This window comes from Microtus pennsylvanicus, chromosome 2 (assembly GCF_037038515.1).
Source record: "Microtus pennsylvanicus isolate mMicPen1 chromosome 2, mMicPen1.hap1, whole genome shotgun sequence".
Lineage (NCBI taxonomy): Eukaryota > Metazoa > Chordata > Mammalia > Rodentia > Cricetidae > Microtus > Microtus pennsylvanicus.
The window spans coordinates 19,288,797-19,432,975 of NC_134580.1; the positions used below are offsets into that span (position 1 = coordinate 19,288,797).

General features: G+C 40.5%; 1 protein-coding gene across 27 annotated transcripts; it reads right to left on the reverse strand.

Moving 5' to 3' along the window:
* Nucleotides 1-3,548: 3,548 nt before the first annotated feature.
* On the reverse strand, nucleotides 3,549-120,354 carry Kif21a (kinesin family member 21A). Of its 27 annotated transcripts, none has more exons than XM_075960374.1 (38): nucleotides 120,053-120,354; nucleotides 60,900-61,122; nucleotides 60,614-60,796; nucleotides 58,688-58,837; nucleotides 57,530-57,664; nucleotides 56,931-57,098; nucleotides 55,656-55,771; nucleotides 53,721-53,916; nucleotides 53,191-53,380; nucleotides 52,743-52,806; nucleotides 48,634-48,837; nucleotides 45,677-45,715; nucleotides 41,613-41,703; nucleotides 40,748-40,874; nucleotides 40,162-40,350; nucleotides 39,740-39,939; nucleotides 38,920-39,027; nucleotides 37,355-37,423; nucleotides 36,939-37,153; nucleotides 36,677-36,830; nucleotides 36,292-36,486; nucleotides 35,629-35,730; nucleotides 34,768-34,933; nucleotides 34,268-34,288; nucleotides 30,938-30,998; nucleotides 30,272-30,326; nucleotides 28,062-28,276; nucleotides 24,359-24,466; nucleotides 22,941-23,069; nucleotides 20,798-20,836; nucleotides 20,185-20,196; nucleotides 14,631-14,767; nucleotides 13,430-13,610; nucleotides 12,625-12,789; nucleotides 11,416-11,533; nucleotides 9,638-9,808; nucleotides 7,955-8,154; nucleotides 3,549-4,769 (listed from the first exon to the last, which is right to left on the reverse strand). In XM_075960374.1, the coding sequence occupies exons 1-38, from the start codon at nucleotides 120,094-120,096 to the stop codon at nucleotides 4,676-4,678; spliced, it is 5,034 nt and encodes a 1,677-aa protein (XP_075816489.1). In that variant the 5' UTR covers nucleotides 120,097-120,354; the 3' UTR covers nucleotides 3,549-4,675. The 27 variants fall into 27 exon arrangements, with proteins under 27 accessions (XP_075816489.1, XP_075816488.1, XP_075816494.1 ...); XM_075960373.1 differs by having other exon boundaries at nucleotides 20,185-20,199; XM_075960379.1 differs by lacking the exon at nucleotides 45,677-45,715.
* Between the last annotated feature and the right edge of the window lie 23,825 nt (nucleotides 120,355-144,179).

Here is a 144,179-nt window from a genome sequence, read left to right on the forward strand (position 1 = left end):
CTGTCTCAGACAATGGGGAAACACATGTAGGTATGGTGCGATTCTCTTCTCCCGCTGCTGTCCCTGTCGCTATTTGAAAAGCAACATTCCTCTCACACATGACCTCCAGGAACAGTGGAAGCTGCAGGCATGTGCAGCTGATGTCTCCAGTCATGGCGTGGTAACGCTTATGCTCAGAGGAGAGGAGAGGCCTGACCGTCAACAACTGTCGGGAAAAGCCTGCATTTCAGTGGGTTGTAACTGCTCTTGCCGAACTGGATCTCAGCACCCAGTAGAACAGAATTCCCTCACAACTGGGGTTCTCAAGGTGAAGGGTCTCCCACCGGTGTTATCTGGGAAGCACAGTCGCTAGATATGCAGATTCTTGTGAATCAAAGTCAGGGAGGAAGCCGGGCAAGGTGCTCTTTAACAAGTCCCCCAAGTGAAATGAGAAACTTTGGGTTCAGATCATTCTTCCCAGCCCTGAGCTTTCTCAGCGCCACCTGGGCTGTGGAGAGCAGACTGGATTCCTGAAAGGGAGATTGTGATTCATGTAGTACATGCTAGTGACTCAGGAACTGCCTCTTCTTTCTCTGCACTTTGACATTGTATTGTAAGAAGAAACTCTCAAGAACAAGAAAATACAAGGCAGTTTACACATAACGAACACAAAGAAAAATTTCAAATGTTTATCTAGATTTTTTTTTTCAGCTGAAGGAGATAATCTAGTTTTTTCTCACACAGAGGTGGGCACGGTGGGCCATTTCTCAACTCCACTCTATAGGAATGCTTAGACCACGTTCAGTAATTAGAGTTCCCGCCCCATAAAATATTTTCCTTAAGTCAGAGATGTTTATTGATTTTGGTTTTACTCTTTTTAATCTTTTGACTTTTGGGGGGGCCCACAACCCAGCTCCCCCCCCAAAAAAATCACACAAGGTGGCTTATTCTTAGTTATGCCTGACCTTAGCTTAATTTGTTTCTTGCTAAATTCTCTTAACTTAAATGATCGTGTCTATCTTTGGCCTCAGAAATTTTATCTTTCTGTATTCTGGTATACGTTTTCTTTCCTTCTTACTCCATTTCTGGCTGTGTAGCTGGGTAGCTGGGTGACTGGCCCCTGAAGTCCTCCTCCTTCCTCTCTTGTCAGATCCCTTTCTCCCAGATTTTTCCTTATATTTATCTTCTCTACCCGTCAGTCCTACCCACTCCTCTTTCCTGCCTCACTATTGACTGTTCAGCTCTTTATTAGGCCCTCAGGTGTTTTAGACAGGCACAATAACACAGCTTCACAGAGTTAAACAAATGCAGCATAAACAAAAGTAACACATCTTAAAACAATATTCCCCAACAGGTACTGGTTTCATGGGGAAATCTATGTATCCCTTCGCTGTATTTAATGTAAAAACAAATAAGGTTAAATGGCGCAGGGGCACAGCCATATCATCCCTGTACTTGGAAGGCAGAGAGGCAGGCGGATTCTATTTAATGAGGCAACCTGCTCCCCATGGTGAGGTTCTGTCTCAAAACAAACAGCAAATCCCCACCAACTAAAACCGAAACAAAATCCTCAACCTTTCCCTTATTTATTTAGGGAAATATCAAAATCAAATATAACAAATAAGCGATGATACTTCACAGAAAGATTTTTAGGTAAGAGATTTACAGGTGCCATTATCCTCAGACCACCAGTCACCAGGTTAGGGTGTCGTCACCTGGATGAAAAGCATCTTCATCCCGGAAGACTTGGCAACTCAAGCACGTGGAGACTTTTCTCTGCGGGGAAGACTTGGCAACTCAGGCATGTGAAGACCTTTCTCTGCGGGGTGGTTCTTTTATAGGAAGATGAACTAGATAAGGCCACTTTACCCTGAAGAAATGCCTAGAGTAAAAGTTAGACCAGAAAGTCTTCTCAAGTCGTTGATCTTTGTTGCTGGCATCTATGCCACTTCCAGGGACTGGGAACCCAGTTTCCAGAACTCTTTCTTACTTGTCTAAGCTGCAAGAACCTCAACCTAGCTGGCCAGGTAAATCAGGGAAAGAACTTAGTGATGGGTATTAGGCAAAGTGAAAGGTTCCTAAGTCTCCAGATAATGAGATTTGGCCACTGTTAGATGAAAGATTGTCTCTGTTACTTTTCCATAGTCACACACAGCTCTGCTCAAATCCTTGTTCTCTAATTGCCTCCTCTTCCCCTTCTCTCCCTTCTTTTCCTCCATTTTCCATTTTTCCTCTTCTGCTTTCAAATACTTCTTTAGAGACTTTGCTGCTGCTATTCTCCATATGAAAGAAAACATCTGATTTTGTCTGCATCTGGCTTCTAGCTTTAGTATGCTGTAAACTCCATTTACATCCTTGCCTAGGAGATGACGTGATTTCATTCTTCTTCGTGTGTATATACGCTGTTTTATTTCTCCACCTGTTGAAAGGCAATACTCGTATCTTAGCCGTTATGATGATTGCGGCACTCTCCTTCAGGTATATATCCAGGAGTGGTATATCTGGATTATATGGTTGTTTTAGATCTCTGTTTTGCATTTTGTTTTGGTGGGTTGGTGGGTTTTGTGGGGGAGAGATTAATTTTTGCTGGTGTTTTTGATACTGATTCTTGGGCATGCTAATCTGTCCTACCACTGAGCTAGCTGTCCAGCCCTTAGCTTTGGAAATGTCTGGCTGGTGGCTAAAGGTACCTTTGGACCTATTTCACTCAGGCTGGACTGAAATTCTGAAGCTGTACCTCTGCCTCCCAGTGTTGGGATCACAAGCCTGTACTGCCATATCCAGCTAATTTTAGTTTCTTGAAGAGTTTTCATTTTGTTTCCCATAATGGCTGGACTAATGTTACTACTAGCAGCAGTTTTTTGGTAAGATTCACAATAGCCGTTCTCACACGGGTGAGATGGCATCTCACTGCAGTTTTGATTTATTTTGTTGATGATTAACGTGTGTTTATGTAGTCCTCAGGTAACAAACTTCTTTACATTCTAAAAAAAGCTGTAAAAACAAGAACAGCAGAGGCTGGACTACGGCTCAGTGATTAAGAGCACTGGCTGCTCTTCCAGAGGACCAGAAAAATATGTCCCTTCATTTTTTTTAAAAAAAAAATGTTTTTCCTAAAACATCATACACATGCATAAAGGAAATAGAGAAATAGATAACAGCTCAACATAAAACAAACAGATAATATCTGGGACCTAAGAAAAATTATAACACAGAGTTTGGTGCCCAGAAGCCTCTTCTACAGCTAACACCTGCCCTGTCTTGTCTCTGCGCCCTTCTCTGCTGGAAGGGAAGGTCACTGCCTTCACATTTATCACAATAATTTTTTGTATTATTATCTATGTTCAAATCCCTCCAGTTACATCAACTGATTTAATTTCTTTAACTAGCATTCCATGGTCCTTCCAACTGAGGTTACAGCTGGGGCTTTTCAAGCTGTAGCATGTCTCATGAACAAGGAAAGAAACAGTTGGACAGCTGGGTCTTTGCTCACACCACACGCAGACGAACAAGTTTTACCAACACTACAATTTTCTTACACTTAGAAAATATGAAGAGAATAAGAACAATTCATAGCATCATGTTTATTTAAGCACTAGCTAAACTTTCATTTACAAACAAATATTTTCAGGGCAAAAAAAAAAATAACACAAGACAATCATTTCAAAAGTTATACCATTACATAAAATTAAACTTGCAGAATTTACAAATTAATATTCTGAGCAGACAGATAAATTATACATCCGTTAACAAAACCCAATCAAACAGTAGGTAGAAATTCATACAGCCATAACGCCAGACAGTCTCTCTTTACAATCTACTTATTTACAATGTTTCCCACCACAAAATGATAAAAGTCTACCAAGGTGTGCACACACAGTATATTTAAAATATATTTAGCAGCATATAAAAAAAATCCAAGGAAAGAGAAAGGAGCTATTACTATGAAATAAAAAGAAATGAAAAGATAATAACAGAAACAATTCCATAGGAAAATAGATGAAAATATCTTTCTGTTAGGAAATCAATAGCTCACCGTCACAGAACACAGGCCCAGCACTAAGCACAGCAGCTGTGCGGCGCTTCCTTGCTGGGCACAGAATGCAGAACAACCGAAAGCTTTGGTCAATACAGGTAAACATGAACATTTTAGCACAAACTGTTACCTTTCTTAACAGACTAAGATCAAGTATGAGGAACCATCAATAACAGTTTCTGATTTTATTATTCCATTACATTGAAAGAGCCTTGAAATTTGGAACCCCTTGTAGCCTGACAAAATTCCTGATGAGCAGGATGAACGGAAGATGTGTTCACAAGGTGTCAGTTATGTGAACACATCGGAACGAGAAAACAGGGAGGAGTGTTTTACTCTGGGTATGCTTCTGGCTGCCACAAAAGCAGATATCTTTGAACTCAAATTACTTGAAAGTATCTTTTTTATAGCTAGGCACAAAAATCCAGTCACAGTCAAAGTGTGATTCAAGCAATACATCAATTGTAAGAAGCATATGTGTTGGTAGATATTAATATTAAACATACGAGATAGTACAGTTTGATTAGAATACATTTTTATCTAGCAGATAGGTTCCGATATATTTCCAGTTGATTCCATTACTAATAAGTGCAGGGCATCCTCTTCATTGAGAAACACAGAGTCCTCACAGTGTCAGTTTACGCTAATCTCCAGTCATGTTTAACTGCTGGCCGTATCTTCGCCCAGATCGCCTGTGTCAGAGATTTGACCATCTTGCAAATTGTGGGCTTTCCAGATTCTCACAGTCCGATCACTAAAAGACAATAAATTTAAAATGGACGTATGAGCAGAGGCAGAAATGTCCAACTAGCTCTCAGAATGACTTATAAAAGATTTTCCTCAAAGGTCTTTCATTAGTGCACATAAATGTTGTGCAGTGTTGCACAAGAAGAGCAAACACAAATCCGTAGAACATTTCCTGCCTGGAATGTTTCTGCATCACTCAGCACAGAGAGGAGAAAAATGCACAGAGAACACCAAGCTGAAGAGACAGGAAGTGGATCCGGAGTCTACAGAATTGGGAATTTACTCAGCCGAGACCCAAGGTCGCAGGATCTATTCAGGGAAGGACTTTGTAAACCTCTATAGGAGTCAAGTCTTGTGTTCCATCGGAATAATAGAGCGCTTGTTAGACTGGAGCTCAGGAATCAGTTTTGATGAATAAAAGACCAGTGCCACTGAGTAAAATTATTTTTGTACTTCATTAAGACAATGCTGACTTGGAGGAGGTTGAACTATCACCCATAATTAGTAATCTCCTATTTTATGTTATTTTGTTGATCTATATTATATCTATTATAAATTACAAGATTAGTTATAAGAGCTCTGTTGAGGTGAAAGCTTCTGAGACTCATTGAAGCAATGGAAAAGTATTTCCACAGCATCAACACAAAAAAGAAGAGGTTCAAAGAGGCCAAGGCCGCACTTCAAGCGGGCAGCAAACAGTGAGAGGCCGCTGGTGAAGAAACATCCTCAGCTGCACTGGAGAACCCAGGGTGTGAAGAAGTCAGAGCTATGAGGCTTCTGCCAAGGATAGTAGCAGATCTGCAATGGGACTTGCCTGTGCCCCTAAGACAAGCTGTGTGTGCCAGGGATGGCGGAGCTGGAGAACTGGGCCTGCCCAGGAATGTTCGAGCCAGAGGACTACTCAGAAGTCCCAGATACCAAATACTGAGCTACGGAGCTGGACTGTTGGTTTGCTTTAATCTTATTTATTTTTATGCCCAGGTTTTTCCCTTTTGAAATATGAAAGTATGAGATTTGTTTATTTTACAGGAGTCAGCTGTTTAGAGAGTAGATTTTTAAAGGCTTATATTTTTAAAGGAACTTATAAAAGTTGCATCAAACCTTGGAGACAAAGAATTGAAAAGTTACAGGATTATGGTTTAAAATGGTGTGTCTGTGTGTCAAGTGGTCAAGGGGAGAGTGTTCTAGTTAGCTTTAACTGTCAGCCTGACACAGCCTACAGTAATGTGAGAGGAAAGTCAACTGAAGAATTGCCCGGATCATACTGACTCTTGTGCATATCTATGGGAAGTTGTCTAAATATTAATTGATGTAGGAGGGTCCAGCATACTGTCCACAATACCATTCCCAGGGCTGTGTAAGAAAGCTACCTAAGGGGCTGAAGAGACGGCTCAGTGGTTAAGAGCTCTGCCTGCTCTTCCAAAGGTCCTGAGTTCAATTCCCAGCAACCACATGGTGGTTCACAACCATCTGTAATGAGATTTGGTGCCCTCTTCTGGCCTGCAGGGATACATGCAGGCAGATCACTCTATACGTAATAAATAAATAAAATTAAAAAAAAAAGAAAGAAAGCTAGCTAAGCATGGTCCTGTGAATGAGCTGGGAAGCAGCATCCTCCACAGTTTCTGCTTCGAGTTCCTGCATGACTTCCCTTGATGATGGACTGTACACTGTAACAATCTGCTCTAACTTGCTGCTGGTCGGTGTTTTATCACAGCAACAGAAGGGAACCTAAAACTCCTTTAAAAATGCTTTATGGATAGTAGGCACTATAAAATGTTTGATAGGTAAAATAGAAATAGTACTCACTTTAAAATAGACCTTTGGGGCTAGGGATGTAGCTCAGTAGTAGAGTAATTGCCAAGCAAGCATAAGACCCAAGGTTCCATCATAGTACCATCCCCCCCTCCACAAAAGTATTTAGCTTCTTAGATTTTATTGGCATCTAGTAGTCCTTGAGTAACAGTGAAAAGTTTAATTCTCAAAAAAAAATGAGATCATCTCATGAAAGGTGAGTATAATTAGCTACTCACACACCAATCCCTGGGACCCAGTGATATACAACGCTTAGTCTTATCTTAAATATATTATTTTTATGGCCTATGTCGCCCTAGGTCATCTGAGCTGTAGCCATCACTCATGACAGAAGAACCTGCATGGCCTGTGTCGCCCTAGGTCACCTGAGCTATAGCCATCCCTCATCAGAGAAGAACCTGTTTGGTATTCGTGACACCCTAGAGTCAATCCTCAGCAGAGAAACAATAAAGAAAAAGAATAGGGCATTCAGCAAGAAGATGCAAACACAGGCAAGCAATCCGGACTCGGAGCTGATGATGACCGCAGCACACACTGAATGGCTGCAATGGCGGTCTTCCTACCTTGCTCAGGCATCTGAAATGCCACCCAGGAGGCCCCCCTCCCTCCCTGCATTACTGCTGTTTTATAGCCCCACCCTTGCTCATTGTCATCATTGCCCTTTTCCCCTCCCTTATTTTCTGCTCCTTCTCGTTGGAATAGAAAGTAGAGTTTGTGTTTGCTCTGCTTTCTGCTCCCTTCCTAAGAATCTAGAATAAGGCCAGGCACACAGAGGTTCATTATGAGTAATCAAATAAACAAGAAATGAATTAGTCAATCGAACTCTTCACAGGAGGGAGGAAACATGTTATTATCACCTTCTTATATATTAAATAGAGAAAGAAATGCAAAGATTATTAAGAAAATAATTTGTTCTAAATATAAATCATAGCAAATTAGCTGCTCTTCTAAAGACAGAAAAATTCAAAATTAGTCATTAATGCATTTTTTTAAGTCACCAAGAAAAGATTAGATGTCGGATTCATGATATGCAGGGTACTAACTTGGAAGTAACGCCCCATTCTCAAGCCAGCCTAAACTTGTAATGTATATCAGAAACTATAATTTAGGAGCCAGGTATATTGGCACACCACTACAATCTCATCTCTTGGGTACTAAGACAGAAGGATGATGAGTTCTAAGCCAACCTGGACTAAAGAGCAAAGTCATATTACAAATAAATCAATGAAAGTAAATCAGTCATCATGAACCATTACTAGGATGGCTGTAAAGAGAGAGGGATCCCCCCCACTGGGCCGTGTTTGCAAATACTTACAAGATTTGTTACATCTGAACACAAGCAACCCACCCAGAGCAGGACCACAGGAGGAAACTTACTCGGCTGCAGTGAAAACGTGGGTGGAATTAACACAGATGGCATTGATGGGACTGTCATGACCTCTCAGCTCTCCAACTGGCACAAAAGTGTCCACGTTCCAGAGTTTCAAAATACCGCCTCGGCAGCCGCTGAGTAAAACCGGGTGGCCTGGCACCAGGCCCAGGGCACAGACCCAGTCCTTGTGTGCATTTGGGACTTGCTGGGAGAGAAGAGAGAAAGCAGTATGGAATCTTGCAAAACCAGTGGCCACACCAAAAATGGTTATAGGACTTTTAGCGGTGAAACTCAGAGTCAGGGATGCAGAACGTTCTCCAAGTTACAAAGGCCCATTTCTACACATTCGGCGATTTAAACAAGAAATCTACAACTTGCTTCCCAGTTTCCAACACCGTTTTCAGTGTTAAAGACATAGCATTAGTAATCTATAGCATCTAAACGACTCAGAAAACACACAAAAGTTTTCTCCTTTTTCGTTACCTAAAATATCCATAACAAAACAAGTTTGAAAACTCCAAACTGGCGTGCATATAGATTAGAAGAACTGCCTTGTGAAAGCAGTCTTACACTTTGCTAGAGAATATGCAGGTCTAAGGAAAATGGGAGTTTATCTATTTCATGATAAACACACACACACAAAAAGTACAACTAGATAATACCATATGGCCAGATTTTAAGTATAAACATTTATGTTCACAATATTAAAAATGACAGCCATGTGTATATATTTATGAGTCTGAAGTGTTCTTCTAATGTTCATGCTACTTCTGCATTTTGTCTTTACCTGCAGCCTGGAAGCAGGGAAGGGGTGGCAGCTGTAATGCATACATGCAGAGAATTGCAAACAGTTTTCTCTGTTTACTAATTTCTTCCCTGATACACTGCAGCCCTGCACTCATTCTATAGGAAATGGAAGCACTGCCTACTGGACTCGAGAAAATATTCCCAGGACTGAGGAGTCTCTCAACTCCAGGTGATCTTCATGTAGCTTGGGGAAAATGTAAATGTTCTACCTCAAGGTGGTATTTAATAAAGAAATATACACAAAAATTCTCCATCTTTCAACCTTCAGTAGTGGCCTGTCTTTTCTTACCAAGCGTGTATTTGTTGAATGTTTACCAACTTACCACTCTGATGGAAGTAACTTTATTGAAGATAAAGTACAGAAAATATATTTGCTATTGAAAGTGGAAAATTTAATGCGAATCTACACAACCTCCATTCTCAACCTGTAAGTCACAGCCCATGGTGGGGGGGGGGGTTCAAATGACCTTTCACAGAGGCTATCTAAGTCCATCAGAAAACACATTACAATCCATAACAGTAGCAAAATTACAGTTATGAAGTGCAATGAAATTTTTATGGTTGGGGGTCACCACAACGTGAGTACTATATTAAAGAATTATGGCATTAGGAAGGCCGAGAACCACTGATATAGAAGACCAATGAGATTTTTAAAGTTTGGATCTAGTTAAATTTGGTTTGTGATGTTTAAATTTATTTGCAAATTGTTTTATAATAAAGACTGTAACATTACATTGAAAAAAATTTTTAAAAATCTTTAAGAGAGACCCCTGTTAAAGCAATGAGAATCTATATAGAACCTCCCATCCCCCAAGTTGTTGGATTGACTCCTGTGTGGTTTTGAAATAGTCACTTCATACCATGCAGAGTTTCTGAATTACCTGAAGAAGACCTTTCTGAGCCAAGTCCCACTTCTTGATTCCATTGTCTCTGGACCCACTGAACAGGTTATCCCCTTGAATGGTCAGTGCTTCTATGCCGTCATAATGAGGAGGCTCAAAGTTGTGGGTGGGGCTTACCGTTCCAAGAGCCCCTCCAGTCACATCAAACATCTACAAGAGAGAATCAGAAAGACAGCAGTCATCCGTGGGGCTTTTAAACACAGGCTTCTATGCGCCCATTCACAGGAAGACAGAGGTGCCTCTAAGCGACCTGTTAGCCACACAAACTTTGCAGGAATGACACTGAGGGACACTCCGAGTCCCATTCACACTGACTTTGTTTGCACGTCACAGCCGCAAACTTCAAGAAAAGTAATTGGATTTTTTCATGTATAAATAAGGAAATGTGACATTCAATGCTAAAGATGTTATATATCAATGCATTTGAGGTTGAAATAATATTATGTTATTCAGTTAAAGTTAAGTAGGTTTTCAATTCCAGATTCCTTCTCCACCTTCCCAAAGGTATCCTTCAAACCTTTTCATTTTTCTCTGTCACTTGGCTTAAAAGGACAACCTATGACTGAATAATATCAAAAGCAGTCAATAGGGATATATATATCAGTTGGAAGAGTTTTTCCCTAGTATGCATGAAACCCAGTGTCAGTCTCTGGGAATAAATAAAATTGAGTATGATGACTAATCTTGGTTGTCAACTGGACACATCTGGGAAGAAGGAACATTGGTTGAAGAATTGTCTCCATCAGATTAACATGTAGGCATGTCTGTGGAGCATTTCCTAGATTTACAATTAATGTGGAAGAGCCCAGTGTAAGTGGTAGCATCCCTAGGCAGGCAAGGCTGGGCTGTATAAGAAAGATAGCTAAACTTGAGCATTGGAGAAAACTCATAAACAGCATCCTTCTGTGTTCTCTATTGCAGTCTCTATATTCAGAATCCTGCCTTGAGTTCCTGCCTTGTATTCTTTTCATGTTGGACTGTAACCTGTAATCTAAACTCTTCTTCCCCAGGTAGGCTTTCTTAATGTTTTACCACTGCAGCAGAGAAGCAAACTAGGAAGCTGGCATGTGATGGTATAAGTCTATAGTCCCTGCGCTTGGGAGCTAGTGGCAGGAAGATTATATGTTCAAGGTTATTTTTCAAATATAGATTATATTTTCAAAGCCCAGCCTGGACTACATAATACCCTCTCTCAAAAGAAACAAAACAACCAAATCGGTAACTATACATAAACACTACGAAAACCAAAAATCAAAGGGCAGAAAGTGGGGGAAGAGATCTGATTAAGAGAAAGTAACCTTGCAAAGGGCTGAGAGTAAGTGACTGCGGAATGCTCTCAGCCCTAAGCAGGACATCTAGGTCACACCTCCAATGCCTAAGTGGCATCGTAGAAGAGGCGGGCAGAAAGAAAGAATTGGAGGATGGGGAGAGCTACGAAACGCTGTCTTCCATACGTGACGTGACCGGTGCACTCAAGAATTCACAGCAGCCATGGTTGACTGCTGAAGAGTGGGGCCTGCCAACGCTCCATCACGGATGGAGGAGGCTCACATGAGAACGCTCCCCTCCCCAAGGAGAAAATGACAGCCAGTATTTGCAGGAGAAGGGGGAGTTCCTGTTCTCATGCAAAACAAAACTAAGATGCTTAATCAACCTCAATGGTCACAGGAGAAAGAAAAGAGATGTGGGACAGGGCTGAGATTAGTGAATACTTTAAACCTATCAAGAAAATGCAATTCCACCTCTGTAATACACACTTTGATGTAGTGGTCCTTGGAGCCAGTGATGATTAGGTCTTGTCCATTGGAGATCTGATCTACTGTAAGGCACATAACAGGGCCCAGGTGGCCAGTTAGCTTTCCTGTAGACTGAAACCTTAAAAGAGAAATAAAAATGAAGGTTGAAAGCATTCAGAGCATAATGGAAGACTCATATAATCTATATTAGTTCACAATATTTTTATTAATTTTCTTTTAGACTTCAGCCCTGCCTCTTGAAACCCTGGACAGAGTAACTAGAAATGACCAAATTAACATCCTAAGGTGGATCTGGGAAATACTTAGATCTTATTCCACAGCTTAACACAATTTATGAGATAAGTAAAATTCCGAGAAGTTGTAAAATGATAATATTAATTCCTTCATTTAAACTTCAAACTAGTAAGTTCATGAACTCAGGAAAGACATGACTAATCCCTTTAGACTCAATTTATTCAAAATACTGATATCACTGCTTATAACATCAATGAAGCTATCGAGGAAGTGGGGTTATTTTATTCTACACATACACATATTATACAACGCAAGCACACACAGTATGTGCCTATGTACATATATACATTTATGTGCAGCTATGTATATGGGAAAATAGGTGAGCCCTTCATTAGTCCCTATAAAGACTGAACACGGCTAGAACTGGTATCTGACAGGTGTAAGAACGAACAATACTACACTGGCATGGTAGTACACAGCTGTTACCCCAACCTTCAGTTGAACTACGAAGTTCAAGGCCAGCCTGAATGAAATAGCAAGACTTTTTTTTTTAAATGTGTGCAGTCAGTTGTCAGAGGGTAACAATGACCTTACGTGGCAGTCCTATCTTTAAGCAAGCTGCTGGAATACAGCAGTGCCTTTCACTTCTAGGATATTAATATTACAGTTCCTCAAAACGTGTTTTTCAGTCACTCTGTTAAGATAACCCTATATTTAATCCTGCTATTAAAAAAGAACAGATTTACATTAACAAAGTAATTAAAAGAGCAGTTGTTTAAATTTTATCAAATCACTTTTTTTTCACCCCACTGGATATGTAAATTACATTGCTATTTGCAAAATAAAATACAATTGTAACAGTTTTCTAAATGGGAGCTAGAGGACATGTGGAAATTGGATCTCACAAGCATTATTGGTGTTGGTATTTAGACTGTATTTGATATATGCAAGAGATGCATTTTCTAAAAGTCCTACCTTTTCAGGTCCCACATCCTGACAGCATTTCCAGAGGCCGCGTAGAGGAAAGTACCAGTTGGGTTTAGTGCAATCTGATTGATCTGGCTCTCTCCAGAGGGAATAGCTACTGTCCGGCTGGCACTTGCAGAACAAGCTTCTCCAAGAGTAACTTGACCTGAAGATCTAGTAAGTAAGTAATAAGAAAGTAAAATAAATAATAACAAAGCAACGTAAGTCATGTTTTCTGCCACAAGCTTGGCTAGCAGCTTCCTAAATTCTCAAGACCCTGGCTGTGGACAATAGCAGGAGCCTGTGTGTTTATGACCACATTCACAGTACCTAGCACCAAGCAGGTGGTCACACCACGAACAAGTACTGACCAACGGAGAGAATACGTGAATGAAGGTACCAGGGAGATCCCATCTAAACTCTTAATGTGTGTGTAAATCCTTCCTCAATACCAACAATACCAACAATGGTCAGTTTAGTCATTTTCCAAGGACTGATACTTATAGAAATCACTTAATTCCATAGGTAGTAAACTGTGTGCTCAAGCATTGCCTTAGCATCTGGGAAAGGGAAACTATGAAATCCATACTTAGTGGCAGATTAATCCAGTCTGTCTTTTCCTTTTCAGAATCCGGTCTTCGTTGTGCTCAACTTTCCCCTCGGTATTTTCCCAGTGAACAATTAAACATCCTCTGAGAAAGTAGGTATCTTTTAAAAGCTAAAGCCCTCATCAGTTATTTAAAACTGTAATCAGTTTTATAAAAAAAAAAAAAACAACAAAGCGACTCTTGGTGTGTGTTTTCAAGGTACTTACGTTAATGTTCGAATGCACTTCGCTGAGTCTCTGATATCCCACACCTTAATATAAGATGTTGACACCGTGAAGACCAAACTCGTATAATTGCAGTATTTTACAGATACAACGTTGTTAGGGTGAACCCCTAGTGACATAATTTCCTGTCCAGTCACAAGATTCCAAACTTTACAGGTACGATCTAAAACAAAACAAAAAAAAATAAGATCAAAGCAGAAGAAATGCTGTTGATATGAAATATTTTAGGTTCTTTTAACAACAGAAATTATTTTTAAACAACATTCCACCATGGGAACAAAAGAGCAAAGGATGGTGGTCTTCTCCAACCATCCGGCACTAGGCATTATTGTACATCCCTCAGTGTCTGTGGAAACTTCATAGGCAGGAGAGGTAGAGTGGATCTAAACTAAGAGAGGTGTGTCTGGTGTCTGCCTTATTGTTTTAGGTTCTTATTATGCAGCAAAGGGCAGTGCAAGATTGGAGGTTTCTCAATCTGGTTTGAACTACTGGCTAAATTAACAGAGGAAAAACATTTTAGTATCTTGAGTTTCTTTATCTGTAACATGAAGCTGCAACATGTAGCTCTCGGGAGCTGTTGTACTGAGACACATTTGGATCATGTCTCAGTATCTCTGACATGTTAATAAGAAGCGGGGGTTGCTACTATCTTTTTGCCACATTCTATATTTTAGTGGTCTTAGATAAACTTTTATACTGTCCATTTTGAAAGCTAGAACACAGTATGCAGTAAGGGTCAATCACTGAAAGGAAGCGTGCTCTTAACACTGTGTTCACAAATATAAACAGCGGATTTACTCCCTTACCCACTAAGCAACGATTTTGTATTTTATGCAATTGAGGAAGTAAACCACCACATCAGGCTCACTTGATTTAAGTAGTCTTTTAATAATTCTGTTTTAAAGCTATTTTTAGATATATACATATGAGCATTAGATGATTGCTAGCATCTTTCATTTCTTAACTTTATTTTTAATTATGTGCATGGGTGTATATTTATGTAGAGGTATGTGCACATGAGTGCAAGTGCACATGAAGGCCACAAGGGGGTGCCAGGTCCCTGAAACTGGAGTTACAGGCAGTTGTGGGTGGCAAAGCATGGGTTCTGATAATAACTAAAATCCTACAGACCAGTACTACACAGTCTGCACCACCAAGCTGTCTCTCCAGCCATGGCTAGCACCTTTTGATCCAGTGAAGAGGAGATCGTCGGTAGAATCCACACAGAGCACAGCTTTCGTGTGCCCTTCAGCTATGTGAACACATTGGAGTGAAGACGGTCTGATTCCTTTGGAGGCAGGAAATGGGTTGATTATGCCCCTACGGTGGGGGAAAAAGATTGACTTCAGCATCTCTATTATAAAAGGAGGCTTATCTTTTCCTACCATTTTTTAAAAAGCCTTCATAAATTATTATTAATATTCTCCAGACCGTCCCCTTCATTCATTTAGTCAAAAGGAAGCTGATAAAGAGAGACATAACCGTGGTAGAGCACATATATTAATTAGACATCCACTAGTAACTAGTTCTTCAAGCAGCGAAAGTGACAATGTACCTGGATTTTCTTATTAGCTATTTCATCCCTCTGGAAATTCTTCCTTGTTATGACCAAAAGGGGGCAGAAATGATTGGCTGGCTTCATAGCAGGCAGCATAGAATTCTATGCCTAAAGAGAACATGCTGGAGACTGTGTCACACATAACTCCTAAGCTACACGAAAGCAGTATAAAGATGGAAAGAAGTTACAGATATCGGATGGGCAGAAAATTATGGGAAGATGATGTTCAAGGACCAGCAACTGAAAGGGGTGGAAAAACCTTTGACAATCTCAAAGATTTTAAAGTGGAAGATGCAGGAAGTCAAGCTCCCTGGGAGCTGCTTACAGATGCTGCTTCTGCAGTGTCTGGGCTGTGCAGCGGGCCATGCGCTGGGGACTGCGAGGGTTATCAAATTACTGCCTGCCCCTAACTGGAAAGGGGTCTAAGGTAAGCTAGGAATGAAAATGAGTGTCAGGAAGAGTAAGGACGAGAATAACCCAAGAACAGAGCGAACCAGTCACTCAAGTGCCCTGCTAGTTTTTCTTCTTGCTGCGAGCTACAATATTAAATGTGTCTGTCTTTAAATTATTATCATTACTATTCATAATTCTCCGAAGAGGGAAAAGCATTATCAGTCCTTAGAAATCACAGAGGTTAATAAACGGGAAAAACCACCTCAGACACTAATTTGAGTGTCACATATTAAAAAAAAATGGGAAAATCATTATAAACACTTTTAAAAGTAAATGTTCACCAGTAGTACATAACACGGGCCGGCCAATCTCAGGGGGATGCCCCTGTACGGTTATTAGGTGGTTATCAAGGGCATATGGTGTGCACATTTTGCACTGACTCCAATAAAGTCCGAATGCCAAGCCTGTCAGAGAATGCTCTCTGAAGAGTGAGGTGAACTCATGTGTCACAGTGGCGGCACAGCACAGAGTCGCTCTGGAAGACCTCCGGCACTCAATCAATCTTTCCCTGGCCCTCAAAACAGTCATGCCTTGCTAAGTGAACTGATAGATTTAATAGCTGAGTAATGTCCTGTGTTGCCTGGATAACAAAACTCACCCAAACAAGAAATCATTTATATGTAGCACTAACATAATAATTGGGTAAAATTTAAACCTAGCACTAACGTCAAAGACAGAAGGGAATTATATAAGAGAAAAACAGAACTAACTTCCAGAGAGAGGGCTGTGCCTGTTCAGTACATGATCAAAGGTTAGCAACGTGTGGCCCCTGTACCAAAACTGCCTATGGCTTCTGGCAGAAGTAAACGTCTCAGCAGGATGTGCCGAGTCCATCCACATTCTGCCAGGCCATGACAGGCCTTAGCTCGAGGAGCTGTGTTTTAGGAACACTGAAGGTTGGAGTCTTTGTGAATTAAGGAAAAATGAGAATAGAAGCTGACAAGATAATAAAAGAAGGCATGCCGGAGAAAGGATGTAACTGTGAGATTGAAATTCTGAACATTTAGAGGGGTGTCACACACACAAAAAAAGACACTAAATCAATTCTCATGTAGCTGAAGACTTGGCTGGCAAAAAAAAATATGAAGAGACATGTAAAGGAAGTAAACAGGTTTATTTTTAAAACATTATAATTAAGGTCTTTTTATACTGTAGTTCTTTTGGGTTTCTTTTTTAACTTAGAGGTGAAGGAAATTCCAAGTCACTAAAAGTGACCCTTGAGATTATCTCTGGATATTCAAAGACAAAGATTACACACACATATATGCATATATAGACATATATACATATATATTCCAATTTATCTTCTGTGTGCAAAATTCCAGATTGAAATTAATAACAATAACTTGTTTATAATATAAGAATTTATATTTTGGTGCCAGACAGTGGTGGTGCATAACTTTAATCCCAGCACTGGGGAGGCAGGTGAATCTCTGTGAGTTTGAGGCTAGCCTGCTCTACTAAAGCTAGTTCCAGAACAGACTCCAAAGCTACAGAGAAATCTTGTCTCGAAGAAGAAAAAAAAAAGGAATTTATATTTTTGATTGTGAGCCATTAATGGCTGAGCCATCTCTCCAGCCCTGTAATATAAGAATTTAAACAAATTAAACCTAGAAGAGGAGAGACACTATTCTCAAAAGTATGAGTCTGCTGTTTTGAAACCCTATTGATACAAAATGCATAGCTATGAAATAATTCCATTAAAGTTATAAGAATCGCTTCAAATATTTCAGAGGTATTATTCTTCTGGGGAAGGCTACTACTATAACTGTATAAACAGATAAGGAATAATTAATTAAAAACTGCATCAGCAGCATAAGAGCTGCTTGGAACTCAATGACACAAACCCTCCTCAGAACCCAAGTGCAATCACTTAAAAACCCTATACCCCCAGATTCTCTTCCCATGGGGCCCAGCTGTCTCCTGATACAACACCCAACATAAAGCCACCTTCCTGGAAAGCAGGAAGCTTCTGTTATTCTCACACAGTCTTTCTTGCTGCACATGGATGTGTGGCATGCATATGCGCATGCATGTTCCCACATAAGTGGCCTACGTGAGTGAGGGCAGGTGCAAGGGCTTCCCATGCAGACAGGCCTAGGCTGCTATTTCCCAATGCAATTTCCTAGGCCGTGTTCTACCTTGTGTGTTGAGGAAGGTGGTTCTCCAGAATTTCAGCTACTATAGCAGGTCACCTTACTACCTAGTACTGCCCAGTAACAGTCCTACATATGCTGAGCACAGTCCCCCACACCTGCCCAGCACAGTCCTCCACTCCTGCCCTCACAGTCCTCCACACCTGCCCAGCATAGTCCTCCACACCTGCCCTCACAGTCCTCCACACCTGCCCAGCACAGTCCTCCACACCTGCCCAGCATAGTCCTCCACACCTGCCAAGCAAGTCCTCCACACCTGCCCAGAACAGTCCTCTACACCAGCACAGCACAGTCCTCCACACCTGCCCAGCACAGTCCTCCACTCCTGCCCTCACAGTCCTCCACACCTGCCCAGCACAGTCCTCCACACCTGCCCAGCACAGTCCTCCACACCTGCCCTCACAGTCCTCCACACCTGCCCAGCACAGTCCTCCACACCTGCCCAGCACAGTCCTCCACTCCTGCCCTCACAGTCCTCCACACCTGCCCAGCACAGTCCTCCACACCTGCCCAGCACAGTCCTCCACACCTGCCCAGCAAGTCCTCCACACCTGCCCAGAACAGTCCTCCACACCTGCCCAGGAACAGTCCTCCACACCTGCCCAGCACAGTCCTCCACTCCTGCCCTCACAGTCCTCCACACCTGCCCAGCACAGTCCTCCACACCTGCCCAGCACAGTCCTCCACACCTGCCCAGCAAGTCCTCCACACCTGCCCAGAACAGTCCTCCACACCTGCCCAGGAACAGTCCTCCACACCTGCCCAGGAACAGTCCTCCACACCTGCCCAGGAACAGTCCTCCACACCTGCCCAGGAACAGTCCTCCACACCTGGCCAGAACAGTCCTCCACACCTGCCCAGCACAGTCCTCCACTCCTGCCCTCACAGTCCTCCACACCTGCCCAGCACAGTCCTCCACACCTGCCCAGCACAGTCCTCCACACCTGCCCAGCACAGTCCTCCACACCTGCCCAGCACAGTCCTCCACACCTGCCCAGCACAGTCCTCCACACCTGCCCAGCAAGTCCTCCACACCTGCCCAGAACAGTCCTCCACACCTGCCCAGGAACAGTCCTCCACACCTGCCCAGCACAGTCCTCCACACCTGGCCAGCACAGTCCTCCACACCTGCCCAGCACAGCCCCCCACACCTGCCCAGCACAGTCCTCCACACCTGCCCAGCACAGTCCTCCACATCTGCCCAGCATAGTCCTCCACACCTGCCCAGGAACAGTCCTCCACACCTGCCCAGCACAGTCCTCTACACCTGCCCAGGAACAGTCCTCCACACCTGCCCAGCACAGTCCTCCACACCTGCCCAGCACAGTCCTCCACACCTGCCCAGCACAGTCCCCACACCTGCCCAGCACAGTCCTCCACACCTGCCCAGCACAGCCTCCACACCTGCCCAGCACAGTCCTCCACACCTGCCCAGCACAGCCCCACACCTGCCCAGCACAGTCCCCCACACCTGCCCAGCACAGTCCCCCACACCTGCCCAGCACAGTCCCCCACACCTGCCCAGCACAGTCCTCCACACCTGCCCAGCACAGTCCTCCACATCTGCCCAGGACAGCCGCCACACCTGCCCAGGAACAGTCCTCCACACCTGCCCAGCACAGTCCCCCACACCTGCCCAGCACAGTCCCCCCCACCTGCCCAGCACAGTCCTCCACACCTGCCCAGCACAGCCCTCCACACCTGCCCAGCACAGTCCCCCACACCTGCCCAGGAACAGTCCTCCACACCTGCCCTGCACAGTCCCCCACACCTGCCCAGGAACAGTCCTCCACACCTGCCCAGCACAGTCTACAACACCTGCCCAGCACAGTCCTCCACACCTGCCCAGCACAGTCCTCCACACCTGCCCAGCACAGTCCCCACACCTGCCCAGGAACAGTCCTCCACACCTGCCCAGGAACAGTCCTCCACACCTGCCCAGCACAGTCCTCCACACCTGCCCAGCACAGTCTTCCACACCTGTCTAACACAGTCCTCCACACCTGTCCTCCACACCTGCCCAGGTATCATGTAGAATACAAACTTTAGTCTTTATGCATCTACATCAACCACTCTACTCTCCAAGACATTTTCCCAACCCATTGTATTTATTTCAATACCACTGGTTATTCAGTGCTCTGAAGAAAAATAATCTTAATATTAAAAATTAAAAATATTAAATATTACTAGATAATTAAATTTTAAAGATATATGTCAGTTTTAACAATTAAAAAATTTTAAATACTCACTAGGTAATTAAAGTGTTCTAAAATAGTCAGCATATTAGAGTTGGTAATATTTATATAATTACCCTATACCACTAAAGACGACAGGGAAACATGGGTATGGAAAACATACACATAACGTGTCATTATCATATTCTAATTAAATCTCTTCACATTCTAAAATATAAAAATGGCCTTTAAATCAGTTCTTTAAGTTAAATTAAAGTATATAAATTTGTACAACAATGCTGGTCTGAGTGGAGAAAAAAAACACTTATTTTGTCCCATGCAAACCAGTAAAATAATAACACTGTGAGGTTGATCTTCCTCCCTTCCCCTGCCTACCTTCTGGAGGATCTGCTGATGTTCAGAAAAATGGCCACAAAAAAAGGAAAACAAATGGAAAATGAGGAAGAGACAAGCGGGTAAGTTTGGGAAGAGAAAGAGAGAGAAAGAAGAAAAAATTTAGCCCTTCCCCAAATCCGTAACATGAAAAAATAAAGTAATGCTATTATTTTTTAAATTTCACTTATCAGTTTAAAATTTTTAAATAAGTTCCTTTACTTTGTAATTTTGTTTTAATTTTGTCAGGGTAGTATCTTTTTTATAATTGAGTATGCTGTTATGAAATGAACTTTTTACTTCAAATTGCTAAGCCAACAAGGAAAGCTATGTATGCTATTCCTAGACTTTGAAAGAGCAAGCCCTCCTGATGTCAACACTGGGAAAATACAGCAACAAACAACCAGCTTCTAAGTGATCATAAAAAGTGTTTGCTACTACTTTACAAGATATACTCACAAGACACGCTAAAATTAATGTTTTATAGTATTAGTGCACTTACACGGCTTACAACAAGTTATGCATGCAATAAAAAAAAAGGATTGCTTAGAATTTCCAGGAGGCGTTTAGGACATCAGTGGAAGGAAAGAACGTAGGGGAGACAGGAAGAAAGTACCTGTGCACCTCCGACAAAGAGGAGTCACTTTCATCAGACCTACAGTGAAAGAGTCGTGAGGAGAAGAACAGATATCAAAACAGGTGAAGACATCAGACTGAAAACCAACAGTGTAGATAACAGAATCTTGTAAACACTGCCTTTGTGGCGTCTGCTTTTCTGTTTGCAAATTTAGACAAAAAATTAGACCCACGTTTTCTACCAGTCTTGGGGTTAAGACTGTGTACCTATTACTGACCCTGAGACTCCACCTTCACCTCAAAAACTCAGGCCCTGGCAAGGAAAATTATCAAGTATCTGAACTGCATCACGACCAGGCTTCTTTTATGACTACCTGAAAGAAAAATCCCCATTCCAGTAACTGCATGAATTTATCTTGATAGTTACTGTTTTAGATGGATGCTAACGCAGAAATTTGACAAGCACATTCTATATCTGCACAGAAAGTAAATCACTCAAATGTTTAAAGCCTGTAGTTTTAACTGATTTCAACAGTAGAGAATTCTTCTGATGACGTGGTTCCTTGGTAACAACTAGTAGGCAAGACGCTGCCAGCCCTGTGCTCTGTACTCAAGTCTGCAGTGAGTGTGTCTGTTAGGAGCTTCGATGGTGCAGCTTTCCTGGGGAGAATGGGGAAGGTAACGGTGGCATGGAATGTAAGAACTGAACTGTGAGATCTGCACGTCACAGATGAAATACGACAGTCTCCAAACAGGACCCCAAAGGAAGAAAGACAAGGGAAGTTTTCCAAAGTGCAAATACAGTTGACTCAATGTATCCCTTATGGGATTACAACAGCAAGCTTAGTGCAGTCCGTAAAACATATGAGTCACAAAATAGCAAACTATGATGAGATTATCAAGATTATTAAGACTGGCAGAAAAACAATTTGAGACAGGTTCTTGATCTGTAGCTCAGACTGTTCTGAAACTCACTATGTAGCCCAGTCTGGCCTTGAACATGTAGGTCCTCAACCTACTTCAGTGTCTAAGGTGCTGGGTGACACTTGTGAGCCACCATACCCACCTTGTGACAGAAAATATTAAAACTACTGTGAATGAAAAATAAACAAAAATGAAGCAACTGTTCACATACTAGTGAAAATGGACTTTGAGCGTCCTACCTTCCTCAGGTCATGGAACACATTAATAACATTAAGGACTGTTTTGTTTAATAGGATATTTACCTTTCTAGATCAATTTAAAGGGCATGTCATCTACTGAATACATAAAAAATTAATGAAGAATATATAAATAGCTGATGTATGAATTAAGCAGATTAAAAATGATTTCCAAATGATGAGTGTAATTACATTTATAGAGCCATTTAATACAATCTACGTGTATTAGACAGATCTTTTAAATGGCATCCTATAAATTTCAGAGCTGTTACATGCGGGAAGATGACAGCATAGGAAGCCAGCGGCTGTGGCTGGGGGGAGGGAGGTCAAGTGCATGCGCTCACAGAAGTGTTATTCATATTCTAAAGCAGACAAGCCAGTGTTCCTGTCTATATTATGACAGTCATATTAGTACTGAATTTTTAGAAGAAAGATTCTGGGTCAATACAGGATACCTTTTCACTTCTAAGTTAGTGAAAATTATATTTTCTACCTCCTAGACTCTCCCCTCAACTCGCTTCCAGTCCTACATCCTCTCTCCATCGGGTGGCAGTTTGTTGCAGTGACAGAGTCAGTGAAATTTGTGGTGGATTTATCTGGAGCCACCGAGGGGCAGGAGCATGTGGTATTTGTAAGTTGTCTTAAATACAAACAGTGAAACATTTGCCACTTTTTGGTGTAGTCTATCATGGTCCGATGCCTGTGTGAGCTTATAGAAGCTGGAAAATCCAAAGACGTTTTAACACCTCATGCTCAAAGATCCTACTTGACTCCTACCAGAATAGGAGAGATCAGAACAGAGAGCACAGCCGTGCACAGCTACTGCAGGGAGCAATGTTCAGCAGGAAAATAATCTCTTAAGTTTGCCTACATGGTTCCTTTCAGTTTAAAACTACAAAAATATGGCAAGAGTTTACTATTCAGACTCCGCCTCCCAGACAGAAAGGGTGAAAGGTCCACACAGACTGTTGTCGGAGGTGCGGAGTCCTGGGTGAGAAGCCAGGGCTCACTTCCGTGACTTACTTATCCTGCTGAACTGACGTGTTTCCCTGAGAAACAGTAAGACGATTAAACACGTTCAGTTCGTTACGGGGCCGGCTTGGTGGGGAGGAAGGAGGTGAGAGACTAGCCTCGGAAGCACCAGAATCCGAGCTACAAGAAAAAAGAAGATTAAACAGGTGGCTTTAGTTGGTTATGCTTTGTTAGAAAACATGCTTTTTAAAAGATTATTTTATTAGAAGACTCCTTCTTTTCTTCCTCTCTTTATTTATTTTTGAGATCTTGCTTTCTGAATCATTTAAAAAATAATTTTACTAGATTTTGTCACATTGGTCACAAGATGGCACTGCAGAAAAAGAGTCTGCCTAGTGAGACCCAAAATCCACCATCTACAAGGCAAGCCCAACTTAATTATAAATCTAAACAAAACTGAGAGCTATTGCTTGCTTTGCAGGAGAAGCGGCAGGCCCAAAGGACTCAGGAGCAATTTGCCTTACCAGTTGACTTTTAAATAATTTATTTTCTCCAGGCTACCATTTCTGAATGATTCCTGAGACACTGGATTCAATAATTAAGGCAGATTACTTCTTTGAAACTATAAAAAGCAAGGATGAATAGAAGGATAGTCAGTATGCCAATTAAGTCAGCTCTACTGATGGCCAGTGGAGAAAATGTGTGTGTTATTTAGTATAAGACTGTCCACTAAGGGACAGACACTCTATGAACATGTGTTTATGTTAAAGGAAAAAGTACACTAGTGTTTACTGGTATTAAAAGGCAAATGGGCATGATTGTTCTCCGCCATTGACACACCTGCCCCAGCCAGCATTCTGTGTAAATGAGGAAGCAAGGTGGTGGCAGAAGTTGGGGTGCTTTTACATAATGTCTTACTTATTTAATCCGTTTAGTGTCTACATGTTGTGGTGGAGCAGTTGCTAAACACCCACGGAAGGGGTCAGCAGACTGCACTCTGCACTGCTACTTAAACCCTCACAGAACATTAAAGAAATGCTTGAGGATGATATCAACAGTCCAAATGGGAGTCGCAAGAAAACGACCCACATGCCACACCTTATGATGTGACCACTCAAGGGGGAAGGTCAGATTAGCTTCAGAGGAGAGGCTAAATTAATTTTGAGCTTTTATAGAAGACCATTTGAAATAGAAGCTTGATAACTTTTAGTTCAAATGCAGAGGAACCCTTTCAGGGCTTTACGAAAATAACTGAAAACCGTTAGTGACATGAACGGGGAGACACGTGATCAAGAGTATTAAAATTGCGTGGGTGATCATAAAGCCAGAAACCACTCAGCCAAGTCAATAGTTCACTTAATTGTCTGAGAAACCAGTCACAAGCAAATAGAAACTTGCAGCTGCCCCTCAGGGCCTGCTGCAGGGGACCTGCAGCCTTCTGAGTATGGAAAAGAGTGTTAGGAACTTACTGTTTATGTTCCTTGGCCTTGGGTTTCTCGGCTTTCTCGTATGCCTTTCTCCTTGCTACAGGGGAAGGCTCTGGCATTTTTTTTTCTGATAGAGATGGCTGTCTGGAACTAAAATAGGAAAACATTTTAATTATTTTTCTTGTTTATTTTTATTATTATTAATATTTTTACATTTAAAAACTTTGGCAGCTAATCTAATCTAAAAGTTCCAAATTTATTTTTCGGGGAGGGGGAATAAAAGTAGGATAAGAAAATAATACATGACTTATTTTTAGTGGATAGAAGCCTAATAATCACAAACTTTTTAAGTTACAATTTCATTAATTACATTTGTTTATTATCTTTTAATGTAAAAAATGATACTACCAGACAAACAAAATAAATATTTTAAGTATACAAATTTTATTGGAAACTGTTTGGTCTGGGGGAAAGTTATCTAAAAAGTTTTGCAAGAAAAAAACTACTAGGCTATGAGAAGTAATACAATTTAATAAATAAACATTAAAAAGTGGCTATAAACCACGTGGTTATAACATAGCAATGTAAGTAGTAACACAAGCCAAGAACGACAACTGTTTTTACTGAACTAGATTTAGACACCGATTAGTCATTTTCTATGTTTTAGTAATAAAACATTCTTGTCACTAACTTTAAGTAGTAAAAGTTAGGTGTGGTGGCTCAAGTCATCAATCCCAGCACTTAGGAGACTGAGGGACCAGGACGCTTAAGTAAAATCTGAAGTCCACACCCACAAGGCAAGCCAAATTCAAAATTATATAACTTAGAGTTTAAACCAAACCGCTCACTTTACAGGTAAGACAGCAGACTTAATAATCTTGAGAACAATTTTGAATTATTTCTTCTCGCTAGTCCCCTATTTCCCAATTATTCTTGAGATACTGAGTTCAATAGACACAAGGGATTATATTTCTGGATCCTGGGCTTCACACAGTGATTTTTCAAGCCAGCTTGGGGTTCAGTGAATGAGACCATATGTCAGAAACTTTTTAAAATTAAAAACAAGGGGGGCTGGAGAGATGGCTCAGTGGTTAAGAGCATTGCCTCTCTTCCAAAGGTCCTGAGTTCAATTCCCAGCAACCACATGGTGGCTCACAACCATCTGTAATGAGGTCTGGTGCCCTCTTCTGGCCTGCAGGTATACACACAGACAGAGTACTATATACATAATAAATAAATAAATATTTTTTAAAAATAAATAAATAAATAAAAAATAAAATTAGAAACAAGGAGTAGCTGATGAATAATTAAAACTTAAAGATATGAGTTTTGTGGATGCAATGATGAATATTACCATTCTCAGCGAGAAACACTGCTTAAAAACCACGGAAAGAGTTTGCTAAGCGATATTCAAAGGTGGAAACCACATGTGACTGAAGAAACCATATTTTAGCAATTCCACCCTGTGCACAGGATAAGGGAATGTGTGGTAGGAGCTACGGGTACGCCTGAACCAAGCGCAAACCTTCAGTCTGTGAGGACCTGGACCTGACAAGGTGGTACAGGTATGAAGTCTTAGCACTCGGGAGGTGGAGGCATTAGCCCTGACGACATAGTGACTTTGGTGCCAGCCTAGGCTCCACGAGACTGCCTCCAACAAGGAAAGGAAGTGTCGGGAATTAGATAAATTTAGCCCTCTAAGTTCATGAAAACTTAGAGGCAAATTGTATGAAGAAGCAAAGTCTAAGAGACATCTTCCATAATATGTCATAAAGGATACACTTATAAATCAATATATTACCTGAATGTGGATTCCAGGCCACAGCCTTAGTCTTGAGGTTCCTAATGTGCCTGTCATAAGGCGGACTAGAGCTGAGCACACACAAGGCCCCGACAGTCCCTTATCTGTGTCACTATCCCTGTCACAGCACTGAGGCCATGGCTACACTGGTTAGCAGCTTCCAGTATTAATCACATAAGCTCCTTAAGCACATGCAAGAAAATTCTATCATTAAAATTAATTCTGCATCTAAAGGTAGACGGGACTGATACATGGAAGATAATGGAAACGCCGTCATGAAATGAAGAATATTATGGGAAACAGACATAGACAGCAAGTTCATTACTTGGGTATTATCTGTAGAGTTGCCTATTTGCATGCTGCTTTAGGGGCAATATTCTCATATACATATATTCATATCAGAAACCATTTGCTAGATTATAACTTGAGAGTTAGTTTGCAAAAACATCACTGAAGAATCCTTACAAGTGAGGGGCTGAAGAAATGGCTCAGTGGGTAAAAGCACTGGCTGCTTTTTAAAAGGACCCAGGTTCAAGACCCAGCACCCACTGTGGTTCACAGCAGTCTGCAATTCCAGTTCCAGGGTATCAGACACCATTTTCTGACCTCCACAGGCATGAGGCACACACGTGCAAAACACTCAGAACCATAAATAAAAAATAAAAATCTAAAAGGTAATGTTTAAAAGGGAAACACACTACACACACATGCACACACACACACACACACACACACACATACACACACACACGCACGCACGCACGCACGCACGCATGCAGGCTCACTAACAAAAACAGGGAAAGTATGCACATATACTATCCAGCGCAGGGAAGTCTCATTGTTCTCAAAACAGAAATTGAGAGTGCCATGGGGCACTTGTTGTAATAGAAGAAGAGCTTTGTTGTTACAACTGCAGCTCCTCACTGTGAAGTTCTTTGTCTGGGCATTGGCCCCGACACACAGTGAGCTTCAAGGTGAAAGGTTGGGGGGGGGGCGGGGAGTGGTAGAGTACGTCTTTCATATCAGCACTCAGGAGCCAGAGGGCAGTCTGCTTTACAGAGGGCTGCTACACAGTGAGCCCCTATCTCAAAAACAAAGCAAAACAAAACAAAACCTAAACTTTAGTTTTAGGAAAACCTGAAAGGCACAAAGTTTATAATTAGTTTTAGCCTTTTTCCTTAAAGGGGTCAGCAATGATTTATTATCCTACCAGGTTATTAGAACCAGATCCTAGATAACCTGGAGTAAACTTGAGTGTTAAGAGCTTATATTGACATGTAATTATTTTATTTGTATAACTTTAGCCTAATGGAAGTGTTTCTAAATAAACTGTGCCTATAATCATTACTCAGAAAATGGTATTGCCCTTAGAGCAATCCTAAAACTAGGAGATTAAAGTCAAAAGATAACATTGAATCTTAAGTTATTTTGATTTTCCAGATCACTAGGGTTAGGGTGAAAAACTTCCTTTTGCGGGAAAAGTATTTCCCACACAAACATGAAAGAATTTGGATGCTTAGCACCTACATAAAAAACAGGTGACTGTGGTAGCCCTCCTGTAATCCCAGCCAAGTGCAGGCAGAGAAAGGGAGTTCCAGGAGCAAACTTGCTGGCCTGGAGAGAGAATTCTGGGTTTGGCAAAGGACCATGCCTCAATATGTACATTCAGAATGATTGAGCATGACACCTAACATCAGCTTTAGAGCCCCGCCCATACAGAACACACACACACACACACACACACACACACACACACACACACACACACACACAGAGCACATATTCATACACAAACAAAAACTGGGGCCAGCAACACCTAACAGAAATGGCTTTGAAAACCAGAGACTGATTATTTTTCAACAGAAATAAATTAGAAACATGCATATTAATAAACAAAACAAAAAGCCGAAAGGAAGGGAGTTAGTATAGCCAGGTCAGACTTACATGCTGCCTGTCTTAGAAGGTAAGCCAGATGGGGGAAGAAGCTCTTTGTCCCTAGCAGAAGTGCCACTGGTCTCTGTATGCATTCCAATCTCTTGCCCTTCTGCAACAGGTGTAAGAGAACCCGGCAAGGAGGCCTCTCCTGCACTAGTGTCTGAGGCTAGTTCACTGCTATCTGCATACAGCAACTCCATCTGAGTGGTGGTTCTCCTTCGCGCCTAGAGATGGAAAGAGAAGCAATCAGGGCCAGACTTTTGCACAGAACTTGATTAGGGAACAGAGACTTTTTTTTTAATTAGTCTGCAATAGATAAAAATACTATGTACATCTTTTCCTTGCAGGTATGGAGCTTAAGAGATGGCTCAACAGTTAAGAGCAATGCCTGCTCTTCCAAAGGTCCTGAGTTCAATTCCTAGCAACCACATGGTGGCTCAAAACCATCTGTAATGAGATCTGGTGCCGTCTTGAGGATAAGGCCTGGTCAGTCATCCTCATCAACTTAGACCACGAAACCCAATACAGACAAGTTCAATAGAACCGCCCTATATGGGCTGCCCACATATGCTTCAGCACTGCCAGTATTAGATTTCAAAAAGTTCAAAATGTCAAAGACAACATGTATGATAGTGACAAGGCAGAGTCATAGCCAGACAAGACCTTCCAAGGCCACAGTAATGACCAGCATTTGGATTGCACATATGTGCCAGGGGCGTTTTTAAATGCTGTGATGTCTGCAGTGGAGAGGTAACTTATTCACAAGAGAGGACAAGAAAGCACAGGGATGCTGAACATCTCTCTGTGGTAACTCAAACAGAAGTGACAAAGTCAGCCGAAGGTGAGTCAAAGGCCACTAACACCCCTGTGCTGTCCAGCCACAAGTGACCAGCTCCCTCAGCATGTAACTGCTTTAAAGAGAGAAAGGCAAGAGAATGAAGAAAGGAAGTGGGAAGGAATTAAGCCAAAGGAAAATCCACTGCAGTGAAGTTCAGCTAAACTCTAACATTGCTTAACTTTAAATGCTTTGTTAATAAAAATTTTTCATTTTTATTTTCAGTGGTTTTTTTCTAATATCCTAAATAATGAGTTTACGCTCCTCATTGGAAAATTCACTATGTTGTATTCTGCTGTTTATTCTATGTCGTTAACACAGCACTGCTGTGGGCCTTATTAAAATCATGAAATGACTTCACTATTCAAAGGGAAAAAAGGAAATGAGTCCTATGTTGTATCTTTCCAGTTCAGAAGCAGCAAGTAAAAGAAAAGCTTTGGTGATCTGAAATGAGAACGCCCTGGGGACACCTTTTACCATCTTGGTTCTTCCCACAGCACAGGTGGGAAGGCAGAGAGCCCTTCTCCGGGCTAATTCATAACCACAGTGGATTATTTTGTGGCCCTCACTTCCCAGGTCTCTTGGGCATCTCACGTAGGCTCGCTGAATAGGCTAGGCTTTCACAGAGCCTAAAACAGGAAACCCTGTGAGATTCTATCTGCTTTTAAACCACCAAAAAAAAAAAAACCTGAGTTTTGGTAGCTTGTTTGATCATTCAGAACAAAATACAAACTATATACTGGAAAGCAAGTACTTCAAGACCATACAAAAATCTATTGATGTATTTTCACCAGACTCATGAGTATTTTCTAAAAAAGAAAAAAAAGAAAGAAATTAAATTTTATACTAAAAATCCATATTTAAGACTTATCATGGGGAAAATGGAGGATCTGATAGCCTTGGACTGATATTCCTACAAAAAAAGAAAACTGATCAACACTTACTGGTGTTTATTGCTGAGCTAGGGCATGGTTCCTAACTCCCTCTCCCTAAATTTCTATTATAAATAATCTCAGAATACTTTAACAAGGAAGAAACACTTAAAAAAAACAGTGCTAGAGTTTCACAAATCGTCACTTAAGTGACTGATACTCACACCATCATAGAGTTTACCACTTCACTAACCAATTGTTAAGACTCTGCTTCCATTCTACATTGTATCATGAAGAAATAGTGTAAGAATTTAGTAAACCCTAAGTCTCGAGTGAGAAGTTTTTAAAAATTTTTTTGAATTATTCCTTATAGAGAAGATAAAATTAGTTCCTTATGGACGAGAGAAGCTGAGCTTCTGCTCTACTGAGAGCCAGACAGGAAGCTGAGCAGTTCACTCGTGAGATAGAGAACAATGGGAAAACAGTTGCCTGACATTTGTGACGTTCCTTACCTTGTTCTTTGATTTCACTTCACCACAGAGCTTCATGAGGTCTGAAGACAGCGTGCTGCATATAAATAAGGACCAATTAAGAGATTAAATTCAAAATTACTACACAGAACTGCATGTCCTTTATGTGTACAATTATGAAAAAAATAAAGTCTGTGGAAAACACAGAAAGGTAACATTTGAAATTCAGATAGATTTATTAAAAATTAATCCATTTTTCTTCCTTAAATATTTTATTTTGAAATTTATGACAGGCATGTCTTTGGTTTTCATATTACTGTTCCTAGGGCTATTATTGACCATAAAATTAAAAATTATTTCTATTTTAAGGTAATTGCTTAATGCAGTAAGGGTTGAGGGTTAACAGTCTTATATGATGGCCTGGAGACACGGCTCAATGGTTAAGAACATTTACTGCTCTTATAGAGCATCTGAGTTCGTTCCCAGAACCACAATGAGTGGCTCACAGCGGCCTGTAGCTCCAGTTCCAGGGCATCCGATACCCTCTTGTGACCTCTGCAGGCTCCTACACTTATGTGCGCAAATCTCCACAGACATACACAAGCATACATAATTAAATACACAAATACACATAGTTAAAATGAAAGAAAATCATAAAAGAGAACACTACGGAAGTAAGCCAAGTGTGGCGGCCTCTGCAGCTCTTACCTCCCCTCCGACCCCGGGCTGTGTAAAGGTGCCTCTTCGTCACTACTGTCCTCTTCATTTTCTACAAAGAAGGGAAAAAACGCCAAGTGTTGCACGAGTTGGATGGGGACCTCATCCCCAGGCTAGACATACACACATCAGCTCAGCATCTCAACACCGGCACTTTGGTGTGGATTGCTAAATCAAAATAGACTGTAGAAAAAATACTTCTAAGAAGCGCCTTTGTTTGCATGTGTTAGGATGAGGAGAAATGTACGGAACGTACAGGAAAATGATGAGTTTGAACGGTGAAACATGGAAAAAACGGTATTCAGAGAATGGGGATTCGGTTATATATTTACCCAATGAGTACACACCTTTACTTTACATGAATACTTTTTGTATACCGGTCCTATTCAAACACATACATTCACTGATGAAAAACAAAAGCTCACACAAAGGCTGCACCAGCTCCCATCAGTACACTTGGCCAATCACTAGCCTCCTGAACACATAAACTTTCTAATACTGTACCAATTATGCAAGGTACCTTCCCCCGTCTCAAAATTTTGAGTAGAAGGAGCATATATGAAGCTATTCAGATGTCACACAACAGCATGCATGTCATCCACAGGGACACGGAAGACAAAGACAACAGGTGTGCATGCAACAGCTGTGCCAACTACTGTAAAAAACTGCCACATCAGCAAAAACTGTAGCAGGCAAGGAAAAACAGAAATAACTAGGAAATCGGCAGCTTGAGACCGCTACAAACATAAACTAGTTAACTGTCAACCATCCCCTAACACACATGCAGGTTTTTAAAACTCGCATTTTATAACAAAGTTATTCACAAAACGAAATAATGTCATGATGTAATTTAAGTGTATAATGTACGGCGTTCACTATGGACACGGATCAACCAATTCCTTCCTCTCTTCTAATATTCCCTTCCTTCAACCACGGAGTACACACCTTGGAGAAAGTTTAGTAAAGATTGGAAATAATATCTAAGATGGAACCATATCTAGGATTCAGAGAGGGGAAGGAAATGGTGGTCTTGAAGACAATATGCATCTTAAACCCTTTTCTTCAAAAGAGTCCTCTGTTTGAGGACTTAATCCTCAAACAGAATATTGAGTGTCTAGGATAGTTGAATTAGTTATTAATATAAAATTGGGGCTATAAAGAAATGGCGAGGTATGGCACTTTCGAATGAGAACTATCCCTTACAGGCTCAGGTATTTGACACTTGGTCCCCAGGAAGTGGAGCTAAATGGTGAGGCAGTGCTGCCTTGTGGGCGGAAGAATGTCTCTGGGGATGAGCTTGGGGCATTTACAGCCTTGTCCCGCCCCTTTTCCAGTTTGTTCTCTCTGCTTGGTGTTTGCAGTTGGATGTGATTTCCTACCCTTTTCCTTACAGACAGTGGGGGAAATGAATAGAACTTGAGACATAAGGCAGAAGTTCAAACTCAGTTTTAAAGAATACTTAACTCCTACTTATGAATATACGCCTTCCAGAGGGATAACTTATGCTTTGTATATACACAACATGGTCAGAGCCAAGAGAACCCCATCCCAGCCGGTCACCAATTTAGATACGTCTTCCAAACTGAAACCGATGTGAAGTACTTGCTCTGGGGAGCCAGCACACAGTCCTTAGTGCGAGCACAAGCCTATTAGATGTGCTTCTCACCGAGCAGCACTCAGATTCAGACAGACACAGAACTCCCAGGTGTTCTGCTCGCCCGTACCAGGGTAGACTTTACCACCTAACCTCCCTGGAAGTGAACCAAATGTTTGTGCTTCTCCACCATTTCTTAATAAGTTTTTATATAAAAGGGATGTGTTGGCATTCAGAAGTCGCATATGAAACAGAACTAACGCAGAAGCTCTGTGACTTTTTCCTGTAGAAACACCTACTTGCAAACCTTGGCTACTAGCACCTTGGCTAACTTCCAAAACACCAACTCTCCCAGTATCCCTGGTCAACGACAAAACAATAAAGGATGCTCACGAGGTCTAAACTATACAAACAATGGTTGATGCTGACTAAGTGCTTTCTGTATGGGGGCCTAGAATCTGGTACAAGTTAGGCACATATACTAAAGACCCTTGGCTCCAACAGGAACCTTGGGTGGTGATCACTGTCCAGTACATTTCCCTGGCTCAGCCTGCCGTGTTTGGTTTCTAGGGCCTGCACTCTCTATGGTCTCTCACGGACAGAAGCAAACAAAGGAACTTGAACGTGGCCTCCTGTGGGCTCGTCTGTGCGCTTTCCCTTATACTACAGTTGTATGTTCTTATAATTCTCAATAAATCTTAACCACACATACAACTATATGCTAAGTTCCATGAGGCTCCTAGAAAACCTGTACTAGAATAGGGGTACAGTAGAATATATGCTCCTAATAAAGATAGGAATAACATGAGAAAAGCAAAAATGTTCCTCAAAATGTTTAGGATCGCTAAGTGTAGTAAGGGGTGGGGATCCCGCCTTAGCCTCTAACGTTAAGTTTCACCATTATAAACCGTGTACTTTTCCTGCAGAGCACTGATCTGCTGGTACACTCCTTAGCTGTGTGACCCCTCGTCCTCTTTTTGTTTTATATACCAGCTCAAATCCCATACCCTCCCATATCTGGCAGAGATGGCTCAGAGGTTAAGAGCACAGGTTGTTTTTCCAGAGGTTCTGAGTTCAATTCCCAGCAACAACATGATGGCTCACAACCATCCATAATGAGATCTAGTGCCTTCTTCTGGCATGCAGGTGGAATACTACACATATAAGTAAATAAATCTTTAAAAAAAACTTCTATGTGCAATGATCCTCTATAGTCTCTTCTACATTGAAAATATGATGCCTATGATTATAACCACGATATTAGTGTGCTCCAAGTCCTTGTATTTTATTCCATTTATAAAAATATATATTCTTAATTTTCTTTTTTGAAGGAATAGATAAGACTATATACTAAAGGAAGTTATCTATGAAGTTAAAACAATGGATGCAAGTTAATACATATATTTTAAAAAAATTAAAAAGGAAAATAGACTGCATGTTTTCCTGTAAGAGAGAAAGCGTTCAGAGAACATAGCTAATCCTACAATTGAGCTCAAATGACGGTTAGCTCAAGCCCACCTCTTTAAACATCTAGGGATTTCAAAATCAAGAATGTTTAACACAAAGATTTAGTGGGTTTTGGTTTTTAATCATGAATATGTTTCAAAGAAGGTCATGCAGAAACAGTGGCTACCCACGAAACGCTGTGAACTATGTGGCACAATTAGTGCACAGGACAATTAGTGACTCATGCAGCTGTCGACACACAGAAAGCTAAACATACTCACCTAGTGGGGCGCTATCTAGATCTGGATAAACAACAGCAGAAGGAAACAAAAAGCAATACTCCAATCAAAACAGATCCAACGTTAAAAGTCTCACATAGCACAAGATCACGCTCCGATGTTAAGATACACGGAACAGATGCCATAACAAACACAGATGCATTTTAGCACAGTTAGGTACGCGGCGTAGAGGGAATGAGACTTGGTTAATCTTTTAAGTCATTTAAATAACCAATTCAGAAACGTTCCTCGTCTCCTTTATCCAGAAAAGCCAATGGTTTAATAAGGTTAAGTAACCTTAAGTGAGTAATTTTCTTGCAATGACAGTAACTACTTTCCCCCAAATTTACATACACATGCGAATTAAAGTAAGAATATTTATTAAAAGTCTAAGTACGTATAGCATCTATTCAAACAAGCCATAGAGGAAGGAGATATAGATACAATGTCCAAAGAGCAAAGCCACCATGCAAGTCATCGACGTAAAATTTAATCCAAATTACCTTGCAAAGCATGGCCTAGTAAGGCATCCAGCTCAGGGTTTAACTCGGCCTTCTCCTTTAACATGTGGAATAAGAGCTGGTTTTGTGTAGCACTGGTGATTTCAGTTTGCTTGAGTCGACCTTCAAGGACTTTAATCTGAGCCTCTTTCTGGGCAGCCTGAAGACCCTGAAACAACCAGAGAAGCAAACTCTTAGATCATAGAAATCAAAGCCCACTACATTAAAATGCTTAGGATGCTGACTGTGATATCAGACAGACCTTAATGCAAACCAGCTCTTCTGCTTGCTTTGTTAAGAGGTCTCAGAGCAGTTTCCCTGTCTGAGAGAGCATCCTCCCGACCCTCAGTTCCTGTGTGAAGAGCTATGAATCAAGACCTCCTTGGCTGGCACGTGGCAAGGATGAAGTGTGAGAAGGCTGTGTAAAAAGGGTCTAATGCAGGTCCAGCATGGGGAGCAGGTGACTCAGCTGTCACCGCCTTCAGCAACTGGGAGGAAGTGTCCGACCGGTGACAAATTAGGCTTACATTCAAAGAAGTAGGGTGGTATTTCTCCAATCTGATTTTCTTTTGAGGTGTACAGAGCTAGCAGCAAGCCAGTTGTGATACAAAATCTGTTTTCCCTGAAAATCTTTTGTTGAAATAAAACAGGCTTTATTTTTTCTTCGTTTATTTGTTAATATACAGAGCCAGTAAAACCAATACAGATGCTCATAACGTTTTACGTAGCTCTAAAGAAAAATATTTTATTTTTCAGTTAAGAATTTTATTGCACTCTATTTTCACTAAGAGGAGGGTGACTGGAAGAAGATATTCAAAACTGAAATGGTCAAAATGTAGGCTTTCGAGAAGAGTTAAATCTCACCTTATTGATGCCCATTGACAAGAAGTGATCCAGCAGGTATCTGGCTTCAGTAAGGGTACAGGCATTAATGACAGCAGTGACATCCAGTGTCTCACCTTCTTCCTACATCAAACCAGTGGGGAATGATCATTATTTAATTTGGATTTATTTAAACAGAAGACAACAGGCTACGGAATTGACTTGACAGTGTGGATAAATCAATAACCTACTCAGGAAAATATTACATGATTCTCACAATAAACTTGTGTTCCAGTCAAAAGTAGACATGAACAGCTAAAAATTCAATGCAAGACATAATAAACGATGCATGTATAATATAAGAACATCACAAGGTCAGAATAGAAATCAGGAGAGTAGACTATCTGTTCTATGTATAAAACCTAAGAATTAGATTAAACCAATAAATAGAAAATGACAGAACATAAAACTCAACATGCTCTTAAAGATATACAAGACAAAAGTTCTTCTCCTTAAGCTATTAAATAGCTTTACAATCCTGACCATCATATCTACCCATACTTCTAGCATCTGGTAAGGGCAGGAGGATAAGAAACTAAAGGACATCTTTATTTACACACACAGAGTCTGAGGACAGCCAAAGTGAGAGACCTTCTCCCACAAACAAGTGAAAACAAGAAACAAGCTGTCTTTTACAGTACACACCTTTGCCTCCTCCATCTGCATGATGTTAGCTTGACAGTCGGCAATACTGTCATTGATGTAATCTATATTCGCAGTTAGAGACTCCACCTCTTCACTGATGCTAACCACGTTTTTATCTCCCTCTCCACTCTCTTTCACTATCTTCTCTCTCCTTTTTGAAAGTTTCTCTCGTCTTTTTGTGAGTTCTTCCCGTTGCTATGAGAAAAGGAAAAAAAAAATCAAAGAAACCCATATTGGAATTAAGAAAATTTTAAGAAAACTCACACACAGTGCAGTCAAGACAAAAATGACATTATAGAAGCAGACAGTGCTTCCAAGAACAAGTATGGAAGAGCAAGACTAACAGCCAGCTAAGGAGGGAAGATCTGGCTTCTATTTCCCATACCCTGAGGAGTCTGTTCATGTCGGCCTCCATGTTGGAAATGGTCATTTTCTGCATGATGATGTCAGTCACCCGGCGTTCAAGGAGCTGCCATTTCATGCGGGCTGTCTTGGAAGTGAACACCCGGCCAGTCAATCCCTTCCTCTGATATTTATTCCTGTAATCAATTACAAAGACAAATATAACTACTTATGACCTATTTACGTAGCATTCAATATGAACACACACAAGGACCGCAGCAGGGCAATTCAAAAGTCAGCAGGACCTGGTTCCGTTTGTTGTAGGTGTTGGTAACGCCTGGACCCTTGCCACAGGAATCCTCATTTTCTGCTGGGTGCCTGCCCTGGATGCATCTGCTTCCCCTGCAGCTGCACTGGAACCTGTGTCCTGGACAGGGCTGTCAGACGAGCTCAGCTTCCGAGTGACCTTCCCAGCTACTTTATCAGACATGGGCCTTACTTGCCGACGGAGAGCTGTCACCTGGAATAGCACCAGAGGTTGGTCTAAGCTTTGTCTGTAGAAATGTGTGTTACACGGACTAGGTAGAGTGGTAGAGGATTTGCCTATCACATGCAAAGCTCTAGATTTAATCCCCAGCGCCACAAAGTAAAAAGAAAAGAAATACATTATTTTCCCCAAAGTCAAAATGGGCCCTCCAAATGGTAAGCTTGCTTACTGTACCTCTTCAGTTTTACGTCGCAGAACTACTTCTTGATTTCTTTTCTGGGCTTCCAGAAGTCTAAGTTGATGCTATAAAACAAGATTCAGCACACTGAAATGGACAACTGAATCACAATGTAGTGCTCTGCTCTTAGGCTAACACGCTCCCTCTTACTGCCAGGAAACACAAGTTCTTCGCACGATCTGGGCTGATGACCTCATACCCATCATAGGGCTATTGCTACTTTAATACAGCAAGCGATGCTGAAACAGCCGTCTCTGGGCTGGTGAGACAGCTGAGCAAGTAAAAGCAAAAACCCAAGTTCAAGCCCCTGAAAGTACATGGTGGAAGGAGAGAACTGCCTCTCGAATGCTGACCTCTGACCTCTACACTTGCACCATGGCATGTGCATGCCTACACCATCCACCAATCAAACAGGGGTGGGGGTGGGAACAAAAAAAAAAACCAATCAAACGGAAAGTCATCTGCATGCTTACTGTTACTACCAGGGTGGTGCTTACGAAGTGCAAGTGCTTTTCTAAGCGCTTTACAGATGCTTCTCATCCAGTTGTTCTTAGACACAAACAGTAGAAGACCTGTCTATTTTTCAAGAGTCATGTTTAATACATACAATAAGTAAAATTGTTTTAAACACGGGAAAACATACACTCATGCAGTTAGGCCCTGGATGGTAACTTGGGTGTGCTGGCTAGTTTTTGTCAACTTGACAGGAACTTGAGCCACCAGGGAAAAGGAAACCTTAACTGGGAAGTTATCTCTAGCAGACTGTTCTGTGGGCGTGTCTGTGGAGGTGTGTTCTTGATGAATGATTGATGTAGAAGGCTCCAGTCTACTGTAGCCAATGTCATCCCTAGGCAGGTGGTCTTGAGTTGTAGACGCAAGCAAGGTGAGCAAGGCATGGGAACCAAGTCGGTAAACTGCTTTCTCCATGGTCTCTGCTCAGTTCCCGCGTTCTAATGTGAAGCAATATTTTTTTTTACATTCATCAATAAGATTAACGTGAAGATGTGGGGCCAGCAAGATAGCTCAGGGGGTAAGAGGCACTAGCTGCCAGGATTGACAACTGAGTTCCATCCCCAGAACCTGCATGGTGGAGGAGAACTAACTCCTGAAGGTTGTCCTCTGACCTCTGCCTGAGCACTGTGGCACCTGCACTTACTCTCGAGCTCCCGCTCCCTCCCATCCTCTCTCCTCCTTCTCTTCAACTAACCATAATAAAAGTAAAGGTTTTAACAAAAACAAGGGTGTTTTTGATGAATTAGACTACCTTCAAAATCTGAATTCATGAAAGTAGAATTCTGAAGGTGAAGACAAAAATGCTTCCTGTTCTCAGAAAATTATCTTTTATCAAGGACCAGTTATCATCCCAGATGATACATCCTGGTCACCCCGCTTGGCAATGAATCGGCCCTAAATAGTTATACTGAATTACTATAATCGAGATGTGATAATAAATGTCATTTTATATAACTAATACTTATTGCCCTCAACCTATACTTACGATAGTTAAAAATTTTTGCCTCCATTCATAAAACAATCTTGCACAATGGCAGAATCTACTCACATCTCTTTTGCGTTGATCCTTTTTCAGTTGGGCAATTTCCCTGTTTCTCCTAGACTCTGTCAGTCTGGCTTTCTCTTGTTCTTCTTTCATTTGTTTCATTAGACGAACCTAAAGTTAGATATATACATTATTGAACTTACTCCATCACCAGATACATTTGGTAAATTACATGGAAGCATGTAGAATCCACAGTGTATTTTAGTCAACTAGATGATTATATTTTCAATGAACTTTTGTCAGGTTAGCTAGTGCTCTATGTATGAAATTTTGATACTTAGTAACAGTAGCTGAGTGAGTCCGAAACAAGTTCTATAACCTCTGTCTGTAGGCTTTGACTTGTTCATCTACAATGCCCTTGTGTACTGTGAAAACTCAGTCGATTGATACTGGAAGATGCTTATAGCAGAGTCTGGTACAGGGAAAGAACATAATAAATGTGGCTATGATTATTACAACAACCATACAACATAAATTATTCACTTCTTAAGTCATGTCCATGTGATTATTTTAAAGAAGCTGCCTTGATTTTGGTGCAATATTTAAGATAATCCCTACTCAAAAATGGACGTAAGCATGAAGTTTCCTTGGCTTTGCGCTACTCTACGCATGGAAATAATACATATCAAGCTCTAGATGTTACCTGTCAGTGAAGGAGAACATGATCAGACAGACAGACAGACACAGGAAGCTGAGTACCTGTTTAAGCTGGTAGGAAATATGGGCTACTCTTCTATTGACATAAGAGCGAGCCACAATAATAGTTCTGTTTCAAGCTCTCAAGCCCGTCATCCCCCGAGCGGAACAGGGACGGTACCAGTACCTTTGTCTTCTTCATTTCCATGACATCCTGCTGCAGTTTCTTTAGCTGTTTCTCATACTGAGACTGGTTCTTCAGCAGCCTGGCATGCTCCTTCTGGGCCGTTTGCAGTCGCTGTAACTCTTTGTTCATGGCATGGAGCTTCTTTTCATATTCACACTTCACTTTCTTTGCCTTTTCTTCCGAGTATGACTCTACCGAGCCTGGGTGCAAAGGGGAAAAACGCAGGGTTCTTGTAAGGCACGGCTTTTCATTTCACAGACTTGGAACAAACACCCAGTTCCCAGGCTGAGATCATGCCCGAGCTCTTCTTTCCTGGAGGTTTGGGCTCACTTGCTTTATTATCTACTCAAGTCATTCAGTGATGGCTAAGCTTTGCGACTGACGGGCTTTGAAGGCAGACAGCGACGCCACGGAAGACCCACCTAAGTTCTGGAGCACCTGGTCTCTCTCCAGCTGTGTGTCCCGGATCTTATGCTGAAGCATCATCAGCTTCTCCTCATACTGCTTCTTCAGCGTCTGCAGCCGTTTCTGGCTGTTTTCGAGCTCATCAATCAGCTTCTGCTTAATTGCAATTTCACACGTGATATTCGCTAAGTCGGCTTGATAGTTAGCTATTCACAGAAGACAAAAATACTGAGAGTAGGCCAAAAGATCGTCATCATCATACCAAACAAGAATGTAAAACCATTATCTACATTCATGCAGTCGCTCGGCAGCTGTGTGGGGAAGTTCCCGGCTACACCATACTCTAAAAAGAGACTGTTCACGGTGGCCAATGGCGGGTGCCAAGTGCACTGAAGAAATGTGGAAATCACAGTGACTAGATCTAATGTAGAAAGGAACAGCTCTTTGGCCTAGAGCATGCACGAGGCTAGAGTAGTCTTACAGGTCATATTGTTTTCATTTGATATAAAATAGAAAATGTAGAGGTTCCCACCAACAGCTTCCCAATGTGACCAGCTCACTTCCCGATGTGAGCTTCCTGCCTTCCTGCTAAGGAGTAGGTACCTTTTTCATCTGACTCGGAGTCAGAATCGTCAGAGCTCTCTCCCCCTTCAATGTCATCCTCTTCTTCATCTTCTTCTTCCTCCTCTTCCTCCTCCTCTTCATGATCACTCACCTCCTGATTGTCTTCCTGCAATGTGATTTGGGACTGTTAACAGCACAGTATTGGCAAGCAAACCCATCTCCTCCGTAGGAGAGGTGCGGAAAGACAGACCTGTCATATTGTGTGTGTGTGTGTGTGTGTGTGTGTGTGTGTGTGTGTGTGTGTGTGTGTGTGCATGCTCCTGTATGCTCTGTACATCAACACTTATCCATGCAGATGCTGGAGCAGGATGTCCAGTGTCTTCCTCTGTCACTTTCCACCACACTCCCTTTAGCCGGGCCTGTCATTGGCTCTGAACCCAGTGCGTGGGTTAGGCTGGCTGGCTGGTGAACTCCCAGACAGAATCTGTCTGTCCTGCCATGCCAACTCGGATCGCAGGCCATGCTCAGTTTTTACACAGATGCCAGGGATCTGGGAAAGTCCTCACACTTGCCATGGGGCGTCTACCCACTAAGCCACCTCCTCCTCGAACACTGAATCTTCCTTTTCTTTAGTTCAAAACCACTGCAAGAGTTTAAGGTCACTACGCACTAACTTTGTCCTGCAGAGGTCTTCATCTCTCACAGTATCTCATCTGCATGCACACACAATTTTCACAATGCACTAGCCTGAGATTTGTCATACTTAAGAACTGACCACTCTGAAAAAAAGCCCTCAAGGAAGCAGGAAATGGCAGATATGATTTAGTTCACAGATATGACTCACTTCCATCTAGTTTGTGTATGTTAGTGACCACAATTTATAAGTTTATTCTCCCATACTTACCGCTTCCAATCCATTATTTTCTTTCTCTGAAATGCCCTTTTCTTCTTTCTTCTCCTGGTCAGTGTCTGCATTATCCTCCTTCCCAGACACACTTCAAAATCAAAAAGAGAGAAAAGGAATATGAGATAAGTACAAGGGAAAGTCTTCACTTTTTTTCTCTCAGATTTTTAAAAAAAACAATTTGTAAAAACGAAATCAAAGGGTTAATCACTTAACTAAGCAAAGCTGCTCTGTCTGATGATTAGAAAAAACAAGGTCTCACCACGTGACCAACAATGTAAACATTTACAGCACTGAAGCAAGTTTCTCTTCTAGAAATACTGACAACAGGCCACACACCTAAGTGTAAGAGCTGATGAGACAGTAATGGCCAATGAAGTGGAACACACCGCAATTTAAATTCAAAAGAACCCCAAATGGAAAGTTTGGGCTCCCATCTAAATTCATGAAAACGTCTCTCATATAAATAGAAAGCTACAAAAGGATGCTTTTTAGTATCCTAATAAATTTAAGATTAATTTTACAGCTTCAAAAATCACTCTGCCACAGTGAGTCTGTCTCTATGGCTGTATCCATCAGTGTTATGGTTATTCTTAGGCTGTCTGCATAGCATATGGCGTTTTCTCATTATATTAGGACTCAAATTCCAAAATATTATATTAGGACAGTGTGGGTCACCAAATTCCAAATTGACTGAAGGTCAGGCTGTCCTCTGACTGACTCAGAAATGGCAGAGTCTGCTACAAGTTTCACCATAAAAACTGGAGCCGTTTGCTACAGGCACAACCACACAATGGTTAGGGCTCAGCTCATTTAGCTCTGGTAGCCAGTCCTAAGCAAAGGACAAAGACTACAGTGAGTGAATTTTTTGCAGACCCCAATCACTCTGATCTTTCTTGGGTTTAGCAGGCATAACAGACTACGCACAGACGTTACACTAGACTCAGATGTTTTAGTAAAGTAATGTTAACAAAGCAAATCTTATATAATCTATATGGTTTGTGTTATTGGTGGAATTTTAAACTCATTAAGATTAAAAAGAATAGTCAAATACAGCAATATTTCCAAAGAAATTTTTTCTAGAAAGCATTTTATGATAGTCACTTTACCATTAGATATTCTGCTAGATAAAGAGCTTCCTGATTCATACCTAGGCTTATATCTAGGTTATAAGCAAATAATTTGACCTCATTTGGGTTCTGTTATTATTATTTAACTCTAACATTTAACTCCAGGTTCTATTCTTGCATATTTTTTATAGTCAGAACAATAATATGAATATTTTTCCTCCTAAGCAGTTTCCTTTTTAATTTTTTATTTATGTGATTATTTATTTGATCTGTCATTCCCATTGAGCTAGAAGTCTCTTGAGAGTAAGAACATATGTATATGATTATCACTCATTCATCTACAGCCTGCACAGAATAAATTAAACTAGTTTTTATTAAATGAGTCAATCCTTATTAATACCTGTGTTTGAGTACTCCTATGTGTCTCACATATCAGCTAAGTTAGAGTGGAAAATAAGGTTTGAAATATTATAAAGATGCATGGAACACAGTAATGCCTTTGGAGTGAGAAGTAAAGGCCAATAATAATAGCAATATAGAGCTGGAGAGGTGGCTCAGTGGTTAAGAGCACTGTTCTTCCAGAGGTCCTGAGTTCAATTCCCAGCAACCATATGGTGGCTCATAACCTTCTATAATAAGATCTGGTGCTCTCTTCTGGCGTGCAGGGATACACTAGGCAGAACATACTATATACATAATAAATAAATCTTTTTTTAAAAAAAAGATATAGCAATACAATAGTCATAACTGGAGTCAAACTGCAACAGACTTTCATGGATGTCATTAAATCACCGTATTAGAGGAAAATAAACTGGGAGAAAACTAGGAACCATATGGAGTGAACAACTATGACAAATGGAATCATATTCAAAGGCCAGTAACACATACTCAAATACTACTGCGCTAGAGGCTGATCCCAAGGCTTAAGACACACAGAGGCTGCGTGGGGAAAGAGGGTCACATGGGTCATTAGGTTGCTTCCTCCCCACTGCTCTCTTACTTCCTATTAGTGTATATACAATCTCCACTACTGTGGCTTCTTATATTACACTATGTGTGAAATTCCTTTCCTCTGGTTTATGGCCACACACCTTTAGTCTGAGTAACTGACTACCACACCCTCCTGCTCCCTCAAGCAGCCTAGCAAATGTTATCATTGACTTATACCTCTGATCATAAATTCTCCTTGCACTCTGATACAGAAAAACCAGCATCATAGATATGTATTAACATGCTTCTAAAAAATACTTGTAAAGCTTGAGCTTTAAAGGTGAAATTGATAATACTGTATCTAAAGCAGTCGAGTTTTCTTTGGTAAATGTTAACAAATTGATACTCCCAAATGCTATCTAAGGAACAATGGGTCATAATTAAATCTGTACTCTATACAAAATTAGAATCTAGAAATTAAACTCTTCATCTGGCAAACAAAATAAAGAAATAAATGTGCCCTTGAGAAGTCTTCCACACAAAGGACTAAGAGCAGACATCCCGACTGCCAGAGTGAAGTGTCCACGTTCCCAGGAGCTTGTTAATACAGAATGTCAGGTTCCACCTGTGGCTCCTGCAGCAGACTTTCCTTCTTTGAAACAGTCATGCAAGTGTATTTATGATGGAGCTATAATCCTAGAACACTAAGCTGCCCTGCATCTGCTTTCCTATATGATCACACGACAGTCAGAAGTAGCTTCCATTTCCTAAGTCTATATGTATATTATATACACACACGCATACACATATACACACATATTTCAGGAACTGAGTAGTTTAACGTAGCAACATGTTTCCACATGTATCTTTAAAGGGTCATTGTATTGTCAGCTTTAAATATTTTTTTTAATTTTTAATTTAAATATTTAAAAAATATAAAATTTTGCATTTATATTTTTTTAGTTCTGTGGATCAATAGACTGGCCCAAATTAATGACCTTTAGTTGAGGCCTGGTGTGAACTACAGACAATTAGAATTACATTCTAGTTGCAGAACACTTTTCAAGTTACAAACTCATAGAATATAAGCTCAGAAACTTTAGACTCAATATAGCATATGGAATACAATTGAGGTGAATTCATTATAGACTAATTTATGGTTTGAAAGATTTAAAGTAAATTAGTCATTTGCATATTGTGTACAAATTTTAAAGTTCAGCTTTAAGAGAGGAACTATGATCTCTAATGCAGAGCTGTATTTCTTTTGAGACTACTTAATCAATTCGGTGACATGATTTGGTGACTTGTTTTAGAAAACTCAAGAAAGAAAGGCTCTAATACCAAGGAAACACTTGCTATCTTAAGTAAATAGTCATATTCAGGCTCCCTGAGTGGGGACCAGCAGCTCACTGCTGGGTTGTAGATGGAAGAAAGGGAACTGTTCACATTTTAGTATTTGCTTGGAATATGTTTGAAAAGTTAAAAAAAAAAAACATTTTTCTAGTTTAAATTCCAGGATTCCTTGTCAATCTGACCTTTAGGGCAGTCACAGCTCCTTTTACCCTTTTACCATTTTAATGTTTCCTACCAAAATTACAGCAAATAAGGAAGAGAGGTGTCTACCTAAAGCTAGTATTTACTACAAAAAAAATGTTAATCACTGCCCAGTTACTAATTCCCACTCAGTTCACAAGCACCCTCTAGGTACAGAAATGCTGATGCTTGCTTATTAATCAGATGGTGCAGGTTTGTTTATTTACTAAAAACAGGGTTAAGTAATCATCATACTTCTGGCAATTTATTTGAAAGTTAATGAAATGACTTGCATTTTAATTCAATTAATTACAGAGTTCGTTATTCTTAAATACTTTAACTTTTTCTACCTTTTTTTAAAACAAAAATCATTCCTTTCGGGAGTACACAGCTAATCTAGTCTGAAGCAGCCTACAATTCTATAGTCTACAATTTCTACAATGTGCTTGCAAATGGAAAAGAAGTATTTAAATGACATTTTAATTTTAAAAACAAAACAAAACAAAAAAAAAACCTGGGAAATATTCCAACCTTCTTTCTTCTCGATTGCTTTCCTCAAGTTTCTGTAGCCTTCAAATCGCGAGGCACAGTATGGGAAGGCCAAGCCAATGAGGGCAAACCAGACAGTAAAAGCAAAAGTGGTAAGAAGGGAAAATGATACATGAGCTGGAAGACGTTCAAATAAACCGTAAAGATATCATTAAAGGACAATACACAGTAAAAAGGCAATACATTTCCTAAGAATACAAAGTAGAAAGTCAGTAGTATCTTATCCAAGAAGAAAATACAGACAATCAGTGGAAACTTTTAGCAGTAAGATGCAGTCTCAGTTTACATGAGTTGATAAGCCCTGTTTGGATGTCATTGCTATTTTAGCAAGAAATAGATCAATCTTTACATTTTTTTCCCCGAAAGTAAGCCTACTTTCAACAACATCCTCTTCCTTTTAAATATTTCAAAAGTTTTTTATATAGTATCATTAAAAGACCTTCATTAAGTAATGCCTTTATACCATAATGATACTAATACGACACAGAAGTTACAAATTTAAGAACTTGACTTTATTTTACTATACATATAATCATCACTAAAGCTAAATTAAAAAAACTAATATCAAAATTATATGAGATGGTATTACAGACAAATGAGTATGGCTGTTATACGAACAGTGAAAAGTACGTTCTTGTGAATTGAAGATAAAATTTTAACAAGGTTGGCATTAAAAATTCACTACTAAAGGGCTTATAACTAAGGCAAAGGTGGAAATAAAATGAGAATTTTAGTACTTTCCATTAGTAACACTGTTCTTTAAGTGGAATATCAAAAAAAATCTTTAAATTTACAGATATAGATTTCAAATATAACTTAAAGAATATCCAATATACAAAGCTTAGGGATCTTGACTCAATGGAATGTACTATATATGGATATTTGTCATGTAGGCAATATAGCTGTGCTAGCCTCCAATTAGGCATATTGCAATCTGCATACAGCATACTCTGTCTAGAACCCCAAAATTCCTCTTATAATTATCAATATTTACAATAATAAACAGAGCTGATTTGCCAATTATTAAGTCAGTTCTCTTTTAATCTTATTTGCGGTGTCATGTCATTTTTCGTTCTTGGGTTGTTTTTATAAAATGAGACTAGCAATCTGAGAAAGTTCTGCAGAGGGATATTCACCAGGGACCAGACAGTTGAGCACAATGACTAGGAAAAGGGAAAGTCTACAAGAAAAGATCCGCTTTTCCGGAGTGTCCAACGAGCACCACTGCATCCAAGTGCAGTGCAGCCTGAGAGACTGAAGAATGTTGTTCCGTAGTTCATCCAAAGGTGGATATTCAAAGGCACCTGACTAAATGTGTGAGTGGTAAATTTTCTTTATCTGCGTGCACAAAACAGTGCCCCCCCCATCAGTGTAACTTAGGCTTGCATTGATAATAAAGTACCGTGCTTAAAGTAGATGGCTTCTTGGTAAAGATTACAAATGGTCTACAGGACAGATATGAAAAAGTATTTTCCAGTCTTACTATTTCATCTATTTTATCAGGCAAAAGCTTATTAGCATGCATTTTCGCAAAAATAATCAAACAGAGGTATTAAGTACCTATAGTCACTATAAAAATATCAAAAATATTTTATTAGGATCTCTATTATCTTTCATCACTCATACTCAACAAGTGATTAAAGCAATATCTGAATTAAATTTAAAAGGGAAGTATAGACTCAGCCCATGACCTTGAAAACACATTCCTGCTTCCACTTACTCATGAACACAAGCTACCTTGGCCCTAAGAACGAGTCACACTATCTACACAAGTAAATGATAAACCATGGGAAAACATCTCAAGTTCATTCAAGCACAGCATGAACACTGGTTTCCACAATCCAGCTGTGCTCCATCGAGGGAGAACAAGTCATGATCTATGCCCTACTCTTGCGGCCGCCATCCATCAACAGCGCCTGCAAACACAACGCCTCGTCAAGAAACCAGTGTCTCCGAGCCATCCTGTGCAACTTCCTGCTTTAATTATTTTTATCTTTCCTACCATAAAGATACAAGGCAAACCTAACAGATTGAAGTTTCCAATAACTTTCATCAACTGACTGCTCAAGAAAAATAATGCCTTATTTTCGAACTGCATTCCTAAGTAAACTGAACGAAACAGCCCGTGAAAGAGACTGTGTTCCGGAGCTTCCTTATAAGACTGCGGAAAAGAAGATGAGTTGGCCTCCTGCTGAGCATGTAGCTAAAGTGTTTAAATTGAGTGCCAGTGGTATGTTCAATATATTGTTGGAAATAATTGGACTATATTCTACAATCAATAGGTAAATATGTAAGTAATTTGAGTATTTAACCACTCACACATCACAAATGGTCAAATTTTCAATTTTTCTCTTTTCTTTGCCCAGGTGACTTTGAGGTGGAAGATTATTGTCATGACACAGGAAGCCTAGTGCAGTGGTAAGAAGCTAAATAAATCCCTGAGAGATGCAGAAATCCTGAAATAACATGAAGAACTTTGATATGATCAGATTAGAAACCCTGAAGGAAATGACATTCTGATGGATTAGTCAGCCTTTAGTTAAACTAACTAGTTAGCAGGATTAGAACACCTAGGAGACTATGCAATTCTACTAGAAAATGAAAAGAGAGGACAGCACACTGTAACAATGGGACACAGAAGCTTCACAGGAAAGCAAGATGGATGGGATGCAAAAGCAGCGATTTTAGACAATATACTAATTTCTGCTAGTAAGCTTGCCTTGTCACAGTCTAAACTCAATTCATTGCTACATGCTTACAGCTAAACTTAGTTTCCTTATATGTAAGCAGAGATAAACCACTAGAAAGTATATAACTACAACTGTAAGTCAATTTAAATAACTTTTCATGAATTCATATACTTATGAGACTACGCATGCATACAGCAACTACAAATTAAATGTTCTGAAAAAGGAAAATATTCAGTTTTATAATACTACCTTTTCTTCTTCTTCTTCTCTTTCCTTTTTAGCTTCTCTAAGTCTTTCTTTGCTAGATCTATAATTTCGATGGTTTCTTTGTCTGAAGACAGTATGGAAGGAGAGAAAGCCGAGGACCCACTGAAGTACGGTGATCGTGCAGTGGCTCTGGTCAGGTTTTTGCGAAGGTTCTCATTCACTGCTTCACTTTCTAATAATTTAGCCCTAAAGAATAAAGGTACCATTAAGGATGGACAATTTTTATTACAATAAAACATTTTTAAAAATAATTATGCTGGAATCTCTAAACATACCCTACAACATTGAGCTCCAGGACACTACTGTGTGATCATTACCACCATGTACACCGAAAACACATTCACACTGCCATGTGGCCACCACCATGCACACTGGATACACATTCACACTACTGTGTGACCATCACCACCACCATGCACACTGGATACACACTCACACTACTGTGTGACCACCACCACCATGCACACTGGGAACACACTCACACTGCCATGTGGCCACCACCATGCACACTGGGAACACACTCACACTGCCATGTGGCCACCACCATGCACACTGGATACACACTCACACTACTGTGTGACCACCACCACCATGCACACTGGGAACACACTCACACTGCCATGTGAACACCACCATGCATACTGAGAACACACTCACACTACTGTGTGACCACCACCATGCACACTGGATACACATTCACACTACTGTGTGACCATCGCCACCACCATGCATACTGAGAACACATTCACACTGTCATGTGACCACCACCATGCACACTGGATACACATTCACACTACTGTGTGACCGTCACCACCACCATGCATACTGAGAACACACTCACACTGCCATGTGACCACCACCATGCACACTGGATACACATTCACACTACTGTTTGACCGTCACCACCACCATGCATACTGAGAACACACTCACACTGTGGTGTAACCATGAACATATGCATACCGGAAACACGTTCACCTTAGCTAATATGTCAATGCTTTTCTCTATTTTCAATGTAGCACAAAGCCTAGACAACACCAAAATGAAAGCTGAAATTATATGAAAATATAGTAAACCACCTACCAATAATATCGGTTTCAGACCATTATGTAACAAATAGCAGCCAGTTTGTTGCTGTTGTTTTTATTTTCAAGACATATCTAGTAAGGACTGAAACCCAGAGGGCTCACTTGCATAAACACCAGTCATGTAAAAAAAAGCTGTTCTTTTATAGGCGAGAGAGAGAATGTGTCTTTATCCCACTTTCCACTCCCTGTCCCCCAACACACAAGCACACTTGCTACTGCTGGAGTCTTACTGATTAGACGGCAGTGTGACATAAGAGAAAGTATTAGCCATCTCAGGAAGGAGCAGAGACAAGGCTTAGATTTCATCTGCACTCCTTACATCTGGGCCATCAGTCTCTAAGAGCCCCTACTGCTCCCCGTTTAAAACAGGGATTAAAATAGATAATTTTTCTAGGGTTGCTATGAAAATTAATTATGTAATGAACTGCAACTATAAATAAAAACAATAAAATTCTTATAAAAATTAGAAATAATATTGTTATCCAACAGTAGTAAAATAAATTAATTATAAACACAATTATAAAGATAATGCTTTAGAATCCTGAAAAAAAATGTTCATGAGGCAATTGTGGTATTGCAAAGAACAGATAAGATGGCAGACACATTGTTGTGACAATAACTGAATACATGAATATGAACACCACTGAAAATGACGGCCAAGCTTCAGGTCTCAGCTCAGGAAAGAGTGGAAAGAAGTTCAATGATTTCAATGTTCTCATCTTATGTTTGCATACTTCTACTGAAGTCTTCACACCACCAAATCCAGGGGGTTAAATGGTGGTGGTTTCAGTTTATTAAAAGGTCACACTTATGATTTAATAACTTGAATAATAAGATTTAAAACAAATATCCAAGTTGTGATATACTCAGATAAATTTCACTTGGTTTAATTAATCTTCCCAAGAATAAATTTTGACAGACATATGGATTGACGAGATTAGTGGGTGAAAACAGAATTTGAAAAGATGGGTCAAGTGACACACTAGACCTGTCCAGCATCTTTTGGCTTAAGAACCTTCATCTCCTATTGTTTTGCTCAAGTCCATAATAACTTTGTGAGACTTTCAATTATCTCTTATTATAGACTCAGAAACTAAAACTCAGAGATGCCAGGGAATGTAGAGGTAGGTGTCAGGTAATGTAGTGATGTCAGGTAGCACCTTATTAATTAAGAGGAGATTAAACAACAATCCAGGTAGTCCAATTTGAACTCAGAGTTCATTTATGGCGATTTAATATGTCATTTATTTTCACATGATACATTATAAACCTGGGACTCTTGAAAACCACTCCTCAAAGCTGGAAAACATCTAATTAAAGAGCCACCAACATGATTTCAAAGTTGGGAATATGAAACAAAGTATTAACCCATATAAGGAAGGGGTTGACAATGGACTAGCCTTGGGCTATGAGTCATCATGAAGCATTGGTAAAGGCTTAAGGTAAACTCTCAACACCGTGAGCATGAAGGTACTCTGTGCTGCTTTTACAGACTAGGAGTGGAAATTATATTGGCAGTCTCCTAGGAAATAATGATGCTGTCATACCCTTGGGCCAAAGTGAGAGCCAAGCTTTACATGCAGCTTTAGAGTAACAGGGAGGAGGACAGGAAACAGACCACAAGAACCAGAACGCAATCATCAGCAAAGTGTCCTGAACCCAGGGAATAAAAGAGGTGAAGAGCAGCTGCCTACAAAAGGAAGAGGACCTGCAGAAGCTAAGGGAGCAGAGTTTTCGGGACATGGTAAAACACAGAGGAGAAGGGGTGGTCTACAAAGTGCGGAAGAAAAGATTAGTCTGAGGATATATTGTAGACTGCTCAGGAGGCACTCTCCTAACCAAGGTAGAAACTGACAGTTTAGGAGGAATCCTGCCCATAGCCAGGACACAATACCCAAAGGCCTCTGTCAAACAGTAACAAAGAGCGAGGCATGAAAATTCACACACAAACCACACACACACATACACACGTGCATTACAATCATGTAAATAACTTTATTGCCATGTTACATTGGAGTATCTTATTTGTCTTTGATTCTTTCAAACATGGAAGAGAGGAGAGAACTTTGCGGAGGCAGGAAGTGGAGAAAGCACTTGTCACTGAGAATGGCTAGAATAAGCCCAGGGCTGAAAGGGGACAAATAACGCAAATTCAAGACAGGGCAATGTGATGAGAATAGCTATGAAGTAGGTCTTCCTCCCACTTGGTTATTATCTGCAGACATTTCCCCACAGAGCTGTCTGAGGTTTTACTCCGTGAGAAAAATAACTAAACATCAGGGCAAATATGGAAACTAAAACCATCCAGAAATGCTTAATGTCCCTCTCCTGTTTCATACCCCTAGTCCCCCAAATCTTACACAGTCTTCACATCCATACACCACGGATAGACTTTTTTATTTTACTAAGTTCTGACATTTCTAGTTACTGCATGTGTCGTGATACTATGTTCTACTAAAGACTATGGCCTCTTTATGGCATGTTTGCCTCCAATCCATGGCATCCATGCTCAAAGGTGAGTTTACAGTGTGTCTAAAAATATGTCAGTGGAGTGCACAGACAGAGAAAACAGGGACTCATTGAATTACATAATAGCTTAAGGTAGAAGGGAACAGGAAAGAATAAAAATCCAAAAAGTTAACGATTGTTCATAGATTTTGACGTATTTCCAAGGGATGGGGAAAGATCCACAGGTATGATTGGCAATAAGGATAGCTTCACCAACATCAGGTATGCCTGCCCTATATTTGGGTTGGGTGCTGTCCAATGAAGTTCTAGCAGCAACAGTAAGAACATAATATTGAAGAGTAGCATAGGAAGGGAGAAGATGAAATTTGGCTTGGAATATGACATGGGAAAGCCAACTATCTAGTTCTCTAAAGTTACCACAACCCCAGGACTGAAATAGCAACACAAATAGTTCCAGAACGATCATCTCAGCACACAGAAATGCTATAAATGCTGCAAAAACAGACGTGCATTACATGTTCTAGAAAAACATACCTGAGATCTTCGATTTCTTTGATATAACTATGAATCATATTGCTAATCTCTTCATTCCCTTCACCTGCAAGATAAAACATGAAATAAAACTTTTATTTTAAAATGAAGACTTCAGCATTGGGAGTATAGCTCAATAGAATAGTTCTTGCCTGGCATGCATGAGGCCCCAGGTTTGAAACTTAGTACCAAAATAAAACACAATTCCTCCAACGAATCTCCTATCCTGAATTACATAAACAGACCATAAAATAAAATGCTGCCAAAGGGCACATTTTATTTATATAGGAATGTCTTATTTTTTTCAATTAGGTATTTAACTTAAAATTATAGGTTGTAGATTAAAAGTTTAACATCTCAAAGTCAACTATTTTAAGTAAGTAATCAACACGAAGATTGGCTGATGCCCTACAGAAGTTAATCTCGCGCCTACCCCACCCTAAACTCATACCTGCTCTGGCAAGAACTTGGTTGGCCTGATCGCTGACGAGCTGTGTGATTCTGGCCCTCAGAGCATCCACAGTCTCTTGCATGGCTTTTATTCTTACACGTAGGTTATTGTTTTCAGTCTGTAGCATAGCATTCTCGTGAAACATGTCATTGATGCTTTCCACGCCCTCCTCATCAATTATTCTTTTGCCCTGGAGAAGAAATATTCCCTTGTTGGCGGAGGCTTTAAGTGCACGAGAGTCTTCTTTAAAGACACCCCAAGATCACACAGTGCTATAACCAATAGCGTCTTTATCTTCCCAGCCCCAAGGCAAAAAAATCAATTTCCTCCTACTACAATCTTCACGGTGCATTAGTCAGTAGAATTATAGATTGGGTAAGAAGCCTTTTGAAGAATTCTGGATAATCCAACTTCCCAAAGACTACCTCCAAAGACAAATATATTCAACCACTCCAAAAAGGCATGATTACATTCCCAACACATCAGCATCTGGTGTATCAGAGAACATACAGTCAGTCCTGCTGGCTTACTGTTTTGTACTCCATGAGCTCCATCTGAAGGCGTGTGATCTCGCTTCGGAGTGCATTGATTTGCTGGCTTGCTCTGTCTTGATTGACCATCACCTTGTTCTTAATATTTCTAGCCCGGTTGGCATATTTCAGAGTGTTTAATGTCTCCATAAAATCTCTGTCTGAAGGGCTGACACATGCTATCATGATTGTTTGGCTGAAAGTTACAAATAATAATTAGTCATAAAAATAAAAGCAAATACTGAGGTGCTTAATTTAAAATCCCTGCTATTTAAAGACCCACAGCCAACTATTAGGTAGAGAAAAGGCCCAAATGGGAGATCTTCACCAGGTCCCTCCCCTCAGAGATGGAGAACCTGGCAGAAGAGGGGGAGGAGGAACTGCAGGAGCACAGGGATCGAGAACATGGTCCACAGACATTAACTAAGCAGGGTTCATAGGGCTTCACAGAGAATGAAGCAACAATCATGGAGCCCACATGAGGTGATACTATGTACCCTGCATATACGTTATGGTTGTATAGGTTTTGGTGTTTTTGTGGAAGTCCTAACAGTGGGAACGAGGTTGTCTCTGACCCTTTTGTCTGTGCTTTAGACTCTTTTCTTCCTACTAAGCTACCTCCCCCAGCTTTGATAAGAGGGTTTGTGCCTAGTCTTATCGTATCTTGGTAGACATCCCTGGGAAGCCTGCTCCTTTCTGAAGGGAAACAGAGGAGCAGTGGATCTGAGGAGAGAGGGGTGGTGGGGCTGGGTAGAGTGGATGGGGGAGAAATTATGATGGGGATATAAAGAAAAGGAAACAAAACAAAAAGAATGAACAAAACGCCCTGCCATTTAAATAGCATCTTCCCTTGAAGCAGACAGAGACTGATGGTACTAACTTAAAGTCAAGTTTAAAAGCCCCATGCTTTAAGACCATCTTGACAAAAGGATTTTGTTAACCTGGGTAACACAAGGGAGAAGGGATATATAATATGTTCTTTGATACCTTGAGAAGGTGTGAGTACATACACTGGACTCTCACTTCGATGTCAACTTTTTGAGGCAGTGTATACAATAATTCTGAAACTATTCTAACTACAAATATGGCAGGTTGAAAACAAAAATAATTCCATTACGTTAATTTAGCATTTTAAAAAACTCTTCCAGGGTTGCAAAGAAGCCTCAACAGCTATGAATACTGACTGCTCTTGCAGAGAACCTGGATTTGATTCCCAGAACCCACGTGTCAGTTGGCAATCATCTGTAATTCCAGTCCCACAGGACCTAGCACTGCCTTCCGGCCTCCAGGGTGCTGCGCGTGTGTTCTACAGGCATTCATGCAGGTACCCACACATACATAGAGAAACTAAATTCAAAATGTTTTAATTGTTTCAAAATTTCTTCCCTTTCACTGATGTTTTCATTTGGTTCAGCTTTGAACTATATACGAAACGTAATCACATTCAAACAAAAGAGGCATATGGTATAAATTTTTCCACATACAAAACAAGTTCTCATTGTAGACTTTGTACAAACTGTCAATAATATTCTAGCTACTTCGTACTTACTTAGAAAGTTGAATTTCTTTTTCAACAAAATTCTTTTAGGCATTTCCTATATGCTAAGCAGACACTACACTATTATAGAATGAGCATGTATTATATAATAAGTTATGTGAGTTTTTAAAAAAGTACTTAATGTCCCTGCACTTTAACTCATTATTGATTAGACAGAAATATTAGCACTAACCCAAAGAATATTCTAAGAACTGCTTAAAATACTATATATATATAATATATATATATAACTATGTACACATTTTAGATAACTAATACAATTATCAGTTTTTCATCCTATTAATTTGTTTTTAAAATAAAAGCAGTTCTTATACGTTCTTAAAGGTACACTTAAAAATAATGAAGACTCAAAACTCAGAATAATGATGACTGCATACCTGTTACCCCCAAGGGAGTCCTGCAGAAGCCTGGTCAGCTTGGAATCTCTATAGGGGACGTGGGTGGCTCTCTTGCTCTTGTCACCCAAGGCACTGATCACATTTCCAAGAGCCAACTAACAAAGCGAGAGGGGGGGGGGAAATCCTATGTTTATTTAATTATAGCACTTTTTAAAAATAAGGACAGTCTATAGGAAATAAAATGGAAACCAAACAAAATTAAGAACCTGTGTTTGTTCCAGGGCAACTAGGGCTAGACAGAGAAACAAGCAAACATACGAAAAAGAACCTGTGTTTGAATTTAATTCACATGTCTTTTTAATACATGTAAGCTTAGTTATGGGTGTTACTCATAACAGGTATGTGTGTGCTACATAACCCTTTCACGGGTCTTAGCTATTACTTACATGACAATAAACTTACAATTTTACAATGAGGACACAAGAAGACAAGTCTTGGTATGCAAAAGCTCATCCTGAAATGTTTTCTTTTTTATTAGATTTATTTATTTATTATGTATACAACATTCTGCCTCCATGTATGCCCGCATGCCAGAGGAGGGCGCCAGATCTCATTACAGATGGTTGTGAGCCACCATGTGGTAGCTGGGAACTGAACTCAGGACCTCTGGAAGAACAGCCAGTGCTCTAACCACTGAGCCATCTCTCCAGCCCTTGAAATGTTTTCTTGCACATAGTGAAGCCGAATGCTAATACAAACACGGGTGCTTTCCCACCAAAATACCACTAGGTGGCATAGTATTAAAATTAATTCCTAATATAAGAGATTTAAAAAAAAATCATTGCTAAAAGACTTTTGAACAATCCATTCAACAAAATGATCATCACCACATTGTCAGTATAGCTAACTTTATGTCTTGTCCAAATGAGACACTTAATTCTAAGCGTTTGATTAGAAAGTACGTTTTCAAATGTGGAAAGAAGCTTAAAAATATATTCCCCATAAGTAACCTTTTACACATACTACAAAAGTTGAGCAAGCCAAACTAACATAGTAAGAGAGTCTAGCACGGGGGGGTGGGGAGTGTACAATGTGGTTAGAGGCTCAGTGAGTTACCTTGTACTTCATTCCTAAATCAGCGATGAAGGGAAAAGCTGGGCCTGATAACCTACGCTGTAATCCCAGTACAGCAGGAGAATCATTGTGAGGTGAGTCTAGACTACATGCTGAGCACCCAAAAGACAAAAACAAACAACACTAAACCGAGAGAGGGCAGCAGAAGGCCCAGTGTCTCTGTCCAGAGTTTAGCCTTACCAGCCCACAGTTGATGGATATGCCCTCTTTTGCCCTCTCGCCGGTAGCTCCCGTTCTTTTCAGTCTTTCTGATCCTGCCAGATCAACAAAATGAAACTTCGCAGTCAGGGTTTCGAATTCATTCATCTGCGATGATTCGGAAATCATCTTATTATCGGTTGCATTCTCCTATGATCACGAAAGGTAATTGAAAACGCCTTATTAATATGACATCAAACACCCTGTAACCTCACTCACATCTCATTCCCTTATACAGCTAAAGACACAGTCACTTAGCCATACAAACATAAATGACAACATCAGAAAGGGGTTGGAAGGCTAACTCCAGGTATTCTGAATTAAGGGAAAGGTAGAAACAGATCTCCCAGCAAAGGGTCAAGAGGACAACATCTCCACTAGTTTGCAACAAATGGATATTTAGTAATTCTGCTTGTGTCTCAAAGTCTTACACACTTGACCACCTTTGGTTAAATAAATGAGAGAAAGAAATTAAAAGAAAGAAACACTAAGGTGAGTTTAAATCAAACATCTTTCCCGAGACCTGTGTGATTGAAGAATCTAAAGGCTAAAAGTTGAAGAAACAAGAAGACTGAACTCACAGCCTCTGTCTGGGGACACACTCTGGTCTGACACACGTGAATGGTGAAGATGGCATGTGACCGAGAGCTCTGTACGTTCATCTGGGTACTAGCGGTGGTGCGGGACAAAGCACCCAGCTTCAAACACTGCATCATCTGCAGAGCAGAAGAGAGGCTTGAGTTAACGACAGTTGAACAGGTACCGCCCAGTCTAGAGTCGAGCTGAAACCCACTGCAGCAAAGGCTAGGAAGGAAGAGTTCTCATCCTATCGTTTCTGTTACAGACACACGGGAGCTGAACTTCTCAGTATAATGGTGCATTCTTTTTTAACTAGGGGAAAACACTAAGTTCCATTGTCTGTCGTGTGCTGACATTTGCAGCCTCCATTCCAAACTGTTACAGTAGAATGCTTTGGTACAAACTCCACAATAATCTGAATTAGGCTGTGCTATATCTTGTTTAATTTTTTTCTTCTCAGTTTTATTAGGTTTTTTCTTAAACATTTCTCTATATAAACCAAAATACAATCCTAAATGTCCCAAGCAAACAGGACAAATGGAGAGTTGTCTATATCTCAGCACTAACTATTTAGCCTTCTTTACCTGTGGAAGAATACTTACTATACACACACTGCTCTGGGCTCTTTTGGCGGTATGATATATGTCATGCTATGGAATTAGCATAAGCATCACGTTAAATTTGTGTTTGCATTAATTTATGTCTGCGTGTGCACATGTATGCCATGCTGCACGTGTAGGGTAAGACAACAACATCCGGGAGTTTGGGAGTCGGCTTTCCTTCCGCCATGTGAGTTCTGAGGACGGAAGGCTCAGCACTAGGTACCTTTACTTATAGAATCACCTTGCTAGGCCTCCAACATTTTAATAATGCTGTTCTTTTTGGAGAAAAAGAAATACAAAGGAAGTAAACTTTTTTTTTTGGTGGGAAAAGGAGGGCTCAAGACAGGATTTCTCTGTGTAGACCTGGCTGTCCTGCAACTCACTTTGTACTCTGCAGACCAGGCTGAGCTCCAACTCCCAGAGATCCACCTGCCTCTGCCTCCCGAGTCCTGGGACTAGAGGTGTGCGCCACCACTCCTCAGCCAAAGAAGATTTTTATCTTAAGTGTGTTATAAGTTAAGGTTGGTTGTCAAAGCACTATTTTAACGACACAGTCACCTCTGGCTCCGTATTCACAGTGCGCGTTGTGACTCCCACAGTATAAATCCCTCCGGTTGAATCTTCATGGATTCTGATATTTGATTTTTTATTTTTTGCATCAATATCCCGAGTGGTATCAAACAAATCAAGGACCTCTTCATTATAAAGCTGTGGAAAAGACACATTCCCAGGTGAGTGTGTAGGCCTGGGGCTCTGAGCCTCTAGCGTGCTCCACACAGTATCTGCCACATAAATGCTTGACCGCCCTCAAAATGACATCTGTCTCCTCCAAATAAAACACTGCTATAAATCACTATATTATCACAAATCATAAATATTCTGTGAATGCCAGATTTAGCTATAAAATAAGAAGAATAAATAACTTAATCATGATAAACAGAATAAGCACAAGCTAAGATGACCTAAGACCACTTTGCAAGATATAAGCAAAGAGAAATAAGAAGCCTAGAACAGTTTGTACCATATGACGGAAAAGCTAAAAGGTCAGGGCAGAAGACTTGTGATTTGGGGGAGAAGGTCATGGGGTAGGCTCTCACCGGGTAGCCCTGGCTCACTAAATAGATCAGGCTATCCTTGATCTCACAGAGGTTCTGCTTCAGATGCTGGGATTAAAAAAATGTACCAGCACACTCAGACAAAGGTGAGAGATTTTAAGAATTTTAAAATTTCTACAATTTCTGCTTAAAAATGTATTTCTCTTGCCTTATAATTTTTCCTATTAGTGTCTTTTCATTTTGTGTTCTTAATTTGTTTCATTAATGTGCAAACAATAGGCTTTATTGTGCCATTTTCCATATGTATACAATGTACTTCAGGCACAGATTATGTCTGATAAACCACTGGCTTTTGCCCTCTTTAGCACCTTCCCCTCTCCCTCACTTCCATTTCAATGCCTTCCCGTCCTTTTCTGTCTAACAAACGTCTGTGAGTCTGGCTCACTTCACTTGACATGATGATTTCCAGTTCCGTTCATTTTCTCACAAATAACACAGTTTCATTCTTATAGCTGAATCATACTCCACTGCGCATATATGTGTACGTATGTGTGCACATATCACATTTTCTTCATGCATATATCTGTCAATGGACATCCAGGCTGATTCCATAACTTGGTAATTGTGACTATGCTGGGGGATTCCAGCTGGCGAACAGGCTGATAATTCTATCTTAAGTTGCTTACTTCTATTTTATGTTTTACTGCATGTATTTATTTAGGTGTATGTGTGGGGACATGCATGCCATGGTACGCATGTGGAAAGTTGCTTCCTTCAATCCGGTGGGGGGGTGGTTCCCAGGGATGGAACTTGGTTCATTAGACTTGGCAGCAAGCACCCTTACACACTGAGACATCCATCGTCCCTCTCTTTAGTTTTTAAAGGATCTGTCTTAGCATGTGTACAAACAATTTAGAATTATAACACTGCAATCCACCAACTATTGTATTATTCCAAAGCTCACATTTTCTTCTACAGACATAACTCCCTACAAGGCTAGACTATTGTAAATTCATTCTATCTGATAATCTTAGGACACTTCAGAGACACGATCAGTCTCTGAAGCTGTTTCTCAACTTGTCCTTTTTCTTTTGATCATGATTTCTAAATTCCCAGAACTTTATAAACCCATCCAAATTACCCACAATAGTTTATCACTTGATAAGGAAAGGTTCTGAAATAAACCATATTAATTGTACTTTTAATGTATAGATACTGTAAAGCATTTATAAATGTCAACATTATTACATCCAAGAGTAAGGTATATTTATTATCTGTTCACTAATGCTAATTTACTCAAACAGCATTGACTGAGTACTATATGACAAACACTCTACTAAAGGCCAACAGTGAAAAAAAAAAAAAAAAAAAGCCCTGAGTATCTGGTGTTATGGATGAATTTAAAGAAAACTGACAATGAATCTACTACCTCTAAGAATTGGGCATTCACTTTAAATTCAGGAGGAGGAACCCCATTTTTAATTGCTGTAGATTTTTTTTCTTCAATGCTCCTGAAAAGGTGCTTAACAGCCCGAGAGATGATCCCCTGCTCTTCCTCCATGATGTTGACATCAAATCCTGTTCCCATTGTGTATGTTTTCCCAGCTCCAGTCTGAACAAAAGAATGAGAGGGAAAAAAATTTAACACGGCCATAAGACATGAAAATGGAAATGCAACTGAATTACAACTCCTGTGCAAATAATAAGGTATTTACTTGTCCATATGCAAAAACTGTAGCATTGTATCCTTCAAAACAGCCTTCAATTAGCTTCTCAATGCACTGCGTGTAGATCTGCTCCTGCTGGGAGTCGATGTCAAACACATAATCAAAGGTAAATGCCTTATCCTTCCCTAGGAAGACCTGCGGTTCTCCTGGTGTAACTGATGTACAGATATGGCATCCTTCGATCTTCTCTTTAGCAAGCTGTGGTCTTATCCTGTGAAGAACAATCAGAAAAGAAATTATGGGCAAATCCATTCTCAAAAAATAGGGGCTTAAATTCTTGGTCAACAACACTGACTTAAGTTCAGTATGTAAAATGGCTTGCCTAACAAAGCCAATGAGTTACTTAACAATCCCAAAAACAATGAACAAGAGTATGAAGTTCCCCTTAAAATTAAATCCTTATTGGATAGATGCTTTTCATCAACTGTAAGAAATACACAGTCAAGAAGCTGGAGAGAAGGCTCAGAGGTTAAGAGCACTGTCTGCTCTTCCAAAGGTCCTGAGTTCAATTCCCAGCAACCACATGGTGGCTCACAACCATCTGTAATGGGGTCTGGTGCGCAGGCATACACACAGACAGAATATTGTATACATAATAAATAAATAAATATTTTTTAAAAAAGAAATAGACAGTCAAATAAACACAACTACTCAGTTGTCACTTTCCTCTTTATTTCCAATGATCATCATAAAAACGAAATATTACAGAAATAATATACATATATATATATAATCATTTGTTAATGATAAGCATGTATATACAACTTTACTGTTTGGTCATATACTAAGACATATCAGAAGCGAGAGTTGTCAAAAAAATTAAAAATTAAAAATAGATATAAATATAACTTCCAATATTTTCTCTCCAAAGCAAAACCCAGTGACATTACATGGGTTGTCCCCGTGCACAGCACATACCCATCCCACCTGCTCTAGAGCCCAGCAATTCCCTGTTCTGTATTCTGTTTGTAATTTCAAGGTTTGTTCTCGAAGAAGGAAAGTCAGTATGGTAATACGTTCATAACAGAACAAACCAGACTGCAGGTCCATTCTGCTTACTCTACAGACACAACATCCTGGGCATAGGCACCAGTGGTCACTAGGTCCAGATCCCTGCTTGCCATGGAGAAACAGTAGCAGTTTAACAAAGAAAAACAAGGCAACCACATGCAGGAAATAGAAAATGATAAAGACAGAGGAAGAAGCAGGTTTTAAAGGAATTAGTGCCACATCCCTGTTTTATGAGGTCAAACTCTGGTCTAGTGATGGAGAAATTCATCTGTTTACTAAGCATAAACTCAACCATAAGTCCAGGCGTGATTTTTAGCTCTTTCTCTTTAAAGATGGAAAACAAGGATAGGAAAAACAATACCGAACTAAGTACACATTAGACTTACTTACGCAGCGATATTTCTTTCCTTGTGGTCTTGTTCTCCTTTGCTAGAGTGATGGACTACAATAGTCAGCAAGTAGCTGGTTAGGCACTAGGGAATGAAGTGCTCATAAATGAGCGTGGGCTTCAGTTTTCTCACTGGAAAGCACCAATGTCCTCACTTGTCGGGCGACATTGTCATTCCCATACTTCCTTCTAGATTTAACACTGCTCAACTGTAGGATACAGCATTATAGGAGGACAAAGAGGTCCTAGGAGACGGTTCTGCAGTAAGAACACTTGCTGTTCTCTCAAAGAACTGGGGTTTGGTTTCCAGAACCCAGAATACGCAACTCCTAACTGGATATAACAATGACTACAGGGCTCTGACAGTCTTTTCTGCCTCTGCAAACATGTGTGCCTATATATACAAACACAGAGAGACACACACACACACAGATATACACACACATGTACATACATAAATAAAAATAGAATAAACCTTTTATTTTAAAGGAAAGGCAAAGAAATAGTATAACAAAGAGTTCCTCACTAGAAGCTATGATTATAAACCATAAAAATAGCTTATGGATGTAACTTTATTTATGCATGTATTTATATAGGTATATATGGACCATAAATTGAGGATTATGATGTGGAAGAAGAGACCTTAAGATATATAATAAGAAAGCAGAAAGTGAGACTAAGTGAAGAAAAGAAACAGTTTAAGAAGGAAGTGGGAGAGGCCAGTGGGAGAGAGGAACAAATAAGAATTAAAAAGTCTGATAAAACATAGTCTAAAGATGACAACGACATGACAAAGCCTGTCTTGCTAACCTAAAATAATAATACATTTGTAGATGGAGGCTGCTTGTTCATCTCCAGCCACCCAGAACCAAAATAATCACACAGAAACTGTATTAATTACAACACTGGCCTATTAGCTTAGGCTTCTTATTAACTAACTCTTACATCTTAAATTAACCCATTTCTATTACTTTGTATTTTACCACGAGTCTCATGATTTACTGATAAGGTTCCCAAATGTCTATCTTCTTCAGCAGCTATAGGGCAGCTCCTCGACTCCACCTACTTTCTCTCTACATCTCTGTTCAGATTTTCCGCCTGACTTTGCTGTTAAACCATTGGCTGAAAGCAGCTTCCTTTTTAACCAATGGCAATAAAACATATTCCCAGCATACAGAGGGGAATCCCACATCATACATTTGTACAAACAGCCCATGAAAGGGCACCTTTGGCTTTCTAGTTCCACGTGGTTAATAAAGTGTCTCAAAATTAATATCCTTTTGTTTCCAAACACCTCGCATCCTACTCCACGTAATTATACAAAGGATACCATATCAAACACCAGCTGTCTTTGGGAGAATAGCTCTTGATTGTGGTCAAGACCCAAACAGAACAGTCTGAAGAACCTCAAGGGGATATCGGTTCCACCCTCTTCTCTGTTCCATCTAATCTACCTCAGGAGCCACCAGTTTTTCCTGAAATAGCTCTTCAGCCCACGGTGTTCTTTCTCACCATTCACACCTCCCTAATTAAGGCCCTCACCATCTCCTACTGAGAATATTGCACACATCTCCTCCCCCCCCCCCAAGCCTCTACCCTGTCTTACTCCCAGAAGTCTGTTCTGCACAATGCATATGAATACTAGTAAGACAAGCAGCTGATGGGGTCACCAACCTCCACCATTGTAATTCCCTGCTGCGTCCTGCTAGTTGCTGCATTTTAATAGGACTCCTACTGGTAAGGAAAGTGGTGAGGGTTTTTACCCTTTCTGGAACAAGCTGGACTCTCCCTGCCTTTGCTCTAAACCAGCTTTCCGGCTGCCAGACTCTCTGAGAACATAACAAATTCCCTGTGATAGGACAAAAGCCTAACCCTGTAACACAGCACTGTGCTCGCCTTTGAAATCAGGTACTGGATTTTAAGTAAATTATTATAACCATAAGCAGATTTACTGGATTATTTACTATCGATTTTGTTTCAACATAACAAAGCAAAATTTGGTGTCATTTGAATTGCAGATCTGCCAGTCAATTTTAGGATGCCATTGTCACTCTGCCTTTACCTTGACCTCCTAACCTACACTCACCTGATTACTACCCTTGCTAATAGAAGGGAGGAGCTGTTTAAAGACAGACTATGCCCAATCCTCTTCATTTGCATGGGTGGAGGTGAAGGCATGGCTTTAGTTGTCAAGCAGACATGCTGAACCCTCTTTCTATTAGACACAAGCAAAGGCTCTTTCTGAGATGGTCTCGCACAACACAGAGAAGGAGGAACTAGCTTCAAAGGCTTCTTGTGCAATTCTCTTTCAATGCTTCTTCAAAATTAGTCTTTTAAGCCAGACAAATCCTTAAGCACACCCAACTGAAAATTTTTTACTTTAAGCTCAAAAGTCGATTTGTTGCCTTTAATGAGAAGAGCTTAACATGTATATAGCTACAAACTGTAACACTACCTGAGATTATACAAGGAAAAAATAATCCAATGTCAAACCTTACAAAAGAAAACAAACAAAAAAATCCAAGATTTTCCTCTGCATATTTTCAAACTTTATTTCTTAATAGTTTTATGTAAAATATTATACCATTAAATATTCTCATCTAACTCCACAACTATGAACTCTACATTTTGTAATATGTAATATGTAAATATTTTAGTTAACTTTTAAAATATGTAATATGTAAATATTTTAGTTAACTTTTAAAAATTTCTTGCAAGTTCTTAAAATTTATAATCATATAACTCATATTTTAAGTGGCTTCTTAAAGAAAAAATTTGTGTAAAACAAATGGCATAACTATTTAGGGTAAATTATTCTAATATTGTACATCAAATTATATTGTATAACTATATATAACATATAGATAATTATAGATGAGTAATCTATAATTACTATATCTATACATCTGAACTATTATAAATATATAATTACACATATAATTATGCTACATATATAATTATAAAGTACTGAAAACTATAATTTGTTGCAGCTAGGTTGAAAGTGTGAAAGAGAATACAATACAAGGTTTTTGATTTTACGGTGAGGAAACAGGAACAAATGCAACCTCCATCTCACATCCAAACCTTCCCTTTAGCACGCAGCAGCATCTGCTACTCTTCCATGAAACTGAAAGTGTCAACAGAATGCAGGTCATCTTATATCAACACTCCTCAAAAACTGTTTCTAGGATAAATGTGGTGATATACACCTTTAATTCCGGCAATTAGGAGGCAGAGGGTTGAGGATCTCTGTGAGTTCCAGGCCAACCTGGTCTCCATAGCATGTTCCTGACCACCCAGGGGTGCACTGCAAAAGCATAATTAAAAAAAAAGAAAAGAAAGATAGGAAGGAAGGAAGGAAGGGAGGGAGGGAGGGAGGGAGGGAGGGAGGGAGGGAGGGAGGGAAAAAGAAGGAAGAAAGGAAAGGGAGTAGGGAGAGAGGGAGAGAAGGAGGGAGGAAGGAAGGGAAGGAAGGAGGGAGGGAGGGAGGGAGGGAGGGAGGGAGGGAGGGAGGGAGGGAGGGAAAGGGAAGATGGAAAAAAGGAAGGAGAGAGAGAGAAAACTTGATCTATAACCTCATATTTTTCAAACCTCTACTGCAGCTAGCAGTTGTGACATCTGTGTTTTCTAAATTCCAATTACAAAATCAATTGTGCAAACTACCTAAAAAGGTTGGTCTTTGGCAGAAAAATGTCAATATTCTGCCTGGGATCTAAGAATTTCCTAATTTGGATTCTTTCTGCTTCTCTATGTTCAAATCCAATCACCCTGAGCTACTATAAACCCTCTGTCATTACTAGGTCTCAACTTAGGTCCTTCCCCATATAACACATGTAGTTTGCCTTCTGCATGGATTGTCAATCTATTCATCGGCAAACTGTAATCTTTTCGTCTCCAAGTCTTTGAAGTCTCTCTCTTTCATCAAGCTGAATTATTTACCCCTCCCAGAAACCCATTCATGATTTTAGTATAGTAAGAATCCAATTAGATTACTGTTTCTCCACTAGCGAGTCCTGGCGGATAAACAATCTATCTTACAAATATATAAAACAGAGTAATTCTGTAAGTATTTCCTAGTGGACTCTGATAGGCTACATCAGCTCAAAGGAGTCTGCTTCAGTGCTGTGCACTGCTCTTGCTCAGTTGTCAGAAGCTCATTCCTGGACAGTAGTCAATGACACGCTATCTCTAATTTTCTAAGCTATAAGATAAAGAGTCTAGTTTAGTGTGTCTCTAACGTTTACTACAGGTTCAAGTCGTAGTTTAATTAATCAAGAAAACAAAGCAAAGGTTTTCTATGTAGGAAACTACAAGCTACCTTTTCCCTGCTATACGCTATACTCTCATTAGTTGTAAGTCTTCTGCCTTCGGCCTTCATTTCTATTACAAGCTCCAGCAGAAGACAGTCCATGTTCTGGTGGCCACTGGGGGAATGACTAGGCCTCCGGCAGTGCCATCAGAAAATCACAGGACATTCTGAGACTGAATCTAGTAAGTTTGTCAAAATTGTGCCTTGCTTCCTGTTTTTTGCCTTCACAATAACCAACCTATTTTTATAGCTGAATATATTAAATCAGCCAAGAGGCCTAGTTTTGAATTATACCAGAATAAAAAGATAAACATAATTTCGGATAAAAGCTTATACTTGCTATCTTTTCAGCTAAAATTTCAGGAAGAAAATTCAGTAGATTTAAGTTCAACCCTGTCATGTGATTTCAACAAGGTATGGAGGGAACCTCAGTATCACTGCATGGGAAGCGCAAGGCCCTCACTGCTCTTTCATGGGATCATCTCCCAAGTCTTGTTTCCAGCATGCAACCTTTAAAGGGAGCATCCTCCATCAGTCAAAGGTTGTATTGCTCCAGCTTCGTGTCGAAGAGTCCCCAAGCTTTCTGCTTGCATGGCAAGCTTGATTGCTTGCACAGCATCCATAGAATAAGTGCATCTGCCTGCACCTAGTGGATCAGGAGGGAATGAGAAACCAGCTTAAAATATGCAAAGCCCCGTTCTGATGGTACTGTGAGTAGTAAAAGTACCTAGCCTCCAACCTGAGCATCGCATCTTCTGCCAATACTCATGAATGGTCAAAAGTTAGCTGGCACCCTTGTGAACAGAAGAGAATGTCAAGCTCTTATAGGTCTTGACCTACACTAGCACTGACTTTTGGCAAGTTACTCTCTCAGCGTCAATTAACTTGCCCATAAGACATCCCTGCTATGCCTACATTGCAGCATCTTGAACAAATGAGACCCCGTGCGGCAATGAAAGCCTAGGGAGGTATATATAGGGTACTGGGAATACTACTACTACAAGGTCACTTAAAAATTCCCTAAGCCAGTGACCTCATCAATCAGCGTAACATCTCAAAAGAGTCTGGGTCTTCTACAAAGAATGTATGATTTAGGTTTTGGGTCCTTTAACTATTGCTTTTTTAAAAAAATAAATAAAAATAAAAAAAGCATAGTTTAAAAGCCCTGAGTCTTTGAGTAATTTAAATGTGAAACTACTCCTCTAAAGATATATATATATATTACAGCACTAAACATTATCTGCATCTCTATGCACATAGACATACAACTGTATCTATATATGTTATCATGTCAGTATTGGATACAACAAGTGTATTTGTGTGTGTCTACGTGTGTTATGCTACATGTATGTGGCTGCCTGCAAAGACCAGGTGAGGGTGTCAGATCCCCTGGGGTTGGAGTTATAGGAGGTCGTAAGACACCTCATATGGGTTCTGGGAGCAGAATTTGGGTGTTCCACAAGAACAACAAGTTATCCTAAGTCTATCTCCAACCCCATTAGGAATTTTTGACTTTTTTTTTATTCATTGGCAACTTCAGACATATCTATAATGAACTTGATAATTTTCACACACATCCCCCATTCCCTTCTCTCATTTCCTCCCTCTCCCACCATAACCCTTATTTTCAACTAGTTCCCCCACTTTCAGTCAGGTTTTATGTGTGTTTGTGTGTGTGTGTGTGTGTGTGTCCACGTGTGTGTCCGTGTGCATATACACACATGTATGTATGTATGTATGCATAAGAGAGAGAGAAAATATGTGTGTGCGTACTGCTGGAAACCGAACTCAGAACCTCTTGCATACCGGATAAGAACTAAGCAATTGAGCTGCATCTTTAGCTTCCAAAATGGGAGTTTTCTATTATGTTTTTTTTTTATCTCCCCCTATAACCAATAAGAGAACTTCATTCAGAAAAGAACAGAATTCCCCAAGTAACTAGTTCAGTTTAAAGGGTAATTGTAATTATTATGGTACAGTTGGTTTTTATAGCAAATCGTGTGCTATAAAGATATAAGGAATCAAATGCTAGAGACTGGAATGCCATTGACTTGCAGGTATGGGGGGGAAATGCCTGCTAAGAAAGAATAAATAATACCGTGTCACTGGAATATATTGCACCCCATTGTGTGCTGGAACCCATATTTCCCTTTACCACTAGACAAGCAGCACCTATAACACAGTGCGAAGATACAGATGATCAAATCTGTATTTTCAGAGTAAAATCTTCATAGTGGTTTTCTCTTGCACTATTTCCTCTCTAACTCCTCTGTTTTGCATTTTATTAAAAGCATCACAAAGGATAAGCCTTTCTTATGCTAGTTAACTGGTCAAGATACACACAAGACATACACAATCTTTTTGCAGTTGGCCACTGTTGTTTTCCTACCATGCTAGAGAGAGCACTGTTGTCCCTAATCCAGTTTCATGGATACTGTGAACTTCCTGGGGCTCGCATACCTTTGTTAGCTCTGCTTCACTTTGTTTCGTTGCTTGAGTTACTTTGATCTCATCCCCGTGCCACGATGGTAGTTTTCCGGTTCACTCAATAACCTGACCTGATTCCCACTCTGTGAGGTTCTTCTACTCACACCTAGCTCTAACCAGCTCTTCTAGCACCCTCTAGCCACCACTGTTTTTCCTCAGAGACTGCCACCACCAGATCCAAAGCTCCGATCGCATGCCTTTCATATGTCTGTCGTTATGCTAGATAATCATCATCACTGGCTACTACTTACTGGGTCTCCATCTGATGCTTAATGTGAATTAGTTGTTTTTATTCATTTTTTGTCTTCTAAAAGTCAGGACAACTATTGTATTGTCACAATATTAAGCCACTGAGGTTTCTGATCCCTTTTTAATCTTTCCCTAGTCCAATCCAATAAATAGACACTACACTAAGGTAACCTCTATCCAATTTTAACTTTCTACTTTCTGTTCTAGATGTTTCTAACACACTATAGGACCTCTAAGAACCTCTCCCCCTTGTTTCCTTACAGGCAAGCCACCATGGCTCACATCTGTAACAGCAGCATTCAGGAGGAAGAAGCAGTCTTAGCTACATAGCAACAAGCTGAAGACCAGCCTGGGGCAGAGGAAACTATGTCAAATAAAACAATAAAACACCTCAGTCCATTACAATTATGCATGGAATTTCAAAAATTCTCTTGTAAAATTATAAATGAAGCTATGTATGCTTTGGGGAGATAAATGAGAATCTTATCATACTACCTCTTGATACTGCATCCTTATTAGACTTTTTCTTTATAAGAGAAACTGATATGATTCCTAAGAATAGATCAAAAGCATTAGATACATGTAGCTTTTGTAACCTTTCCAACCTGGTTTATAGTTTTGATCTCTAGGAAAAGAATCTGTGTTCTTCAAAGTCACTTGTTTACAACAGTTTGCTGTAATATTAAGGGAAACAAATACTTGACCCTCAGCTTCCTAAGAACAGGTCATGAATATCTGAAAATGTCAGAGGCAGAATTAAACCTCTACTGTTCAAATTAGGTCACTATTGAAGGAAAGGGGGACACCAATAGCAATCCTTCCAAGGTAACAGTCATAAACTAGGACTGTCCCAGGTACACTTGTAAAAGAAGGTGATTCTAGACTGTGGCGATGTATATCTCAGTCAAAACTAGGGGGAAGCTTATTACTAACCAGCAAATCAGAAACTGGTTGAAGCGATGGAGAGAGAGTGCTGACTGTAGCTACTGACAACAGATAAGAATAGTACCAGTTCTCAAGCCTGGCCCCATGAAGGAATTGCCGGGGAAGTTCAATGTGTTTGTTTTCATTATACATTAATGCAGATTCCCAGGTCCCACCCAGACATGTTAAATCATAACTTCCCGAGGTGGAACCAGATTCTATATTGTTAATTAGCTCTCCGCATGACTCTAACACACTGCTAGGCCTGCACCAGATTTCTGAAGCAGTGAGGAATGGCGATGTTTGGAAGTAGATCCTGACCCCACCGGTTGGTTCTGCCCTAAAACCAATGCCACTTCGTCCACCATACTTTTCCTATTAAATACAACCTTATTCTAGAAGAGGACCTGGGTTCAGTTCTAAGTACCCACGTGGCGACTAGCAAGCCGCAGTTAACTCCAGCTCTAAGGAGTCTAACATTGTCTTCTGACCTCTGGGAGCACTACACTCAAATTACACTAAGTTACACACAAGTAAGACATCAGGACACACAAAATAAAAATAAATAAGCCCTAAAAAATGTATGGCCTTAGTACTGCGGTCCAATACGTCTCAAGCAACAAGGTGGATGGCTTCCGAGGAATGACACTCAAGGTTGTCCTCTGGCCTACACACTCACACACGCACGCACGCACACACACACACACACACACACACACACATGCACACACACACATGCGCACACACATGTACACTCATTCACATTAAATACCATGAACCGTATTTAAGTACTCTTAATTTTCCACATCACTGTGTATTTAATTACTTTAAAGATATGTACTAGGGAAATTTCTAAGAGGTGTAGTACACACTAGACACAATTTCTAAATTACTTTCATGCTGCAATGGATTCACTACGAAAAAAAAAAAAAACCTGGTATCTTGAGCTACCATCCTTGTTAAGTGCAATGAGGTGGGCCTGACCTGAGAAATATCCAAAAGGTACAAGAAACAAGTCAAATTTTGTTAAATTATAATAATTTTCAAACATCTCCCACATGATTAGAATATCACACTTTCAAAGACCTGTGCACACAGACCACACCAGCCGCATGGAACATGGAATGACTTTTAACAAAACCCATCTCTTCAGCAGCTCAGTTGCCATACTCTTGCTTTGTTTGTCTTTCAGATAGCTTGCCATTTAGGAAATCAGATGAATATCTTTCATGGAACTTGACATTACTTCCTGAGGTCTGTAAAAGGAAAACTGCAAGCAGCAAGTCTTTTGAGTCTAGTCAATCCAACCGGGCCCATTACCTTTACAAAGCCCACTGTGATCAGACTCCAAGTGAAAGGGAAATGAGTGAGGTGCTCTCCCTCCTGAATGCCCTAAGGAGACATTAGAGAACAAGGTGTCTTTGATAGAGGCACGGGATCTTCCTCTGAATTGAAGGTCTGAGGAGGCAGGTGATGTCATCCATTACTTCTGGCACTAAAGGTCAGACCTGAGTCTCAGACACTGAGCAAAGACTCCATTAGAGATTTCCTTTTGTTCTTTGATACTAAGAGCTATCTAAAGCCATTAGAGTTCCCTTAGGGAAAGTGACTATAAGGGGTTCTTGCCTTACCACCAAAATGGCAGGCTAAATTAGAAGAATCAATCATTTCCAAAAAATAAAAAAAAAAGGAAAAACATCCTCCCAGAATCAAGCCCGTTAAACAAATAATGCATTAATCCTTTATTTGTATAATATTATGCTAGGAGTTATAGGAGAAATAAAGGATGAAGTAACGTTCTACCACCTGGAACTTTGTTATACCACATAGGAAATAAAGCAAAAACAAAACCAACTATAATTCGACATAACACTTGTCTATACAAATCGTAAGGAAGCTTTTGAAAATACACACTGTGACGCTGAGGACCTGGCTGGGACAGAGAGCTCCCTCTCTAATAGTCTACAGGTAATACTGGTGCCACAGTTTCAAAACCGTAGATGGGAGATAATCACCCAAATCAGGAGAGGGAAGAAAAATGCCACATGAGGCAGAGCGAGAAAAGCAAGACAAAGAGCTGTGTGGTGGAGGCATGCTGAAGAAACAAACAAAATGAGTCGACCAAGAAAGGTGTACTTTCTTTCCTCACCTAAGAAAATTTCTGACTGCAATTACTAAATCTACTGTTCATGCAAAGCTGTTGGGCGGGGAAGATGACCCGGTGGGTAAAAGTCAATATAGTTATACACAATTTCAGTGTGGCATTAAAATTTAACTAGCCCACATCTAAGTTCATCTACAATCAATCAAGCAAGCAAGCAAGCAAGTGGTTTAAAGGCCCAGCTCAGACAAGAAGATGAAAGAGAACTTGAAATTTGTGGATCCATCTCTAGGTTGTATTCTCTAGCCTACCAGCATTAGATAAGCAGTTCCAATACTGGTGGCCACATGTGGTATCCTACACAGGTAGGATGTGAACAATAACTTTTGTTTTTTGCCTCTCAAACAGCCAGGACTTATAACCTTCATTCTTATAGATATGTAACGAATTAATCTAGACTTTAGACCCAAGAAAACACAGGCACTTTTGAAAAAATGGTTCAGTTGGTAAAATGTTTGTCATGCAAGCATAGAACCTGTGTTAGATCCCTACAACTCACATAAAGAAGCTAGGCACAGCAATGCATACCCATAAACTTCTGCAGGGGAAGTGGAGACAGGAGCGTACTGAAGCACACTGTCCAGCAAGCTAGCTGAGCTGGTGAGTTCCAGGCTCAGTGAAAGATCCCTAAGAAAAAAAATCTGAAAAAAAGAGCTCACACCTTTAACCCCAGCACTTGAAAGGCAGAGGCGCGTGGATCTCAGTGAGTTCAAGGCCAGACTGGCCTACAAAGAGAGTTCCAGGACATCCAGGACTGTTACACAAAGAAACCCTGTCTCAAAGAAAAAAACAAACAAACAAATAAACCAAACAAAAAACAAAAAGAAAGATCCTGTTCCCCAAAATAAGGCAGTAAGTGATAACACAGGCCTCAACATGTACATGTCCACAAGCACATATACCTGTACACAAGTACACACACACACACATGAACATATAAATACACACAAACAAAACACACACATCAGACCTTAGTTTCTATAAGTGAAAAGTCACAGCACTGCTAGAATTTCTGCTGAGTCTCACCAGGCTGGAATGTCGGCATTAGGCTTGGGGTTGTTCTCAGCTGGAGTTGTTGAAGAATTCAGTGGCTTATTGTGTGGAAGTGAGAGCTTTGTTTTCTTGATGGCACAAAGCCAATTCTCACCTCTCCAATGCCACCCTAACATACAGCCTGGTAGACCCACCATGGGGCACTTACTGCAGGAGAAGCTTTTGTTCCAATCTGCCAAGGCTTCATCTATATATAACGAGGAACAACATCTCATCACTTTTACCTATTCTACTAATTACCAGCAAGCCACAGTTACTGTCCAACTCAAGCCAAGGGGGTTACGCGGCAAAAGGAACAGGGGGCAAAGGTCACCGGATAATCACATTGCCTCAGGCACTGGCACCACAGACAAACTGTTCTTTGAGGTTGAGGGCAAAGAGATTCCTTTGATTCAGCTTGAAGAATGAGAAATCGACTTACAGATGGGAAAGCAACAGCCGAACAAATCGGGGAGAAAAGAGGTAGCCTTTAGGATGGCTGCCACTAACAGCCACAGTAGACACTGTCTGGTTCCCAATTAGGTGCTGATGAACACGAGTTAAATACGGAGTGTGAGTTTTGTATAAGAACTACCCAGTCTTTACAACCATTTCCTCCAGACCGAGTGCTGCGTCAATGTGAAAGAGAAAAAATTCTGCAACTCCTCCAGGAATGTCAACTTTACATTGAGCAAAATTAATAAACACTTTAAACATTACTAAGATACGGAGCTAGAACACACATTCCAAATGGAGAATATAAAATGTACACTATTTTTTTTTAATATACAACTCGAAGATTCGGAAATTTCCAGATGAGCTAGCTATACGTTACCCATCTTAAGTCATTGTAGTTAGAGGGATCTTGACGTAAAAGCTGAGACTGCAATGCTATTTTGGGCCTGCTCAGTACTTATCCCCCATTAGATATTAATGAGAGGAGAAACTCACCGGTAAAGTGATACATTTTTAAACACATGGTTTCAAATACAAGGCACGTGTGCTTTTTTACCGTGGTCTCTAGAAGGTAAATTGCCAATGAAACTGATATAAAGGCAACAAAGTTTCTGTATCCCTCAGGCAGGTGCTAGAACCTAGATGACCATAGTTTACAACTATCTTACCGAACCATTACTCTTCAAAACCGGAAAGACTTTCTCTACATTTTGTGCCATAAATTGCTAAGCATACTCTAAAATCCAGTCTCCCGTTTATCATTGGTTTATTTTGCTTTATCATTTGCTATTAATATTACCCAATTGCCCTGCACACTTAGCCTCCTTGCAGCTAGATGGTCAAGTCCAGTTAAAGCCAATGGTCTGCCCTTATGTACAAAAGATGAGGCAGCCCTTTCCAGAAAACGAAGTGTAGTGATAGGCCACCTTGAGTCATGTGACTCTAGCAACAACACCTAAGGAAGAGTGAAACAACAGAACCGGATCCTGGGTCCCCAACACAATGAACTGTTGACAAATTACCTGCAGTGCAGAAGAGCAGCAAACTTCTATTCCAGCTGAGCCTTTGCCCAACCTACGCCCTAACTAACACGGAGCTCTGGCAGCTAGAAGTAGTTGCCGCCCTAACATTACTAACTTAGAGGTTGGCCAGCAGACAGTGAGGAAACTTCCAGATGAAAAGCCGCTGAGCTTTACAATATCAGGACAAAACATCCATTAACTATCACCATGGCCACTGTGTAAGCCAGGTTAATGCCAAGCACAGCTTTCTCCTCAACGGGACCAGGAGGTAAGCCAAACAGGAGTCAACAGAGCCTGAGAACTTGGATGCAGGTTCTCTAGAATAACATGTTCCTAAATGAAAACCAGTTACAAGAGACTTTAGTAGTTATAGAACAAAGAACATGACATCAAGGCATTTACCAAAAACACTGTTGTGGGACCACAGTGTCAATTAGAACAAAGTAGAAAGTCTACTATAGGCCTCAGATGCTACTGATGACAACCCTCAACTTCTGGATGGTTGGAAGCTAGTAATCACCTAAGACTAATTCTAAAGCCTCCACCTGGTAGTAAGAAAGATGTTAGATCAGACACAGGGGTGGATCAGGGTGGTTATTATGGGAAATAGAAACAGCAAACGATAATTTGAATCTGGATCTACACACTTTTGGTGTAGAAGGTTCTTCTGACTATGTGTTGCTTTCATTGGTTGAATAAAGAGACTGCCTTGGCCTTTTTATAGGGCAGAACTTAGATGGGCGGGGAAGAGAGAACTGGATGCTGGGAAGAAGGACAAAGTGGCAGATGCCATGGTTCTCCTGCCCGAGATGGACGCTAGTTAGACTCATGCCGGTAAGCCACAGTCAAGTAGAGATACACATTAATGGCGATGGGTTAAACTCATATGTGAGAGTTAGCCAATAAGAGGCTAGAGATAATGGGCCAGGCAATTTTTTTTTTTTTTTGATTTTCAAGACAGGGTTTCTCTGTAGCTTTTTTTGGTCCCTGTCCTGGAACTAGCTCTTCTAGACCAGGCTGGCCTCGAACTCACAGAGATCCTCCTGCACTCGGGATTAAAGGTGTGTGTCACCACCGCCCAGCAGGGCCAGGCAATATTTAAGTGAATACAGTTTCTGTCTGATTATTTTGGGTGTAAGCTAGCGGGGCAGCTGGGACCACAAGCAGGCCCGCCTGCTCTTCCTGTTACACACTGTAACTCCAGAATCATGCATTTCTGACTGGGTACTTAGCCGTGTAGAGTCCTTACACAGTTATGACTTGATGCTCTTTCTGAGAATGTCACTTTACACTTTGTCTTGGCTACAGTTCTATTGCTGTGATGAAACACCATGACCAAAGCAACTCGGGAAGGAAAAGGTTTATTTGGCTTACACTTCCATATCACTGTTCATCATGAAACAAAGTCAGAACAGGAACTCAAACAGGGCAGTAACCTGGAGGCAGGAGCTGAGGCAGAGGCCATAGAGGGGTGCTGTTTACTGGCTTACTTTCCTTTGCTTGCTCAGCCTGCTTTCTTATAGAAGCCAGGACAACCAACACAGGCACCACCCACAGTGGGCTGAGCCTTCCCATGTCAATCACTAATTTAAAAAATGCCCTACAGGCTTGTGTACAACTGATCTTAGGGAGGCATATGCTTTTAATGAGATTGCCTCCTCTCAGATGATTTTAGGTGTGCCAAGCTGACATAAAACCCTTGAAGAATGAACTAAGGCCTCTAGCTTAAAGGGAAATTGTTAAGAATAATTAATTAGGAAGTAAAATACCAGTATGTTTCATTTTGGTTTCTTTTTGATGTTTCAGAAGTCCAACAAGACAGGTCAACTCTACGTCTCCACGGGCTCCACAGAGAATTCAGCTCTGCAGAGCGACACACCTGAAGTTGGAAGTGTGCTGAATATCCAGTAAGAAAAACCTTCCTAAGGCTCTGCTGGCTCCAAGGAGAGCTTTGTCCTGTGCAGGGACAACCAGAAGCTGGATGACTGTGTAGTAAGGAAAAGCTTCATTGGTTTAAATGTCAGCTCTCCTATTTACCACATTAGCATGGTTAAGACAAGAGGGTCAGAAGATACAGCTTAAGGGGACACGATCCTGGAATGCCAGCATTTCCCAGTCAGACGAAGGAAGCCAGCCCAACAAGCTATTACCTCTTCCCCTATTCCTCAATAAAGTTAGAGATTTGTAGAACACACAAGTAAACAATTAAAATTCAGAACTTTTACTGTGGGCTTGACTGTGGTTACTTGGAGAAAAGCCCCAAGGACTCTGAAGAGGATTAGTACCTGAACACAGAGAGACACAACAGCTGGACTCTGAAGCCTCAAATTATTCCATACAAAGTCCAAACCTTAGCCGCCCTTAGGCAGAAAGTTTGAAAGATATCTATCCTTCAAGAAAACAGCATTTTATGGTACCCACTTTAGATCAGACGAAGAAAAATAATATACATTAAGGAATTTCCCTCAAGATGAAGCCAGAAACCATGAAGAACTGAAGGGAAAAAAAAAACGGATACAGTCGAGTGGTGATGTAACACACATTTGATCCCAGGCAGAGGCTAGCAGATCTCTGAGTTCAAAGCCAGCTAAAGCTACACAGAGAAACTCCATCTCAAAAAACAAAACAAAACAAACAAAAAATTTATATAGATTAAAATTATTTAAATATTTACTTAAAATTGACTCAGTAAAAAAAAATGTATGTACATATTAGTATCTCCTGAAAGTCAAAGAACAAAAAGAAAGTAAATAACAAAATCAAAAGCACATGTCCTTAGCATTTCACAGTTTCCATGATGCTTTTCATGTCTCTAAAACCCAGAAATATGCTTTACACATTCAAGAATTATCTCAAAACAGGGCATATTCTATTATATACAGTACAGACTTCAAAAGAGGAACGTGTGATATCAATTCATAAAGAATGTGCCCTATGGCACATTATCTGAACGTCCCAATTGGCAACTGAAAACGGGTTTCTACACATCTGTTTGCATTGGCATCTGCTTGCCATTGTCACATGCACAAAATTCCCAAAAGCCAAATAATATTTGTAAGCAATTTAAAAGGCATAAAGGAGTTCGGAGGGTTAAGATACATTTATTCTTTTTTTTTTACCCCTTGGGTATAGTTAACCTTTTTTTTTAATTTATTCATTTATTAAACATTTCTGCCTCCTCTCTGCCACCACCTCCCATTTCCCTCCCCTTCCCCCAATCAAGTCCCCCTCCCTCGTCAGCCCAAAGAGCAATCAGGGTTCCCTGACCTGTGGGAAGTCCAAGGACCACCCACCTCCATCCAGGTCTAGTAAGGTGAGCATCCAAACTGCCTAGGCTCCCACAAAGCCAGTACGTGCAGTAGGATCAAAACCCAGTGCCATTGTTCTTGAGTTCTCAGTAGTCCTCATTGTCCACTATGTTCAGCAAATCCGGTTTTATCCCATGCTTTTTCAGACCCAGGCCAGCTGGCCTTGGTGAGTTCCCAATAGAACATCCCCATTGTCTCAGTGTGTGGGTGTACCCCTTGCGGTCCTGAGTTCCATGCTCGTACTCTCTCTCCTTCTGCTCCTGATTTGGACCTTGAGATTTCAGTCCGGTGCTCCAATGTGGGACTCTGTCTCTGTCTCCTTTCATCGCCTGATGAAGGTTAATATTCAGGAGGATGTCTATATGTTTTTCTTTGGGTTCACCTTTTTATTTAGCCTCTCTAGGATCACGAATTATAGGCTCAATGTCCTTTATTTATGGCCAGAAACCAATTATGAGTGAGTACATCCCATGTTCCTCTTTTTGGGTCTGGCTTACCTCACTCAGGATAGTGTTTTCTATTTCCGTCCATTTGCATGCAAAATTCAAGAAGTCATTGTTTTTTACTGCTGAGTAGTACTCTAATATGTATATATTCCATACTTTCTTCATCCATTCTTCTATTGAAGGGCATCTAGGTTGTTTCCAGGTTCTGGCTATTACAAACAATGCTGCTATGAACATAGTTGAGCATACCCAAGAGATGCCCTTTCATACAAGATACATTAATTCTAATAGGCATAATCATTCTAAGGATTCTAATTCTAACCTGGGCAGGCCAGATTGCTAGCCTAATGACCATCCTCTGCTGACAGTGTATTCCCAGCCACTACTTATCTCGTATCATAGCTCTTTAAATGCTTAATTCACAGCACCTTAAATAAATTCAGTTCATATTCACTTTGTCTATATATTTTTAAATGTTGCAAGGGGTTTCCACCTTCTGCTCCGAAGTCTGCTGGGATATTACACAATCCTGGATTTAGTGTTTTAACATCCTCCTCCTCTCCCCCCACTATCTTATCTTTCTCTTTTGATATGTTTGCCATTCTCCCACCCACGCAAACAAGCTAACTAATTTGTGTTTTATGAGACTGTAAATGAATCTCTAATTCATCTTTGTATCCCCTCTCCCATACACTGAATTCTCTGTATCTAACACCATTCTTCCTACCCAGTATGTTCTTAGGAGAGAGAAAAGCTATTGGGAGCTGTAGAAAGGGAAAACACACACATACACACATACACACACACACACACACACGAGCACTCTCCCTGTTGTGCAATCCATTCCCTGTGCAATCTTTCGTAGAACAAATAATAAAAACCCAGAGACAGATAATTGGGGTTCAAGTTGAAGATCAGAAAAGCAATACAGCCAACCACTAGAGAGACCTTTTATCTCTACCAAATCTTCAGACCAAGAGGGCAAGATCCTGTCTCCACGAATCCTCAGACCCGACACTCCACTGAGCTCCTGTCTCTTCCCCTTTATATTCCTCTCCCTGCCCAGTCATATCGCTCCTGTCTCCACCTCCCTAGTGCTGGGATTAAAAACTTGTGATCTCATGTGGTGTGAGCTGTTTCTCTTATAGACAATTCAATCTTGTGCAGCCCAGGGTGGCCTTGAACTCACAAAGATTTGTCTGCCTCTGTCTCCCAAGTCCTGGAATTAAAGGTGTGTGTCACCACGTCCTGATCTGTATGGCTAACCAGTGTGGCTGCTTTGCCCTCTGATCTTCAGGCAAGTTTTGTTTATTTATTAAAACACAATATACCACTTTAACGTTTACAAAGTATGAACACTCAGAACACCCTACACTATACTCATGCACCTAAGGGATATAAATAAGAGCCTTTGAAATAGCATTCATTTTTTTGAAGTACACAACAAAGTTCTACGACAAGAGATATGGAGTGTGACTATTACTGTGTGAAATAATTGAGGTCCATTCTAACAGGATGAAAACCTCATCTCTACAATGAAAGGCAAGCAAATTTTCTTTTCTTGGGGCCTGGGGAGTTAGCTCCATGGCTAAAAGCACTTGTTGCTTTTGCAGAGGACCCAGGTTTCACTCTAGCCCCCACAAGGCAGATCACAACTGTCTGTAACTCTCTCTAATCCAGGGGACCCAATGATGTCTTCTGAACTCTGTATGCCGTAGACGTAAATATGGAATACATAGACACATGCAGGCAAACACTCATACACATAAATAAAAACACATGAATCTTTTGAAAATAATATAAAGAGTAGTTCTTATTGAAGAAACTAGAATGTATTCAAAAAGAAAAAGTAAACAAAGAAAACTCACAACACACAACTATGGTATGAATTTATTGTGTTAAACCAACCCATCATTTGTGATTCATAACAAAAAGTAACGTGTGTAAAGTAAGACAGTTTTCATCATTAAATCATAAAACTTACTCATTAAAAACTTAGGACTGGGAATGGTGAAATATGTTTTTAGTTCCAGCACACAGAAGACAGAAAGAAGGAGGCAGATCTCTGATTTCAAAGGTCCACGGAGCAAGTTCCAGGCAAACCAGAGCTTTAAAGAATGCTTTGTGTGTGTGCATGCGTGCATATATGTATAGAATCTAGCATGTGTGCAAATGCTCGAAAAGACCAGAAAAGTGTGTCTGATCCCCTGGAGCTGGAGTTACAGGCAATTGTGAGCCATCCAATGTCGGTACTGGGAACCAAAGTTGGATCCTCTACAAGAGCAGCAAGCACTCCTAACAACTGAGCCCTAGCCTGGCCGCTTTAAAGAAATGAAGCACCGTACTTGTCAGAACCAAATGAGATGATTAATGATTCTGATAATGCCAACGTGACACTCATCTTTCATGAAGTAATATCTACTATACCTGCAAACATTTTACATATACTGTTTTCATGCTGTACAGCTATCTGACGTAGGTATTATTTTTCAGTATTTAAAAGGTGAGGAAAGAAATAAACTACTGAATGCCAGAACCCAAGCTGACACATGGCTCTTCTCCAAGACCTGTAACATTCCCCAGGTTACGCTGCTTTCCTGGCTTCAGCCCTGACAGTGGCGGTAATAGTATGATTAGGTAATCATCATTGTAATGATGGGGTATAATTATCTACTAGATTCAAGACCGAAGGAGCCATGGCTAGGATCTCAGCACACCATATGCTGACCTCATCTCTGAAGCATGGATCTGGAGGATGAGTGTCTGATATTATCTAAACACGATTGCCTCCTGAGTTGGAATAGAGCTCCGACAGCAAACTTCAGGAACAAATCTCAAATCTTATTGGCACTCGGGTTTAGATGGTGATAAAGAACGGAAGTGTGTAGACTGAAGGACTCACTCAAAATTCATGAAAATTATCTTTCAATTCCTAGATTTGGAGAGCCGGAGCTCATCTGAGCAGCACAGAAAGACTTCAGTCATGCTTTGGAGTTCACCAGCGGTGACAGCTTGGTTGGGAAACACATTACATACATTACGTACATACGCTAAATAACAGCAATGCCGGGATAACACAAATACAACAAACAGGAATCATTCCAAAAAAGCAGAGACTAATAAATATGAAAATAATGCAAAAATCAGGGAATAAGATACATAGTAGTAAATAAACAGGACCTGCAGGTTTGTTTGTTTGTTTGTTTTGTTTTTTTAAGGTAAATGAAGATATTGGCTAGTTTTGGTGAAGTGAGATCATAGATAGTTCAAGCTAGAGGGGAGTAGACAGGCATGGAAAAATAGAGAATGATCAGGCATCCATACACCAGATTCCACATTCCCATCACATCATCCATCAATCACCATTTCTTGCAATTGCCACCACCTACGCAGCTATTGGCCGGTGTCCTCTGATTGCAGTCACGTGCACGATGCCCGTTGTTATGCTTAAAGGAGATTACGTCTGGGTTGCTTAGCATTTCCTCACAGGCTCACTCACGAGACCCGCTGCATTTCCAAGCAGTGGCCTATTCCTTTGTTTCTTTGTTGAATCATGCAATTCAGCACACAACTTCTGTCAATCATTTATGCTTGCCAGGAAGTAACCGGCAAGTGGAAAGGCCAAACTGACCACAGGAGGAGCTCCCTTCAGCTGGGGACAAAGGAGCAGTTGGTGCTTTTGTCAGCTGAGAGCATTTGTGTTCTCATATTCCCGGGGTCAAGAGGATTTGGAACAGTCCCTTCATTGCTCTCAGTGCTCAAAGAGTAAATAAGGCAGAGCTCGTGGGAAAATATTTCCTATAAGAATGATATTAGATAAATTTACATTTTAAAGAATGAACACTGTCATATGAAAACCTTTTAGAAATAAGCAACATCAGAAAGAATCTGCTGTGGGCTAACCCTCCACAGAGCTCTCTGCCCCTCCGGCTGCATACTTCACCATGTAATCTGTCTCGGCCTCATCCACAGGCTGCCTGTCCACCTACAGCCTCAGGGATCCTTGTACCTCCTACCACTTCTAGACCAAAATGCAAGCCTGCTGACTCCATGGGTTGCAAGAACTGACTCCCCCACCGCAATGCAGGTGCCCAAGTACCAGGACCCATGAGGGCCGTGTGCAAATGCTGACCATTGAAAATAAGAGGGTTAAAAAAAAAAGAGAGAGAGATAGAGAAACAATTCCCCTTTCCTTCCTCTAGCAGACTGCTTTAAAACGAGTATTTCCATGTGGTCATTCCGAGGCAACTGTGAGCTGTGTTTACAGATAAATAAATAATGTGCCGCCTCATCTCCTCTCTGCTTGGCTTCATTTTTCCCTCAGTCTTGCTGCACCGAGTCTGCATTCCTGCAAGAGCATTAGGTCCTGGCTCTGTTGTCTAGGAAACCAAAACGAAGCTAAGCATTATTAAGCTAACCGAGTAAAGTCTTTGATACTTTCTCCATAGGACTGATGGAAAGGGCTAAAACTTCAGTATCACCATGCCCAGCGTGGAGTGAGGACAAGGGGGACGACAAAGCGAGGCTGGGCAAGGATGAACGTCTAAGCACGTGCAGTGTACCTGGCACTGTACAGAGCTTTTGAGTCCCATCACCTAAAGCCACTTCAGTCTCACGGTGAACCACCCACTTTGTTACAAAGAACATGGAAGAAGAAGAAAAGTGGAGGTGGCTTCAAGCCATACAATGCTGAGCCTAGAAGAGCAGCAGAAGCATAAAAACCTTGGATTCAGTGGAATGGCAGACCAGATAAGTGCCGGCTCCAGACCTTGAGTATCCAACAACAATAAATCAATCTGGTGGAAATCATGGGTGCTCCTCATTTCGGAATACTTGGTTTCAGCTCTTTTCATTCCCCCATTCAGATGCTAATCAACGCTTAGAGGCAGCCAAGCAGGGCTTTTTCTAAGCCAATTTTTTTTTTTTATAAATCTGTTACTGTCTGCAATGCAAATGCCATATTATTGTCAAATGTTATAGTCTTGGTCTACTTATCTTTTTGACTAATTTAAATTGCATCTCATAGCCGGGCGGTGAAGGCGCACGCCTTTAATTCCAGTACTTGGGAGGCAGAGGCAGGCGGATCTCTGTGAGTTCAAGACCAGCCTGGTCTACAAGAGCTAGTTCCAGGACAGGCTCCAAAACCACAGAGAAACCCTGTCTTGAAAAACCAAAAAAAAATAAAAAAATAAAAAAAAATTGCATCTCATTAACCACATCTTAAAGGAAATTATGTGTTTCTTTCCACAGTCTCCCTTGCTACTCTAGGCAAATCCCTTTTGCAACAGACATAAATAAAACATTAACAGGCACTTTTTAATTTCTTTAATTTAAACATAAAACTCTGTTTTGTAATGTTGCTATTTTTGATATTAAATTGTTTCACAATCAGTATATTTTACCCCAAAGAGGGTCCGAGGTCACCAAAAACTACAAAGATTCTACAGATCTTCTTTACAATAATCTGTATTATAGATATGATATGCTATGTGTTGTTTTACATTTATTAAGCCATTCATACGTAGGAACTTGAGCCACAGAGAAGCATCAGCAAGTAAAGGTACCTGCCACCAAGGCTGATGACCTAAAGTCAGTGATGGAACCCACAAGGTGGAAATCATGAATGGACTCCTGCAAGCGATCCTCTGACCTTGACCATGAAAGTGTGTGATGGGATGCACCTGCATGTGTGGCATGCACATACACACAGAATAAATTATGTGCATATATATAACTTTATATAAGTTTTGTTTAGGTATGGTAATGCTTAACTTTAATATCAGCACTCAGGAGGCAGATTTTAACAATATGTATAGTTCTGATAATTCTTAAGAAATCAGGAGCCAAAATATCTAAGGTGTTAAACAGCCAGATATTTCTCTGAGTTCAATGCCAGCTGTAGTTACAGAGCTACATGGTATGATTCTGTCTTTTAAAACATAATAAAAACCAATTTAAACTACATGCAACCAATGGCTGCTGAGAAAGGGAGAATCAGTCTTCTCCAAAAATGAGCCCCAAAAGATCATCTAATCCCAAGAGGTCAGCCCTAAACATATAGACATATGCACAATATTAAATGAACTCAGCAGGCTGTGTTATGTGTATGTGTACTATACATGTGTACATTATGGTTCCTTTCATTTTTCATGTACTTACTTTACTTTGTCTCTTCTAAAATGATTTAAAAAATTAATTTTTTCCCTCAAAACACAGAACAAAATTGCTGGAAACAATAAACCTTCCCGGTCTATAAAACAGTAATGATCAGTATCAAAACTGACTTTGTAGGCTGTAGTTCAATAACATTCAGCAATAGGGTCTTATCAGATTGTCTCTTAATAGGTGATCAATTTTTTAAAAAAGTTCCATACCGGGAGCAAAGAATATTCTTTAGAGTTTGGGTGAATTGTTCCGTATGTCTCTGCTATTCTATCTGACACGATATTAGTCAACTCCAGGGTTTGTCTACTTAGATTCTTCTGCATGATCTGTCTATTGGTGAGAGATGGGTATTGAAGTCATCCACTATCGCTGTGTTGGGGTCAGTATGTGACTTTTAGAAGCCGCAGTAAGTAGAGGTTTGTGAGACACGGGCGGAGTTCACAAGCTGTGACAAACAAAAGGGAAGCCATTCTTAAGCATTGAGTAAATCCTTAGCCAGAGGCATGACAAAGGAGACCAAAGGAAGCCCAGATTCAGGAGGCCCTAACTATGCAACTACAATTAATATTCATGAAACCATAAACACAATAAAGCACCCAAGGCACTGAACGTCCACAGTACATTCAGCAGAGGTGAGGCAGAACTGCCAATCTGCATATATGAGGTCTTTATCTGGTATCAAGCATGTTCATTCTCTGCTTATGCAACAGAACTGGAGCAGCTTATCGGGACTAGTTTCAGCCGAGGCCGCCTGTATTTCTCCCTGTGTTGCCCAAATACACCATGTGTGTCAGCTCTGGACATCTCTCATACACTAAGGCCCCTCACTCATCTCTGATTTACTCCTCTCTGTTGGCATGGCACACAGAAACAAATGAACGCTCTGTACATGGTTCGGGAGCACAGTCATTCAGTCACTTGTGCGCTACACCACGTAGACTCAGTTTATCCCATCTTTCCCTTCTCAGTGCGCATTTTAAATTAGTATCTCTATGTCTATCTATCTACATTTGGTCTATGAGGTTCTTATTTCATGAATTCGAGGACAGATTGCCTGGTATTCTACTTGGTGACCTGATTCCCAAAACAGCAGGCTGAGAAGGGAGAGTTGGGGTGGATATGATCAATGTGGGCATGCATGAAATTTTCAGTGAATAAGAAAAATACTTTAAAAATTCACTTGACCAGAAAGGAAGAAAAGTCACAGGCAATCCAGGCACAGTAGTGCCCGCACAGGCACAGGCTTTGCACGGGCAGTCAGTATTGCACTGGGCTGATGAGCACAGACTCCACCGTGAGCATAAACGCTCAGGGTGTGAATCCTGGCTCTGATCCTTCACAGTCAAATGAACAAAGGCAAGAAACTGGTTCCCTACCCTGATTGCTCTTCAAGCAGATGAGGGAGGGGGACTTGATCGGGGGAGGGGGAGGGAAATGGGAGGCGGTGGCGGGGAGGAGGCAGAAATCCTTAATAAATAAATAAATTAAAAAAAATAAAAAATAAATTAAAAAAAAAGAAACTGGTTCCCTGTGCCATTGTTTCCGTGTCTCGGAAACAAGAGCATCTACTCTCTGTGATCCTCAAGAGGGCTAGCTCCCTGTTCAGCTCCCTATTAAACAGGCGTGGTTTGGGGTACAATGTGGTAGGAGCAGCCTAAAGAAACTGAAAGAGCAGAAGAAAGACAAGTGAATGTGGAAGGCTTCAGCTTCAAAAGCAGCCCAGCTTAGCCTCTGTTTGGTATTTGACAAAAAAAAAAAGAAGAAGCGTATCCTAAGAGGGCTCAGAGCTGCTAGTGGTCAGCGAGTGATGTAATACTAACCCATTTCTGGGCAAGATAGAAGACAAGATATAAAAAGAGACTACGAGATAGACATGCCTAACCAGGGCATCACTTTTGCGAACAAGGAAAACCAGAAAATTAATCTAGGCTAGGGAAAGAAGGCAGGCCCTCTGAGGAACCCAGTGAGCATACCCTTAATAACAAACAAGGAAACTGAAAATGTTGAACAATTAATCCCAAGCTACTGCCGACCCGGATTTCAGCTGTGGTGCAGAAATAGATTCAAAAACAACAAAGCCTTTAGCAATAAAATCTCAAATTTCCCATTAAGACAAAATGAGTATGAGACGTTGATGTAAAAAACAAGGCAAAAGAATTCATACCTTTTTTCCTATTAATCACTTATTAAGTCATAATTGACTCACTTAAAAAGACAGACTTCATGTTTGAGAGCCACAGATAGAAAGCACAAATTTAGTAGATATTGGAAGTAAAGGAATTTAAATATACTTTATGTGAATCTACTGCAAATAATTTATTCCAAATATCAACAGGATCAAAGAGAAAATGGAGGAAAGAATTAATATCATTATCATCCTTTATGGACTTACTACATTTACCTTTGTGTGTCCTGTGTACAGCTCGGTACACACAGACCTACTTGGCAGGGAATGAGAAGAACAAAGTTAACATTTTCTAAAATGTACTCATGCTGGGAAAAGCCTATGTCAGTGCTCCGAAGCTCTTAGCCAAGGCTCACATATCTTCTTGCTCAAACAGGATGTTCCCCAGGTTTAGGCAGATCTTTTCAGGGCAGAATGGGAGATCTTTAGATAATGTTATTTTTTTACTAATTCTAGTAATATTCTAGAGTATCGGTCACTATTATTAGACACAAAACTAGAGAAAAGATAGTTTAGGATGAAGTTCTGCTACTTTGCTCCTACATGAACGAGGGAGAAATACATCATGATGTAGACAGGGCTCTGGTAATCCATCAGAAATTAGGATCAAAAGGGCCTAAAGTGTTAAAAGGCCTTATATTCAATTAGAGAATCATCTTTTACCTAAATCTCATAAGAAAATTTTCTGAAACAAGTGATTTTTACAGAAACATATTAATGGTAATTACGAAGCAGAGATAAGTAACAAGAATTTATTCTCACAGTTTGCATTTCATACAATGTCAACATGTTACTTTAAAATGCAAGATAAAAAGAAGTATAAAAAAGGAATTCATAAATGCTTTGGAAACTTAAAAAAATAATATTTTAAAAATCAGGAAAGAACCAAAAAGTACATTATGGCGGAGCCTTGCACAGAATAATTGCTGCAGTAGGAAGTTCGCAGAATTCTCATTCGAGCTAAAAAGTTAGAAAAGAATACCAAAAACAGAATTTGCTCCCAGGTCAAAAGTAACAAGACAAATAAGGGCAATGGAATAATAAACAAAAAGCAAAAATAAAAACTCAAAGTAAAGTCTTTATCCAATTGTCCTTAAGAATGAAATTTATGGAAAACGTTTTAGTGTGGAAAATGCTTTAGACAAAATCTTAGGATGTTAGCAAATAAAGACTGATCACAATAAAATGTTATCAAAAAGGGTAAAGGTTAACTTCCCAAGATTATACAGACACTGGGGCAAACCCAAACCAAGGCCAAAAACAAGTTGAGAGATCATGGGAGGAATTCTTGGCTAAGCACCAAAAGCTGAATTAAACCAGTGCCCAGAATATTAAACAGGCATAACTTCATATCTGCATGAAGAAGTTCCTCTTCTTAAACCCTTCACAAATATCTTTCAAGAAAAATATATTTGAATAGACACATACCTTCAAGAAATAACTTGCAGGATTGTCCTTACGTGTAAAAGGAGAACTAAGCAAATACATAGAAACCAGCTTATACAAAACATCATTGGAGCCACTGATTCATTCTCAAACTGGCTATGATATGCAACTGTACATAGAAATCGATGAAAATAAAGACCTTATCAAAACACGGATGCACTGTGAACCACTAATAAAGGAAGAGTATTGTGCCTTCAAAGGCGATGTTATACACTTTAGGGAGAGAGACTCAGAAATCTGCATTACACATTAATAAATGGATCGCTACCAAATACAGAACAAAATATAAGAAACAATATTGTATTGTCAAACCACTCGGATGTGAAGCAATTTCTAGAAACAACAGAAATGAGAAACTCACACAAAAGTGAGTATACTTGTGTGGTTAGGGTTAGAACTATGACCTTTATATGTTTTCTGGAGAGTTCAAAGATGTTTCTAAAATCATGCTGCCTTAAATTTAATTCTCTCCTGATCCGTTGCCTTTCTTTCTACTGCTGTGATAAACACCATCACTAAAAACAACCTGGGAGGAATGGGATTATCTCACCTTTCACCACAAAAGGGCGGCACTGCGGGCACTAGGCAGGAACCTAGAGGCCAAAAACTGAAGCAGAGACCATGCCGATTGGATTACTCTCCATGGCTCTCGCTCACCTTCTCCTTTTATACAACCCAGGAACACTTGCCCAGAGGTGACACCACCCTCAGTGGATGGGTCTTTCCGCAACAACCCTTAATTAAGAAAATGATTCCAAGATGGGCGGTGGAGACACATGCCTTTAATCCCAACACTTGGGAGGCAGAGGCAGGGGGATCTCTTAATTCCAGGCCAGTTTGGTCTATAGAGTGAATTCCAGGACAGTGAGGACTACACAGAGAAATCCTGTCTCAAAAAAGAAAGAAAGAGCCGGGAGATGGTGGCGCACGCCTTTAATCCCAGCACTCGGGAGGCAGAAGCAGAGGCAGGCGGATCTCTGTGAGTTCGAGACCAGCCTGGTCTACAGAGCTAGTTCCAGGACAGGCTCCAAAACCACAGAGAAACCCTGTCTCGAAAAACCAAAAGAAAGAAAGAAAGAAAGAAAGAAAGAAAGAAAGAAAGAAAGAAAGAAAGAAAGAAAGAGGAAAGAAAAAAAGGAAAGGAAAGGAAAGGAAAGGAAGGAAGGAAGGAAGGAAGGAAGGAAGGAAGGAAGGAAGGAAGGAAGGAAGGAAACGACTCAAGAAGATTGGCTTTTGACCTATAGGCCAGTCTGTGAAGCACTTTCTCAATGTTTCCTCTTTCTAGATGACCCTAGCTTGAGTCAAGCTCATGAAACTAACCAACACACCTGGTAATATCTTATTTCCTGGAGAAAAGTCTCCATAAGACTTAAAACCTGTAAAACAATTCTATAATGCACTGATACAGATCTATAAGTCCACATGATCATGTGATCATTGTGCTTCTTCATAAATAATTACTTTGCCCGCACTTGTAAAAATACAGGGCCGTGTGCACTCATGATCCAAGCATGTGTGTCATCCCCACTTACAAACTGAGAGTCCAGGAATGAGCCCACTTCGGTCCAAGAATATGGACGTTTCAAATGCTCCTCCTCGACAAAAGCCTGCCTCACCCATTAAAGATTTGCTGACTGCCTGGCCATTCTCTACAAAAATACCAGACAAAGCAACGAGAAACAAAGATACAAAATACAAGGCCCTTGACCTCATGGCAGAATTTCTTTTCTTGATAGTTATATAACATTCAATTTAGGAGAATTATATAATCTTGAGTGCATTTTCTTGGCAAATTGACATGATATCAATGATACTTTCACATTATTTTAGCAATGTCTACATTATTCCAAGTGTGACGCATTTCTTACTATTTCAGATGCGCAATGTTAAACAAATTCTGCCTATTGAAGGAAAATTTCTTTAACACCTTTTTTTCAAATTAAAAAAAAAATTGAAGGTAGCTGTCAAAATACACAATAGAGAATCTGAAGCTATTTATATGGCAAAAGCTAATCTTGACAATTTAGTTTTTAATTTTCCTTAAATGGCTGTCTTTCAAAGAGACTGAGTAAAAAAAATACAAGATTATTTTTAAATCTTTACAAATTAAACATTTTTAAGAGTATGCACTTCTTTTTAAATAAAAAAGTTCACGTAAAACAAATCAATGATGTTGTCTGCGATGTAAGCACCTAGTAAAATTACAGCAGAGAGAAATGGTGACAGTCAGCAAGGCAGCATCGGAAAGTTTCCTGCAGTTCTCTAACTATTCCTGATTCAGAATCAAAAAGGCGCACGCACTTTTCCTTGCAGCTGCTTCAGAAAGTGCACACACACTTTCCACAACTGACAGCTCAGAGAGTCCCACACCATCGTCACATGGTTCCTCCTAACAGACAGCGCTGTGTCTGACACAGAAGACTGCCTGTTCACCTTGGTGACTAAAACCATAAAGCTGGCCACCCTTAACTCGGTCATGAGGGAAAAAATATGCAGTAAGAAAACTACGAACTCACTCAGTGACAGACAAAATAGTAACTGGACAGCGACAAACTATCATTATGTGGATGACTAACGTTTTATTTTGTGTACAGAATCCCAGTCTTCCTGGACACCCATCCTGTTCAAGTCAAGCCGAGAACACCCAAAACCCTTGTAGACTCCAACAGCAACCTGAAGTTGGAGAACACGCTGTGTTTAAAATGGAAAAATCTATTACTGCACTTCCAAAAAATACTAGGATATTTCCGAGTGTCAACGCTTTTTTAAGTAATATATTTTTAGATAACGTGTGGTCTTATGGTATTTCAAGTTCATTGGAATGTGACTGCACCTCATTTAGCGTGGCTAGCTAGAACAGTTCATTAGAATGTGACTGCATCTCATTTAGCATGGCTAGCTAGAGCAGTCGTCTCTTGTAGACATTTGGTTCCGAGGCCACAGAAAGTAGAATCAGCTGGTAAGGAACCCAAGCACCACACTGGAAAGAGAGATACTGAATGAGTTTCTGTATGCGCTCTACTGCTCGATCAATGCTCTGTCTGTCCTTTCTCTGAGTGAACACAGCCTATAACACAGGGTTCTGTGGACATGCGCCATCATCATCCCCATGTATTCTTTCAGGCCTCTATCCCCTAACTTGGCAAATGATTACTTACTGATTGCTTGGCTTCATTTTCCTAATTGATAGTCTGCTGTTATTCTCAAGATATCTTACATTTTCTGATCCTTCCTTTCTTGCCTCACAACTTTCACTTCTTTAATGGGTGATCTCTCACAAGTTACCATTTTCCTCAGAGAAAGTCCTATTATTAAACTGGATTCATTAAGTTTAACAAATCGTGATGATTTGAATAAGGTCATCCCCCAGAGGCTCATATATTTGAATGCTTGGTCGCCAGTTGATGGAACTATAAACTGAGAAAGACTAGGAGGTGTGATCTTGATGGAGGAGATGCCACAGGAGGTGGGTTTTGAGGTTTTAAAAGACCACACCAGGCCTTGAATCTCTTCCCCGTTCTGTCTGCCTGTGGCCTTTGGATCAGGATGTATGCTCCTAACTACTGCTCAGAACCATGCCTGCCCTCTACCACGCTCCCCACCACGATGGCCGTGGACTAACCCTCTGAAACTAAAGGCAAGGCCCCCAACTAAATACTTTTACTTATAAGTTGCCTCGATGATACTGTTTTGTCACAAATATCCCTCTACTCAGTTCCCTCCTAAGAAAAAGCCTGTGATCTACCATATGACTTAGAATAATTTTTTTATTCTCACAGATCATGCCCTATTCTGAAATTCTATAGAACCTCCCATTATTATCATATTTGGAGAAAATTAACTTCTTTTCAGAAATAAAAAAAGAGACAAAAATTTATTAGAACTACAAAGAATTTCATCAATACTATTAGCTACGTTGTTAACTGGCACCTAGAGAACACTAAGCCCAGCCACTGTGGAACACACACTCTTTCCAAGTATACATGTAACAGGCTAGCTAATGATACAGTTTTTAAAGAATGTGGAACCTTTTGGGCATGGCATCTAGCTGTCAAAATGGTGTCAAGGGAGCAGGCTTGAGTGTTCCAGGTTAGCCCTTCATTCAGCCTGAACTCCATGAGGCAAATAAATTCTTTCCCTCTTCGGTTGTTTTGTGTGACAACGGCACAGTGTCTTCATTTGGGTGACTTCTGCAGTGATGAACCACCATGATCAAACCGGGCTTATTTCGGCTCACACTTCTGTAACACTGCTTATTGCCTAAGAAAGACAGGACAGGAGCTCAAACAAGGGAAGACTCTGGAGGCAGGACCTGACGCCATGGAGGGGTGCTATTACTGGCTTGCTCTCCATGGCTTGCTCAGCCTGCTTTCTTATAGAACCCAGGACCAGCAGCTCAGGGATGTCCCCACCCACAATAGGCTGGGCCCTCTCACATTTATTAGTAATTAAGAAAATACCCTAAAGGCATGCCTATTGCCCGAATCTTACTGAAGCATTTTCTCAATTTGGACTCCTCTCCAGTGACTCTAACTTGTGTCAAATTGACATATATATATATATATACACATATATATATATATATCCTCTTTTGCTGACTTTTGGGGCCCTTATCTTTATACTGGTTTGGTTCATCCATCCTTCAGGTTGATACGCCATGTTTGGTTGGTATCCGTGGAAGGCCTGTCCGCCTCTGAATAGAAATGGAGGAGTGGATGGAGGAGAAGGAAGAAAGATGTGTGGGGGGGGAGTAGAAGAAGAGGAAGGAGAGGAAACAGCAACAGCAGTTGACAGTTGGGTTGCAAAACTAAGATTTTATATGTGTGTGTGTGTGTGTGTATACACACACACACACACACACACATATATATATATATATATATATATATATTTAACTAGCTGGTACAAATGAAATGTAAATCAACCACAGAGATAACCTTCTACATAATAAAAAAAACTAAGAAACTGTAGAGCTCTCTCCCTCCCCGAGAGAGGATGCCCTGGGAAGTCACCACCCTTACCAGACCAGTCTCTGTCTTTGATACCACCCTCTTCTCTGAAAAGCCATTCACCTTTCCCAATTCTTCCCATCGTCAAGGCCATCCTTAAACCTACCTTTGTCATGAAGCAGCCCCTGATTGCTTTCTGTCTAAAAGCATGTCACCATTGTTCAACATCCAGCTCAAATGCAGTCCACACCTCTATCAGCTCCCAATCACCTCTTGTCATGGAGAATTGTTTAAAGTCTAACGCGTCTAAATACTAGTTCTTAAACAGAAATGTCAACTCTTTGGTGGTATAATCTATATCTTATAGCCTCACTATCCACTGATTGACTGACAAGAGTTTATTAGGCAAGAAAGCCTCAGGTCCAGTACCAGACCTACTAAATTATATGTGTGCCTTTTTTAAAATTTATTTTTCAATTTGCAGTAGTGTCATACTGTACAGCCCAAGTTGGCCTCATCGTCACATCATCCTGCACCAGTCTATTACCAAGGCCAGGATTACAGGTATCTAGCACTAGTCCCCTGGTTAAAGACTGTACTGTAACCAGAGCCATGGGTGAAGAGAGAATAGATCAAATGATCTGCCTCTTGTGCTTTTTTCAACATCATCATAAGATACTTTAAATAGATGCAACTTAGTAATTACCATTCAGGATTTTCTAAACATAAGCTGACTTTCATTGTTTTATTTTGATTTGATTTTTTGAGATAGGATCTCACTATGTAGCTTTGGCTGTCCTGGAATTCACTATGTAGACCAGGTTGACTTCAAACTCAGAGATATCTGTTTGTCTCTGCCTCTTGAATGCTAGGATTAATGGGATACACCTCCACATTCAAAATGGTATCATTTTTAACAATCAAAGAATGAAGAACTTAAGACCAAAAAAAAAAAGAATTCTTTTCAAAAATACAGTGTTTAATGGCACATTGATTGGTAAGCAAGCCTAAAATCTAAGCACATAGCAACATAGTATGCCCATACAAATCAGGGTTTATGTCCTTACTACCCATTCTAGACATCTGACAATAGATAGTGATGCCTAACCAGTCACTAAGAATAATGGCACACCACAGGAAAGAGAAATTGAATAGTTGTTTAAGCTTCTTCCACCATTAAGTAGATGAATGTTGACATTACAGACATAACTATTATAACTAGTGCGTGTGATATAATTAGGTAATTTTTATACGTATGTGCTTTTAAACTGCTTCAGTTCCACCTTATGTCTCAAGATGATGCTTTTGCTTAAAAATGCTATCCTGTAACATGAATTATAATTGATCTTAATAATAAAAACTCTGGGTCAGATGTAGAGATTAATACTGGAAGATCAGAGAAGCAGAGCAGTCAAACACTAGAGGGTTCTTACCTCTGCCGATGCTCAGACCAAAGGGGCGATCCTGTATCTACAAATCATCAGACTGAATCTCTCTCTAAAAATCCTCAGACTGCACCCTCAGACTGAACCCTCAGACTGCACCCTCAGACTGCATCCTCAGACTGCATCCTCAGACTGAACCCTCAGACTGCATCCTCAGACTGCATCCTCAGACTGCATCCTCCTCAGACTGCATCCTCCTCAGACTGAACCCTCAGACTGCACCCTCAGACTGTATCCTCAGACTGCACCCTCAGACTGCATCCTCAGACTGCATCCTCAGACTGCATCCTCAGACTGCATCCTCAGACTGCATCCTCAGACTGAACCCTCAGACTGAACCCTCAGACTGCATTCTCAGACTGTATCCTCAGACTGCACCCTCAGACTGAATCCTCAGACTGTATCCTCAGACTGCATCCTCAGACAGCATCCTTAGACAGCATCCTCAGACTGTATCCTCAGACTGCATCCTCAGACTGAATCCTCAGACTGCATCCTCAGACTGCATCCTCAGACTGCATCCTCAGACTGCATCCTCAGACAGCATCCTCAGACTGCATCCTCAGACTGCACCCTCAGACTGCATCCTCAGACCGCATCCTCAGACTGCACCCTCAGACTGCACCCTCAGACTGCATCCTCAGACAGCATCCTCAGACTGCATCCTCAGACTGCATCCTCAGACTGCACCCTCAGACTGCACCCTCAGACTGCACCCTCAGACTGCACCCTCAGACTGCACCCTCAGACTGCATCCTCAGACTGCATCCTCAGACTGCACCCTCAGACTGCATCCTCAGACTGTACCCTGACTGCATCCTCAGACTGTATCCTCAGACTGCACCCTCAGACAGCATCCTCAGACAGCATCCTCAGACTGCATCCTCAGACAGCACCCTCAGACAGCATCCTCAGACAGCATCCTCAGACAGCATCCTCAGACAGCACCCTCAGACTGCACCCTCAGACTGCATCCTCAGACTGCATCCTCAGACTGCACCCTCAGACTGCATCCTCAGACAGCATCCTCAGACTGCATCCTCAGACTGTACCCTGACTGCATCCTCAGACTGTATCCTCAGACTGCATCCTCAGACAGCATCCTCAGACAGCATCCTCAGACTGCATCCTCAGACTGCACCCTCAGACAGCACCCTCAGACAGCATCCTCAGACTGCACCCTCAGACTGCATCCTCAGACTTAATCATCAGACTACATCTGAGCTCCCATCTCCTCCTGCCTTCTATTCTTCTCTCCGCCCAGCCATATCACTCCTTTCTCCACCTCCCTAGAGCTGGGATTAGAGGCACTGATCCCAAGTGCTGGGATCACCTTTGTGTGAGCTCTGTTTCTTTTAGACAGATTCAATATTGTGTAACTCAGGGTGGCCTTGAGCTCACAGAGATCCATCTGCCTCTGTCTCCTGAGTGCTGGGATTAAAGGTGTGTGCCACCACTGCCTGTTCTCTATGGTTAGCTCCGCACTCTGATCTTCAGACAAGCTTTGTTAGATAACAAATAAAATATCACTACACTATCCTAAAACTACTTCTACAAGTTTATATGGTTTATATGAATATTAGATACTTGCATATTTATAAAATAAGGAAAATGCAACCTCTTGTTTCAAACAAGCAAGGAAGAATTACCTTTCTATTATCCTGGAGGGCCAGGGATATAGTTGAAATGGAGCCCAAAGGCACCGTCATTCACTGTGCTTTTTTCTATTATCCTGGAGGGCCAGGGATAGAGTTGAAATGGAGCCCAAAGGCACCGTCATTCACTGTGCTTTTTTCAAGGCGATGCTACAATTTCTCTTCTATTCTGCAATGCAAACACAAATCTAAATTTGCTATCTAAATTTCATGTTGTAAAAGAAGAAAACGGTACTTTAGAAGGCATCATACAGAATAACTAGAATTGGGGATGGCGCTATTTGGTAGAGTTCTTGCATATGCTTAAAAGGCTCTAGATTCAACAGGGTACAGGAGACAAAACACACGAAATTTTATTTTTGCACAGCAGTATTTAAAAGGTGTTTCTAGGTTAAATAGGTAAATTAATAGCTTGCATTGCGTGCCCAGTTTCTTTCTCCTACTTTGGAAACAACTGGTCAATTCTTCTCTCTTGCGGATACCTATTCTCTGCTGCGCTATTGAAACAAAGCATCAACACCTAATCCCTGGTCTCTTTGACATGGAAGAATACTTTCCAAAGAGGTCTCTTAAGGACAAGCAAAAGGTGTCTCCAGATGTCCCTATTTCTTTGTCCTGTGAAAACTAAAATCAATTCTGACAGATATTAAACACTACAAGGAATCACTAACACAAATTATTTCAAAACTGACCGTGACATAGGAAGTAAACACTCATACATGCGTCAGGGTTACACGTATTCAAGCAGTCTTCTGTTTATCCATTAAATGTGGACTATGGGACTAAAGTTATATGTGAAATTCTATACACTATTCTACGCAATTTTAGTTTGAAGATGCAATATTTGATGTTAAGTCCTGATAAATAAAATCAACAAAGTACCATAAAACAAAAATGATAAATCTGCTTAAAGCTAATTAAGGTTTCCCATCAATACACCAAAATGGTCAAAATTATCCTATGCCTTGACTTCATAAAGGATTCAAATTAATAATGGGGTTGTTTCCTTAGCTTGTTTGTTGGATCAAACTTAGGGCCTCACAAAAGGTAAGTATGTGCACTACTACTGAGCTATATTCCCAACATCTGTTTAAAACAAAAAACAAACAAACAAAAACACCAAGAGGACATGGCTACACTGTGTATGACAAATTGACCAGAGTTGTAATAAGATATTCCTCAGTTTATACCCTTTAAAACTTGTCATTGTTTTTGGTGACTTTTGGTGGTGCAGCCTCTCAAAAGAGCACAGAAACTGGGGCTTGTATTTTCTTCCGTTTGTGTAACAACAGAAGCCTTCAAATCCCTTCACTGAGTGACTTGGATATGTTACTCTTCCTGCTGCAAGGGATCGTGACAGAAAGTTTGTGTTTCAACTAAAAGGATTTCATTGTCTCTTGCACTACAGTTTACTCAGTGACAGCAATGCCACACTGTCATGGCTCTGGGATCATTAACCACTTTTATATAACCATTGCTGTTACCTTATCAAAAGAACTGCTTGATATTTAGTTAACATCTGTGTAATACAAACAGAAAAATCAGTCTTGAAAAAATGACTTCAAAGGCTTTTAAATAGTTATTAAAGAATTTTATAAAGGCATGATAAACATCTGATCCAACTAAAGGTGGCACCTAAAGGACTGGATAGTCCCACAGAGTCAGACAATTAGCACGTCACCAAAAGCACCCAGAGAAAGAAATCCCCTCAGGCAAGCAGGTCAGAACCAGTAGACTTAGTAGTAAGCAAAGGGCACTGAGAATAGGAAGGAAAAGTGTCAATAGACATACAGTTAGCCTCAGACAGATGCTGTCAGCAGCTGTCACACACTCCACAATGGTCTGTTCTGGTTGAGAGCAAAATTTTAGTCAACTTAACCAATAGTAAAGGTCTCTCCTGAATTGATCACTGTCCTGGACACTGTGAAGCTCGTTATTAATTGATAAAAGCTGCTTACTTCAATATATGGAAGTCTGTGCTAAGCACGCCATGAATACAGTGATGTTTTGTTGTTGATTTAGTCTAAGACAAAGTTCAATGATGAACCGAGCAGTAAACACAGGCAGTAACTAAGACACAGTGGATGGCAAAACAGTAGGAATTACTGGAACAGTGATACAAGGCAGGGCCAAAAGTTCAGTTCCTGGAATCAAGCTACTGAAGGGCCAAGAATAAAGGTTTAGTTCATTCAGCAAAATAAGTTTATGTCTGCATTAAGTATAAAAAATTAAATAGAATGACTGTACTGTTCTTCTGAATCTCTGAAGAGTGGGGTGGCCCTGTGTTTAAGAAGAGGATCAGGCTAGACGTGGGAGTCATTATAAATATGTTAGTGTTAACTAACTTCAAAACATGTGCAATCTCAGGAGAGAAAAAAAAGAGGCAAAGAAATCAGTAGAGTCTATATGTTCAAATCAATAGAGGAGATAAAAAAAAATCTGAGGACAATGAAATGGAGATAGGAGAAAAGACGGACACGTGACTTAGCCAAGGCAGAAGACCAGACACAAGTCCCTGACTTCTAATTCTTGATATTTTATCGAGATGAGTTAACTCATTCAACTCATCCTTTTTGTTTGTTTTTTTTTTGGTTTTTCCAGACAGGGTCTCTCTGTGTAGCCCTAGCTCTCCTAGAACTGTAGACCAGGCTGGCCTCGAACCAGGTTTTTAAGTGGATTTAGTTACCATGTTGGGTGCCACTCTGTTGTGAGGAGAGCAGCAGGGCTGCGTTCCCGGCACCCGGCCGCCCGCATGGCTAGCTTATGCCCCGAAATAATTACACAGAAACTGTATTCTTTTAAACACTGCTTGGCCCATTAGTTCTAGCTTCTTATTGGCTAATTCTCACATCTTTGATTAACCCATTTCTAATAATCTGTGTAGCACCACGAGCTGGTGGCTTACCAGGGAGGATCTTAACCTGCATCTGTGTCCAGCGGGAGAATCATGGCGACTGCCTGAGTCAGCCTCTTTCTCCCAGCATTCTGTTCTGTCTACTCACCTATCTAAGCTGCTGTCCTATCAAAAGGGCCAAGACAGTTTCTTTATTAACCAATAGACATATGACCCTTCTCCATCAGAACCACCTGCCTCTGCATCCTGAGTGCTGGGATTAAAGATGTGTGCCCCCACCACCCAGCTCTCATCATCTTAAAAGAATAACATAAGCATATTAGAGATTCAGATATGAAGTTACGAGCATTAACTCTCTAAGCCAAAAGGAAGCACAAGCTATACAAAACTTAGCTATGTCTGTCCCTGGTTAGCAGACTGTAATAGTAAGTCAGTCACTACATAGTAAAGACCAAAGCTAGAGCAAAAGTAATATGAATTGCTAGCACAGAGAGAGCAGAAAAACACAGTGCACAAGACTTTGCTACAGCAAAATCTACAGCATTTGGCATTGATGGGGTATAAGAGAGAGAAGTCTTTGAAAAACGTAAGAATTAGAGGCTATGATGTATAGGGAAAGAGAGAGAAAAATACTATCAATACGATGGCATTAGATTGTGACAAAGGACTTGAAACTGCCAACTATAACATCTCACGGTATCTAAACCACATGATAAGAAAGAAAACTTGAGTGAATACAGTTTTGTCGCACTATATTTTTAAATGTCAAAAATATTAGCAATTGTTTAAATTTTGCTAAACATTCCTCTGTTTCTATTATATCATAAAGCTGGGGTGACAATGTCTGAGCTCAGGGTTACTTTTTATTCAAATGGACAACACTCAGGAGAGGTCTCTTTGTATTATTACTTTTCAATGTAGTGGGCACGGAAAAGGGATTGTTTTCTTTATCCTGTGGCTTGATCATGTCTTTAAAAAAAAAAGCTACAACCAACCAACAAAATTATTAAATTCTGGATCTCCTTCGGAGACACCCCAGAGGGAAGTCTGCACTTTATAATGTTCATCCATTCCCAGTCCACATCCTTATGACACTTTATTATTCAGGCATTGGTAGGGCTGAATAAGCGTGGTAGCAGAGGGAACGGTGTAGATGTTGAAGACAGCAACACTGTATCTTACTGTGTAAGGATAACGTGAATACTGAAGGTGGGGGCACTACTCCTTACACCAAGCATACGGAATGACAGACAGCTCGACCACCTCTACTAGACTAGAGCGTTAACATGTCTCTCTTCTGAACAATGTATGTCTGCCATTCAATTGAGCAAAAGCTAGTTACAGGGCTGGAGAGATGGCTCAGTGGTTAAGAGCATTGCCTGCTCTTCCAAAGGTCCTGAGTTCGATTCCCAGCAACCACATGGTGGCTCACAACCATCTATAATGAGGTCTGGTGCCCTCTTCTGGCCTGCAGACATATACACAGACAGAATATTGTATACATAATAAATAAATTTAAAAAAAATTAGTTACAGGCAGAAGAGCCAGCAGAAAACTAGCATGAACCTGGACATAGATAATTAGTGTTAAGAGCTGCCAGGTCAGCAGTTCTGTAAAAATTGCCCATAAATGTGAAGGGGCAAGCTGAGTGATTGCAACAGCAAGAGACGGTGTTGCCCAGCATCCTCCTACACAGCAAATGTCTCTTCCTTGCATAACTGAGATACAAAAGAAAGAGCCTCCTACAATTTTCTACAAGTTGTTGATCTATAAGGTTTATGTGTCTATCATCCTAATATATAATACCTGATTGTTATACCAGCCTAGACATATACGGGTGTTTGAGAAATACTGGGGTACTACGGCACAAATTATAACCTCAAGACATTTAACTCGGAATATTCTTTAATGCGTGGTGAATATGAAAACATCTTTTCAGCATCAATGAGAATTATCCATTATCAAGTTCAAGGAAAGTTTCGCATTGCAACCAATACAGGCCACTAATTGCCCATATCAAATGATGATCTATGTGCTTATATTACGGTGACATACTAAGAGTGCCCACAAATCCCCAGAAACTCTTCATTAACATAAAAAAGTCATTTCAGCCCAGGAACATGTTCATATCATTTAAATGACTTTTGTTTTGATGCAAACAAAAGTTTACTGAGCAATTCCTCTATGCCAAGAGCTGTGGTAGAATCTTCAGTTAGGCTCTGTGGTTAGGAGCACTGGCTGCTGCTCTTCCAGAGGACCTGGGCTCAATTTGCAACCAGTTGGAGGGATTTGAAGTTCTCTTCTGTCCTCTACAGGCACCAAGCATGTACAGGGTGCACAAACACAAATGAAGGCAAAACATTGATCGATAATAATAATAATAATAACAACAATAATCATAATAAATTTTTAAATATTTCACAAAAAGACTCTGCAAATGTGATAACTAATCCTGGTTATTAATTTGGCTCCATCTGAAATTATCGAAGACCCAAACAGCTGGGCATACCTGTGACTTTTCTTGATTGGATTATCTGAAGTAATTAAGACTCACCCTCAATCTGGATCATGTGTGGTAAGAAGACACATCCTAAATCTAGACCAGACTTTCTGGTGGCCTAGAAAAGGCCACCTCAAAGGTAGCCTTTGCTTTCTGCCTGCTTGCCACCACTCTTGCTGTCCAGTTCATCCACCTTGCTGCTGAGACATTTATTTCCTCACTGGCATTAGAACCGACTTCTTTGAAATTCCAATGGAGACTGAAAACCAGCTGATACCTCCAGCCTGTAGGCCTGAACAACAATTAGATTATTGGCTTTTCCATTAAGAGACACTCACTGTTGGGCTAGGCAGGCCACAGCCTACAAGCCACTGTAATGGATCCCCTTTAATATGTACTGACCCGTTCTATCATGTTTGTTTCCCGAGAGAACCTTGAGTGATAGATACATCATGTTTCTGAATTTCTCCACTACAGTCTCTCAGTGTCTTGGGTTGTATTTTGGCATGTGGGAGGAGGGAGTTTGTTTTGTTTGGGTTTCTCAGCTTTTGAAAACAAGAGGAGTAAATGTTATCAATTATCAGGAAAAGGATATAAGATTATGTCTGAGTGTGTACATGCATACTCAGATGTAGGTATGTACTCATATCTTTGTGGATATGAATGAACCGTTGATAAGAAATCTTTGCGATCAATGTATATATATGATGAAATTTATAGGAAGAAAATGTGGGGAAGACAGAACAGAAACTGGAAACACGCTGAAAAAGGTTAAGCATGATGCTGAAGATTAGGAGATTGCAAAGACTAGATTTCATGAGCCTTACTCATTAGGTGTTACGTTGCCACTGTGGAAAATATGTAGTTCTTCCTCCTGCCTACAAAGGCGGCTATTGTGATTCCAGTGGCTGCTGGGGCAGAGTCCTCTGCCAGGCTGCACACAACATGTGCACATTCGTTTCTGGCATGCTTCGTGGAATAGCCTTTAGGCCTTGTATTCACAGGCACATACTCCCAACAAAACTGAGTTCATCTTTTCCTTCCTCTCTCTTTTCATCTTCCAGAGATTAAATCCAGTGCTTCACTCATGCTGTGCACGTAGTTATCGATGGAACTACATCCCCAGCTCTTGGACTAAGTTCTTTAAGAGCAAAACCCATATCCAATTCATCTTGTACCTTCCTAGCAACGTATGTTGAATGACTCGTTCTCAGCAGTCCTCAATAACTAATAAGCCGAACTGAACTAAAGTGATACGCATTGGTCTGAGCCAAATTTAAGAGAGCTATTACTGTCCTTACAAATTCAATTATTTTGCTAGCAGACTATGTCTATGTAATTCCTGCTATACCATGAGCCTTTTCTGAACATCTTTACTAAATGTAATGTACACAATAAAAGTACTATTCACTTCACACTCAAGATCTGAGTCATAAAGAGGGAACACGCTATTTTTCCACAGGGTTAATTTTACAATATCATCATCACCCCAGAATGAATCCGGGGAACTGACGTGAGTAAATGTGGACTCAAAGAAAAGCACTGACAAAGTCATATTTAAAAGATTAAATTACAAAAGAAATTCTATATAATGTACAAATAACCGTATTTAATATTCAAAAGTACAAAGACGATAGCTTTTGGAAGCAGACATTCTTGTTCGTACTTGTTTTTTCCGGTAAATACAGAAGGACTCTGAGGAGAATCTAGAGAAAGCAACTGAAAACACTAAAGCATAGACTGGGGTGTGTCTGTGGAGGACTTAACTATGACTGTGGGCAGCAGTGATCTTTCCTTACATTATACGACTTCTAACACGGGCGCTCATTATTTCAGGAGCTTATATTTGGATGATTCTTCTGCCTGTTAAGGGTAGTAAAACGCCTTAGTTATCTAAAGCAGGGCATTTAGCTTTCTGCTGCATATTCTCATGTTTCACAGAGATGAGTCAGCCTGGATTACAGACACAGCTCCAAGGCTGCGTTAGGCTTGATTGAGTTTAGGTGGTAGGAATGAGAATGGTCCCCAGAGGCTCATCTATTTGACTGCTGATCCCCAACTAGCGAAACTTTCTGGGAAGGATTAGGAGACTGTGTCCTTGTTAGAGGAGGCGTGGCATTGCTGGAGGAGGTGTGTCACTAGGGAAGGATTTTGAGGTTCCAAAAGACCATGGTAGGCCCATTGGCTCTCTCCCTCTGCCCACTCACTGCCTGTGGATCAGAATGGAAAGCTCTCAGCTGATGCTCCAGCAGCAAGCCTGTCTGCCTCCCAGCATGATCATGGGCTCATCCTTTCAACTGTAAGTGAGCCCACAATAAAAAGCTTTCCTTTGTACAAGTTCGCCTTGGTCATGGTGTCTCTTCACAGCAATATAACAGTGATGAAACAATCCCCAATACCAAGAGGGGAAAGTAAGTTTGTTCTCTACACATGTTTATTTTAAAACAAGGAAAAGAAATTCAGAATCATTTAAGTTTCAGACTTCGTTTGTTGACATATCTTATACAAGCTTGTTTTCAATGTAAACAAAACAGGCCAAGTAGTCAAAATTTGAACAATTTATACTATATAAGCATTGAAGATCCAATTATTGAGTAAGAACAAAAAAAGGAAGCAAGCAAGAAAGAAAGAACAGGGAAAGGAAGGGACAGAAGAAGGAAGGGAAGGAGGGAGGAAGTCAATCAAGAATACTTGTTCATTTTACATTTAACCATGGTCATCAAAATTATACAGCATTATATGTCTCATCACAACAAAGAGGACGAGCAAAATTAACCACATATTTTTTTAAGTTAGCAAAGGAACTTTGAAACCTCATCACATCTTCAAAGCATCAAGGTGGGTATGCCATACAGAAATAATTAAATGTTTGCTTAGGGATTAGTAGAAAATGCATGTGTGCATGTGATCTCTTTGGGGTTCTTAGCAATAAGACGGTTGATGTAAGTAGAAACGTGCTCGGGTTAACAGCATACCGAGGAACAAATTTTAAGAGGTTTAGGGATTAGCATGGCAGTCAGCTCACTTTGCGAGACAAGCAGCTGGAAATTGCTGACTATCCCCTGCATGCAGAGGAAAGAAGAAGAACAACACAGGTCTAACCAATTGTGCTCATGACTGAGAGGAGTCCAGGACAACACAAGTCTACCAACTGTGCTCATGACTGAGAGGAGTCCAGGACAACACAGGTCTTCCAATTGTGCTCACTGACTGAGAGGAGTCCAGGACAACACAGGTCTACCAACTGTGCTCATGACTGAGAGGAGTCCAGGACAACACAGGTCTTCCAATTGTGCTCACTGACTGAGAGGAGTCCAGGACAACACAGGTCTACCAACTGTGCTCATGACTGAGAGGAGTCCAGGACAACACAGGTCTTCCAATTGTGCTCATGACTGAGAGGAGTCCAGGACAACACAGGTCTACCACCTGTGCTCACTGACTGAGAGCAAACTCAGGAAAGCACTTTTCCCAAAATGTCCCCCAAAGTTTATCATCATGATCTTGACTGCAGAATTCGCGTGGTCAGAAAAGGAAAGCCTAGGCACCACTGTGCTGGATAAGCGATAAGCATAAACTGTATTCCATTGGTGTCATCTAAGTCATTACCTGCTAAAAATGGTACATTTTTCTCATCATCAGAGGCAGACAGAATAACAAGAAAAGGGCAGCCCAAGTAAAGACCTCGAAGTCTCTATTAAGAAATACATAGTTATAAATTAACCTAAGCTTATATTTATTGAGGATTACCATGTGCCAGGCACTATTCGGGTGCTTTATAACTCTGTCAGTTAATTCTCATAACTATAATCATCTTCATAGATAAACTCAAGTTGAAAGTGGAATTAAAAAACAAGAGCTCGGGGCTGGAGAGATGGCTCAGAGGTTAAGAGCATTGCCTCTCTTCCTAGAGGTCCTGAGTTCAATTCCCAGCAACCACATGGTGGCTCACAACCATCTGTAATGGGGTCTGGTGCCCTCTTCTGGTCTGCAGGCATATACAGAGACAGAATATTGTATACATAATAAATAAATAAATATTTAAAAAAAAACAAGAGCTCATCAAAATATTATCTCTTGCTTGAGGTAAGCAATAAAGAAGCTATATGGAATTACTGGATATAACCTAGAGGAGGAGAAAAAAGAATTGTCTTTCTAGGAAAGAGGAAGAAGAAAAGAGATAGAAATGACAGGAGAAAGGGAACAGGGATGAAGCTAAAAAGAAATCTAGCATCTCCCAAATATTCCTAAATGCAAAGCACCTACAACACTACACTCCTGACTCTCTAATGCAAGTCTTAAAGTCTATTTCATCCGTGAGACAATTAAGGCTGCCAACTATTAAATTCTGAAATCCTATCTTTCTGAATCCAAAGTCTGCTCTTTTCGCTAAGCTGTGCCACAGAAAAGAAAAGAAAATTGAGGAGGTAAGAGGTGGGAAGAAACGAAACTAAGAGGGGAAACTGATCACTGAGCAAAAGGCGGAACAGCAATCTCTGAGGGTGAACAGGGAAGGCTGAGAGGGCAGGGAATGGCCGATGGCGACTCAGACATGATTAGGGAGCAAAGTAGTTCCAGTGCTGGAGGGCAGCAGACATCTACAGTCTACAATTTACTCTACAGAATAACCAGGAAGAGTTGGAAGGTTCCAAACACCATGGTTTAATGACTACATGCCTTCCAATTTGTTAGATTATAGTACTGTATTATATACCTCATAAATAAGCATGATGATGTCAACCTTACAAAGAATAAAACTGAAGAAACAAGGAATGTAAAGCAAACACAGAAGTCAATTAGCCCTGAGAAGTTCCTCAGGGACACTATGTTAAGATGACAGCAATGCCCGGGTGTTTGAATGAGAGCGCCCCTCATAGGTTCACACAGTTAAATGCTCGGCCTGCAGCTGATGGAACTGTTTGGGAAGAATTAGGAGCTGTGGCTCTCCTGGAGGAGGTGTGGCTATGCCATTCCATTCTGTCTTTCCCTGTGTCTGCCTCTCTGTCTGTCTTGTGCCTGTGGATCTGTATGTCGGCTCTCAGCTACTGCTCCAGCACCATGCCTGCCTGTCTGCTGACGTGCTCCCTGCCATGACGAGCATGGACTTTAGTTAATCCTTTGGAACGGTGAGCCACAATAAACTTTTTCAAAAGTGACCGTAGTCATTGTGTCTCTTAACAGCTACAGAAAAGTAACTAAGAGATATTCCCAATCAGGGATGCTTCTGCGAGAAAAGCAAAGACTGGCCTAGCCATGCCAGGCTCTTGGTGAAGAACTGTAGTCCATGAGTAGCTTAGCTCAGTACTGGACAGTCTGTGGCGGCTTTATCAAAAGACACCCAGCTTCAATGGCAAACACATTACAAGGCCACAACAAAAGCCAGACAGACCACTATTTTTATATTTATGCAAAGGTAAGCAAGGTTAAGAAATTACCAAAGCTTTTAAAGTCACTCAATAGACACTACTCAGTGAATATTAAGAAACAAATATCAGTTTATGTTTTGTATCACTGTTAATACATTTTATACTATATTATCCAGGTTCATTCAACTGCTCAGTGAGTTTTGTTCAGGAATGTGTGTGTATGCCTGTGTCTGTGTGTGTCACATTAGTTTCATATCAAAATCAGAGTTTCTTGACTTCAAGAAATTTTAATCTCAAAATATACTGCAGCTTCCAGTCTGTCATAAGATAAAAGAGAAAGCTGGACAGTTAATCTGTCACAGGCCTCGGTGACATGGAAGTGAAATGATGGCAGAGGTGACCAGGGTTGGATTAGTACCAGCACACACACACACACAAAAGCAGCCTAAGGCAACGTCCACTTTTGAGGATGCCAGGTAGGTTGAAAAAGATCCCCATTGGAATAAAAGAGGTTAACTTTCTCCCACATATAGGAAATCTTCTAACTTCCCCTTAATAAAAAGTGTTTGGTTTCTAAATCCAGAAAAAGTCATATAAACCAGCTAAGACAAACACCAAGTCAGAACAAATAAGTTTTAAAATCTAAGCCCGTAGAAGTACAAGGATAATCAGCAGTAAGTTGTACTGCTTGAAACAAATTTTCAAAGAATAGCTTGGTATGGAAAAATGATCACTGCTCTGGTTTCCCTGTGGGTTGAAGAATGATCCACATTCAAACTCCACGAGATGATGGGCCCACTCAGGACCTTTAAAGACAACTGTGAAAGATGGTAAGGGAGCTGGAGCATCAAATACAAACTGTGTCCAAGGCTCCTGGTTCTCAACACTTCTGAGATTATAATCAGTTAAGGAACCTAAAAAACAAAAACCAATGGCCACCTCTTAGTAATGAATAGTTAACTCAGGGTACAGGATAAGGAAGAACTACACAAGACAACTGCCTTGACCAAAGTACGTCATCACTGAATAAACAGTGCCTCACAAGTTATTTGACTGCTACTGAAAAAAAAAAAAGGTAATAGCAGCAGTAATTGCCACTTAAGGCATCATTGCCAAAAATCAGGCATATATAGCTACCAAATATATACACATATACACATAAATACACACATATATATACAAATACATATAGAAACATAACACATAGACACACATACCTACATACATGTACCTGCTCATATATATATACATACAAACATCCAGACACATACACACATTTTACTAAGTGTCAATAATATATGGGTTTTAATACATTATCACTTTAATTCTCGTGACAAACTGTTAAATAATTCTGTTTATTTAGTCCGCATAGACTTTTAACATCGATTGGACTGCTATAGCATAATTTTCACCTGAAAGCGAAGGGCACTCAGGAACGTGGGTGACATAGTTTTCACCGATGATGCATTGAGTCATTCTCACTTATCTCCAAGCCCTGCTTCTGAACAGGAGCAGCTGTCATACACTAAGAATGAGTAAGGCTGACAAGTTCATGGAAGGATGGCCGACCTCACAGTCTTGCCTACGAGCATGGCACTGAAATCAACTGGACTGACAGAGCACAACCACCTACAAGATCTGACAAGATCTTGATGACATTTTTTTTAACAAGAATAAATCTGATCCAAGTATGAAAAGGCTCTAAATGCCACAAATCTAGTATCAAAATATGTTCAAACTTCAAAGTCCAAATCACCAAAAGTCTTTGAATTGTTCTATGTTGAGACCAACAGTCACAGAATATATGCAAAAAATAAATGAAAAGATATGATATGCCATAACAATATAAAATTATGAACTAAAGCTAACTAAGCAAATTTTACATTCAGAGACAAGAACTAAATGGGGGGGGGGGTAATAAGGTCTAATTGTATAAGAAATTAGTTTAAAAACAAAACCAAAGATAACTAGAATGCTCTGCCAATTAAAGGGCAAGTTTGGCAAATGAAAATTCAAAATACAATACATTATTGTATTGTATTGCAGAAATTGACAGTCAAAGATGTTGTAGAGGTCACATTTACACAGCAGGCCAAAGAGCCAGGAATGCGATCTGCAAGCTCAACTTCAATGGGCAATTCACAGCTTCCACTCTAAGACAGGATAGATGCAAACTAGGTGACCAGAGGCTGCTGGAACCAAAGTTCTCTGGGCTGAATTGAGATGCAAAGTGCAAAGAAGTGCCTTAAAGAAAAAAAAGGCTCTTGTTTTCAAGGAACATGACCCAGATATAGCTTTGTATTTGGCTCACCATCAAATGGTTAGAATAATATTTGGGGGACAATGTCTACAGTACTCTAAATACAGTATGTCTTGATCTGGGTACAGGTGAAAAGTTCAAAGTAATCAGCACTATATATCTCTCTCTGAGAAGCATGCCCACTCTGAGCAGCAACTCCAACCTCTGACCCCAGGAAAAACTCATCTGTAAAGTCACTGCTGGTGAACACACATCACCAACAATAACAGGAGACAGCACAGTTCTTAAATCTATAGCCATATGAAACAATTCTTGTTGATTAAATTACTGCTTAATTTACTGAATTGAACACCTATCATATTAAATTATTGAAAGAAAGCTAGTAATATATATTTAAAATATGCTTCTTTAATGTTTCTGGAAAATACATAAGAAAATGTTTCTTCTATTCCGCAAAGTGAAAATGTCAGGCTACGAAGGATATGTGCTGATTTTAACTGTGATGGAAAAACACAGAAACACAGTGAAGAGAGACCAGAACAAATACACCAAAAATCTAATTGTAGTTGTATTAGACAGTGCACTGCAGCTGGCTCGGTAGTACCTCTGTTAATGCCGTATTCTTTCACTAATGGGGGAAATTGGATAAAATAATTTTCTTATAAAATTAAAAACTGACTTAGAGATAATCAGACTTGACTTGAAAGAGCAAGTGATGCATTTCCTGTTCCTAAGAGCCAATCTTCTTTGAAAATGTCCACAGATAAGGCCTCACACAGGGCTCTATCTGTGTATCTCACTACTGTGTATCTCATTACACCATCAACGAACACAGGATACACGCATTGCTCAGAGACCAAGGGCACTTGCTGGTTAAATGTAATTATTGCCCAATCCTGGACCTGAATCTAGTTTCCTGATCCCACATAAAGTTGGAAGAGAACAATTTACCCTACAAAACTAGCCTCTAGATCCTGTCCAAGTGTCCAAACACATCATTTACATACACACAATAGTAACAACAAATACATAAATTTACTGTACCACCGCTATCTCTGGCCCTACTCATTTACCCCTAAAGTATTCTTCAATCCACACTACACTTTAGTGACTTGTTGCCAACCTCAGTGAAAAAAAAAAAAAAAACACAGAAAAACATTAGCTATAGTTTCAAAGTTTGTAAGCAATCAAAAAAGAACACTCACAATTTTAGTACTGAATTTGGTCCTTATCCTCCTACATTGTGTGAAATAAGTAAACAATAGTTCAACTCAAAAACTAATTGTTAGTATAGTAGTAACCCCCTTACGCTCTTTGTCTCTCTCTGTCTCTCTCTCTCTCTGTCTCTCTCTCTCTCTGTCTCTCTCTCTCTCTCTCTCACGCACACACACACACACACACACACACACACACACACACACACACGTTGAAAACCATGCCATTGAAAGCCTGTTTGGGAAAGGAAGAATTAAAATGGTAGATTCTACCAATCTGTAAAACGAGAAATTAGGTACAGCAGAGTAGTAGGGTCATATGTGATTTACACATGTACACCTGAGCAGCTCGGCTGGAAGGGGTTTAGGTTGTGTTTATACATTGTTGTACTAATCATAGTGATAAAAACACAGTAAGACAATCAAAAACAGACACAACGGGTCACACACTGAAGAGGGATGAAGCCAATCACATGAGTTTATAATATAGCCGGCTCACACACTCTGCCCAATTCATCTCTAATATTACTGTCACCATCTACAGCAAAACCACTTTCTAAGGGCTTTTATATGGCCATCTCTTTTCCTGAATCCACTGACATCAGTGAAGAAGCTACCTGGTCAAGACCAAGTTTATCCCAGGCAAGAATCCATCCTTAACAGGTGGTATCTGACCATCTATCCAGGGCTCACCCTATTGTTTGATTAGCCTTGATAGCAATTATTTATTGTCAATATTTACTATCACAGTGGCTTATGTAGTTTGGGTACATAATTGGCATTCGATAATTATGTGATGAATAAGTGAGTTTTGATCCAAAAAGTAAAGATTCGAATGAATACTGTGGAGAACAGAGATGGTGTGTGTCACGCCAGCACACTGTTAGAATGGCCGATAGCTTTTATTCCCCACCACCTCTGAATCCTGCTTATTGGAAAAACAGTCTCTGTGGCTTAGAACACTAACTGACTTTGTAGTAGTGTCAGAAAACATGATCGTCTATTCCAAAATATTTATATATTTCAGATATTATATGTAAATCCATAATTTCTTCACCATATTCAAAGATCTGTGATACTTTCAAGCCTAGCGACAGGTAAAGCTTTCCAAAGTTGAGAAGGACCTCTAATCCAAGAGCAAGGAACAAACCTTGACCTGCCATGAGTCTTACCTTCCCTCATTCACAGCAGAACGTTTTTATTGTTCTTTCCTCTTCCTGAAGCAGAGGATGGAGTGGAACAATCATCCAGACAGATTAGCCCTGAGGTCAAATTGTGAATGACCTCTGGACATTTCCATATCTATTTGCTTCATGTCAATAATAGCAATGACCTTTAGATATTCGATTATAATAATGCTGTCAATATAATACATTACCACCTTCTTTATAAAAGAAAAAAACACTAAGTATTCTATTGGAGAGAAAGGAAGGAGGCATAATATAAAAAAAGGATTGTGACCCTAAAAGGCAGAGTAGTTTAAAAGCTTCTATAAAGCGGTACATTTTAGATGGTTGGCTTCCCTTACATTTAAAAGCATGTTCCATTCTGTATTTCTCTCAGAAATAAGGTTGGGAAAAGCTGAAATGACCCAAAGCTTCAGGAGATATTGTATAGTAAAGCAACCTGCAAACAGGGCCCTGAAAATCTGACGTCCATCTCTTTATTTCCTCTCTGATTTCTACAAACAGGCCTTTACCATTCCTATTCCGCCCTTCAGTCATCTCCTCTGAAGCAAGATTATTACCAGAATATATGATAATCCTTTAGTATACTGCAGGAAAAAACAATCAAGAACAAAGACTGGGCTTAGGAATGGTCACATACCTCAAGTCTAGAATCCACAGGAAGAAAGAGGGAACAGGTATGCTTTAAATTAACTCATAATTAGACTCTTACCTACTGCACTTATATGACCATTTTGAAAGCACTAATATCTTATATGTAAATACTAAACTAGTTTGTATGATTTTTTTATAACACAATCTTAGTTTTTCATATTTTAATATGTCAGAATCCTCAACATTTTAGAGCCGGGTTTCTGTCACTAGGGTTTTAACTAAAATGACTAGTCAAATCTAGAGTTGAAGCATTCATAAAGCAAAACTAGTGAGCATCAACAGGGAAGACATTCCCCTCACCACCAATTAACTAGTGAGCATCAACAGGGAAGACATTCCCCTCACCACCAATTAACTAGTGAGCATCAACAGGGAAGACATTCACCTCACCACCAATTAACTAGTGAGCATCAACAGGGAAGACATGCACCTCACCACCAATTATAGTCTCAATATATGTCCTAAAGGGTTAAAACTACAGGAACTTAATTTTATCAAATATATGATATACTATTCCTAGATGTTTCAAGAAAAATATAAAGTTCTAGATTCACAGTGCAAATCAACAGAAGAATGGCCTCAACTGTGTGTGACCTCAAATAATGCTTTCTGCATCTCTGGGCCTCTACTGTCAACTCTGAATAAAGCCTTGAGCAGCTAGCCTCCTGAACGGGCCTTTCTGCTTTAAAGTCCATTTTGTCAATAATTCTAGAAATACCAAAATTATGTTGAACATAAAATTTCAATGATCTTTAAGAAACAAATGACAAGTGGGTTTTAAATGTAATTCTTAAACATTAAGCAACATTTCATAACAATCACAAAGTATCATGACAGTCTTCTCTGACTTGACAGTGATTTGCTTGAAACAAAGTTGTAACCACAGGCCAACTATTTGAATACTCTGAGAAGATTAAAGAGTTAATCCATTGGGAAAACCAGATGCAATACAGTTCACAAATGCGCTATTCAGAAGGGAACACTAACATGCCAGCAAACGTGCTGCTTATGATTAAAATTGGTCTAGTGATTCACAGCATATATTGCTTTTTAACTAGTATGCATCTTGCTTTCTAATCTGCAGTTGGATGATGTCAGATCATGACCGATTTTGACTTAAAATAATTTCTAAGTCAGAGTAAGTATGACTTACTTTGTAGTATGTCTTAGGGAAGAATATTCATAATAATGAATAATTGCATAATTTAGAGGAAAAATAGACGAGAACTGAATGAGGAGATTATGATATTAACCTCCAGGATAATTTCTGTTTTCATGACTTCACTAAAACTGAAAGCCCTGGTACATATTCACTACCCCATAATTATGCATCAGAATAGTAACCAATTAGCAACTCAGGAGTACAAGAAGCAATGATGATTAAATATGGAACTTGAAATCCTGAGGAACTTGAAATTCTAAATGATAAACTTGTTCCATCACACCTTTTACAGGTAGGTATTGGTTAGTTTTTGTCAACTTTACACAAACTCTAGAGTCACCTGGGAATAAAGAACCTCAGCTGAGGCAATGTCACGAGCAGGCTGGCTTGTGGGCATGCCTGTAGGGCATTTATTAATGATGGATCGGGAGGGCCCAGCACACTGTGGACAGGTCTACCCCTGGAGAGTTGGCCCTTGGTTGTGTAAGGAAGCATTTTTCCTCCATCGTCCCTGCTTCTCTGCATGCTTGAGTTCCTGCCCTCATGTTCCTCAACAACGGATGGTGATCAACGTGGGTAAGGCCCCCGAGTTATTTTTGATCTTTGTGTTTATCACAGCAATCGAAAGTAAGATAGGACAGGTATTAACCCACATCTGAAGGAAACAAACTACTTCATGTTTTATAAAATAAGTTTTATTTTTTATAAAATAAGGGTTTCATTGACTCTGAAATCATATCACCTTTTAGCTTTGAAAGGTCTCTTCTCTGTCATTTCTATTAGTTCCTAAACCAAAGGCGTACAAGGAAGATGCTCATTTTACCAAGTAGGATGCCTGACAGATAATGTCCTCCAAGCAGACAGGCTTTAGGGCTCAATTTTTCCATGAGGTACTTTTAAAATCAAAATATGCATGCCAACTGTTTTTGAACAACAGATGAACTTTTCTAACATAGTTTTTAAAAATAAGAGGAATAAAAACCTTAATTGCGGCAACTGCCTTTTATTTTTTTTTCAGTTTCTGCTGTTTATTCTACTTTGTGATGGTGTTAATGCATTATGTGTCACATTGATACTTCTAAGTTCTGTGAGAAAAAAATAGAACTATGTGAACCAGGTATATTAGTGGGCAGTGCTGAACACACGGGAGGCACGGAGGACACAGTTACTGAATCAAAGACTAAGCAAAGGAGCAAACACTGAATGATCATGTTTCCATGCAACAAACCTACCCAAGAACCTTGCACATCTACATCTTCTAAACATGAAATTGTTTCAAAATACTTACTTCAAATGTTATTTCATGTTTCCACCAGGAAAACCTTTACTGGAGTTAGTCAGTAAAATGTAACATGTGGAAATACATTGGGTCATAAAAAAATCTGGGTTTGAGTTTCAACTTTGAAACTTCACAGTCACCTAGTATTTTCCAGACTCATTTTAGTCCCACAGAGTAAAGTATCTATCCAGGGTTTCTCTCAAAATTTTATTAGCAAGTAAACAACGTATTTATTTTTTATAATAACTAAAGTAAAGAGATAACAATCTAAAAGTGTCTCTTTAGCAGCAAAAGTAATGAAGTAAATAGATTATTGGGAAAAAGCAAGTCTGAAGTTTTTAAACAGTTCTTTCCTGTCAATCCAGAGGCATCAGTAATGTCATTGTATCGTCACCAATAAAAATCGCATTTAACAAATGGCACACAAAAGGATCTTACTGTCTTCATAGCTTCAGGTCGCCACCTCAGCGTGAGGGAAGGATGCAGAGGAAGAATGCAGGATGACGTCCACCCCAACCCTTAGGTCAGTTGAGCAATAACACCACTTCATAAATGGGGTTCAAGCCATATGTGGTGGTGCATGCCTTTAATGTGGTACTCAAGAGAAGAGGCTAATGTAGGTGGATCTCTGAGTTCAAGGCTGGCCTGGTCTACAAAGCCAGTTCCAAACCAGCCAGTACTACATAGTTAGACCTGTCACAAAAGAACGAAAGAATAAACAAGCAAACAAAGCAAGCTTCAGTAAACTGAAAGAAAAAAAATTTAAACCAGGCGTGGTGGCACACATCTTCAAGCCCAACACTAAGGCAGCAGAGGCAGGCAGATCTCTGAGTTTAAGGCCAGCCTGGTCTACAGAGTGAATTCCATGACAGCTAGGACTATATAGAAAGACCTAGGACTCGGGGGAGATGCGGGGAAAGAAAAGAAACACAAATTTGATATTATTCACTAATCGGATCTCACTGTCAAGGATATTAGAGTCCTGCCAGAGCTTGACAATTTCAGTTGCTAGATAAGATTATACAAAAATCTGATGGTCCTTTCTGAATCTCCATTGTTAAGCAGTCCTTGGGGAATCCTGCAAGCTAAGGTTTTTTGAAGAGAAAAATGTAACAATTTTTTTGGGTCAAGTCTTAGGAAAGGAAAACAGAAAAGGCCTTATCATCTCATAATGTCTCAAGGTCTTAGAGGAAGAATTTAAAATATTTAACTGATTTTATAGTTTTTAGTTAAGCGAAGAGTCAATTCAGTATAAGACAATTAGGATTAGAAGAAAATGTGTGCTACATTCCAGTGTTCGCATTTGTAAATGTCATCTACTGAGCTAGACAGTCAGCCTAATTGCTCTGAAGTAACACGTTCCATGTCTACATGTTCACATGGGCATGCATGAGAACCATACATTAAACGTAGATGCTCAATATTTGGTACATGCTCTGTTCAAGGGTGCAGTCAATCTGTGGTTCTTTCTGTGTCTGTGAGCAGTTGTACTTGTTAATTCTTCCTTACGTTGACGCTAGAGAGCAGCATCGCCAGTAAACACATGCTTTTCAAGTCTCTACTACCCACATTTTGTAAAGAGAAAAATCTAGATGAAATTAAACTTAATATTTTATTCAATAAATGGCTGTCCTTCATGGAATTTAAATTTCATTCACTGAAATTAAATTTAATATTTTATTCAGTAAATGGCTGTCATTCAATGACAGTCAAAATATTTCAACATGTAAACAAGATAAAATTATTGAGCTAAGTGAGTTCATTTTCCAGACTGAATCCCAATGTATGTACATTAATGCACATATTAACGTTAACACAAAATTTTCATCAGAAATACTTTACCAGCATTTAGATTTCATGAACTTTCCAATTGGAAAAAATAAAATTCATATAACAAAGATACTCAAGCACACAAAAAGTTTCTAATAACTGGATCAAAGGCCAGCTTTTATATTTAAATTCAAATTTAAATTTGGGCCAATAGTATTGCTCAGCAGGTAAACAGGCACTTTGCTGTCAAGGGTTAAGAGATTGATCTTTAGAACCACATGACAGGAAGGACAAAAAATAAGTCCCACAGATTGTTTTCTGATTGTCATAAAGGTGTGCGTGTGTATATGCATGTACATACACATACACACACGTATACACAGACACACACACACACACACACACACTACTAATAAATGGAAAAAAAGATTTAAAATAAATTTCACTGACATACATAGCATTAACCTTATTTCGGGTCTTCACCAGCCACATAAGATTGAACATGAGGATTGTCTTCTGAATCCATAGCCTTCCTCAATGAAAGGGACCCTTCAGACAACTCAAATGCCAAAAATATTCTCAGAAACAGAGTCAAAAGCATTCTCCCTAAATGAGAAACTTTCTGTTTAGCATCTCCCCCTCCAAGGCTTACACGTCTCAAGCACTCATTTTGCAAAACCTCTGATAGTACAGTAATGACCTTTAATAAGACCACACCTCTGAGGCCCATAACACACAAGCACCTTGAGAATGCGCTGGGTTTTATGAAATACAGCCAAGTCTCCATGGCCTGTCATTTCAGTATGCATTAAAGGAGAAAGATAGGCCAAAGGCCTCTGTTAATTTTGTGTCTAGACACAATATTTCTGTAGACTTAACTCCTCCTGCTGATGTAGTTTGCCACACTGGAGAACAGACTGGATTGGAGGACCCTGGAAAAGTCAAGTTCCGGGCTTCTCTTTGTGAACTCCTGTCTCCTCTAGGGTGTCAGGAGATGAACGATCTGCCAAGGCTAGTCACTTGTCATTGAACAGTACAGGATCGGAAGGAAGCAAATGACCTTTTAAGCGGAGTAAAACTTGGCAAGGCATAGTCTTATCTCTCACCTGCACAGGATTCAGGTTTAAGAACCTGAGCCATAAATTAAAGCGGTCTGGATCAGAACCCTGTTTCTATCATTTGCTACCAGCTTAATTATGGAAGGTTGACTTAGTAATCTTCCTGTTCCCCGTCAGTAAGATGGCCATAAAAATAATAGCATTTAAGTCACAGACTCTGAGGGATGAGATTTTTACTGGATACGAAACAGGTGAGCACTGTCTTGACTCTAATATATGATATATATGTGCACCATTTATTATTAATTTTAGCTAAGAAATCAGAATAACTGACATAGGATAGAATGTTCAATGTATGTTTGCTATAAGTGACTATGTGTCTAAACACTTTATAAATATTACAATGTTATGAGAATCTAAGCTACTTTTAGCCTATATAGAATAAGTTTAGACAGTTCGAACAAGAGAAAATACCAGTTTCACCAAACTGCATCTTGATAAGGTAGGCCAAAAAGTTCTGTCAAAGTTTTGATGGCTACCCCTGGTGGCTCATACCTGTTATCCTGGCATATGGAAGGCTGAAAGACAGATAAACCTTTTCCTTAAAAATCAAACTCTTACTATTCACCTGTGACACCACCCAGTGTAGCGTAAGGTATTTATAGGCCTGTCTATTCACGACTCTTTACTTCCATTGGAAAGACCAGATTTAATACAATGGTCAACCAACCAGACAATGGCATAGAAGATGCCCACATGAAAATCTCAAATCTTTATTTTAAAAAAAAAAAATGGTTTCTCACAAGGAAATTTTTGTTTTGGTTAACAGTTTGTGGTTTGTTGTAATCAGAGCTTCTAGGAAACTGGCTCTGAATGGCCTTCCTGTATTTTCCTTCTATTTATTTCCGTGGCCCTGGTGCAGTCACTAATTCTTATTTTAAGGTCAAAAAAATAGGTAGTAGAGCCGGGCAGAGGTGGCGCACACCCTTAATCCCAGCTCCCGGAAAGCAGAGGCAGGCGGATCTCTGTGAGTTCGAGGGCAGCCTGATCTGCAGAACTAGTTCCAGGGCAGGCTCCAAAGCTACAGAGAAACCCTGTCTCGAAAAAAAAATAAATAAATAAATCTAAGGTAGCAGAATAAATAGGAAAAACAAGCTCGTCTAGTAATGGAAAATAGCTCAGGAATAGCCAAAAGGGAGAACAAAATTTTCAAAGTTTTACAGCTGTTGAGTGGTAAAAATTCGTAAAGGTAATTTCACTACCTGCAAAATAAAGGAATCAAAATACCTTCCAATTTCACTTGATTCTTTAAGAACATCCAAAACTGCCACTTCTGTGCCTAATCAAGATTTGTCACTAAAATAACCATAGGAATGATTACATTATGTAACTTTCAGTAATTTTCAACAAAGACCTTGACAGCGGAGGATGTTTACTAATTCTGGATTTCTTTGAAGACAGGTTATCTTCATAATCTTTAAATTGCAAATGAATTAACAGTATTTGATCAGAGCGATGGAAGCCATGCGCTTGGTCTAGGATGAACGCTTCATTAATTTTTCAGTGTGATGATGCTGCAGTTTTCCAAGAGCACCCGTCAAGAGTTCTTGCGATGCATCCAATCAGCCGAATTACATCAAATATCCATGTCACCGTCCCTAACCACAACACAATCATGTAACCAGGATTTCAAAACTCAACCCTAGGCGTGTGTGATGTCACTGTCAACATTCACCGCGCTTAACTAACCTCAGGTGGTTTCTCCCCTTCGCCCACCTAACCCTCAGTCTAGCCGACGTTGTTTGCCTCTCCAGACCTGCCGGGGGTGACTGTGTCCCCCCCAATACACTCTCCACGACCACACCTGTGAGATCAGGTGCACACTGCGGGGACCCGAGTGGGCACGGGCCCCGCGCTGTCACCCCGACGCTTTGTCTGCGGCTCCAGGCCGGCGCGGCGGGCGCTGGGGACAGACACCTCGGGCCGACCTGCAGGGCGGCAGCGGCGGCGGCGACTCCCGGAGACCCGAAGGCCGCCCGGGAGGCGACCGTGCAGAGAGCGGCGCCCGGCCCGCGGGGTTGGGCGGAGGGTGAGGGGCGGCCACCGCGGTTCCCAGAGTTGTCGCAACGCACGGGCCCGGGTCAGGCTGCGGGGGAACCCGCTCTCCTCCGCTCGCCCTCCCTCCTTCCCGCAGCTCACCTGACAGCCACGCGCACAGAGCTCTCGTCCGTGACGCCCAACATGCCTGCTGCCACCCGGGTCTCAGCACGGTGCCGAGCGCTCCGGGCAGGCGGCTGCTGCTGCTGCTGCTGCTGCTGCTGCTGCGGTGGCGGCGGCGGTGGCAGTGGGGAGGACTCAGCGCTGCGCTCCAGCCATGTTGGGCGACTGAATGGAAAGGTGGCGGCGCCGAGGCGCGGGAGGGGGCGGTGACTGGAGACGGCGCCGCCCCTTGCCCCCACTCGCCCGGCTCCGCTCTGCCCTGCGTCAGCCGCGGGCTGGTCCGGTGTGCCCCGCCCCGGCCACACGGCCAGGCGCCGCCCCGAGCGGAGACGAACCCCCCCTCTTTCCCGGGAGGCTCGGCTGCGCGCCCCCGCAGCCACCTGCTGGGGGTGCAGCACGGACCTTGACCAACCCTCCCCCCCCAACCTCAGCTTCCCTGGCTGGGCGCTGCCCTTTGCCCGCTAGCGTGGGACGTGGGTCGAGACACGCGCACACACACACACACACACACACACACACATACACACACACACACACACACACACACACACACACACACACACACACACACACACACACACACAGAGCCTTCTCAGTGCGTTACTGTTCAGTCATGTGCACACTGGTAAGCACACCGGACCCTGGTACTGCCAAGTGTTCCCACAACTGTTTTCCATCTAGGCGTGCTGCGTGGTAAACCCTTGCAAATGAAATTTCTTTCCCTGCCGGCCCTTCCACAGCACCTCCCAGGATCCCAGGATTCTGTCAACAGTGTTCTATTGTGTGTTCTTCACGTCATCATTGTCCTTCCACATGCCTTTAGATAGCACTGTGGAAACAGCCTTTGTTAGCTTTGCCACAGAGTATCTTTTGTGGACTGCTGCGTACATTTCTATAAATAAACATGTGGGTTCATACAAAACAGTATAAAAGATTAAATGTCACTATCCAAATAAAAGCCCTGGACCAAGCAGATATAAGCTAAAATCATACACCTGATAGTGTACTTTGGGATAGGAATGAGTGTGATAACCTTCTACACCCATGGGAAGACGGCCCATAGGGTATATTCTTTATACACAGTTCTATGCACTCTGTTTCTTGTCTGATCGCCCTTAAATTGTTACAGACAACATCAATGGAAGGTAAAGAAGGTTGTAGGGAAGCGGGGTGGTGGTGGTGCATGCCTTTAATCCCAGCACTCAGGCGGCAGAGGTAGGTGGATCTCTGTGAGTTCGAGGCCAGCCTGGTCTACAAGAGCTGGCTAGTTCCAGGACAGCCTCTAAATCTATAAAGAAACCCTGTCTCGAAAAACAAAAACAACAACAAAAAAAAAAAAGAAGAAGAAGGTTGTAGGGTCTTTCTGTGTGCCAAATTGGTGGCAAAGCTGTCCCTGACTTCTGTCTGGAGAGCTAGCATTAGCCTTGATATTTATCCACCAACATAAGAGAGCCGCATTTTGCCCCAGCTTGACAGGTCCAGACCTGGATGGATCTGGTTTGTCCACCTTGCTTCTGTGATAAATGCTACATAAAGGGCAAGAATAACAAAGCATATTTGGCAACAAAGCAACATATGTAATCTTTAGTAAGTCTTCATTTTAAGTTTTACCAGTACCAGTGTCTCAAAAAGACCTGTCATAAAGCATGTGCTCCAAGAACTGGCAAGGCTGTTTAAATGAGTAGAGGAAGCAAGGTCAAGAATATGTAAAGAAAAACAGAGAAGAGAGGCAGGCCCCTTCCTGAGGTGGTAGCTGTCCTCACTCTGCCTGGGCTTGCTCAACAGGAATGCAAAGCCTGTGCTGCTAGATTTTGATCCAGTTGTATGTTTGTTGTTCCTCGAGTGAAAAAGAAAAGCCAGATCTTTATGTGAAAATCCTTAGTTTTAAAGGTGAACAACAAATCCATCCCAATATTTACATATTATTCAAAACCAACCTCAAAATACGTCGGCCTAACTTCATTCAGTCCCAAGCCACCAGACGGAAACGTCTGGCCAAATATTAACACCAATAATAGCTGTGACTTTGAGATTTCAGAAAAGGCCCTGTAAAACTCGAAGATCCTAAATGCTGAAAGTTGATGGCCAAGCTTGTATACTATTTGCTTGGGATTTCTTTTTAAGTTATATTTCCTGGTGGTTCCTGTAATGAATAGCCTTACATTAAAGAAAATCCCAAAGTCAGAGCTTCTTCCATGCAAGCGTCTAAATACTGTTCTGAATATTTGTTTCCTAAATATCTAATAGATGGGTGCTGTGTCAGAACAATGCCAGACACCAGCGATGTGCAGAAGAGCGCAATGCGGTGACCTTAAAGAATTTGCTGTTTAGTTCTGGGAATTTCTTAAGTACGATTAGAAATTATGATAATAAACCTAGGAGGGCAAATTCTACAGTTATAAAAAGCTCGGGACGGTCTCCCGGAGTCCACTGCATTCGAGCAGGATGACATGAGTCATTCCTGTCATTTTCCAATGGTGACCTAACACAAACAGCATAAATTCATCTGGACGTAGGCCCTTCCACTCTGGCCTCATCGTTAGCCGCTCTGCTCCTTAACCACTGCTTTTTGGTGACACGGGTCTTTTAGTTGGGCGACACACACATTTCTTTGCTTTCTGGGGTCTTTGGGGTAGCTAATCCCTTTTCCTGCAATGTTCTTTCCCTAAATCTTTTCACAGGCTCGCTTTGAACATTTCAGTAGAGGCCTAAGTGTAGGTTCCCCAGAGAGGCTCTCCTGCACACTGACCACTCACCAAGGGCCGACTACATACTTATACTACTAATGCACGGCTAAAATGGGCAAAGGGTAACTGTGTTAGAAATGTGTGTAAAGTGCTATTAAATGAACAAAAATATGAGACTTTTCCCTCCTAAGGTCTCCTTTGCACTGTTTTATTTGCAAATGAGCATAATTCTCTATACCGTGAAATTTTTAGATTATTTCCATGAGTTTTTCTATTCCTCTTCATATTGTACAGCGCCAGTTCAAATGTGTATACAATAGCATTTAATACATGTGAAATAAAATTATATGATTCCTATTTATAAATTCGCACATGAATATACATTTCATTCATTCTTCAGTCAACAGTAGGAACATTACACAAAAAGAACTCAGAAACGTTATAGCACCTTGGGATGGGGGAGTCCAAGCCAGAGAACAAACCCAGGACGTGATACTTGCTGTACAACTGCGCTCTCATGCTTGCTCTTCTTGGTACATAGTCAGTCTATTAACTCAGGCTCATGATGAACCAGCCTGCCTCCATCTTAAGCTGGAAAGTCATTTTATAGCAAAGACAAACTAGATTCATTCCTGTTTATGATTAAATCTGTTTCTCAAGGATTGGGCTACACACCACCTATTACCTTAACTGCAAATGGTTCTGAACTGCATGTTCCAGAAAACAGCAAGCATGTCTTTGTTTTAAAAGTTGTTATAGTGACTTGCAGCCCTCCCTGTGTTTCACAGGCTGTTACCTTATGACCACCCTGCAGTCAGGTCTTTATTTCTGGAGGGGTTACGACCAACTTGTTATGTTTATGTCCTGCCCCTATAATCCCACTTATTTTGCCAGTCGAATCCCCCATTTGGAAACCCTGTACCCCTGAGCTATTAAAGCAATGACTTCTACAATGTCCAAGGCTGGTGATCTCTTGAAACCCGCCTTAGTGGGAGGCAGCCTGTGGACATGAATAGAAAAGCTTGCTTTCATAGTTTGGCTATGACGATTGGGTTGGTGGTCTTTCTCCTCAGATGTTTGGGATTAACATTTGTAGATAAGAGAGATGAGGGAGCAGGGGAGCAGGCTCAATGGCAAGGAGCTTAGATTGTTCTTAGAGAAAACTAAAGTTCTTTTCCCAGCACCCATATCAGGTGTCTCACGACTGCCTGTAAATCCTGTTCTAGGGGACCTGGCACTCTACCTCTAGGGGTACTGCGCTCAGAAGCACTCACACCCACCCCCATCCACATATACCTTTGTTAAAAATCAAAACTTTAAAAAGCAATTGACAGACTGTGAAGAAAACATATCTTTCCCTGTCCTTTTGTTCAGCATTTTCAGGGTCAGGACTTGGCTCCCTGAGAGTAAGAAAGGACAGACTGGATTCTTTGGCCGCAGTTTTTGCTGCTGATGCTGATTTGGAATGTCACAGATGCCCCCTTTTTGCTTCCTCAACTGCAGACGCCTAAACCTCTTATTCTCCTTGACTATGACTGTCACGGAACTCTCCACAGGAGTTCTGGTACATCCAGAATTCTATGTTAGGGGGATGATAAATGCTAAGAATAAGGCCACAGGAAACGGAGTGCATGCATGTTGTGCGTGTAAGTTTTCACGCTATTTAGCAAAACACAGGACTATAAAGATAAAATCAAAACTCACAAAACAGCCGGGTGGTGGTGGCGCATGCCTTTAATTCCAGCACTCCAGAGGCAGAGGCAGGTAGATCTCTGTTAGAGGTCAGTTTGGTCTACAGAGTGAATTCCAGAACAGTTAGGACTGTTTCACAGAGAAACACTGTCTTGAAAAACTAAAAACCACAAAAAAAAAAGGCCAAGAAGAAGCCCTTCTAAGGACAGGACTCTCTGCGACTGGAAAGATCCCTTGCCTAGGGGAGTTGATGCTAAACCCCAGCACACCCAATGATTTTATTTCTTGTTTTTCTTGTTGACCCTTATCAACAGGTGACATTCTTTTGGTGTTTGTCATTGTCTTGTCCCCTTCACTTCTAAGGTTAGTTTCAAAATAGTAGTGATTGTTTTTTATTGTACTCATCCATCTTTCTGTATACATTTCTATAGATCTTCACCTACAGATGAATGCGATACTTATTAAATGATAAGTATCATTTAATATTAGCTGGATAATTATGTGACTTTGGGCAAGATATACAAGCCTTCTTAATCTCAGCTTCTTATGCTAGCTCTCTAGATCAGGCGCGTTCAGGGTGGTATGGCCGTAGACAGAGGCATGCTTGCTCTCTATAAAGGCACAACAGACTGACTGCTAGCTAATTTTATTATGAGCGTCGTTTCAAATACAGAACTTCAATTTATAAAGAACAAATTTATGCCGGGCGGTGGTGGCGCATGCCTTTAATCCCAGCACTCAGGAGGCAGAGGCAGATGGATCTCTGTGAGTTCGTAGCCAGCCTGGTTTACAGAGCCAGTTCCAGGACAGGCTCCAAAACTACTGAGAAACTCTGTCTCGGGGAAGAAAAATTTTTTTCCCTCCAGTTCTAGAGACTGAGATGTCCAAACGCAAGGTGCCGTTCTTCGGGCGATTCTAGGAGCAGGTCAAGTCAGAGAAGATGCACCTGCCCAACGCGGAGAGCTCCTTCCAGTGCACCCTGTGCAGACAGCCGCATAGAAGCCCCAGCGAGCACCGCAGCAGCCGCCTCACGAGATTTCTCGCTCTAGGCCATCTCCTCTGTTTTTCTGGTTTCCACACTCTAATCGCTCATTAAAAGTTATTCAACTCTTCCTTTTTGCTGCGAGCAAAAGGATTTTTTTTTTTAAATTTCTGATTATAACTCCATATGCAAACAACTGGTTTTGAATGAACGTGTCTAGACAACTCCCTGCCCAGAAACACTTTGGGGGAAAAATGTTTAACAAGCTAAAGTTTAATGCTACAACAACAGCCCCAGCGAACCTGCGGTCCCTAAATGATTCTGTTTATGTAATTTTTCCATAACAATGTGTACTGTGCTAAGTACTGACATGCATGACTTTATTTAATTTTCTCAATGACTTTTAAAAGTACATGCAACTGTGTTATATGCACCTTACATATATACAGGAAAAGAAAGTTTTCCAACAACTTTTATTTATAAAAATCTTATCTGTATTTCAGGTTCGCCTGAAAACAAGACAGAAGCGACATTCAATTCCATCTTGGCTTATTCCACAACTCCCCTGGACCACACCCAGGACCTTTTCTCTCTGCCAAATCTGCACAGTGCTTTACTTTTGTCTTTGTTGTGGTAACGATCGTTTTCTAACTCTTCAAGAGGTTAACAATTTATAAAGGGTAGAACGTGTAGGATACCCAGGAGGGCAGCTGGTACTTACTGTTGAATAAGAAAATCAGTGGTTTCCAGCAGAAGGACATGGAAGGCTTTGATCTCAACACAGAACAAGTTTTCAGAGTAAATAAGCAGTTGCCTCCTGGTTATAGTTTTGAGAAGACTGCGTCCAGACCACAGTGTCTGCAAAGGGAGTGTGCACACACTCAGGAGTGAGCGCCTGACAGTCTGTGAACCAGCACATTTTCAAGACCAAAGCCATCTTAGATTCCAACCCACCTCCATTCATTTTAACAGTTACAGAGAGAACCTAAGGCCATTGCCAGTCCCCGACTCCTCACCCAACACAGGCTCCGCACAATAAATTAGTGCTAGACGACACTAAATTAAAATTCAGGTAACACAATTCTTTGCCCAGGGCTCTTTGTTCCCCAATGTTAGCTTCACTATGCATCCCCTCCCCCCTTTTCTTTTGGGTTTAGAAAATCATAGCCTACATATGTTGTTTGCATTGTGAAGATTGTATGCTGAAATTTAAGAAAAAGGCTAGCATAAAATTCTTGAAGTAGTAATTTATTTTATAGGAAGGCAATTTGTTAACGTGTTTTTGTTGCCTGTGTTTTGTGTTTTTGAGTCAAGGTCTGGGATAGAGAGGCTTCAAAGGACCAATATAGGCAAAGGTCACATCCAACTCCATGGCCTCCGGCCTCCACCTCCCAATTGTGCTAACTTATTTTTAAATGAGTCTTACCATCACTGAAAAATATTTAACCATATGCTGTATGCACAAGTTCTTATTTCTGTCTGTTTTTTAAATATTAATGGGGTGATTTTTTGTTAGGAAAAAAAATTGAGGTTTCTTTTTTTCTCTTCTTTTTATCTATTTATATTGCTAAAAATTTGTAAATCACTTCTGCTAAAATCATTCTTCTAAGGGAAAAAATGGCAAGTAACTAAACATCTTTTAACTGAAAACAAAGAAACAGATAAAATTTGGATAATTTTTAAATTGAAAATTATAGCTAAGATACCACATCTCAGGGAAATTCAAAGAACAAAAACCCCTCTAAGGCCTTGGACTTTTGTTGAGTTTCCAGCATGTGTGTATTGCAGACAGCTTGATTACACCAAAGCACTGGCCCAGTTAATTGCATTCAAATGCAAATTATAGCTATTGAGTCATGCTGGCTTTGAGCCAAGTTCTTGAGAGAGGCACGCTTTTTTTTTTTCCCTCTTAGTAACTGTGCAGGACCAAACTTGACTGACAGTTGGCTATAGTCATTCATTACAACTTCGTTCTTTGTGAGTTTGGAAGGACTGGGGTTGTTTGTTGGAGGCAGGGGCTTGGCGGGGGAAGAGCAATAATATAGAATTGAATTAGTAAAAGATAATTATTTTATCTGTGTTTCAAGAGAAAATTTCCTTTACTTCTTATTCATGCATCAACACCATCGTTCCTTCCCCATTGTTTTGGTCTTCCTTCTCAACGTTCTCCTTTCTTATTGTCTCTTGAGAGAGCTGGCTGGCTTGGATTTACACTGGGGTATAGAATCATGGCTTTTAGATGGTGCCTGTCCCCGAGTCATTCATCTTAAAAAAGCAATGGTTTTTAACTGAATTATGCTGTTTTGAGTACAAGTGCCAAGGTAGAATGACTCTGCATCTGCACTAATAAATAATTCTATCAATGAGTATATATAGCAGGTACTGTGGGAGCCCATGTGTGACTCAGTTTCCATCTGAAGTCAATTCCGACTTAAAGAAATCATTTTGAGTTCATGCTTGCCTGCTCTGCCTGCATCCTTGAGGGTCATGAGAAAATTCTCATTAAGCCCATGGGAAATAGTCTGTCTTCTATATAAAAGAAAGTTCTGAAATAAACCTGGGGCTAGTTGTTATTCACATACAGCCCCCCCCCCCCCATCTATCCTGTGTTTTTTGTCTCACTTTCTCTCAATCTGCCATTTCCTTAACCTCACAACCCCTCTTAGGTACCCTGCTGATTTCTGCCCAGCAGCTCCTACAAGGTACCTAGACCCATGATTTTATCAATCACGGGACAGATTTACCCCATTCATCTGGGACTATAAAAGGAGGATCTCTGCAAGACAGAAGTGGAAGGCATTCTGACCTGTCACTCATCCAGGAAAACTGCCAAAGGGAAGGGCCTTTGCTTCTGTCCTGGGGGCTCAAGCACAGGAACACCACTCACTTTAAAGAGATCATGTAACTGCTTGTCACCTGGCCCTTCAGGTGACACCTTCTTATCTGGCCTCTGCTTTCCTGTCACCTGTGTCAGCTGTCTACCTGCAATTCTAGTACAGCCCCCAGGGAGCCTCTTTAACCCCTTCTTGGCCTTTTTGGATAGATACACCCATATGTAGGTGTAATGGATTAAAATTATTGGAAATGGTAATTAAGGTTACAATGGAATCAAAGCTGTTGAGTTTGGTTTATACCTACTCTAAATTAATCCATAGTGAAAGAAAGAAAGAAAGAAAGAAAGAAAGAAAGAAAGAAAGAAAGAAGATAGGGAGGGAGGGAGGGAGGGAGGGAGGGAGGGAGGGGGAAGGAAGGAAGGAAAGAAGGAAGGAAAAGGGGAGGGAGTCAGGGAGGGATAGAGAAAGAAAGGAAGAGAGAAAGAAAGGGAGAAAGAAAAGAGTGGTTTTCAGGCTGGGCCTTGAAACAGCGTTTTTATAAACATGGTTTTCCTGAATTTGGAGGAGGAGGATTGTGCATACCGGGATGGACTAGCAAACCACACTGTCTGTCTGGCACCACCCAAGCAAGACTAAGTGAACAACTTGTCCCTTACAGTAGAAGGGAAGCTACCATATAAACTTATCAGGATGAAGTGAGACTGCAGGAGCACACGAGTGACTTTAAATCGCCTCAGGGGGCCAGCCCAGAAACTTGAAGGAATGAGGAAGGGCCCCCATAAAGAGGTGACTTGGTCATCTGATACCCAGTGTGAGTCAAGGACCAACAGACAGAGAGCTCCCTACCTTCCTTGAGACTTTTGCTCAGCTTGAACACCTCTCTGTTGACCCAGCATTTCCCATGGCTGTCTGTTTATCCCACCCGTTTGGACCTGAAGCCCACAGCTTCTTCTCTGATTTGGTACTGCCTTTCACATCATAGCTGCTCTCAACTCTGCAGTCTTACTTCAAAGATGCTGTAAGCTAGTGTGTGTGTGTGGGGGGGGGTCTGTGTGTCTTGGGGGGGGGGTGTAGGGAGGGGGAGGAGCCAGTGAGATTTGTGCTGTGTAATACTTTTACTTAGCAATATCATGTATCAATGATAATTTTTCTGATGGTCTCAAATTTGTATTTATTCTAAACACTAAACCTTTTTTTAGGTTCTGGCTATTACAAACAATGCTGCTATGAACATAGTTGAGCATATACTTTTGTTGTATGATAGGGCCTCTCTTGGGTATATTCCCAAGAGTGGTATTGCTGGATCCAGGGGTAGGTTGATCCCGAATTTCCTGAGAAACCGAAACACTGCTTTCCAGAGTGGTTGCACAAGTTTGCATTCCCACCAGCAATGGGTGAGTGTACCCCTTTCTCCATAACCTCTCCAGCAAAGGCTATCATTGGTGTTTTTTATTTTAGCCATTCTGACAGGTGTAAGATGGTATCTTTTTTTTATTTTTTTCCTTCTTTCTTTTTGAGTTTAATATTGGTGTCACATCTTCACATGGTAAGGCTCTTACCTTTCTTACCTTCCACCTTGGATTCCAATCTTAAACAGTAGGCAGAGGCTAGGAAGACAGATCCCAGGCCCTGTATATGAGTCCGCTGCATCTGTCTTGGAGTGTGATGCTATTCCAAATGTTTGTCTCCTAGAAACTTCATATGCTGCATCACCAATACCAAATATATTTGGAGATGAGGCCTTTGGGAAATGGTGGCAGTTAAATGCATGATGGCGGGACCCTTGCGATGGGACTAGTATCTTTGTATAAAGATACACCAGAAAGCATTCTCACTTTCCTCTAATAGATACAAGGGATATGGAGACACAGCGAGAAGCCAGACATCTACAATACAGGAAGAAACCCTCACAGTAGTAGCCAAATAGACAACTCTATTGATCTCAGCAGTTCCAGCCTCTAGTATGCGTGAAATAGATTGTTACTTTAGTCATAGAGTTTTGTGGTATTTGTTACAATATGAACGAACCAGAATACACCAGAATATATAAGGAGAAACACTGCAGTTCATACTGAAGCTGGAAAGAGGATGAAATAAAGGAGGATTGTCCATTGTCTCGGATTTGATAGGATGGAGGAATAGGACTATTAGGCTGCAAATGTATACACACTCTCCTTATGAAGAAGAGAAAATATCTCCAAAACGAATCGGAGATCAGCAGGGACACTGCCTCAGTTTAAGCATGTCAAATGAGATGAAAGCTGTGGAGATGGGACCTTGCCTAGAGCCACCAGGTTTAGCTGGTCTTGCTAGAGGACCCAAAGGGAAAAGCATCAACCAGAAGGGGGAATTCTCAAGCTGGTAAGGTCTAACAGAGCACACCCGACAATGCTGAGATATGCTTCGGAGCCACCAGTCTCCCCTCCTGATTTCTTGTTTGAAAATAGGGGTATGCATCCTGTTTGTTCCCACCATGGTGTTTTGGAGGCATAAAACTTTTCGTCTTCGACAGGTTGTTGGTAACAGTGGCCTGCAGACCAAATCCCAAGTCTTAGCAGAGACCTGATATTCTTCTAGACCTTCTGCAATGTGCCAAGTATTCCCTCTGTGTTTTGTGTATAACCTATTTGTCCTTCACAATGATATTTTTATTATTTGGTTTTGTTCTTTTATTATTTGTTTGTTTGTTTGTTTATTTACTTTTGAGTTTTTCGAGACTGGGTTTCTCTGTAGCTTTGGTGCCTGTCCTGGAATTAGCTTTTGTAGACCAGGCTGGCCTTGAACTCACAGAGATCTGCCTGACTCTGCCTCCTGAATACTGGGGTTAAAGGCGTGCACCACCACCACCCGGCGGTCTTTTATCTTTTTCACACTACCAAAATCTTTCGATCACCCCACCACTTTCCATACCCACCCAACTTCATGTCCTTTTTTTTTTTTTTTTTGGTAACGCACCACGACCAATTTGTGTGGTTAAAATATTCTTGAATGTGTGGTCTTCTCCTGGGGTGATGCCAGCTTTACAAGGGTTATCTCTCACAATTCCGGCAGCTAAAAGTTGCCAATGGCTCCACAGGCAGGATTAGGATTTCATGCCTGACTTCCCTCCCCATGTTAGGATTTGGCCTGGCTTGGGCTTGCACGGATTTAGTGTCTGCTGCTGAAACTCCCACATACAATTTGCCCTACTGTGTCTAGAAAGCACCATTTACCTGTCATCTCTCATCACATAATTTTACATCCTGTCTCACAAAGATCCCTGACCGTGGGAGGGGGTAAGAGGTGACATGTCCATGTTTCGTTTGTGGCTGAGAATTCTGCAGTCTCATCCTCTGTACCTTGGCCAGCTGTGGATCCGTCTTAATCATAATCTACTGTAAAGAGAGGCTTCTGAGATGACGATTGAAAGATGCATTGATTTATGTGTACATGATGCCAGTAGGAGTCAAATTTAATACGATGTTCATTTAGCAAAGTAATAGTAACAGAATCTACCTTGGGGCCTGTAATCTGTCTAGCCACAGGTTCTTGATCCAATAGTGGTACCAGATATGGGTTTCATCTGGCGAAGTAAGCCTAATCCAATCAGAAAGTGACTGACTCCTTCCGTGATGTTTGGACCACCGCTATACCTGGGGGTGAGACTTGCAGGGCCCATTACTATAGCTTTCAGCGTTCTCGGCAGAACACAATTGATGATTACTGCCCATCCCCTCTAGTGTACATAGCACCACCCTCAACACCATGAAAGCTAGCCAGTGGGAACAGAAATAAACCTCTAATTGGGTCATAATGTGTTTTTAAAAATGTAGGTAGGCTTGGGAGAGAAAGAAAAAAGAGTATAGATTATCTAAAAAAAATTAAATGGTTTTAGGAAATAAAACAAAGTCTTTAAAGAGACAGAGTACAGACAGTCATAGATTAAAGGAGTAAAGAAAATCAAGACACATAAAGATGGAAAATACACGGAGAGTCTGGATTATGTATATTATTGTGTTTTCTTTGAATTTTTGACTACAGAGAGATATTTGATTCTGGGGGCTGTTAAGCTAAACTTTAAATGAATCTTGATTACAAAATTTGGGTCTAATGATTTATTGCTTTGGAAAAGAGGTTCTGTTTTGTTACCACTGAGGATGAGAACCTGTGGATTCCTTCTAGACTAATGTGCTTTGATAGACCAAGATTCCCCGGAAGGATTGCTATGAACACCCCCCAAAATACCCACAGAAGTCAGAGAGGACTGTAGAGATGGCTCGTTAAGGGCACTTCACCCTCTTGCAGAGAACCTGAGTACGGTTTCCTGTACCCACCTCCCATGGCTTACAAACACCTGTAACCCTGTAACTCTAGCTCTAGGGGATCCGATGTCCTCGTCTTCCCTTTTCGGGTACCCCAATCATAGCACCCCACTCACCTGGCATACACTGATCATATGAAACTGAGGTCTTTGTGTTGCTTTTTTTTTCTTTTGAATTCTGGCAACCTCTATTTTTCTTTCCTTGTTAGTCTCCCAACATTCTTTCTGCCCTTTGAATTACAAAGAGTCTGGCATTATTGGTAGCTTTTTGAACTAATTTAATTATAAGGCCACTACTCACAATGCTCTGGAGACTTAATTATGTGCCTACTCCCGAGAGTAGTGTCACTGACAGACACCATTGATGTTTTACTGAATATAACTTTCCAGTTCATAGTCTGATTTTGTACTTTTCCTCTAAGGTTGTCTGAAACTTTTCAACTTAAGACTCAGTGTTAAATTGTTTTGTTTACTATCTGTAATAAAACCAAAACAAAACGGAGTTTAAAAATGTCTATACATTTCCTACTGGCTTTCAAGCATTTTAAATTTTAACTCCCTGTTCAGTTGCATCCTGAAAACTTGACAGACAGCAGACATTTAAGCCTTTGTTCTTGTTAAGAACACTTTCATTCAGTCCAGGGGCCACAAAGTTTCCCATGCTTCCATAAAAAGGGGGTGTTTCTCAACCTTGAGTGACACCTGAATACATGTCATTCACAACAAAAGAAGAGTTTTTTTAGGGTGTTTGAGCAGGAGATTAAGCCGAACCACTTCAGCCAGGAGTTCAACCAGGGGAAACCATCAGCAGATTCCTTGCTTCCTACTCCAAACCACACTACAACCTATAACAGAACCATCAGTCAGGTGTTTGAGCTCCTCTCTTTATTCTTGGAGAAAAAAAATCATTTGCCTTTGTATGGTTAATAATGATATTTGAATTACCTTGAAAGTCTGTGCTCTCTCTCCTGTTTTTTATAAAGATTTTTATAAGAAAATTAATTAAAAGTATAGAGCAATGAGACTTTCAAATGAAAATTTAGGGAACTGTGTATAGTCACACATAACTAAGAACTAAATAATAGAAAACACCTGAAGCTTCTTTTTGGGAAATCACTGTAGAGTAGAAAGAGGAAGCTAAACTGAATACTTTCTGATGCTTTGTATATTTGCGATTTAAGTTGGCATAGATAGAATTGCACTGGTAAGATATGCACAAGCAGATAGGTGGGAACCTCGTCTTGGACTACATCCGGAAAGTACAGAGTGTGCTTCTCTGTGTGCGATTGAAGGGAGTGTTGGTTGAGAGCTAGAAGATGCTGATGTTGGGTCACAGGTGCTGGTTGGACAGAACTGGGGAGGCTGGCAGCAAACGCCGGTTTCTAAAAGCCTTGAGGTAGAAACCAAGATCAGAATCTGAGGCATCTAACTCAAACTGGGTGATGGTATCTGAGAAGACAAATCTGATTATGTCATACCCTAGCCTAAATTTCCTTCAGAGTCCCTCGCTAAAGTCCCACAGCTTAACAAAAGCCCTATGTCCATTTCTACATCTTACATATACAGGACCTTACCTTATTACTCTTCTGACCCCTAGAAAGACTGTATTCCAGGGACTCCAGATTTGCCCCTGCTCTGTTCTGTCTGTGTGCTTTTGCTTCTCCACATCTTTCCTGCACAGCTTGGGCTGCTGCTGCCTCCTTCTCAGCCCAGCATCTTGTAAGCTTTTAGTCATCAACTCCAACTTCATCGGCTCCTTTGTGATTATGCTAGTCTCTGAAAGATGCCACCCCCTCCTCTATTATAGTGCTATGTGTTGTGACATGATTCTCTATGACAGTAATGGCTTGTTCCCCTTCTACTTGAAGTTATGCAAACTCAAAAACCATACTTGTAATCTATACTTGTATCTATAGTTGGCTTCGGGTCCGAGTTGTGACAGGTAAAATTCCACAATGAACTTATAGTTTATGATGGATTGTTATGGTTTCCTATTGAGCTTCAGGCTGATAAGGTGATTTCAAAAATATAATATATAGATCATTTAAAAATTATTTTAGAAAAGATAAAATAAATAGTGTAGGTAAAATTCTGGAAACTGTAGGGCATAAACAATAAGCAATCTGGTAGTCGATGACCAGAAGCTGATGGATGCTTAGAGGATGTAAAGATATACACAAAGAGTAAATGGGAAGCAGGCATGTATGGCAGGCAAACTCACAACAAGGAAATGACAAGAGTAAATTCATAATCTTTAGGTCATACCAAGATAGATGGGGTTAATAAAAACTCTGGTGAGAAAGTGCTATATACAAATAGACAGAAAGACATAGAGACCAATTCCCAGTCATGCTAGCCACGGACTGTGGTAAGACTCTGTGACTCTGTTGGCACCCCACCTGCTCTCAGCCCAGGAAACAGGAACGAAAGCAGCAGTGGCTCATAACTAGCCTGCTGAGTTGCATCTGTGTGTTTGTCCGTGAGTTTCTTAACTCTGATTTTCTTACCTTTTTTTTAAAAGGATAGATAGATAGATAGATAGATAGATAGATAGATAGATAGATAGATAGACAGATAGATAGACAGATAGATAGACAGATAGACTAATTTTGGTAGGGGACAGCAAGCCCACATGTGGAAGTCAGGGGACAACTTGCAGAAGTCAGTTCTCATTTCAATGACCTCAAGCTGTCACACTTGACAACAAGTGCTTTTACCCACTGAGTCATCTCCCCAGGCCAACTTTGATGTTCAAAACAGTAGAAAGAGCCAAGATTCCGAATGCAGCCAAGCAGGGGAGGGGCATGTGCATTTGTACAAGGGATTCGGGTAATGTGGTACTCCTGTAACATGATTTAACAGTGGCAAACTGTTCCCTTTCTTTTTCCTGGCTCCACACTGTATGTATGACTCAATACGCCATAATTTGAGTATCTTAATTTTGTCCATGCCAATCACGTTCTTGATCTCTGAGTTAGCTCTCTTGATAGGATGAGGAAACCATTGCATCAGAGTATGTCTTCGTGGGACAAGTGAAAGTCTAAACTCTGTAGGATTCTTTGGAATCACGTAGGTGAGATGGAGTGAGCAAATGACAGGCCAATTAAAACGATCAAGAAAAAAGGTGGATTCTTGATAAATAATCATGAAAAATTGAAAGCAAGTCGACTGTGCTTAGAAGAATTATCTTTTTAAGTAGTGAGAGCCCTCCTGCAAATACTCAAGAGAAAGAGAATGAAATGGAGTTGGTGATCTCTTAGACGAGTGACTTCCTGGATTGCATAAGTTTGCAGAACTGCTGTTTTATCCTGTGGTACACGAAGAAAACCAAACCAAAATAACAGCAAACTCTGGACTTTCGGTTTGCAAATTTAGCATTTACAAATTACTTGACTTTAAGTGAAAGCCCCTTGGTATTGTGTATGGGCCTCCTCTAACCTGTTGGTGTCTTACAATCAAAACACAGGGTTTCTCTGAAAAAAAAAATTTTTTTTTCCAAACCAGAAATTATACTTGACTATATTCATCTACAGATCAGATTCATCAGTTCCCAGGAATAGTGTGAGCAAGTTCTTCAAAATACAGTGCAAATTCCACTATTGGTCTCTTTCACTGTAGACTCTTGACTGCCTTGACACATATCCCCTGCTTCCAACTATCACGAAAGATGAGAGAGCAAGCTGGGATGACATTGCAAGTATCACCCAATTCTATCTTAAAAAAAAATACTTCGACCTGATGAACACAATGTACCTTGTTATGGGTTATATTTCTGTCCCTTCCAAAATTCATGCTGAAATTAGACTGTCATTGTGACAACTTTACAAGAAGGAGCCTTTGTTGGGTGTTCAGGCCAGTGGCTCTGCCCTCATGAGTGGATCCGTGTTTTCTTTGCATAGACAGGTTCATTACAAAATAGTGAATTTGCTTCTTGCTGTACTTTTGAGAGTCCCCCCTTATCTTCCCTTTCTTGGACTTTCTGACATGTGAGGCCTTCATCTTCATATGACACAGAAAGAAGGCCCACACCAGAAGGGGCATCTTGGTCTTATACTTTCCTTCTGTGAGTGTGGGAAATAAATTTCTATTTGTGCTAAGTTATTCAACCACAGATGCTTTGTCACACTTGCAAAAACAGATGAAGACATGTTTGTCATGTGACTTTCTTTTTGACATTCTTCTTACCAAAGGGATTGTGGGAAGATTCAGAACTGAAAGGGTAGTTTTCTAAAGCAAAGCCTATGGAGCCAAGCCAAGTGATGCACATGAGAATGCTTCTAATTACTTATTTTATGAGTCTTAATAATGAAATTAAAAGGAAGAACAATGTTACTATTTATTTCTGCTCATCTTACATGTAATTAAAATAATTGCACGTTTTTTTTTTTTTGTTTTTTTTTTTTTTTTTACCGAATGCTCCTGGTCTTAATTCTTTTGGTCAATGTGATATAATCACACTATTTGTTTAATCTAAAGCACACAGAATCTTCCCTTTTGCCAACATAATAGCCCCATTCTTCTCTTGGCTTTTCTTCTACAGTGATGCCTTCCGTTGTGATCAGTCCAGCCTGGACAAGCAGTAGTTGCTCCACCATGATGAGTAAGTACTTAAATGAAAGCTCAGCTATGGATCTACTAGTTCTTCGACTGAGCTCACCATGAACAAGTCCCTTCCACCCTCAGTTGGAAGCTTAGCTGCCCAGGCTTTTGGACTTATTCACCTACACGTTTTCATTACAACATCCTCCGCTTATCTTTAATAATCTGCTGCCCAGAGCCCCACATCAAAATGTCTGTTTTACTTCAAAAACAGAGATTTGTGGGCAGGGATTTTATTGAGAAAGAATTTTCCTCTCAGGCTGGTTTAACACTGACACCAATCCCCCTGCCTCATCCCCATGAGTGGTGAAAGAAACCTCAAGTGTAAGCCACCAGGCTCCTCTAACATCGGTTACGTCGTATTGTTTCTAAAACTCTGTAATGATAAGACTTGGCTCAGTGGCTTCAACTTTACCCTCTGATTAAATCCATCTGACAGGCTGAAGTTTAGGTAAATAATCGAATGGTTTCAATGAAATGAAGAACTTTAAAATTATGTTTTCACACATCATAGGTCACAAACACAGGCAGCTCCTGTTCTAGGGGATGTTCTTGCTTCTGGGAGCACCAGGCACTCACTCGGTGCAGTGCACATACAAACACGTAGGCAATACCCTCACTCACATAACATAATAAGTAATAATAATTCTAAATTTTTTTCTAAAATTATTTCTAGCAGTAATGTCAAGAGATCATTTGGGATTAAAAATTTAGATCATAGCTGAGTGGTGGTGGCTCATGCCTTTAATCCCAGCACTCATGAGGCAGAGACAATAAGATCTCTGTGAGTTGAGGCCAGCTGGGCCTACAAGAGCTGGTTCCAGGATAGCCAGGGTTGTTACACAGAGAAACCCAGTCTCAAAAACCAAAACCAAAAATCAGATCATAGCTCAATTATCATATGAAAAAAGAATATGTATTGAGTGTTTATTGATGAACTCTGTAGAGAATACTAGAAGGTATACTCCAGACTGAAGAGAAGATAAGTACACCAAGAAGCTTCAAAGGGAAAAGGTTGTTACGATGGTGTCTGCAAAGTAGGAATGAGATAACAAACACCACAAAAGTCAACAAAATGACAGTAATTAATGCTCAACGTTCAATAATAACACTGAATAGAAATGGCCTGAATTCCCTAATCCAAAGATATAGTCTGGCTTTTTGGATAAGAAAACATTTTCTATTTTATCATTGTCTACAAGAAACATGCTTCATCTTCAAAGGTGTTTGCGAAATCCAGCCTCTCTCAATGGTAAAAGTTCTAGAGAACACAAGGTTGGAGGAGGGCACAATTCAGTGTACAAAGGCTACTGTGATAAACCCAAAGCCAGTAAACACAATGTACATTCTTCTAGGCAGCCTGTGCAGATTCCTCTAAAATAGACCAAACATTGAGACACAAAGAAAATCTTAACATGTTTACGAAACCCAAAATAACTTCATATATTCTATCTGACTACAGTAGAATAAAGTTTGGAATCAGTAGTGAAAGAAAGCCTCACAAATACACAAACTCATGGATACTAAGTAACACATGCTTGAACAAGGTCATTGAAGAAATGAGGAAGAAAACTTAAACATTTTTTGAAATAAAAGTGCAATAGACTGAAACTGCTGGATTATAATGGAACTATATAAGAGCGAAATTTGTAGCTCCAAGTGTCTGTATTTAAAAAAAAAATCAGAAAGAGCTAAAATAGTAAATGATTACCTCAAGGTTTGTAAAGCCCAACATCCCTTCATGGTAAAAGTCCTAGAGAGCACAAGGTTGGAGGAGGACACACTTCAATGTATAAAGACTATTTATGATAAACCCAAAGCCAATATAGTGTTAAGTGGAGAAAAGGTTGAAGAGATCCCATTAAAATAAAAAAGTCTTAATCAGCTGTGAACCCTATGAACTATGATAGCAGCATGACCAGCAAGATAGCAGCATACTATCATATGATAGCAGCAAACTCCACCTGTGCCGTAGTCATGCAGTTGTTAGGAGGAAACCAACTACTCTCTCCACTTGGATTTGAAGTCTTTTCTGTAGAGAGGAATTTGTAGCTGGTACTGTAAACCCAGTCAAAGGACCAAGGCAGGGGCGGTTACAGGCCCCAGGTGGGATCTTAATTTTGTTTAGGTAAACTGAGGTAGAGTCAAACTGCCTTCTCAATATAATGCATTTATTCCTTCAAACAATTACCATTCTCACCTTTAATCTGGGAAACTTCTCTATTGAGTGAAGTGTGAGGAACGTGGAAACTAATGGCTGCAAAAGGTGCTGGGAATAAACAACAATGGAGCGCTCGACTCTACATAATGCGTTTACTCAATTGCCTCCAAGGTTTAGGGAGCATTGTGGAAGAGGGAAAAGAAAAGACAGAAGCTAGAGGAAAAGTCTGCCAAACTCCATTCTTTGAGAAAGCACAATTGTCGCAACTGTGAAATTTCAGCAACTACTGGTGGTTACACTGGATCTGGAGGGAACCCCCACTGCTGAGCTCTTTCCTATGGCTGTATTCAGGGAAATGGGGACTCAGTGACTTCAGTTGTAAACCCACTGGTAACTTTAACAAAACAAAAACAAAAGTCGTGAATTGGGTACAAGGTAGGTAAGTAAAAATTATAATTCTGGTTCAAGGTAGCTATGCAAAAGTCATGAATCTAACTCAAGGGTGGGAATGGAGGAAAGGGGTTGATAGTGGTGGGAAGGAAAGGAAAGAGGATGGTGGGAAAGACTAACAGAATGCCTTATAAACATGCATGAACTTGTCAAAGAAATAATAAAAAATTCAGTCAAAAATGGAAAAATGTATAGTACCATAGATAACATCATGCAAGAAATAGTTATTTTATAATATATTTATTTTCATGATATTTGCTATAAATTTCTAAACTTGTAATTTGAGATCACTTACCTTTAGTTTTATATAAATATCTATTTTTAAACCTAAAATCTTCATATATACACACACACACACACACACTAGATACAGGAAAAACGTATAACTCTGGAGGCTCTTTGCTTATTTTTGTGTAACTCACAGTTTATACTTTTATATTTTTAAATGGCTAAAGGGTCTATAGAAAAATAATATATCATGATTTGAAATTTGCATTTAATTGCCCAAAGATGTTAACACACACCTTTAATCTCAGCACTTGGGAGGCAGAGGCAGGTAGATCTCTGTGAATTCAAGGCCAGCCTGGTCTACAGAGTGAGTTTCAGAATAGTCAGAGCTACACGCTGAAACCCTATCTGAAAAAACCAAAAACAAATTTTGCATGTAACTAAAAATTATGCTCATAAATAAATTTTTATTGAAAGACACTTTCAAAAAATGGGAATGGGACAGGCTTTTCTCTTCTCCACAGCATTTTTATAGTCTTGAAAATGTAAACTTTATGGATTATGCACAAAGTACTAGTTTCCAAATGACAAAGGCAGAGACCATGGGCTTCCTTGTTGTATTCCCAGCATTCCACTTGGAGCACTAACCATAAATGAGTTAGAATATGAATAGACAAGAAGGGATTTATTCTCTGCTAAATCTGAAGGCCTGCAGTTCTTAGATTTCGTCTATCTAATGTTCAGTGTCTTCTAGATCAACAATAGAGCAAAGTCCCTAAAGTCACATCTTACTGTACTGTCGCTTGGTGAAATGTCTACCTCCCTTTTCTTCATGATTATGCTCCCAGAACTTTTTGAGATACAAATCATGAGTAGAACATTCCAGAGCTGTTAGGTCAAAATTGGGGCCCAGCTTTGTCATTCAGTACAAATATGACTTTAAAGAAGCTTCATAGATATGTTTGGTTTCCTCATCTGTAGAATGAGAATAATATAGTCTGTATACTGTGCTCCCACAAGGAAATAGGGATGGTTAGATAGGGCACTTCACCCAAAGCACTTACTTAGTGATTCATGGCACTACAAAAACTAGAGATTGTCGACCTCATCTCTATTACTTTTATAATTATATTCTTATTAACCTTTAAGCTATAATCATGATAAGCCAGCATAAAGTTTAGAACATGTTTATTTAACTCTACTTTCTTTATGATCTAAAGATAGAAATCTAAAAAAAAATCCCTCATACTTCAAGAATATTCCTAATTTTTTATGAATTTTTGCATAGGGGTATGTGTTCTTAGGGAAAAAAACAGTGTATTTGGCCTGAGAACCATAAACACTGATCCCATCTATATTTCTAATCTGAAAATCAAATGTTCAGATTTTCAAAAGGGAGAAAAGTTGGCTTGCAATTTCAACATGAAAACAAAACGATATTCAGAGCAAAAACCAAACAAAGACATTTTCACTTGTGTGATCTGTTATTCTTGAATATGTTTGGTTTTAAATATAAAGCAAGTAAAGAGAGAAATGGCCCAGGAGAGGTGGAGTACTAGAGAAAATGTGAAGTTGATTTACTTTTGCTTTTCCTCCCTGCCCTGTTTGCATATTCAGGAACCATTCCAGCAATCTACTTTGTATCAAAGTGATTTCCTTCCTGAACATGGATGATTCACTTGGTGGTTTTTCAAACATGACTAAATGCAGCATGTCCACATTAGGCAGAAGAAGTTTCCAGAAGGCTTCCTTAAAGACTCATCCTGTGATTTCGCAGTACTAACAAGTTCCCTAGGACCCTCCCTTTGCTGATTGTGAATTCTTCTTCAGCAAGGCTTTATCTACATAGCTGTATGCTTTACAGAGCACAGACCCAACCACAGTAAATGCCACTGGTAGGGGATACATAGACAGTGATATTTTTTATTTTTAATGTGCTATGATGTTAAAATGTGGATGTCTCTCCAAATTCCTTGTACAGTGTAACTAATAGATTCTTACAAACAGCTTTTCTTCCTCCCTCCCTCCCTCCCTCCCTCTCCCTTCCTTCCTTCCTTCCTTCCTTCCTTCCTTCCTTCCTTCCTTCCTTTTTTTTCAATCCCAAGTTGTCATCCAAGAACTCAACAGTTAAAGTGATCTTACCAGAAAAGGTGGAGCCTGTTAAAATATTACATCATCTGAACACACTGAGCCAAAGACAGATCTTCTCCTCTGGTTCTGCCAAATTAGCTTGTCAGTAACTCAAACTACTTTAGTGTTATCTATGCTCAAGACAATATTGATGAGCTGTTCATCACTATTTAGAAGACTTAGAAAAATTTAGTTATGATTACATCCTTTTGCTTTAAAAATTACTTAATGTCTTTATTAGCATGTGTTAATTATACTGTAATTGGCTTGTTACTTTTAATACATGGTCAGATTATTTGTCTCCGTTACCCTCTTCTATCCCACTCCCACCGATTTTCTTTTTCTTCTCAATTAGTCTCCCTTCTACATTCGGGTCATTGTCGTTAATGTTCATTACAGGAATATGGTTGAGGCTTTATTTATAGGAGCATGGGGATCTCATTAGTGATTCCACCACTAAAGGAAGCACTCCAGAAGAAAGGATGAAAAAATGTACTAAGCAGAGATGCATCACGAGGTGATTGCTACTAGCCCGAAGCTCCCAAGAAGGTCAAGAAACTTGAACAGGTATTAAAGAGAAGGGATGTCACTTAATTCTCCATCAATGTGACTTCACAAGTACCAGCCAAAGAGATCGGCTAGTATGAAGAGCCCACGTCCAGTTCTGTGTTTCTGTGTAACTCAGACTGTGGAGAAAATATTTTCATGGGAAAGATACTCTCTTCTTTCATGGATTACTGACCAGAGCTCATTCCATACTCCCAGGGTAGTGGAATTCTTGAAGTCATGTAATTTCGACTTGTTTCAGAAAGCTTTGGTTCTGACCAATATTGCTTCATGTGCTTCTGAGAAGACTTATGCTGTCTTGAAAGAGGGTATCATCCTGCCTCTGATTGAGAGCTATGTGGACCCTCACTAATATACACAATCAGCCCAGAGTTCAGATATCATCATCTCATGCAATGTTATCTCTCACCGGCTTGTTGCAGAATATTTGATTACACTGTGACTATGTGTCTTTGGCAAGGCACCTTCTGATTGGTTTAATAAAAGAGCTAAATGGCCAAAAGCTAGGCAGGAATAGGTTAGGTGGGACTTCTGGGAACAGAGAAGACTCTGGTAAGGAGAAAGGAAAAATGAGACAGATACAGAATGAGTCAGACACACAGAATGGGATAGGGATAAAAGCCATGTGGTAGAACGTAGATTAATATAAACGTGCGTTAATTTCAGTTATAAGAATTGGTTGAAAGCAAGCCTAAACTAAAGGCCAAGCTTTCATAATTAATAATAAGCGTTATTATTTGGGAACTGTCTGGTGGGATAAAGGAAGACTCTTTACACCTGCCGGCTCTTACGTCATCAACCGTACCAATCACATTTTTTCAAAACATCCCGTGAACCTTGTCCAACACGTGACAAAATAAGGGCCTAGATCCTTGAGAGGCAGCAGAAGTAAGACACATGCTGCCTGCCTCCTCCCATCTCCAGGATATCCTCCTTTCTGACACCCGCTGGGCCCTGTCCTACCTAACCAAAGGCTACCCAAAGCACAACTGTAAAGAGGTTGTTGTGGGTGTCCTGCCCAGGATGATGGAGCCCATGACTAGCTTGGAATTGAATATCTTGAGCCATTTTCTCCAAACCATGGGTGACATTGTCCCAGGAGCAGATCTACAGACCTAGATAGCCATGGATGCAGGCATGATAGAGGCGTTGGCCCTGTTCTTGAAGTACCTGAAGGCCGCCATCCTTGATTGGACTCTGGACAATATGGCTGCTAGGAGATCACACATCCAGCAGCTAATCTTGTATGATCTGCTAAAAAAATGCATAATTCAAAGTCTAGAAAAGGCTGTATGGACCCTAACAAGCATCTTCATGGTTTTCAAAATTTTCAATCATACTTGGCTAATTCCTTGTGAGGGAAGCTAACAACTGGCTTTTCCCCGTGGTGTGAAGATTATTTCTTTCCACCTTGGTAGTTATTTTTTCAGATTATTAACGCTGAATCCAGTGTTTTCCCTGGAATGGCATTCTCTT

Coding starts and splice junctions, on each gene's coding strand:
- Kif21a (XM_075960373.1), bottom strand. CDS start 120,096: ATGTTGGGCGTCACGGACGAGAGCTCTGTGCGCGTGGCTGTCAG. Junction 53,917..55,655: donor GACTCCCTTGGGGGTAACAG/GTATGCAGTCAT, acceptor TGTAACTTTCAG/CCAAACAATCATGATAGCAT. Junction 9,809..11,415: donor CCAAGGACCACTACATCAAA/GTGTGTATTACA, acceptor TCTCTCTTGTAG/ATGTTTGATGTGACTGGAGG.